This window comes from Buteo buteo, chromosome 2 (genome assembly GCF_964188355.1).
Source record: "Buteo buteo chromosome 2, bButBut1.hap1.1, whole genome shotgun sequence".
NCBI classification, from domain to species: domain Eukaryota; kingdom Metazoa; phylum Chordata; class Aves; order Accipitriformes; family Accipitridae; genus Buteo; species Buteo buteo.
In genome coordinates, this window is record NC_134172.1 from 65,373,898 (window position 1) to 65,499,519 (window position 125,622).

General features: G+C 47.6%; 3 protein-coding genes across 8 annotated transcripts; 2 read left to right on the top strand and 1 right to left on the bottom strand.

The window, feature by feature from the left end:
* Positions 1 to 37,213: 37,213 nt before the first annotated feature.
* Positions 37,214 to 49,039, top strand: EDEM2 (ER degradation enhancing alpha-mannosidase like protein 2). The gene is made up of 11 exons (XM_075058982.1): positions 37,214 to 37,340; positions 37,413 to 37,523; positions 37,655 to 37,694; positions 38,130 to 38,235; positions 39,283 to 39,408; positions 40,134 to 40,345; positions 41,383 to 41,524; positions 41,819 to 41,943; positions 42,667 to 42,811; positions 44,041 to 44,162; positions 45,008 to 49,039. The coding sequence occupies exons 1-11, from the start codon at positions 37,243 to 37,245 to the stop codon at positions 45,497 to 45,499; spliced, it is 1,719 nt and encodes a 572-aa protein (XP_074915083.1). The 5' UTR covers positions 37,214 to 37,242; the 3' UTR covers positions 45,500 to 49,039.
* A 1,028-nt stretch (positions 49,040 to 50,067) lies between these two features.
* Positions 50,068 to 89,184, top strand: TRPC4AP (transient receptor potential cation channel subfamily C member 4 associated protein). Of its 6 annotated transcripts, none has more exons than XM_075059018.1 (19): positions 50,068 to 50,213; positions 60,078 to 60,206; positions 60,459 to 60,575; positions 63,544 to 63,601; positions 64,723 to 64,778; positions 66,383 to 66,511; positions 68,268 to 68,469; positions 70,478 to 70,666; positions 72,374 to 72,516; positions 76,761 to 76,892; positions 77,580 to 77,638; positions 80,068 to 80,169; positions 82,009 to 82,092; positions 82,431 to 82,521; positions 82,869 to 83,009; positions 84,614 to 84,722; positions 84,928 to 85,040; positions 85,304 to 85,510; positions 86,300 to 89,184. In XM_075059018.1, the coding sequence occupies exons 1-19, from the start codon at positions 50,076 to 50,078 to the stop codon at positions 86,435 to 86,437; spliced, it is 2,337 nt and encodes a 778-aa protein (XP_074915119.1). In that variant the 5' UTR covers positions 50,068 to 50,075; the 3' UTR covers positions 86,438 to 89,184. The 6 variants fall into 6 exon arrangements, with proteins under 6 accessions (XP_074915119.1, XP_074915111.1, XP_074915142.1 ...); XM_075059010.1 differs by lacking the exon at positions 50,068 to 50,213 and adding an exon at positions 52,463 to 52,656; XM_075059041.1 differs by lacking the exons at positions 50,068 to 50,213; positions 60,078 to 60,206 and adding an exon at positions 61,917 to 62,291 and having other exon boundaries at positions 60,457 to 60,575.
* A 374-nt stretch (positions 89,185 to 89,558) lies between these two features.
* Positions 89,559 to 118,400, bottom strand: MYH7B (myosin heavy chain 7B). Its single transcript, XM_075058996.1, has 42 exons — positions 118,245 to 118,400; positions 117,272 to 117,375; positions 115,345 to 115,488; positions 115,081 to 115,237; positions 114,959 to 114,986; positions 113,701 to 113,797; positions 112,818 to 112,841; positions 110,780 to 110,872; positions 109,926 to 109,989; positions 109,706 to 109,804; positions 108,561 to 108,664; positions 107,882 to 108,020; positions 106,469 to 106,587; positions 105,496 to 105,645; positions 104,985 to 105,155; positions 104,109 to 104,288; positions 103,890 to 104,022; positions 103,318 to 103,394; positions 101,759 to 101,846; positions 101,180 to 101,297; positions 100,426 to 100,549; positions 99,777 to 99,913; positions 99,078 to 99,333; positions 98,259 to 98,501; positions 97,683 to 97,859; positions 97,213 to 97,358; positions 96,528 to 96,618; positions 95,528 to 95,917; positions 94,966 to 95,092; positions 94,372 to 94,490; positions 93,931 to 94,127; positions 93,380 to 93,729; positions 92,717 to 92,841; positions 92,290 to 92,405; positions 91,970 to 92,162; positions 91,674 to 91,877; positions 91,426 to 91,551; positions 91,086 to 91,256; positions 90,667 to 90,771; positions 90,180 to 90,275; positions 89,871 to 90,008; positions 89,559 to 89,661 (listed from the first exon to the last, which is right to left on the bottom strand). The coding sequence occupies exons 1-42, from the start codon at positions 118,339 to 118,341 to the stop codon at positions 89,653 to 89,655; spliced, it is 5,826 nt and encodes a 1,941-aa protein (XP_074915097.1). The 5' UTR covers positions 118,342 to 118,400; the 3' UTR covers positions 89,559 to 89,652.
* Between the last annotated feature and the right edge of the window lie 7,222 nt (positions 118,401 to 125,622).

The following is a 125,622-nucleotide window of genomic DNA, read 5'->3' on the forward strand; positions in this document are numbered from 1 at the left end:
GCAAAGGAAGAACAAGGCTGGGCAAAGTCCCCCAGACCACAAAATCAGGTTTTCCTGCAGAAAGTCAGGCTTCCAGCACAGTTTATCTTTTGCCAGGAAGAGGCAGTCATGCAGGTAAAGTAAGGATGGCTATAGACATGCAGGGAAAACAGCTGAGCTGCAGCAGCGCACCTGGTTACTGCTCGTGCATTTAGTCCATCTCAACTGCAAAGTAAAAACCTTTAGTCTAACGCACCAACATGTTTCACTTTGCAACTAAGTCAGTTCCTATGGCTCTGTCATTTCTATAGGTGCTTTGGGAGCAGTATGTAACAGGGTAGTTAAAGAAATCAGGAAGATCAGTTTGGGTTACCTCAAATACTAGAGAGTTTTTTTAATAATTTGTTTTCCTATGCTGCTTAACTTTCTGGTTTCTGGCCCTTCCATCCGTCCTAGAAAATTTTACTGAGACATGGACCTCCAAGGACATGGAGGCAAATAAGAAATGAGAGGAAAAAAATCAGGAAGGTTTTATCAAAAGTAGATCACATTAGACTAATTTAATATCATTTTAATAGGAAAACAGAGAGGAGCAGAGGAGCTAATCTATCTAGGTTTAAACAAAATATTGCATACAGAGCCTGATGGGAAATTAGTCTTTCAATAGAGATTCTGGGAAGAATCTCTATTGAAGGAGTTACAGGAGTTACAAGGTGGATGTGGATCCAGTTAAAGGGAAGGCTGTACAGAACAAAGTTATCAGCCTAGAGAGCAGCGCTGCACGGTGCTGCTCAGGGACCAGCCTTGAGGTCTTCATGCAAAAGTTAGGTGTGTCCTTATGAAATAGGGGATATTATGAAGTTAGAAGGCATTGCCAGTGCTGAGGAAGTCCAGATCTCCATACTGGAAATATTGAAATGGATACCAAAATAAAACAGGGTCTGGCCACAACAAATTCTGCCTCGCTTGTTTGTCCTGGGCTAAACCCATGACTATATTTGGGCTCAGGAATGACATTTTTCCCAGGTAGAGACAGACCAGAGGGGTTTTCTTCGTAGCACAGGAAGTGGTCTGGTCACCAGACTATGTGAATGTGATGGGAGAAGACACCAGCAATGCCAAGGGCAGTCAATGCTTTGGGCTTCTCTGTCTCTCTTGCATGGTGCTTTAGAGTGGCCAGGGGCTGCACGGACCAGGCTCGACACGCGGGTCTGGGGTTCAGCCTCGCAACAAGCTTGCATGGAGGTGGCAGATGGTTACACCACCCTCCAGTGACCTGTCAAGCAGGGATCCCAGACCCCTGGGCTCCGAGCCATAGGAGGCTGGATCCGGCCATCCCAGGGATTGTGGAGATGCAGCTGCTCTGGGGTGCTGGCTCCCTGTACCCTGGGCTGGGTGTGCTGTTTGAATGCAGCAGCAATAAACACCAGCCTGACTGCATCCCATCCTTTGGTCCACAACAATAAGGACAGACTAATATGATATGGTACTTTTTAATTATTAGATTGCCAACATCAAATAAAAGATATATTAAACCTTCCAGGAACAGATGCAGCTTTAAACTTTGGCTTTAAATTAAAAAAAAAAACAAAAAAAACAACAAAAAAAACCAATCCCAAAAGCTAGTTCGGTGCTGCTTCTCTGTGTGCTTGAAAATCAGAAATGGCTTTGCGATCTCATACTGCTTCTGTTTGTCCATTCTTCCTGTCTCTGTTTTCATGTTTTCATTTTTCTATGGCTATGTGGAACACATTTCTCAGTTAAGTACTTGCTTTTGAGAGTTGTTGCCATAACAACCGTTTCATTCCACGATATGCACACTATCTCTGAAATACAGAATTTCTCCTTAAAGGAGCATGTGCCACACACATCAAAGAGGAATATGGACTCATTATTTTTACATTATTTTGCGGGCAAATAGATGTTTTCCAATACAGTTTTTTCTAACTGGATTTTCTTGTTCAGTGGAACTATGGGGTTTTTAAGCATTCCTATCTTAGAGTATAATTTTTGCCTGAAACCCAGAACATTAGGAGACAAGAATCTTTATTGTAGTTTCTTTTCTCCAAAGGTCTGAAAGAACTATGCTGCAGTTAATGCATCTAAAACCCATCTTATTAAACAGAAAAATTATGTAAATATAATCTATTAAAAATGCATAGTTCTTGAAGTAAAACCTCTATTTTACTGTAGAAATTGGTGGTAGGTAGAAGGAGGGAGAGGGCCAAGAACAGTCAGGTTGCTTCATTTTTTAGTATCTTGCTTTTGGTGGTCTCTGCAAGGAGCATTATGTGTGCAACTGGACTGCAACTCTTTACAAAAAAACCACCTTCACGAACTTTTCCATATGTGAAACGTCAGAAAAACAGAGTTTTGCACATGGGCAGGACCTCGCTCCCAGGGCTCCCATCGGCTCCCAGTTCCCTCTTGGGCAAGGACTGCACGATCCACAAGCTGACCAGGAGCCATGGGGTGTTGAGGACAACTTTGTTTTCAGCCAGAGAACTTGGCACACCCAGGTGGTTCAGCTTTACCTTTACAGCATGTGGGGTGGTGGTAGTGGATCTTTGCTATGAACGGGGACATGGACATTTCTTCTTGAGGGAAGCCCCCTCCCAAGGAAATCAAGGTGGGCTGTGGTGCTGAGCCAAGACCAACCAAGCTTGCAGATGGAGAAAGAGACATGCTATGATGTGCTGCTCAGACACATGAGTCCTTAGTGCATGGTTTGCTCACCACAGAGACATGAAGCCATGAGCACCAAAGTGAATTTTAATGTATACATTAATTTCTAGGATCTTCAGGAGAGTCACACTTTAGAGTACAAACTCAGGTTTATCACAGCCGTTAAGAACTCTTCAGAGCATGCATCCTATACGCTGTGCTGGAGCGCTGGTGTTAGTGGCTGGCTCAAGCTGCTTCAAGCAAGCTCAGCATGGATGTGGTCCTATGGCCCCACCATTTGCTGACCACCGGAGCAACGCCCATGGTCACACAAGGAGGTCACTGGTGAAGGAGATTGGTCCTCACAACCCAATACACCTGTTACATCCATTTCTTCACCCACCACAGATGATGGACACCACTTGGCACTGCAGTGCCATCACGCTCCTCCCGCATCAGCATCATGTTGCAGAGCTCTGCAGTCACTGCTGCCAGTCCCTGTGAAGGAGCCGTCACAGCCCATCGTCGTCTTGCCACGATGACCTCGCGTCCTACGGCATCACTGTCATGATGCAGTGACACCCCTGCCACAGCACACACCCACTGCACGGTTACACCCCAGGGCCACGTCAGAGTCAGCCGGCGTCACAGCCTCTCGCCATGACAGGGCCATCAGCCTGCATTATGATCAGGAGGGGGAAACCTTCAGTGCAGCTCATGCTACATGACCTAATGGCACAGAGAAAGCAATATTTCCCGAGATCCCAAAGCCATTTACCACGTTGTTGCACTAAAACCTCTCTTGAACCACCAGCCCAGCCTGCTCCCAGCCTTGCTCCCCCTTGGAGTGGAGCATCCAGGAGATGCAGGCAGGCAGGTGCAGGAACAGGGACCTGCAGTTCACACCAGTGCATATTTTAACACACATTTACAGGCTGAAAATGCCAGCAGTGGAAGGATGCAGTAGCTAAAAATGCTGCCAGGACAGGAGCTATTCAGCAGCATAGAAAAGTGCTTAAAAAGTGCCTTGCTCTGCAAGCGGTGGGTGCTGTGGAGGGGAGGGCAGCCAGAAAACACCTTTATTTCTGACCTTGGCTGGGCCTGCTTCCAGCTCACAAAGGCAAGGATCCACAAATTGGTACCACATGCCCTGGGGAAGAAGTTGGTCCCATCACTCACTTGTGGCTTCTCCCTCCAAAACCAGCTCTAGACAGAGATGCTGGATTTTATACAAATTACTTAGTAAGAAAGTGACTGGGCGGGGAAACCAGATGACCAGGCCAGCGCTGAAGGCACGTCATTGGTCTGGGGGAGAGCAAAAGTCAAGCTCCAGGGCTATGAAGGATGCGGAACAGCTGCAGTAGGAACGCTTCCTATGCAAAAAAATTTCACATGGGGTCTGCACCAGGGCAGGGGGTCTTTACCCCACACGACTTGGGACAGACCCAGCTCGTCAGTTCTGTAGTGAAACCTCCCAAGGGTTTTGTGCAGTCTCAGCATGGCAGAGAGGAAGGGGTCCTGCCTGTCCTTCAGGACTCAGGGAGCCCACTTGGTCCCCAGGATGTACAGAAGGTCCCGTAGACAGAAACAGCCTGAGTCCATCAGGTAACCAGCAGCAGAAGTGTTGAGGGGCCAGTGGATGGAGGCACCAACGGGAGGCAGTGAAAGTTCAATCAGAAAACATACTCTTTTTAAGGGCCACATCACAGGTCGCTCTGGCAGGACAGGCATGCAAGTTCCGCATGTATCTTCTAAATTTCTGTCTCACACGACCCACAGCATCTCTCTGACTGTCTGTGAGCTGCCAGGATTGGAGACCTCTGTAAGAGGCCACTGGAGATCTCCTTTGCAGTGGATACCGGATGAGAGTGATGGATTTACTCTTTGAAATCAAGCTTCCTTTGCACTGATGGGGTGCAGGAATTTCCCATTCTAGGGTCTGACAGCACAGCAGGAACTGGCTGCTGGTCCTGAGTGAGCCTGCGCACTGCAGGGAGATCCCTCGATCTGCAATTAGTGCTCTGCAGCATCTTGTCCATGACAGATTCCAGGACCACTATCCTCTGCAACTGCTGGTCACTTGCCAGTGGAGACCTTGGTGTCCCTGCGCACCCTGGCACTCATCACCCCTTCAGAAGTACAGCTACCACCTCCAGCAGCCTGAGATACAGCCGTCTCCCCCAGCAGCTCACCAAAGGCTGTTTTGAACCCTCTGCCAACATAAACATTTCATTGATTTATTAATGAAGGGTGTTCAAAAACACATGTTCATGAGCTCTATGAAATAGCCTTTAGCTTCTGCTGATTACTCATGTTTTACATCAGACTGATGTTTTCTAGATGCATTTCAATCAATACAATAGCTTTTTTAGCACACATTACCGCTCGCCTTTGGCTAACCAACCATCACATTTCTTTTCAAGTGCCCATTTTCATCAAACTAACCCCAAAGATGCATCATATCTCCTTTGACTGTCACCTGAGCTTACACAAACATTCCCATTTAGGTTTCAAAATGCCTTGCACGCTCAAGCTTCATTTCTGAGTGCTTCAGACAAGATGTTGGATGTGTTGTGTCATTCATGTCAGAGAGTTATTCTCTGCACAACTTTTCTTGCAACCACAGCATGAATATTCAAGCTCACTCTTTTCCCCAGACTCAATGCTAGCCTACCCTACAATTTTGGGGTCAAGGCATCTCAAAGAGGTAAACGCAAGCAGTAAGCTGAAAGCAGGGGAAATATTTTGACTGAGCACGTGCAGAGTTGTGCGCTGCTGTGGTTTCACTGCTTCTGGTACCCGTGGATGTTTCCAGGTCAGCTCAAATTTGGCCCCAAGAGGTGCTTTCATCTCCTTCACTCAGCACAGGCATGATAACCTATGCTCATTTATTGCATCCAAGGTTTTCATTGCCAAGCAACTGTTATGGTATCTGAATGACCTTTAGAAAAATAGTAGCAATAGAGACATGTTTTTTTACTTTGGATCACTTCTTTGAATATCCACCAATCCTTAAGTTTTGCCATTGTAGTAATGTGCGGCAAATGGCTGTGCTCCTAAAGCAGCACAATTGTCCTTTTGATCATCATTCCGATTAGTCAAGCCAAACCCAACCATCCTTGCCACCAACTATGTTTTTAATGCTCCAGCTGCACTTTTATTGTTCAGGTCATTCTGTCCAAACCTACAATTCCACTTTTCACTGGAAGGGCACACAGCATTTTCCATGTTTTAAAGGACCATTCTTTGTTGCTAGTAAAATGCACACTGTTAAATAACACAGCTGTTGTCTTCATTTGTTCAGTAGTAAAATGAAAGCAAACGTTAATGCAATGAAGGGAGGGGGAAGGGACCTTCTTCTGCTGACGTTGCTTCCACACACACACTATGGACCAGCTTTCCAAGTCCAGTATTTCCTTATTTAGATGCTGACTTTGGTGAATTCCTCTGGGCATACCCCTGCTACAGCTTTGGAGCCTGTCAGCATATATTTAAACATATCAGCCCACTATGACAGAGTGATGACAGTCCAAGGACAGTGGCATTCCTCCTTCTCCCTCCCTAGTCCCATACATCCTTTCTGACCAGTCACCCAGGCCATCCAAACCCACACTGATTTTTCCCACCAAGCTGCTTTGCTGCAGCCCCTGGTCAGAGCCAGGTGGGACACATGGACCCTTCACACTGAAGTGCCTTTGAGCCTGGCTGAGCAGAGTGATAAAAAAGACTAGGGATGAGATGGAAGAGTGCTCTGCCAGCAGGAACTCTGGAAACTTCAGTGAGATGTGGTGCTTTCAAGCAGCAGCTGTGCCACCAGGTCTTAAGAAGAGGAGCAGGTTCAAAATGCGCAGCCTCCAAAACTAGTTAGACACAGTGCCATCTCAGGGCTCTCACACTAGTGAGTACCTGAGCACATGTGTGAGCTCACCTTCCATGGGCACCAACAGGCAAGCGCTTTCATCCCTAAGTTGTGGGAAAGCCCAGCCCATGCCTGCTGTTGGACAACTGTCACTGCAGTTGTCTCCCCTTGCACAATGTTCTCCAGAAAAGCAGGGGTTGTGTGAGATGGAGTCAGTCACGCCCTGATGCCACCCTGCTGTGGAGATGCTCGCCAAGTGCTGTGTTTGCCTCTTTTCCTGTGGATGCTTTGTTCTTCCTCATGTTCAACATTCACTGTGGACTTGAAAATATGTTTCACACTAAGCAGTCCAGAAAACTCCTACTGCCAACCATCAGTCTTTCCAGATATCAGCATTCTCATTGTTTACATTTTCCGTAAAAACTCAGAGCTGCTCTATCTTTGAGGTCTACACAAACACACAGCACTACAGCTCCTGATGAGTCCTGCGGCTCCAGAAACCTAGGGAGCGGCTGGGTGTCTAAACATGGATATATTGCATCACAGAAATGACATGGTGTAGCTGAGGCTTCCTCATGGATGCAATGGGACCTATGGGAGACCCACACCCTTCTTGAAATCCTGAGGCACATTGGATATGTGTCTTAAGGCACTTATTCGCACACCCCTGTTTTCTCTTTGGCTTCCAGTGAGAATGTTTTAATGGCTGGTAGAGGATCTGCTGCACACCTGCATCCCACATGTGGTGGATGCGCTCTAAGAGGACCATGGAATAGGAGTGTGGTCAAAAACTAACCTAAGCTATGAGTGGTTTGAAAGAGTTTCACAGAAAACTTTGGCAACAGAAATACTCCTGCAAGTAACTTGGATTGACATGATGAGGTTCTATTAGGAGACTATTAGCTGACTCATTAGGGAGTCTGCTCCTCTCCAGGAGCCCAAGGAGATCTTTATGGCATGGCTGTTCCCAAAGTCCAGTTTAACAGTGAGCTAATGAGAAACTTCATGGCCTCATATACTCTGAAAGTTAGAGAACTGTAACCAGAAAGGGAGAGGGGAAGGTGGTGGAAAAAAGACCACCATGAATGTCAGTGTGTGGGACTGCACAGGGGATTTGACTGTTACATTTACAAGAAGTTACCAGATCATCTAACATTTCCGAACCAAAAATACCTTCCTGGAGAAAGCAGCCAAAGACGGATCTAGTTCTTCACTTTGTCTCCAATCTGTTGCTCTTCCCTAGGAAGACACAGAAGGAGGAGACCTTCACTTTTGCATGGCACATGGACAATACAGAGAATATGTTAATTATACCTTTACTCCATAAAGACAGTGAAAAGAAAATCCATCTCCATTACTGCTAGCTGGGCTCTCATCTTCGGGAAAAACCCCTCACCCCACTGCCCCAGATTTGCTGACCAGTGCAGAGCTGTAGCGTGCTGGTACTTGCCTTTATCTATCACTGTGCTCTGGTGAGCTGCTTCCTCTGGTTTCTGTAGTGAAGTAGTTGGTTCCTACTGGTCTTTTCTCCTGGGTTTGCTCTGGTCTCCACACAGGCTCTGGTTTCATTTCCTCAGTCAGTGCTGTACAATGCTCTTTGCTGTGACAGAAATAGCTGTGCATTAGCAGCTCCTTCCTGCTGCCATCATCTCTGCTCACCTGGCCATGCGGCCTGGGAAAGGGCTTGGGGGGGGCTGCAAGAGGAGAGAGAGGAGGGTCAAAGATACTGTCTGTGCTGCAGAGCCCTTTATACAAGACACCTCTTCTTTCTAGAGGCAACATGTCAAGCTAAATTGAAGATACTAAATGTAATTGCAGTTTGCTTTAGCAAAACACACTCTCAGCCGCCTGCGAGAGACATTTAAGCACTGAGTGCTCCTGATCCAAAGATTAGCACAGTTGTGGGATTACAGCTTCATCCCACCCCTGATGTGAGCTTTTTCACTGACTCCAGTGGGCGCTCCAGGGCTGGGAACTGATCAGTAACCTGCAGTCCCCAGGGTGGGGTTAACCAATTTCTGGAGACACCAGGTGAACAAGACGGCAGCACAGTCCCTCCAAGGGGACAGGATGACCAAGAAGTTCTCCAAGCCAGTAGCACTTGTCATTAGCCTTTGCACCATGGAAACCATTGGCTTTGGTGGGAATGACCTGGTTGGTAAATGCCAAGACTCCTGCAAATCCAACCAGAGGCTCTGTCAGCAGGGAGGAAAGAGATGGCTACCAGCCAAGGGGTTAGAGCTGAGAATAATGAGATGAAATTAAGAAACAGAAAATGTAAGGTGAGTAGTAGGAAGCATTTCCCAGAGTGAGATCTATCAGATACTGGAATAATCCCTCCAGGGAAATAGTGGCAGGTCCAACCCTTTAGAAATTTAAACTAAATAAAGCACAAGACAATGTGGAGGAATGTATTTGCAGTGCTTTTTCCAGTGTGATGAAGAAACAGAGCCTGGAGGAGGACGTTCTTCCTCCACTGCCTTCTACAACAGTGAAGGAAACCTGTGGTTCAGATTTGTGCCAGACTGCCAGAATTCAAGAGGGAAGAGGAGCTGGATAGCTAATGGCAGTGTTGGGATGCAACTCTGTGTCCCGAGGGCAAGGGTGGCCCTGTGGGTCACAGCAGCTGGGGACACGGGGTGCCCCGTCCCTGCAGCACCCATGCACAGCACACGCTGTCAGCACGGGCTGGGCTTTGCCTCTTTCTTCACCGCAGTCCCGGAGGTGTGGGATGGTCTCTCACACCCTGTGAGGAGCCAGGGAGCAGGTACCAAACTCTGCAGGGACTCCATGCTGCAGGAGTGGGAAGGGGCCGAGCTGCTGACCTGGAGGATATGGACCCACCAGGGAGGATAACGTATGGGCACTGGGAAACTGATAAACACAGGAGAGATCCAGCCTGGCATGACGGCATGAAATGTGATGTGGAGAGAGAAAGCAGATCAGATTTTAATATAGATGAGCGAGGTGCTCAGGGAGTTGGGGAGATGATGGCATGAGCAGGACCAGGAACATGAGCATGCCCCAGCTGTGGTGATCTACAGGCTGGCAATGCAGGCACCAGGCAAGGGCCCAAGGAGTTGCAAACTGTCCCTGGACTCTGCCCAGACCTGCCATCCTGGGAAAAGAGGGGGTCCACACATGATATCCCTTATTTCACCACCCAGTAAAACCCTCTCCTTGCACTGGTCTGGGGCTCTATGCCCAGGGAGGGCAGAGCCGAGGGACCAGTCATGGCTGGCACTGCTTCTTGATGTTTTCCACGTCTCTTCCAGTTCTTCCTGTGGAGGGAGAGTGAAAAGCCATCAAGATGAGCATTGCTGAACTTTCATTCTTAGGGGCTTAACACAAGCTGTTTCACCTGCTGAACATGTAGCCTGAATCTATGTTTCCAGCTATAGTGAAGAATTTACTTTGGCATTGGTTTTTTGTTGAAAATAAAACTGAACTGAGGGCAGGATGTTGTCTTTAACTAGTCTGAGATGACTAATTATTAAACTCATTTTCTAAAGGTTACCGTATACAGAAAAGCAATTATACAGAGATTAAAACAAGTTCAGAAACCTGATTCATTCTGAAACTATGGTAAACCCAAATCTTGTACTATTTCTGATTTTTAATGACCTCAGGAACATTTTATTTAACTTAGATGTCAAATGCAATTCTGAAATGAGAGATTAAATATATTTCATGCTTTTTTTTTTTTTTTTTACACAGTACAGTGCACAAATTTCCAGTGCTAATTCTGTTAGTGGATTTCAGCAGGCTGGCAGGAGAGCTGTGCACGGAAAGAGGATCCTGGTTAACCCTTGTGTGGCTGCACTCCTTTGAGACACCCAACTGGGCCCAAGTGCTGCCTGCAGTGCTGGCACTGCCCTGGATGTGGGTAGGCAACTGGAGCAGCACTGCCCATGAAACCCAGCTGGGACACACGTGCCTCTGGGGCGCAGCCCCCAGCACCCTCCATCAGACCATTCTCAGCAACAAAGCTGTGCTTTGGTATTCGGTGGAGAAGTGAGGTGGGTCTTATAAAGTTGTTTCTTTTCAGGGCTGCTCCCTGCTGCTCCCTGACTCCTCCCTGTGAGGCTTTTGCTCATGTGGATTTTCTGTAAAAAGCAATATGGGGTTACACCTCCACTGGGCTTCTGTGCTGGCCCCAGGCTCCAGTGCTCCCAGGCTGGAGGGATCACTGGGAGCATGGTGGTCTGCAAATCCCACATGGTGCTATGGGGCATCTTTCCCTGGCAGGTCTCTGGAGGAGGAAGAAGAGGCAATTGCCATGCTGGTTCTCCAGTGATAATGCAGCTGTGTGCTCCATCCATGTCACACAGCGATGATCAGGAGCTCCTTGCTCACAGAAGCATCACCGTGGCAGGTCCTGAAAGAGTATGGAGGTTGAGTAAGGTGGGACAAGCATCCTTCACATGCTCCTTGGGCTTCCACCCTACTGCCAGATACAGACAACAGCGCTTTCTGTGCCAGAAGAGCAGGGTGGCAAGGCCAGTCCAACAGACTGTGCCAGCTGAGGCTGCCAGAGTGATGCCCTCTGATGGTGTACGCTAGAGTGGCAGATTTGCAGATCTCCCTGGGACCCAGTGGATCTCCACCAAAGCTGTGCTGGTCAGCACAAGGAGCCCTGCGTGGCGCCCAGCAAAGCTTCCTTGAGAGATGCAGCCATCCCGGCAGGGCAGCTCTGCACCCAGCTCCAGAAAGCGATGGAAGGATGCTGCACCCCGGACGTGGAGATGCCAGGATGGCCATGCCGCACACTGTGAGCTGCCCAGAGCAAAGGGCAGCAGCTTTCCTCCCTCCTCGATCCTCCTCTTGCCATGCTGGAGCGGAGCCATGGGGAGCGAAGTCCCTCAGGAAATGGCAGTTCATTCAGCCTGACATTTCCCAGCTGAAGTGTCCTGGGTTAAACAAACGGTCTGCTCCTACGAGGTCTCTGACCGGCAAAGCTGCAGGCAGCAGCGACCCTCAGCCTGGCATGAGGGTTGTCCTATTCCAACCAAAATCAGACTTCAACAGAGCTCAAATTTTCAGCCAGCTCAGAGCCTGCCACGTCTCTAGTAATGGCTGTGAGTGCTCCAGGGACACAGCAAGGGGAAGTCTCCCTTCTGGGGACTCCAAGGAGACAGCACTCCTGAGTGGGCTTTCTTCTGCTTTTCAGCAGTTTCTATGACCCCAGATCACTCGGGGCAAGCCTGACCAAGGTGGCCTGGCACTGGGCTATATCAAATCCCTGGTCTTCTCTGCCAGTAGCTGCTCTGGAGCATGAGGCAAGTGAAAATGCTAATTTTTAAGCAAGCAGGTGAATTCCCTGATCTGAAAACAGACGGAAGGTCAATATGGGATATCATGTACACTTGCCTCATTCTTGTTCTTTTGGTGTCTGCTTGTGACCACTGGGATGGACCCTCAGTCTCAACCCGAGGTATCTCTCCTGGGACCTTAACCTGTTTCAGGACATGTTGAGGTAAATCTCATCTCCTCCAGGTTGTGAACTGGAGTGCAAGTACATACCTAAGAGGCAGAAAGAAAAGGTTTTGGAAGGATTCTGGGAAAAATATCACCTTGCTTTTGTTTCTTGTCTTTATTTATGCTCCACAGAAAAAAAAAAGGGGGGGGACTTAGGACTGAGAATTTGGGTTTGGGCTTCTAACAGGACATGAAGTCATACTCCTGAACCTCACTGCTTCCCCCAGACTGGCCACAGGAGAGGAGCTGTTACACACAGGAGCAACACTCTGGTCTCATTCTCCGTCTCCCAAAGATAAAAGCAGCCAAGCAATAAACAAGGTTTTAAAAAACATCAACAGTAAAGGACGACTTCCCAAAATACAGCTGCGTTATTGAGGAGATCACACAGCAAAGCATTCCCTCCTCACTGCTCTTCCAGCCCTGCTTCCCACCTCAGTGCCCCCCTCCCTGGCTTGACCCCCATCTCTCCCCTCATCTCCCCATTGCTAAAGAGGTACCCCCGATGGATCTGGGCCTGGCAAATAATTCAAGTTAAAATGTACCCATTTCAGAACAGATTTTAAAAGACTGCATGTTTCATTTTGACATTCACTAAACAAAGGTTCTGCTGTTATCGTGTCGAAATGATCTCGTATGGAGAAAGGCGTCTCAATTTGCTGCCGTTACTGCCGACGTTGCGGTCAAAACTTCTGCAAAACAACATGAAACACTCCATCTTTAGTTAAACGAAGCGTTGCAATGGTTTTCCTTTTTTTCTCAGAAATTGATTTTACTTCTCAGGGCCATCCAAAACCCGCTGTTTGCAGCTCAGCCAGAGAAGCAGGCAGGCAGTTATTTGGCCATCTGCAACCTGGAGCTCTGCTGCTGCACCAGCCTGGCGTCCGGGCAGCAGTGGCCTGGGGAGGGGAAGCTGTGGGACCTGCTCTGCCACCACCGTGTCCGAGCGGTCCCCCAGAAGCGGCGAGGACATGGCTGGCTCCCGGTGGATGTGACTACCCCTCTGCACAGGGCTGGAGAAGAGGACGCTACAGCTGCATTACACCCTGGACACGCAGCAGGTCCCAGACAGGACCATGCTCAAGCCATCACAGTGCAGCAGGATTTTGCAAGAAGTTGCCAGGATTACACAAGGCTCATAGCTGGAAGGGTTTACCCATCCCGTCGGTCTGCCAGCGGTGGGCAGCCACCTCCCCTGACCTGGCCAGCATCCTCTGTGCGACAAGACCTCATCCTCCAAGAAACATTGTCCTCCCAATAAGCGGTTACTAATTAGTGCATTGGCCTCTTTATTCAAGGTGCACACTGGCCTCTAGTGGTGCACAGATAAATCCTTTCTGATATTAACTCTGGAGCTGTTACAGGAATGGGTGACAGTACAAATAATATAGGTAATGTCTATGTATATAGAGAGATATATATACACACACCCCCCACACATATATGTCTGTTCATGTACTTATATATACACACACATATATATGACCTGCTATTCTATGTATGTCATACTTAACCCCAGTGCATCCTTTGCATGCTATTTCTCTCTCACCACTTGAACTCCATGAGTTTCCTAGTTGCTCCTTTCTGGTGGAAACAAAACAGCTCTCTGTGAAGTGAAGTGGAGCAGTGTAATTAAAAGCCAGCTGAGCTCTGGGGCGTGGTGATGCTCTGGGGAAGCCATGGCCCCTACATGTTGACTGATTGCTCCTACTGGGTACAAACGGGACAACTTCTGGCTGAAATCTGGGAAGAAAACTGTCAAAACCGTAAACAATTTTGGCTTGAGATTTCAAGCTGAAAAAACAGCTTTTCTCTGAAAATTCAGAGCAGAGAAAAGTTGGTTTTGGCACAGATGACAGCTGGGAACATTTGCTCCATCAGAGGTATCCGACTGTGATGGGAGCAGTACCGCAACCTGGCAGATCCCAAAAGGGAGAGCTCTGCTGGGCCTGAGGAGCAAATGAGCTAGGGCTCCAAGTGAAAATCAAAGGCTTGGGCTTATTTCTCCTGAAATAAGGAGACTTTCCAACATGAGTAGTTTTGCTTGGTTCACTGGCAGCTTCAAAGGGAAGCACAGCCAGAGCTCTGCCTGCCTGCAAAGCCTCTTGCTGTGTTCAGGCAGGAGGGTGAGTGGGCAAAGCTGCCAGCGAGGCTCCCAGGGAAGAAATTCTTGAGATACAGTCCTGGGGAGTCTGATTGCCCAATGGCTGACTGAGCCCTATCTCATAAACTGAGAGGATAATTTGGGTTGGAAGGGACTGCTGAAGCTCCTCTAGTCTAACCTCCAAAGACTTCTCTCTGCCCATGCATCCAGCACTGATGTTAGTTGTATTTGTTAATGGAGGGGATCTTTTAGGGTATTTCACCACCAGAGCCAGGACGCAGGACCTCCTGGAGAGCTAGGCCAAAGGCAGACCCCCCAGCACTGCCCTCTGCTCTGCGAGGAGGCAGAGCACAAGCCCTGCTGCGCTCCTTCATTAGTTCCTTCCCTCCCACTCAGACCCCAAAGGATCGCCCTCCCCTTCCAAGCGGATCAGATCCTTTACTCCTCTCCCTTTTCTGGTGCTAATTGCTGGTGAATAATAAATGTACCACATTTGCAAATATGCTTTTTGCCACCCCCTGCCTTCTCACTAGGCAGCTGCCAGCTTCAGCACTCATCTGACCAGACCCAGTTGACTCCGCACTGGGAAGCCTCCAGCTAGGACAGGTCTCCTAGCTGACCCCACACGGAGCTGCCAGGGCTGTAGGATGGAGGGGGCAGCTCTGCCAGCCAGCAGGGCAGAAACATCAGCCTTATCATCTCTGGAGAGAGTGGGGAAACAGCCACAGGCAGTCCCAAAAACCCTGCTGGTCCATACATCTCCCTCCTCTGCCAGGCCGCTCCAGGCACAAGTGCATTTATGACATGTGATCCATAGGCAGCTTTATGTAGGGCAGCTACCCGCAGAGAGAAAATAAGCCACTCATGAACCAGGGAATCCCTGCAGCTTTAGCAGCCTAATCAAACATGCCATCTTATCTGCTAAGCTATAGGCACAAATAGCAGTGGGATAAGGAAGCATTTACTGACTTCAGGATGACAGAGAGAAGAGAAGAGAAGAGAAGAGAAGAGAAGAGAAGAGAAGAGAAGAGAAGAGAAGAGAAGAGAAGAGAAGAGAAGAGAAGAGAAGAGAAGAGAAGAGAAGAGAAGAGAAGAGAAGAGAGAAAAGAAAGAAAAGAGAAAGGAAAAGAAAAGAAAGGAAAAGAAAAGGAAAGAAAAGGAAAGAAAAGGAAAGAAAAGAAAAGGAAAGAAAAGAAAAGAAAAAAGAAAAGAAAAGAAAAGAAAAGAAAAGAAAAGAAAAGAAAAGAAAAGAAAAGAAAAGAAAAGAAAAGAAAAGAAAAGAAAAGAAAAGAAAAGAAAAGAAAAGAAAAAAAGAAAAGAAAAGAAAAAAGCTGCACCAGAGGGCTGCAGGATGGGGGCTGCCACAGATGTGCTGTTGCTGGGAGCTGAACTCCAGGACTGCAGGGAAGCCTGTGACCATGGTGGTGTCATGCAGCAGGTGCTGCTGAATGGAGCTGTAAAAGGATGTAGAAAGATGAGCCCAAGGAAGAAGGGTCCTGATGTGACCCAAGCACCAAGCTGGGTCATATCTGGCCAACAGGAGGAAAGGTGGCAAACACTGGGGGGGAACTGCTACTCCCCATCACCCCTTGCTTTTCACAGCTGTTAAAGGAGCATATTGAGAGCCAGACATGGGGAACAGGCCACCAGGATTCCCCAGAGGAAGACCCAGGAGCTCCTGGCTTACTTTGGGGATGATGTCCTCCTACCATCAAGCAATAGATGCCCTGGCAGCAGAAGCAGCTGCCCAGCATCCTGGAGCAGAAGCTGATGCTCTCCCATCTTCCATTCCCACTCTTCTCCCTGACTTTTTCCAAAAGCAGGTCCTGCCCATGGTGGATGCCCAGCAGACCTGCTTCTCCTCAGAGAAGAAATGTCCTGTCCTGATGGGGGGAATGTTCAGAGCCTCCTCCCATCACAGGAATGTGGGGACATTCTGGTTAGATATGCCAAATTTTCCTTTCCAAACACTTGATTTTACTTCTTTCTTTTTCCCTCCTGTTAAACATCTCCAGACATTGGTATGAATCTCCTAATATTTTTTCCATGGGACTAAATTGGCAAAGACCCTTGAACTCCCATTGCTGAGCTGTATATTACTGTTCAAAACCACAGAGAGACATGGTCATGCTAAGACCTCCGAGCCCATCCTCCTTGGACTCACACTGAGTACTAAACCCAGAACTGACCCTGTATCCCAAAACCTCTTCCACACATTTTTTTCTTGTCATTAAGCTTTTTTTGCTCAATTTGTGCAGAGATGCTGAGGCCCTCTCTGTTATTTGTTAGGCTGTTCTCCCATGGGAAAACCCACCTGACCCTCAACATCAGCTTTGCATGACAGCAAAGGTGGAGGCTTTGGGCACAATGACTTATTTCCCATGACCGTGGACTTTGTGAGCTGGAACATGAATTGAAGACATCTGTGGGCCAAATTTCCTCTGTACATTTTCTCCCTTTACCTTTGGCATGAAGAAAGTAGCACTCTTCAGGCAATTTCAAAACCAAAGGAGGCTCTACTCTCATCAGTGTATCCGGTCCTCCACCCCGGTGCAAGGGCTGTGCTTGCACTTTTCTTCCTGTTATTGTGCACACACTGACAAGTGTCCTGGCCACCTCCTCCTCCTCACTGTGCTGAGATGGTGTTTTCTTAGGGCTTTGCCCTTTCATCTGTTTTAGCCCAATGCAAAAAGTGACAGAGAGTGAAAAATCCCCAAATCCCAGTGCTCTACAGGTGCAGGGTTAAGAGTGTGAAGGAGCTTCTTGGGGATGGCGAGGTTAAAGTCGGGGCTGAGCTTGAAGAGTTGGCCCAGTTCCTCTTGAGGAAAGCTCACCATGGTTGGGACCAGCCTGTGGGGAGGGTTCAAGGTGCTGGACATGACCAGCAGGAATAAATGTGGTTCATGTTGAGCAGGCAGACAAGCCCTGGCCCTGGCCCAGTGAGTCCCTCTCTTCCAGCCATATGACATCATTCCCTCACTCCAGAAGCTTCCCCTGTGACAGGGAAGATCTCGGTGTCATTCAGCTTATCCTTGGTGTCCCTCCAAACTAAGGATGAGGATACATGTCAGGCCTAAGAAATTAAAAGATTTCTTTCAAACCACAGCACCTCAGCCTGTTTGGATATCACTGTGCTAATTAATTATCCTTATTAATCAAAGATGATGGCACACTTCATATGGTCTACCTCTAATTGCTGCTTAGAGTTATATACATTAACATTTCTCACACTTATGGATCCTTTGGGTTTCCTCTGGTTGTTTTCTGGTTTCCAGAAAACTACATCCACATCACTTTGCGCTTTTCTCTGCAAACACCAGGGCACAAAGGTGATGCAGAATAAAAATTGAATCTTTGTTGTGCATGTCAGCTCTGACGCTTTAGCGAACTGTTCTCGTTCACAAAACAACTGTACTTCTGATGAACTGAAAATTTTACCACCTGAGAGTTTTGTGCAAAAATATTCACTGAGCTCTACTGGAATATTTTTTTTCCAACTGTATATGAATTTTTGGTACAAGTGCAGCTTCAGGAATAGCAGCTATAAGAGAAACACTGGATATCATGAAGACTTGCTGGACAACCCTGACAATTCAAGAATTCAAAGGACCATGTATATAGACAGATAGGAAAGATGGAGCTGTCTGCCTAGGAGTTCACACTCAGAACTACACTCATATCACTGTGGTCCAAGGGCAAGCTGTAGTACATCAGACAGTGATCTGCAAAACTGCTGCAAAACCCCTAAACACCACAAGAGACAGCAGATAAAAATCTGTGGATCTCTAAAATCTGGTGACTATTAAATGTTGATCAGAATGTTTGTAATTCTGACAGTGAAAATATGCCCTGGCAAAACTCAGACTTTACTTACCTCAACACAAATGTCTCTTTCCAACCACCTGGGAAGGGTGCTGAGCAAGGAGGGCTGCAGGTTTTGCTGGAAAGGTTGGGTTGTCACTCCAAAAGAAAGCTGAGCCACCACAGCCGTGCACCCACCCAGCCTCAGGGCTGGGGGGTTTGGCCAGGGACACCCTGCAGCTGGCAGAGCCCCATCCTTCCAGAGTGCGATGAAATAGCAAAATGTTATCATGGACAGAAACACAGCCCTGACCTTTCTGGTGTGAAAACAGCACAAACCCACCAGCCTGGCTTGCTTACCTAGGGCTCTTCTCTGCAGTTCCTTTGTACTGAACCTGGACAGTTTCTTTAACCAAAAATGTTTGTCTTTGAAGAGTTTTGTTTCATCTGTACATTTATTTCATCTGACAGCTCATGGTGAGCAGGACCAGAAGAGCTACCCAAGCCTTGGAGGTGCCACCAGGAGGCAAAACACTATGAAATCGCCCATTCCCACTTGGTGCCCCCAGCCCCACTCCTGGTTGTCACTGTGTTCATAGGAAATTCCCACTTTCAAGCCTTTGGGCAAGTTTACTTGAAACTAGTCATCGGCTCTAAAAGCTCTGTGGGGGATTGACAGACAGATAGCAGAAAGACAAACAGGCAGCTGGCATGACTGCAGCACATCGTTGCCCTAGAAAACCAGGCAAAAATTGGGATGTGTGTCCTACGAAGGCTTTTCAGATGGGGTTCAATGCAGCCAGTGCTGGGCGGGGGGAGACGGACCATGGCCCCAGGCTGCTCTGCCACTGGTGGTGTTCAAGGAGAGCCAGTAGAGATTAGAGGACAGGAGGACAAGGGCCAGCCAGCCAGATACATTAGGAAATAAGAAAGGCTCTGAAAAACACAAAGAAATTGCAGCCTACTTGAGAAAAAGCTACAGGATCTCCAGGGCAGAGCATGGGCTGGAGCAAACTTAGACACGGAGAAAAGAGATTTTCTCTTGCCCCTTTGTCCTGCGGGTGGAGAAGCCAAAGTAGAGTGGCAGAGAGAGAGAGGGTCACCATGGAAGACCTGACCCCAGCACTAATTCCCTCTCTAATGCGAGAAGTAGATTTGAGCTCCCTAGCAAGCCACATGTGTTGTCATAAATATTTCTACTTAGCAGCCAACATAAAAATGAACAGGAGTCCTTGATCTAGGCCCAGCAAGGACAGATTTTTCTTTTCCCCCAAGGGAAACAGGGCAAAAAATAAATCAGAAAATGTTTTGACTCCCTTTAAAATGTTTTGACTTCCACTGAAGAAAATTCCATGGGTGCCTGGACATTGTTTAGTGTTGAAAATGGCTTTTGTGCCTTTGTAGTTTGAATTCTCACAGGCAGGTGCCATCTCAAAACAGAAGTGGGAAGGGTTTGCTTTGGAGATTTTGAAGTGATTTTTTTCTTTTTTCTTTTTTGTCAACTACCAAGTGAAACATTTTGTTTAAAAAATGCCTAAACAAAATATTTTGACATTTTCAAAATGTTCTCCTGTTCCCTTTAGCCAAAACACGTTGCTATATTCAAAGCAAATTCACAGATCCCCTCAGCCCTTCCAAAATGCCCTGGGTTTACTGAATTTCTTGCTAACAGAGAAATGCTCATGCAGCCATGCAGGTTGAGTGAGGGGGGGGAATCGAGATGGGGTTTGAAGAGTGAGAGAGGGAGAAGTGAGGGGGCAGCAGCTTGTAGGCTGCCAGGAGGATGGTGAAGAGGAGGAGGGGAGAAGCTGGGAGAGGGCAAGGGGCTCCCAGCAGGGAGAGGAGCCGGGGACCAAAGCAGCTTCATAGGTGCAGGTGGTGGGGCTCGCGAGGTAGCACAGAGGGAACATCACGGTTGCTGATGGGCAGAGAAGCCTGCCCAAAATGGGGCCAGAGACAGCTTTTGTGCCCACCACGTGCAGGAGAGCTGCTGGGTGGAAGAGGAAGACCCATCCCTGCTGCCTACCGTGGCATGCAGACACTTGGGATGTGCACCCTGGGATGCAAGCCCCTTTCTCCTGACACATCAAAACTACTGGTGGCAAGCTCTGCTCACAGCTTTCCCCTGTGGAGAAGATGGGCGAAAAACAAAACCACATCTGAGAGGTTCTACTTACGCTGCTTACCGGCAGCCGTGCCCTGCTGCCGCACACTACGCCGGCACAGAAACTGTGACAGCAGCACCCGGCCGCTGGCACTGCGAGAAGCTGCTCCCCACCTCTCCATTCTGGACCTTGTCCAGGGTGGATGGGCCCCTGCCTACCCCACGTGGTGAGCCGGAGGGATGGGGCTCGGTGCATTTGCCAGGATGCAGAGCCCGGCCGCATGCCTCCACCTCTCTGGGCTGACTGTGACTATGGGGGGTATCACTGGGGCTGGATGGAAGTTTTCTGCAGACATCATCTCCACGACTCAGGGCTAGCAGAGGCCCAGCAGGTTGTGAGCTGTGGGGCTGCTGGTGTGGGGCTCTGGCTAACCCTGCAAGCCAGGTGAGGAGGAAAACCTGCAGCCTGAATTCAAGAGGGAGGCAGCTGCAGAGTATTTACCCTTCTGGGTCCCATCCAAACCTGTTTCCACGGCAAAAGAACAAGCATGGTACATACTATCGGCATAATCAGCGACGGGGTGACATCTCATTATGCCTATATTTCCTGTTATTTTACCGGAGTTACATGTGGATTCATAGGTGATTCACAGGGTTCATGACCTTCTCAGATACTACATTACTGGGGACACTGTGGGCGGCTGCTATAATTAGTGACTAATTTCTTGAATTTGGTGGCACAAGCATCACGTCACCCTGCCAAATCAGGTCCCAGCCGGCCATGCGCAGACCACAGTGGCAGGTTGGCCGGAGGAAAAGATACATCTTTCACATTTCCCCACAAGTGTCCCTGGTTTGCAGCATGGCTGCAAAAACACGTGATGGGAGGGTGCTGTAGGACCCCCAAAGGGCTCATGTCCAGACCCATGACAGCCCTTCCACGGTCTACTTCCTTCCACACTCTACTTCCATCACAGCTGAAGCTGTCCTGCCCCAACACACAGCATGCAATAATGATGACCTACACGTGGCCAACATCCCCCACAAAAAAAGAGCCCTTGGAGCCCTGTGATGGAGAAACCCCTGTGTCTGCAACAGGAGAAAAAAGAGGATGCTGAGAGGAAGGAGGATGCTGAGAGGAAGGCAAAAAAAGGAGTTTGGGAGATACTACTGGGGGCTGGGGTTTGTTTGATGTTTTCAGCATCACCAGTGGAAGATGGCTTGGAAGCCCAGAATTTGGGCCTCATCCCACAATGGCTAACGAAGATGACCCAGACTGACAGTAGCAAAGAAAATATTTGGAGAAATCTGGTGAAAAGTCTCAGGATGAAGACAAGTACTATGTCTGAAGTGTGGGGAAAACTCCCTGTTGGTCAAGCTAGATGAAGGCTCTGCAGGAAGCTCTTAGCCTTCGTCTGGTACTGATCATGAGCCAACACAGGACCAGGTGGGTCATCCTCAGAAGCTTAAAGGGACGCAGATTTCCAAAAAATGCAGAGCAGGCCTCTACCCCTACCCTCCACCACCTCTCTGGGGCTATCTGGCACCACAGGTGCTTTCCACATAACCTAACATGGTGTGGGGTCTTCTGGGGAGGACTCAGCAGCTCTCCATCTTGACCATGGCATTACAAGACCAGTTTACCCAGCAGAAGTTCTGGCCCAACTGTTTATCCTTACATCAACAGCACAAAGCTGCACAGATGGAGGATTTCAAGGGGAAATTATTTAGATAAGAGATTATCAGGTATACTTCGATGTCAGCTGAGCTTATGGGCTTAATGCAGAATGATGAATCATCCATCCAAATACATATTATTTTCCCTGGAGGCATTGTCCTGTGAAATTTATTTCCCTCTGAAGGGCCTTGTAAATCATTTGTAACAAATAATCCACAGTATTGCCAACCCCACATGTTCTAAAATCTGGAGTCATATGTCAGGAGATTGGCCTAAAAGTCATGAGATCTCTCCTTTCTAGCAGTTTTAGGAGGTGGACCTTTCTCTGCTTTCTGATCCTTTACTGTTCACTTGCCCATTTTTCAAGCTTTTCTCTCCACTCCCCACTCCTGGCTGTGTTATATATATCTTAAAAGGAAGCTGGTGTTCCCCCGAGATCTCTTGACTCCCATATCTAGACCTTCCAAACATGAGCAGCACACTGCTTATTCACTTCTGTTCTCATGGTGCTGGAGAACACACTTTGCCCAAAAGCATTTGCCATCCAAACACAGGCATCAAATCACCCCCACCACCAGTGCCCAGCATGGAGCTGCTTGTTGGATTTAATATTGCCCTTCCCCAATGGGGCACTGAGCACAGATGCCCATGCTCTCTAGCATCTCTCTGTCACTGGCTTTTTCCAATCAGCAGTGGATGTGTTGGGATTTATCCAGGACAGCCTGTGTTGCCTCTTTGGCTTATGTCATCTTTTGAGGCTCTGTGGGGTGTTTTGGCAATGACTCCCACTCTCCAGGGAATAGATGCAGAGCGACTCACGTCCCAAGTGTGGCTGAAGCCAGGACAGCAGACAGTTTCCTTGCCGGGGGTCTTGCATATCCCCTGCCTGGGGACAGTCCTGACTCACTGTTTCTCTCCCACCCTCTGCACTGCTCCCTCTCACCCCAGGCTTGGTGGTCCCCTCTCTTTCTCCCTCCCCCAGCTTCATTTCTCAGCAGCACTTCTTGGTGCTGTTTTCAGCCATCCTTTGCAGCAGAGGCATCTTCACTCCCACCTGGGAAACAACCATGAACAAAGCCTGATGGCCAGAAGATTAGAGATCAGACTGACAGCTGCCACAGGTGCCTTCCAGCGCAGCAGATCCTTTGGCCACCTCCATGGCCAGCCCATGCTTTTCGGGTATCAACACCCATCTCTCCTTGAAACAAGGCTGATAGAGGAGACCCTCAGCAGGAGCTCTCTCTGGAGCAAGATGAGCTGCAGCAACGGTCGGGACAGGAGGTGTCGTGGGAAGTGGCTCACAGCAGGACCAGGGCTTCTTGCGACCAATCTTGCGGCCCAAGGGCTCAGAAGCTTTCTGAAATACCGGAGAACATGGGTGCTGTGATGGCAGATTTTCACCCTTTCAGTGGACATTACCAGGGAATAATTTGTGTCGAGCAAAGACCGCAGCAGTTTGCTGCCCCTATCTGATCATCTCCTGTGATAGCTGCTCAGCCCCATCTATTCCACCAGTTATTGAAAACTCAGCTGAGTGTGACTGGGATCATTTTTCAGGGTTTTCATGTTGCTCTTTAACCACGGTGAAAATTAAAGAGCCAACTGTGGAACAGGAGAAAGCTCTGTACTTTCACTATGACACTTTCTGGTAATGAGATATTTATTAATGTTCATTTCTTCTTGAAGGAAACAAACCAAACCCCATCCCTTATCTCTCTCTCAGTGTTTAAGTTATGAGTAACACAGGAAGCTATTAGGCCATGAGACAGCAAATACACCCTGCTCGGGAGCCTGTGGGTGTAGGAGATACAGAGATAAAACCAAGATAGATCAAATCACTCCCATTTACCTAGAGCTTTCTGCAACTCTTGAAATGATGTAGGGATCTAAAGATGCTTTGTCTTTTTTATAAGAAAAGCAGCCGTGATTTAACAGTTTAATCACTTTTGTCACAAAGAAATGCAAAACAAAGCCCATCACCAGGATACATTTTTTTCAAAGCTGTGTTTTTTTCCCCATCAGTAAGGAAAGATTTTAACTTCTAATGGTGGGCTGAGATAGACACATACTTAATAAACCCATTGCTTATACAGTGGCCGGGCTTAGATCAGATCTCTGAAATTGCTGTCCCACTAAGGACGTAGTAATGGTGTTCATGGCCAAAACCTGCTGACTTTGGGTGCTCAGCAGGTCTTCACAGGCAGCTGGCTGACTTGAGAGTGATCTGGGATCAGGCACATAACAAAGAGCTGCCTTAGCACCAGGCAGGATTTGGCTCAGAGTTTTTTGCCCTATGGTGACTTCTGAATGGCCTTGTTCAGCCTGCAGGACTCGAGCCCTGGCTGCTGTAGCTCTCTTGCACTCACAACTGGCGCAGACGACCTGTGCTCTGCCAGTTTGAATTCACTCCCATGCTCTGGACATGCGAACTCCTTACTACTCTGCTCGCAGCCACTGGGGTGCGATGAGATGAGTTTCTTAAGAAGAAAATGTGATGAAGTAATTATTTCCTTTGTCATTATAATCACACCCATGTGATTTATTAGCAGGGCTGGAAACTTCACAGACCTCTGCCAAGAAAGGTATAGGTCTCACCAAACCACACCAGCACTGCTCCCACCCCAACCACAGCTCCTCACAAGCTTTGGGATCTTTGTCTTAGACCCCTTCCCGTGCCCTCTTCCTTGCTGCAGCCCAGCTCTCCTGCTCAGTACTCGGGAAAAGGGCCATGGAGCACCCAGGGGAACCCACCTTCCAGCCTTGGCCAGTGTAGATGGGAGATGCAAAACTATTACTGACCCCACTACTGAGTGTATGCTAAAGGAGATTTCTCCAAAGGCTTGTGATACAGCCAAATTGGGGCACATGTGCATAGGAAAAACAAAACATCCCCACAGCAAATTGGCCATCCCTTCCCAGGCTCTGAAGCCTTGCTAAGCCTTCCCAAAGAAAGGGCCACTAGTTCATTATGATTTTGTAATTCATCTTTTTCTCCTATGCTTTAAAAATGGTGGTCAAAGGATCCAAGGCTCAGATGCTGCTGCCAGCCCAGACAAAAGGGGTTATATAAGATCTGGAAGCTTTGTTTCCTCAGCCTTTTTTAAAACCCATTTTTTATTTCTTATTTGCTGGCTCTGATGTATGACTGCATGTCCCAATGTCAGGCTGTGGCAGTGCAGTAAAAGGTCTTGCTGTGCTGGTTGCTGGAAACACGTCCGGCAAGACTCAAGACAAAGACTGGAAGGGGAAAAGTCCTCATGGGGCTTTTGAGAAAAAGTCACCCTCTGTCACTTCTCCTTAGTGAGCAATGGGGGTTTCCCACCTGGGCCCTGGCTGGGCTGGTCAGCAGTCCCCAAATCACTTAGGCAGAGGCGCTGCACGGACCTTCTTATGGAGAAAGGCCCTTTCACAGGGCCTGCACCAGCATCCCAGACAGTCTTGGCCAGGGGACATGCAAGTTCAGTGTCCCCACGTCCTACACTGGCTGCACATCTCTCCCTGCCCCTGAGGTGGGGAAGGGGAGGCTGCTGAAAAATGCAGGTGGGAGACAAGGAGCTCTCCCCAGCATTGCAAGGCTGAGGAATGTGCTCCAAAACCTTTCTTCTACATATCCAACACCTCTCCCAATGACAGCAGAGTAATGTGGTTGTGGTTACTAGTGGAAACCCGTGGAAACCCACTGGAAATCCTACCTGTTGGTACCAACGCGGCAGAATGAACATCTCGGCCCTTTGGCAGCCATTCTGTCACACCCCGTGTCTACCGAGGGGCACAGTACAGGCACAAGGCTTGTTCATGGGCTGGCAGTGTCTGCGGCCAAGGGGACCCTTGCCCTCCCCTCTGCCTACCATGGGCCACAGAGCCTCCTGCCCCAGCCCCTGTGTCCGCATGGGTGGCAAAGCAGAGCAGATGCTTGGGCATGCTCAACCAACCCAACTCACCTTCTGCTCATGAAAGCAGTGAGGGGTTCCTGCCGGCCCTTCCAGGTGTCCCTCCAGGTGCTAATAGGTCAATGGTCCCAAAACACCCCTGTCCTCACAGAGGCAGAGCTCTCCCAGGCCATAGAAAAGCTTGGAAATGAGCCCCAAGGGCAGGTTTCTGCAGCCATGAAGAGTTTATGGACACATTTCAGTTCAAGTCCATGTGAATGAAGAGGTCCTCACTGCAAAGAAACCATCCCTTTCTTCTTCCCTAACTCCTCCTCTCCTCTTTTGATGGTAATGTTTTCCACAGCTCCACTGATTTTATGTACCTCACTAGCTAATTCCACCTGTTCATATGTCCCATTCAGGCAGGAAAACAAGTGTGGTTGATTGTACAGTTAAAAACAAAGCTCAGCTCTGCAGTGGGTCATGGCATCAGCTCCTGCAATGCCATCATCCAGGGACGGTCGGTGGCACAGCTGGCCACAGCAGCAAACTGAGGTTGGAGGAGCCTGACAACAGCCATGGTCTTAATGGGCAAAACATGCAAAATCAGGGCTTTCCATTTTAGTAAGAGCAGGCCAGGTGGAGCCAAATAAAAATTTCCTAATAATTACTCTATTTTGGAGTATTTGGCAACATTACTTTGGAAAGTGCAGATTGTCAAAGCTGGAATTTTTCCCTGCAATGTGCTAGGTTTTGTGAAATTTGGGTTGAGAAAGGTTTCTCTGGTCTGGAAAGAACAGTTGGTTAAAATCAGGGATGAAACAAAATCACCATTGCTTAGGGGTTCTCTAGTAAGGAGACTGATGACCAAGTTTGAGCTGGCTGCTCCTGTAAGTGACCATTTACTCTCTCTAGTTATTCAAATGGAGAGCAATGAGTGGAGAGACTGGGAGACCCTCAATGTAGTGTGGGCTGGACGACAGCAAGTCTCCCAGGCAACGTGGGGAAGGACCATACAAGGAGTATCTGCTCCCAGGTGGGTCTGGAAGGAGGCAGGAGACAGCACGGGTGCGAAGACAAGAGCCAGCCTGGCTATTGGCCATGCTGAGGGCTGGAAGGGGCAAGTCTCACTTCTCATGAGAAATGTCAGAAAGCCACGTTTCCACCGCAGCCCATAGTGGGAACGTGTTTGTAATCACAACTGGTGCTGCAGAGCAGAGTAACCGCTCCTCACCCACCTCTCACGGCACGCAGCACGGGGCACAAGCACCTCTGATCTCTATCGCTGCGACGCTTCATTTCCCAATGCCGCACTGCAATGACAGCAGTTATGAGATGAGCTGGCTGGTTCACCTCCACGGCACCTGCAGTGGTTCTGTCGGCAGCACGGCTAGAGAGCCACAGGGCGCTCCTGGGGCAAGCAGGGTGGTTCAGGTGACACCAGCAGCCTCCCAAAAAGTCATAGCTCTAGCCCCCATTGGGTGGCCAGGCCCACGGGACATAGCAAGACCCCAGGCCAGGCTGCTGCACCGCTCAACTGGTGCTCCCTGCCTGCAATGCTGCTCCACATCCGCCCCGGCAAGTCCCGACTGGCATGCGGGCAGCACAGGCAGCACAAGCAGCACAAGCGCTCATGTCAACAATGGTCAGGTGTCAGCCCGATCTCAACCAAACTTGTCCAAAATCTTGAGAAGAGCCAGGTGCCGCACATGGCAATGCCTGGAGTAAGATGTGATGTACCCTGAATTTCCACTGCTTTGACCAAGAACCAGCAGGTCCCAGGAGATTTGCCTCATTTCCTAAAATCTCAGCCTGAAGCCATGGAGTTCCGTTAAAAATCTCAGCTGTCAGTAAGAAAAAAATGCTTTTCTAACACAGAGGGTAGCAAGAGGAAGTTTGAAAAGTTCTTTGACCCTTTAAGTCTCTGAAACAAAGAGGCAAACAGGCAGAGCTCACAAGTTTTAAAACCTCATGGTTTTGCAGCCCATATCCTAATTGCAGAGTCCTGCTGAGTCCTCAAACTTAATACAGGGATCATTTATCATCTGCTGTAGGGACTAGTGAGAATTCTTGCAGAAGACAGTTTGAGCTTCCCTTGACTGTATGTTAAAAGACCCCTCCCTAATCTGCAAAAGAAATCTCTCAGAGTGTTTTTCATTGGATTTTTTTCTATTTTCAGAGTGCAGAGGGAAGTTTCAGAATTTCAGAAAGGTCATATTTTCCTCTTCCAGCTATGAAAACAGCTCTTTCACCTGTATACATGTATACAAATTCAGAAAGTATGTGTTGGTATAAGGTATTACCCACAAAGACTTGTTAGATTAAAACGTAGATAAGCTTAGTCATCTGAATTTTAACTACGTTTTATTTGGTTCACTACATTTTTTGAGTGAATGATACAAGAAGATGTTCTCCAAAATGCCCTCAAAACATCCAAGCATGGTTCAGTAAAGTCCTAACCCATTTCTAATGTTAAGCTTCACAGAGTTTTGTTACACCACAAAAAAACAAGAAAGGGGAAAAGACAGGAAATGAGCCCCAACAACTAGGTCTCACAATGAGCAAAATTCAGCTCAGATCCGTTGGCAGAATCCTATCAAACCTAGTCCCAAAATTGCAGTGTGTTTTTGTGGTAGGGTGGTACCTTGTTGTCGTTATTTGCTTGTTGGTACTCGTCCAATTTTTGAGAAATCACAACTGAAAACTTGAGATGCACAAGCCATAGCACTAATATGTTTGACACTGAAGAGCAGATGTGACACAGGCTGAAATGGGGACTCATGAAGGCAACAACCAATCAGTTATAAATGCATTGCACCCTCAAAACACTTTGGGAAGGGTCCAAGGGGAGGTCTTGTGCACCCACCAGCTGTGGCATCCTTTACCCACTCTCAGCTACAGATAACCATGCCACGATGGATGAGTGGCTGGGGTGTCCCTTTGTATCACTGATAGTTTCTTCTTTGTAAGCCAGTAAACATAATGGTTGGGTTCACCAAGGACAAGAAGCTCAGGGGCAGGTGGTGGTTTTGTCCTCTGCTCAATCACTCCCAGAGTGGGCATCCACCCCTGGAGCTCAGGAGATCTCCTGCCGTCCTGGCATCAACGGGAACCTGATTCTGTTTTGCTGGAGCTGGAAGGTCATTGCAAGGAGTTTTGCACTGCCAGCCTGTCATCTTCCCATCTGGAAGCCTGTTCTTTCAGAGTCCATTGCCACTGTGTCACCTCACTGTCTCAAAGGAACTTCACAGCTTGAGCAGTGAAGAATGCCTCCATACATGCATTTTGTCTGACATGAAAGCAGAGCCAGCACTTGTCTTCAAGGCTCTAAAAAACATTAACAGAGGAGAAATAAATATCATCTTCAAATAAGAGAGGAAGGAGCCCTCCAGCCCACTGACATTTGAGGATTCAGATGGCAGCAGAACTGCCATGAAAACAGCTCTCTCGTGACAGAGACGCTATTTGACCACTCAATAATTAGCAAAAAAGGCACACAGCTTACTTTAAAAATAATTTCCATGTTGGTAGCTTTGTCAGCTGCCTGACTTTTCTGCAGCGCTGTGGTCATTCGTCAGGCCAGAGCCAGCAGCAGAACAGGCTTTTCCTGGAGAGAAAAGGAGACCAGAGCATCACAAGGGCCCAGCAAAAGCACTAGCCCTCCCAGCAGCTCCCATGGTCCCAGGACCCCAGAAGCTATCTTGTAGGACTGACCTCAGAGTGACACAGGGAACAACGGGGCAGCTGTCTAAGCCCAGTTTGGACAGCAGAGTGTTTTCCTGAGTGCTGCTATAGGGACTGCAGTGAGAAGCTCCATGCCCTTTCTTGACGGAAAGGACCAGCAGAACAGATGAGAAGCTGAGGACGGAAAGAAGACATGAAGCTTTGGGAACCCGGAGGGGTGGGTTACTGAGGACCTGGCTGGACAGCCCCATCACTGAAGAGGTCCAGAGCAGCAGCAGACAAAAGGGCATAGCATCCCTTCCTGTGCCAGACAGAGATGAGTGCCTGTGATGCTGTCATGGTGGCAGGGCTGTGTCTCACAGCACTGTCCAGAGGGGCAGGAGCTCTCTGGGGACACAGACCAGGGACTCAGGGGTGCAAAACTGCCTTCAAAACAGTTCTGGTTGACCGCGGAGGGAGCAGGTGGTTAGCCACCAAACCCTACTCTGAAAAGTCACTGCCAGTGAAAACATGCTTGATTTTTATCAATAATCCCAAACTAACAACTGAAAACTGAAAGTTTTGTTTTAAAAGCAAAGTTTTCATTCTTTCAGTTCTCTACAAACCACCAAATGTTTGCCAGAGAGGTTTCAACACAAATATCTTCGCCAGCACCTTGCTTTCTCGCTGGTACCTCTGTCCAGGCTGCCACAGAAGTGTGCAGTTCTGGGCTTGTTCTCCCCGTCAAAAGCTGTCCTTGTCCATGGCTTTGCCAGGTAGCAAAGGGGACGTCAAAATGTCCCTGTGGTCCTGTGGGAGCTGCATAAGCTGAGGCCTCAGGGGAGTCCTTCAGGTGATAGCCCGTGGATGTGGAAGCTGCGCCCAGATGCCACAGGATGCTGGGATGGGGGATGTTACCCCCTGCCAGCTCGCTCCCACCCACAGTTCACCACCACCCCCCTGGGGCTCTCCTGTAGTCACTGGGCAGGTATGGGAGCACCCTCCAGCTGACACAGCACAGTGCTGCCCCACACCAAGCCTGGGAGAGCAAGTAGCCACAGCCCTCTCTCACTGGAGACCTTTGAGCAAGTTTTGGACACTGGATTTCTTTCCTCCTTAAAGACCCATTCCTTGAATCTGTGGGTCTCATAGAATCTTAGCTTGCTTATAAACACATTGCAATTCCTGAGACTTTGGGGTTGCATAGAAAAGCCAAGAGATGCAATGTGGGCAGGGCCAGAAGCTCTAAGGAAACCCACCCTGTATGTGTCCCTCTCCCTTTCCTGTCCAGGGCAGGAGCAATGGAGCGGGCATGGCTTGATGGGTGCATCCTTGGATGGAGGGTGGTGGCTGAAGCTTGGCAGGAAGCTGATCTGCTACCACAACATTGTGCTGCAGCCAAGAGTGCACCAAGGGAGATCCCAATCTGCTGCATACAGCCACTGGGAGTCAAGGTGGGTGTCCTGCTGCAAGACCCATAACCATTTGGCCATCACTGTCACAGTGGGAGCCTGGTGAGTGGGATGTGGAAAGGAGAGGAAGGAGGTCCCTTCCATCTCCTTCCACAATGCAGAAGGGGAAAATGGCGCTGTGGGAACGAGCATCAGGAAGGATGGGGTCAGGAGCCCACATCTCCTCACCTGCAGAGTGGGGCTGCAGCATGGTGACAAGGCCACCAGCTCAGCCTACAAAAGATCAGGCCAAACCCCCCCATGAATGACAGCTAAATGCACACAGATGCAGACATCTATGCACACAGATGACAGCCCCCATCAAGAACAGTATTCTATATCATGGCCATCAAACCCTCCACATCTCCTACAGACTCCCACTGGAATAATGAAGCTGAGACTAATTTGGGGACCTTTGTGTTTTGTTTTCACATCCTCTGTGTTCGGCTTCCAAGGCATGGGCCAGCCCTGCAAAAGGGCCAACGTGTTGATGGGTACGGTCCTCACGCCTCACTGCTTTGCAGGCTCTGCTCTCGTGCTAGAGGGGATTTCTGCAATGCACATCTCACTCGCTCTCCAGGAGGGTCTAGTCCAGCTTGTCGGCATGCAAAGATTTCCTTCCAGCTTTGCTAATGAACTCACTTCTTCTTCAGAGGCCTCTACCTAGCAGGGAGGAGAGAGCTTTTAATGAAATCAGCTTGCTGCTTGAATCCTCATCAAACCTCGATAAGACACTGCAAATACCATTAAGTAGATCCCCAGGAAAGGAGGCCAGGACCTCACAAGGAGGAGGTTACTCTATTCACTGTGTGAGTGCAGAAAGGGGGACATCAGTTTTGAAGGCACGGAGTGCCACCAGCATAGACAAAAATAAGCAGGTATTTATTCCAGAAAACCCAGCTGGGATTTCTCTCCCAGTCAATTGATGGGATCCCTGAAAGATGGAAGAGGTAACAGAGCCTGAGCTGCATTTGGGCTATATTTAGGTGCCCAGATCAACACCCCTCTTGCAGGGAGGAGCAACGTGTGGCCAGCACATGGGTCTCACACAAATCCTGCCAGGACAGGGCACCGGTGCTCTTTGGGTGGCTCTGGCTCCTGTGTAGAGCTTCTGTGAGCCAGCCCTGCTGAGAAGGCATCCCCATGGGAGATGTCACTGAAACCAGTGACCAAACCCTACAGGTCCCAGCAGGGACGGGGCTTCCCTCTGCTCTGGCTTCCCACTGCAAAACATTCCCTTCCCAAGCACCGCAGGGTGGTCTCTTCTGTTGATGACCATTTATGGAGATCGATTGTGCTGTTTTCATGGTAATTTCTATGTCACAACACTGGGAATTATCAAATATCAAAGTCATTTTCACAAACAACAATGTCTTTCAGGGTTTGCCAGATTATTAGTCCAAGCAGATTGAAACAACGCTACCAGGGAGGAGCTTACTATTTGCCCCTGTCAAAAATTAAGTCTAGGGACAGAAGGCAGCCATCAGGATTGTCACCTGACCGCCTTAATATATGTCAAATACATGATGTACTTTGTGTAGTGGCAATAAAGTAGTTTTAGGTTGAAAGCAAAAATAAAAAGGCAAAAAGATGGATGCTGGAGAGAAGTGACTGCTCCAGAACTGTTCTGGTGCATCTCTGGGCCATTCCTGCTGCACTGCAGAAAGGCGTCAGCCAGAAGCAGGCTGCATTCTCTGCCACTCAGGCTCCTGGGCAAGCCCCAGCCTGAGCCCGGACTGTACCAGCATGGCTGTTGGCAGTGTCCACCTTCCTCCCCTGTCCCCCCTCAAAACCTTTGGACAAAATTCCCTTTTCCCAAATACAAGGGAAATCCCCACAATAGCTCCAAACCCACCTCCCTCTGGTCCCACACCCCCTTTGGCAGCAGACACCAGGGCAGAGTTACACGCCTCTGCACACAGTCCTTGTCTCCTGCTTTGAGAAACAAACTCACCTCTGTTCTGACCTTTACCTAACAGCAGGAGATCCTTGTTCAGTGACAAGTTTCAGTGAATTTGTTTTATGTGGTCATAAACTAGGGAATAAAATGTCTCTGCCATCTCTCTCTTTTTCCAGAGAGCCACAGGAGGGTTTTCTCTTTACTTCTCTCCCGCTGTAAACTCAGCCCTTCTTACCACGTTTGCCGTGCAAACATGAAAGGTGGGGGATTCTCCCAGATGTACAAGTTTTTTGAAATTTGAAGTCAAAATCCTGGCTGCACTGGAGCTGATAAGCAAACTTCCCACCCCTTTCCCACCACGTGTAAGGCTGAATAACACTTCTTGTCCCATTTCTTTTCCTATCTTTGCAAGCCCACCAAGAAAAGTAAAAGATGCAGAAGGCAGTCCCTCTGCAGACATCCCTGACTCTCATGGTGTAAGGGGCTGACAGCAGACAGACCCACACCTCTCCTCTCTGCCTGCAGCAAAAGGCTGTGTACCTGCTCCTTGGCTGTTGGTGACACGATGAATTCATGTAGAAGGGAAATGCTGCCTGTCCCCCATTTGCCTATCTATATTCTACAGACACCAATCATCTGAACACCTCTAAATCTCCCTGATAAAAAAATATCAAAGCCACAATCTGTATGGGAAAATCCTAGCTCAGATAAAGAAAACAAAACCTCATTCACACAAGTGTGGCAGCTTTGGACTTTATCGATGTCATGTAACATGGGTGCCATAAATCCCCATACTAAAAACCAACACATATTGATGCTAACTCAGTTTTATTTTTGCTTTCTTACTTGTCAAAATCCCAACAGCAAGCCAGACTTGCATAAAATATTCAAACTCTATATAGAGCCACAATTCTTTGTGAACACAGTGCAAACAGCTTCTGCATGACCCTGTTTGGAAAAGACCTGTTTGGAATGGGAGCCCTCACTGCATTCATTCTCTGGTTGCTGCCTAGGTACAGTTTCTGCAACCACGTTAGTTAGTTAAGTTAGTTAGTGAAAGAAAAATCAAGAAGAGGTTTAAAGAGAACCAGTTGAAGCCGGGGAAGCTGCACAGTAGAGTGATGCAGCATCAGCTCTCCCTTTCTCATCTTCTGCTGTTGTTTCTGCTTGCTGAGTGCCACCACAGTGGGACCTACTCTGTTCATACTCCCTGCCTGGGGGAGCAGGGCTGTGCAGCACTGGGACACCTCACCAGTCACAGCCAGGCAGCCGCGAGTCCAGCTCTTTCTTTTTTAAATTGCAGCGTGGCTTAAAATCACGGCACCAAAAGGAAGGCCAGAAACCAGGTAGCCCATCTGCTTTCTGTGTCTTATATTTGGCTGTATTTCTTCTCTCTTTTGTTATGTTAGTCAGGTGCTAAACAAATAAAATCAATTCTGAACTTATAAAAAGCAATTGGAAATGCCTAGTCTTTTATAGTGAAATCTTGACTGAAGCAGCCCACAGCACTTGGAGAAAAATCAATCATCGTTTCCATCCTGCTATGTGTGCTACTAAAATTAAGAATTGATGTTCGGCTGCAAAGGAAAATTATTTCGAGAGAACCACCTTAGCAACAGTTTTCAGTGCTCATAAAACTCCTGTATACAGTTCTTCTCATAACAGACAAACTCCTACATTCCACCATAAATTATAAATATTAATGGGTGATCCTGATTTACATAGAGTTTCCATCTTAATGGGCATCCAAATTGCCAGCAGGGCAACAGCACCACTTATGGTAATAGCAAGTAGTAAACAAGTCCTCAGCCTAAAGATGTCATAAACCAAAGTGTTAAACGGCCCTATAATTACAGCCTCTCCCACATCCAAATGAAACTTCATATTATTTTGCCAGTGGCCTTTTCATAAAGACAGAAAGCCTGACAAGCTGGAGTGAGGCATCTGAAGAAGCACTTAACTCTGATGCAGCCTAAATATTTTAGTAACGTGCTCTGTCCATTTGGAAGCACCACTCCCCGCATCTTCTTTGATTTATTGCATCAAAGCCTATGTAACTTGTATGATATTATGTGCACACTACATTAATATTCCTCTAGTATATGCCACAGCCACACTGAAAACCACCCTTTCCCCCAAATAATTTCTGCCCCACCAGCTGTATTTGTGTTTATTAATAAACACGCAGGCGATTGCCACACCACCACCTGGAAGCCACTGTTTAACCTATGCACAGGGGCTGGCTGGCTGACACCCTGAGCCGTGGCATAACACTCTTCCCTCTGGCAACGGAAGCTGCTCCCACTCGGCTCTCGACAGCCAGTTTTCTCAGCCCCTCTGTGGTGGGGCGTGCGGTGGCAACAACGTCACCTAGCTTCAGTGGGTCTTGCAATAAACCTACGGCTATGACAGGAGACAGAGCAGCAAATGCTTGGGAGGAGACAGCCCCATCTGCCTCCCAAATCCACGCCGGGGTGCTCAGCTGCCTAAAATGCTCTCAGAAACAATAAAGAGGGTGATGGGCGCTGCACCAAAAGCGGCTTTTTCACAACCAGCTCAGTTTTCATCCAGCTGGCTCTCCCAGCCACTGCTTTCTTGCCCATCAGTCCCTGGAGCAGTGATTCAGTCCCATTTACACCATCCTCTGCTCGCCCCTTGTTTTGGTCTTTGCTAGTCACAGCCGTTGCAGGTCGAGAGACAGAAAGCTCTTTTGCAATGGACAGCTCAACTCTGTTATAGGTAGCTACATTTTTTTCCATTAAAATATTGTACAAATGCTTAGTGGGGTGCAGGGAGTGGTTACCACACTTCAATTAGTGCAATTAGTGCCCATAACGTTGCCTTCATGGAGTCTGCCTCCTCCATGGCCATGGTGGCAATGCGCTCCCACCTTCCCAGCTCCCCTTCTGATGCCAGTGGAGAGACACCATATGGCTCTGCCTCTGTCTTGTCCCATTTTTCTTTCAACTCACAATACTGTATCTGTTTCGAAAACACTTCAGTCAACTTTTAGAACTCAATAACTGACTTTGATAGCGAAATTACTGTATATGGTAAATGACAGTGGTCTAGAACACTGTTAAATTTAAGTCTGGAAAATGAACTTTAATAAAATGTGCTCCAGTAATGTACTGTGACAGCTTTTAGTGAAATCAGCTCCAATAGTTTGATTCTCCCAGGAACACAGCGAGACATACTCCAGCAGCCTTGAGCCATGGAATAAGAAAGCAGACGGCTTTATGATAAATGGCCCCAGAAACCTAAATTACAGCTACAGCAAATGAACAGTATGTTGAAATTACTCAGTGGCTTTTTGTTGCCTCCAAGGAGCAGAGCTGTGGGCAGCTGCGCTGGTACACGAGTGTGCACTGACACCTAGTGGGACAGCCCCGGGTGAGGAGCCTTGGGGTAAAGTGGGTTTATTTTATTAAAGAACATCAACAACAGCCAGCCCTCCCTGATGCTAAACACCAGCATGAGATGACACAGCATTGGGTCATTTGTGCCCCTTCCTCTCCTGCGAGCAAGCTTGTTTAGTTTTGTTTTCTACACGCTGCACCTTTGCCAGGCAAAGGACTGGCTTATCACTTCTCTTCTTACTTCTGCTCTCCCAGTAGAAGTCCCACCTCACCACTCCTCACCCATGGGCACGCATGGGGGAGAAAGAGAAGGATTTACCACGGACCAACCAAAGTCTAAGGATGAAGGTGTAGAGAGAGCTCTGCCAATTGCTCTGATGTTAACATGCTGGTTAAACAGCAGAGTACTAAAATCAGTGTAATAATCACACTGGCAGTATGGACTTGGAAATCTTCCCTGATGTGAGCCACAGCACTGATACTGCTAGAGGACTCATTCCTCTTGCAGGAAACCAGGCTGCTGCAACCCTGGCTGCCTTGGAGCCAGTCGTGCTCTGACACGGGGGAATACGCCAGGATTCAAAGCCCAATTCCAGAGCGGGAGGGTGACACCATGATATGGCTCCACGCACAGGCTTGGATGCTGGCTTCTCTGAAGCAGGTGCTGATGCGTCACACAAAACTCACCGAAAGCTGGATTTGAATTAGAGGGAGAAAGAGGATGAGGATGGTTTGTCAGGAGGAAGGCTTACAGGCCAGGAATCTCCCAACTGCTTCACAAATACTCTGGGCCATTTTGAGCCTCACTTCTTGACAGGAATTGCACAGAGGCGGTGCCAGGAGCCACCTCCTCTTCCCACACCGGACAAGCACCTTCCTGGGCAGCTGGCACCATCGCTGGTAACGCGTCACTACTACAAAAGCGTCACAGTATTTGTTATATTTATTGTCAGGTCTGAGAGTTACACCTCCAGTGCTGCCAGCTCCCCCAGTGCCTCCCGACCCGCCCAGGAGGCTCATATCTGCCCCTAGGCGTGTCCCCCGCCGTCCCTGCGACGGGGATTCACAGCCTCCGGTGAATTAAGGCAGGAACCTCCCCCTTCTGCAGGAGGCAGCCGCCGTTACTCCCAGCCCTGGCGGCAGTTACCGCAGTAAGAGCCCCCCGGCCTCGCCGCCATCCCCGCTGTCACCCCGCAGGCCGCCGGAAGCAGACGCGCAGGGCGCTTCCGTCGGCGTGCGCATGCGCCGCCCGCTCCTGCCGCTCCCATTGGCTGGCGGCCGGGGGCGGGGCGGGGCGGCCGCCGGCGAGGCGGCGGCGGCGGCGGGCGCGGCCATGCTGCGCTCGCTCGGCCCCTTGCTGTGCCTGTGGGCGCTGCGGCTGCCGGCAGGCACCGGGGCGGCCGCCCGGGGACTGGACGTCGCTTCCTACCGGTGAGTGCGAGGCCGGGAAGCGGGGCCGGGCGGGAGCGAGCGAGCCTGAGCGGGGCTGTGCTTGTGCCTCAGGGAGCGGGTGCGCGCCATGTTCTACCACGCCTACGAGCACTACCTGGAGAGCGCCTTCCCCTACGACGAGCTGCGGCCGCTGACGTGCGACGGGCAGGACACCTGGGGCAGGTAGGGACCGTCCCCGAGACGGAGCATCGTCCCCGAGTGCCGCGGGGCCGGGCCCGGGGCGCCCCGCTGCTGGGTGCCCTCGTCCGCCCCCCGCCTCCGCCAGGCCTCACCTCGCTTCTCTCCTCGCACAGCTTCTCCCTCACGCTGATCGACGCCCTGGACACCCTGCTAGTGAGTACGAGCTGCCGCTCCCCGCCCCACCCGGGGCTCGGCCGTGTGCCTGCCCGCCGCTGCAGCCCGGCCTTCAGCCCGCTCAAGGCCGCCTCAGCCTCCTTCTCCACAGCTGCTTTTTACGCGGTGGTGATGGAAAGTCAGTTTATTGATTGACCAAGGAGCTTTTGCATATCACTTTGCTCCGGCCCTGGGGGGCAGGTGGCCACAGCTCCCCGGCCCTGATGCCTTCTAACTCTGACATGAAGACCTCGAGTGTGTGAAGAAAACATTTTGAAATTAGATGAAACTGTCAGTCGCCTCGTTAGTACTATTTGTAATTCTGATTTCACAAAATAGTAAGACAGAACTAGGATTATCCCCTAACATTGAATTGTGCTTTTGTTTCCCTGTGAACTCTAGCCCTTATTCTCTGTTGTCCTGCTCCCCCTGCAGATCTTGGGAAATGTTTCCGAGTTTCAGCGAGTTGTCAACGTGCTGCAGGAGGGGGTGGATTTTGATATTGATGTCAATGCATCTGTCTTCGAAACTAACATTCGAGGTGAGGTGGGTTTTTCCGTGGCGTTCATGCTGGATTTCCTTCCTGTACGAGTCTCTGAACTGTACACAGAGGTAATGCAAGGGAGTGGTCAGAGTGAAGTTGTAATGCAGTGTAACAGGACACATAAACAAACAGAAGAATCCCAAACAAATGTCACTTCCTTTTTGTCTTTGCACATCACCTTTTTGCTTCCTGCCTCAACACAAACAGAAGTCGACGTGGCAGTTTCAATACTCTAGTGCCAGGTTTTGAGCTTTGGAATAAACATCTCTTCCACTGAAACAGTACTAATAACATACAGTCTTTTTTTACATACTGTTTTGGAATAGAGATTATTAATTTCTTGCTTAAGCATCGTGATATGAAACTTGTCTTTTTTTTTGTTGAAAATTGCAAAGGCCTTTGGAGTCTTGTAACCGGTTGAACGTCTAACTGCTTCAGTGCCATCCAACTAAGAGACACTGTCAGGGAACAAAACTGTTACTTATGCTTTTTTTGTTTCTCCTGTCAAATATTGCTGAGCCAGTTTTTTGCAGTGGTGTAATTTCTCTGTGTTTGTGCTTGTTATGTGACAGTAGACAAGCCTGTGAAAAGGGCTAATAACTCCCTGCCTCTGTCCATCATGCTGAAATTTTTTACTCTGGCCTAGACATTTTTCTCCAAGGTATTTAAGAAGGTACACTGTCTTACTTTACACAAACATAGTATTAAGCTGTCTGGAAGAAATGAAACAGAATTCCTCCACAGAGGTTTGTGTTCATTATACTGTTAGCTCCCTGACTGTCTGCAGGGCAGTGCAGGTATAGTAGGGCAAGTAGGATGCAATGCTTCTGAAATAATGGAAGAAATATATCTGCTACCCATTGCAAACAGGCAGGAAGAAACAAACCACTTTTCCTTTGTGGCATATTGAATCAGGCTGTTAAGGATGAGCCACCTGACTTTTCTTCCCTATAAACACTGCCTCTGCATCATGATAAGTACCACTGGTATCTGATTTCATTCCTCCCCACATTCTTTAATGGAATTCTTATGTGCACCTTCTAGTGGTGGGTGGTCTCCTCTCCGCTCACTTGCTATCAAAGAAGGCTGGCGTTGAAGTAGAAGTGGGCTGGCCATGCTCTGGACCTCTCCTGAGGATGGCGGAGGAAGCAGCTCGCAAACTCCTGCCGGGTGAGAACTTGTCTGATTTCTGTCGCTGTGCCGTGGTTCGTGACTGGTGTGTTTGATGACAATGGCACTGCTTGATGTGTAAACTCATAAAACGGTCCTGTGTTCCCTGAGCTGAAAGCATGCTTAGCTAGTGGCGAAAACATTGTGAAGTGCATGATACCAGTTGTATGTATGCGTGCCAAGTGTTGTATGTGCTTAACACATCAGTTTGTTTGTTGCTTGTTGAGGGGAAATATATTTAATACAAATAAAGGCTGTGAAAGAGCAGCTTGTAAAGACAAGAAGATGCACCCTTATCTACCCCTTTGTGGGCTGCTGCTGGGATGTGTGCCCTGATAGCGTGGCACTGTTCCCTTGTGTGGTGTGCACCCTGGGCTGCCACTGAGTAGTCACAAGCTGAGGGTGTTTGCGCTTTGCTGACCAGTGCGTGTAGTTCCATTTTGACCACCCTGCTTGTTCTGTAAAAAAAGTAGGGATGCAGTCTGCTGCTTGGGGCAAGGTGGAAGAGATCTGCAGTACCTTCCTAGGACTGTGTGTAGCTTGGGGTACACTCTCTGCCCCTCACAGAGTCACACTCTGCTTCTCATTTCATTCTTTGCAGTTACTGCAATTGCTCCAGTCCCGCTTCTTGCCTGTGTGCAGTGGAATGTGAAGCACATGTTTGCTTGACAGTCTGTCAAACGTAACAGTGAACACTCATGTGAACCAAAAATACTACGTTTCAGCTTTTCAGACCCCAACTGGGATGCCATACGGAACAGTGAACTTGCTGCACGGAGTAAACCCTGGGGAGACCCCAGTTACCTGTACTGCTGGAATTGGTACATTTATAGTGGAATTTGCCACTTTAAGCCACCTTACTGGTGATCCAGTGTTTGAGGATGTTGCCAGGAAGGCTTTGAAGGCACTGTGGAAAAATCGCTCAGATATTGGGCTGGTGAGTGAGGAATGGACTTTGAATTTGCTGCTTTTTGTGTAGTTTTGTGGATGCAATTCTAAGCATAAAAAAGCATAAACAAGAGAGGAGATAGAACTAGATAAATAACCACAGTGCTAATAACTGGGCTGAAATCGTGCGTTTGACATTGTTCCTGAACACCTGCAGCATGCACATCTCTGCTTTAGTGGTGCAACCCAACATTATGCCATTGTTCTGTTCCATAACAGATGTGGTTGGGAGACAAATGCCTTCCTCTGGGTATTGCAGTTTTTCTAACAGCAGCTGTAACAGATTAAATAAAAGGTCTGTCTGATGCCTGGTGTGGCAACAGCCTACGGAAGAGAATAAGAGCACAGCAAGTGCAACAAGATACTCCCAGCCCTCTACAGCTTTGGTGTTTTGGGAGTGTCCAGAGCTAGAAGCATTATCTCTGCATTCATTATCTTCTGGTCAGTCTTGCTTCAGTTAGTTTCTATTTAGTTAGTTGCTTTTTGAACCTATGTGAGCTCCTAGTGTTGTGTATGTGAAGTGGAACAGATTTATTCATATGCTGTATAAAGAAGTGTTTCCTTTTGTTTGCTTTGGCATCTTGTTTATTTTTTTTGTTTATGCCCCTGGTCCTTGTTCAAGAAAGAAACTGAATAGCTGTTTTTTTTCATCTTTGTTAAGCAGGTCACACTTGTGTATTATATTCTCCATCATCTGGATCTCTTTCTAGGCTAAAGAGTCCCAGGTTTGAAGGATCTATTTAAATATTAGCATGGCAGCTCTCATGCCTTTGACATCCTTGGCCTCCATCTCTGTATCTGTGCCTCTTCATCCTCCTCTGCTCTTTTGCAGGATGTGAATTAGGACCAGACACATCATGTTGAAATTGTGCATTTTTACAGTAGCATAATGGTGTTTTGTTTTGGCCACCGCAGCATTTATATTGGAAGCATAAAATTCCTAACTTATATTTTCTACAGTTTGTACTTCGATTAGCTTTATTTCCACTTAAACTTCCTCTTTCCTCCTCTCCTTGCTTCTTCCAGGTTGGTAACCACATTGATGTGATAACTGCTAAGTGGGTGGCCCAAGATGCTGGCATTGGGGCAGGAGTGGACTCCTACTTTGAATACCTTGTTAAAGGAGCCATTCTCCTGCAGGACAAAGAGCTGATGTCCATGTTTCTAGGTGAGTAGTTTGTTTTCTGTGTGAAGGGTCCCAGGAATGCCTCCTTGACTGCCCCATAAAAATTCTGCATGTGGGACTGTGGAAGAAGTTGAAGAATCTAACAGGGTACATTCAAGACTGTTCCTGAAGCATTTGTTGTAATGCTTTTGAACAATCTGTGATAACAAAGAGTTACCAAAGTGAGCATCCTGAGAAGTCATTCATTTGACGTGGCTCAAGTGAAAAAGGGGCTTTTCTCATTCTTAAAAAAAAGATCTTTTGTTGGATAACCTACCCATCTATGTTTCCTTATAGAATATAACAAAGCTATCAAAAATTACACAAAGTTCGATGACTGGTACCTCTGGGTTCAGATGTACAAAGGAACAGTGTCCATGCCTGTTTTTCAGTCCCTGGAGGCCTACTGGCCAGGCCTACAGGTAAGAGCTGTCATACCTGTAGCATGTGGTGATTTTGTTCATCTGTCTTGTGTCGGTCTTTAATATTAAAGTTACAGCTACAACCCTCATCTGTGCTGGTTTAAAAGTTTGTTTTGATCTCTGGTGAAATCTACAGTAGTCTGACCCTGCAGAAGAGCAGATGTTGACTTTATCTATGGCGTATAAAAAAAAGTCTCCCATTAAGCATGATGGGAGGGCAGTTTTGTTGTAGCAAACTCTTCTGACAATGGTCTCGTAATCCAGATGGGGAACATAAGGCAAAAGAGAATCACACCTCTTTTTCCACCACCTCATAGATGCTTTATTTGTGTGAATACTTTCCCATTGAGAGGTTTGCTTTCTCATCAGTACTTACATTTGGTCTGGGACTTTGTTAGCCCTGCTGAAATAGGCTGGATGCTCTGATGGACTAGAAGAAATGTTGACTGAAGAAACCCAGCCTTCCATTAACTAAAGATGAAAGGGACTTCATATTATTTAGGTGTGTGGAATGTGAGCCAACAGAAAGGTAGCACCTATCTCTTTAGTCCTACCTATTCTTAAGGCATCATTCCTAAATATTAGTTACACCATTCAGACCTGCTGAAGAACTTGTTTCTGTCACTATCTCTTGCTTTGACTATAGCAGTATTATTGCATCAGTTCCTGTGCTGTTTCTTCTTCACCCAGATGTTGCTTTGCTAATTGTTTCCTCTTTCTCAGAGCCTAATTGGGGATGTACAGAATGCCATGCGAACCTTCCTCAACTATTACACTGTCTGGAAGCAGTTTGGTGGGCTGCCTGAGTTCTACAACATTCCCCAGGGCTATACGGTGGACAAGAGAGAAGGATATCCACTCAGACCTGGTAAGCAGAAATAAAATAAAAAGGAGCATGGAGTCCTGCTTTTGCTCTGGTGTTAAGAATAGCAAGATCAAATGTAAGCAACACCTGCCCTCCAAAAGTTCCTCCCCAGTTTTGCTTTGAGTTAGTTTCTGCATGCATTTTACCCGTGATTTCCATAGTTAAAGCTACACATCTTGCTTTCTGCCATTCACAAAGGCAGGGCTACCTTGTAAAGGAAGCAAACCATAGTGTTACTACATAAAGGGGGCCTGTTAATGAATTGGGGTCACGATGTAGGATTTGACATGCTTAAGTGTTAGACTGTCTGACATGAGATGTTTTGAAGTCATGTGAAATGTTAATGGGGACTGCCTGTGTCCTTTAAATTTAGGAAGTGAAAGAGAGTGTGAATAGACCACTAGTTCTGTTGAGTTCCTGAAATAAACTAATTCTAGTTGCCTTGGTAAAGCTCAACATCTAAGAGGGATTATATGTTGTCTGTGATACTGCAATGAAATGATCTCTCTTTTTTTCTTTTGTGTTTTGTTTTTCTGTTTTGTTTTTTTTTGTTTTTTTTTTTTTTTTACAACTCTGACCAAAAAAAAAAAATATTGCACCCAATTATTAGGTCAGTAAAACTTTGTAAATGAGAATAATCAATTTCCTTTTGGTCTGAGTGTTCAGCTGACATCCACATTGGACACCTCTACCAAAAATACTCATCAGCATTAACTTTCAAATGTATTAGAGCATCCAAAAAGACCTGTTTCTTTAGTAAGTAAACACAGCACAGTGCATATGTTGCCTATACAGAGTATTTCCATAGTGCCTGTTTTCATGGTGTTTTAGATACCTGTTTCAGAGGCTTACGGTGTTGTTTAAAAACTGTATTTTGGGGGTTGAATTTCTTGTTTGTAATCCTTTCTAGAAGCATCTTTTTTTTCTTCCTTCGACCACTGAGTTTAAATCCTTTTCTCTCTTGCTCCCCTCCCACTCCCTGAATGTGGGAGGGGAGCATTATTCACTCTTACCTGAGCTGATGCAATCTGGTTAGAGTGAATTTCTTTGTAGCACATCCTTAGTAAAAGCAAGTATCCGTGCTTTGAGCCAGAGGAAATACAAGGCAAGCTAGGCTGATCACCTGATCATCTTAAAGTAGCATTGTTAAATTAGTTCAAGGAATATCTCATCTTCCCTGTGTATGTGGTTTGGTAATCTTTATGCTTGCAAATGCTTGGGTTTTTTTGCAGAGCTGATTGAGAGTGCAATGTATCTGTACCGCGCTACAAGAGATCCCACGCTCTTAGAACTGGGAAGGGACGCAGTGGAGTCAATAGAGAAAATCAGCAAGGTGGACTGTGGATTTGCAACTGTAAGTGCTAAATCAACTACTAGGTTGGCTATATGGCTGCTAAAATATCAGTTTTTAGAAAGTGTTCTCATGAATGATGTTTTGCCATTGAGTCAAGGGATCACTTTGGTTGAAACATGACTTCTTTCTTCAAACAAACCCCTTGTATTTCTCTGTGAAGCTGATCTGGTAACTGCTGGTCATGTTTCTGGTAGTAACTTCCCTCACAGCCTGAGCAGTGGGACAAATTCTGTCATTGCCTGTTGCACCAGAGCCCAAAACATGGGAGAGTGAGCATCGGAAGCTTCTCCTGTCTCCTGTGTCTTGATAGGTACTAGGTGCTCCAGCTCAGCAGGAAGGCTCCTATGCAGGCTCTCTGCCTGCCAGTTTTGTGATGCTGCTTTTCCTCTATGCCTTGAAAATCTGTTCAAACACAAGAGAACTACAGTGAGTGATTTCTCTAAAATCATTTAATAGAAGATTTCAAACGTACTATTAAGGTCTGTTTTACAAAAACCTCCTTATAAATATTGGGAATTAGGCCTTGTGATTTGGGAAGTAGGTAAAAGCCTTATAATTTTTTAGTGGGGGAAATGATGAGATGCTTAGTCACTCTTCTCCTTACCTAGATAGGAAGTGTATTTCTCCTGATTGTTAGTTTCCTGTTCCTTATCACTAGACTATACTAATTCATAACAGCTGAAACCTTGTTGACATATTTGCATATAACTGTTTAAAATACAGAGGGAATTGGTGCCATACTGTGCTGTTTAACTGAAATGAATTGCAAGCCGGTTTTACTTTGCCCCCTAAGTTCATAACTGAATTTGATACAACTGTAACCCACTGTATTTCTTATTTTGTAGATCAAAGACTTGAGAGATCACAGACTGGATAATCGCATGGAATCCTTCTTTTTGGCTGAAACAGTAAAATATTTGTACTTGCTGTTTGACCCAGACAACTTCATTCACAATGATGGATCAGTCTTTGACGTAGTGATTACACCATACGGGGAATGCATCTTGAATGCTGGAGGATACGTCTTCAACACTGAAGCTCATCCTATAGACCCTGCTGCGCTGCACTGCTGTAGGAAGCAAAAGGAAGAGCAGTGGGAGGTGGAAGACTTGATGCGGGAATTTTACTCGCTGAAGAAAAACAAGAAATTCACTTTAAAAAGAGCTTCTGACCATGGTGAAGGGGAAGGTGCAAAAGACCCTGAAGATGCCTCCTTAGAGAAAGGTGGAGAGAAGAGAAGCTATAAGAAGAATTCACACTCCCTCCTGAGTTGCCCCAGTCAATCCTTTAACTCTAAACTTGCAGTACTGGGACAGGTCTTCCTAGATAACACCTGATTCTATTTTCATTATCAGTTTAAATTATTGATTTAGACTCTGGAAATATATTTTTATAGTTTCATAATGGAAAGTGTTGTACCTCACAATGTGAATTGTATTATGAAGTGAAACAGCTTCCCATTAAATTCTGCTGCTGCTGGTTCATACAATGTGATATAGAAATCAGCTGTTAATGCTGTAAAGTTGCTAATCTCAAATGGATTGGTTGCCTGAATAGCAAACAGGTGTTCAGAAAGATAAGGAAAAGTCTACAGGTTAGAGGTGCCTTGTTTATTTCATTGTGAGTTTGTTTTGAAGTTTTACAGGCTGGTGCAGAGTCCAGAGCTTGCTTTGTTCTATAAAAATGAGCCTGAGCAGTCCCCTGTCATAAGGGGAAAAGCAGGGACTGCTAGCTGCAGCTTCACTTCTGAGACTACAAGTCTCCTCTGCAATGTGCCCCACCTTTTATCTTTGGCCTCTTTATGAATATGTGGTTAGCCTGAGAGGTTGATGGCCAGTCAAGAAAACCTTTTGATTTTGAGGTGGAGGCTCAGATTTGTAGATCTAGCATGTCTGTTAAGCATGAAGGGATAGCATGGAGGGAGGAGAGCAGTTGTGACATAGAAAATTGCTCAGTTCCTCTGTATGTAGAATCAGTGTGGGTCAGTACCACCTGCCTGAAACTGGTTTAGTAAGTGTCCAGGTGATGTCATCTGCAAAGTGAGGTGGAGTGTGGACTAGCAAAGGTTTGATTTACCCTGCAGTGGAGCTTGCTTGCTTCTTACTGAATCTAACATGCTTTTCCTATGAAATTTCCCCATTTCCTTCCTCTTTTAAACTTCTCCTTGGGGCCTCACTTGCCTAACTCCACATTAGCCACCTCAGTCAGTGAAGCTGGCCTCAGGGTGGACCAGCAGAGCTGTATGTGTAGTATTCATAAGGGTAGGGTGGAAGGGTACTTGGTTCAGACCAAAATGCAACTATCCCTTGGTGCAGGAGACAGCTGAACAGATGTTCATAAGCTGCTCCCTGAAGCAGGGACTGAGAGCGCTCCTTGTGCCCCTTCCTCTAATGGAAACCAGGCTGCATTTCTGTCTTTTTTTCTGAACAGGTGGAGGGCGTGAAACCTTTTGGTGTTCAGCTGACTTGACAAATCCAAACCCTTAAATGTGTTATTAGTGTCTTTTTGACAGGTATATGCAATGATCAGAAAGAGAGAAATCAGCAGTGTTACAAAGAGCTTTTTAAAGAAAAAGGGGGTGGGGTGCAGAAAAATTATGGGCTTTCTTCAAGCCTGCTGGAAGTTGAGGAGTCTGGAGCAAGCACAAACAAGCTATAGTCACGTGAGTGGATTAGAGAGACAGGATAAATAAATCCATGTGGCTAGTGAAATACTTAAATACAACTGGGTCAATGCCCAGTCTTTGGTGATGTGGGATTGCTTTGAGGAACTATTGTTTTTGTCTCGATCTGTACTAGTGCTATGAAGTTACATAAAATCTGCACTCCTACCCTTCAGGATGGAAATCCTGTTGCAGTTGTGCATGAACTAGAGGAAGAGACACTTGCAAATTTGGACAGACACACACATTGGAAGGGTTGGTAACCTCTACAGGCCCTTCTAGTTCTGTATCTCTCCTTTCCTTTTAGCAGGTGGGACAGCTGCTGTTCTAGAAATACTGCATTGATGCAGCTGTTGCAAGGGAGGCACTGAGAGTGGAGCACCCTAAAACTGAGGCATTGTTAGACAGAGATGGAGTTCTTAGTGGCTCCTTGTTGTAACCATAAGGTTATCTTTTTCTTTTCCAGCTGTTCATATCTCACATGCTATTCATTGTCTAAACCGTAGAACAACAAAATGCAGGCCTCTGATGGCTTCACTCAGTGCTTGGTCCTGATTGTCTCTCAGCACTGCCCCACCCATGAAGCAGAGGAAAACGAAGGACTTATGGGATAGGCTGCACGTTAACAACACAGTAGATTGCTGCTAACCACAGCATTTTGGTACCCTCACCTAAGAGGCTCCAGTAGCAGAAACAAGGGGTAGTAGCCTTAGGAGGGAAAATCTTTCCTCAGCACAGAGCTGAAAGAACTCATCTATCTGTCCACAGCTACTGTTCTACTGTGAGTAATTAGATGGATCTTGATTAGTGCTGTGGGATGGATGAGTCAGAATAACACAAGACAGCCTTAATTTTGGTTTGTTCCAGTATTTGAGAGCGACTACCATCTTACTAAGACTTTCTTTTAACAAAAAGAACTGTGATATGATTTCTTAGGATCATTAGTGAGCCTTTTCTTTAAATGGAAAACTGTGTGACTTGCCCTAGCTGCTGGAAGGCAGAGAGCACACTTGATTGACACATGTACAAGTTTTGCTATTTCATAGGCAATGTGATGAAGGATAGATGTTTGGGAATCTCTAAGGGATGGTGGGATAAAACCATCGGTGGCTGGCTGTCCTGCTAGAGATCAGATTCCATTCCCTGTATGTACAATGTAAGAGGTTCTGCTGTTAGTGAGAACTTGATGGATTCAAAATTACTATCACAAGTCAGCTGGGAAAAAAAAAAAAACCACGAGAGCTAAAACTTGTGGTCTCCTCGCTGCCTCTCCTCCCAGGAGGATTACCTCCTCCTGCCTCATAATGAAGAGCATCTGTGGGAAGAGATAGCAGGTCTATTTTGGCATATTCCAGCTGGAGGGAGAGCTCCAATCAAGCAATATGGTGAGCGCTTGGTCATGTTAACAGAATGTAGAGTTTTGTCAGGAACCCAAAATGAGATGTGTGTGAAACACAGATGGTAGTGGCAATTTTGAATGGCTTCCAAATGAGGCAGGTCAGCACTGAAAAGGTCCCACCTACAGTGCATGCTTGTGGCATCTGCCAAAGGCTGGAAGGAAACTGGATTTTGGTTGAGTGGTGAAAGATAGCACAGAAACCAAATTTAGCATTTGCTGTTGATGCCATACTTGTAATTGTGTGAGTTTTTTTTCTCCACTCTAAGCAGCCTGCAAAGCCCAAAACTTCAGGCCAGATTTTCTGAGGTATTTCAAAAGTGATCGTTTGGATTTGGAGAGGCTGTAGATTGATGAAAGGTCAGACAAACACCTTGTGAAAGACTATTTTAATGGAGCTAACAAAGGAGGAGATAGAGGAAAAAGTGCCAGACCTTTGCATGAATTGCTGGCAAATGGCAAAAAAACATACCAAAAAGCAAGGGGGGGTATGCAGAGGAAGCACTAGGAAGGGGGACTGAGAGCAGCCTTTTGTATATGAGGCAGCATGAGTGAAAAGATTGTCATGTTTGCATTTCTTCAAATGCAGTGCTTGGTGGCTTTCTGTGAACAGCTATTTATCTAAACAGCAAGTCTTCCATTAGCAGATCTTGCTTTTTACAAATAAAACTGTGATCATCATCAGGCCCACGCGTTATTCATGGTGGTGAGAGGTGTTGTAAGATGTGATGCTGGAAAACTTCCAAATATATCACCCAGATGCCATCACAGCACTGGTTGTGCAGTGTTGCTAAGCATCATGCTAATACCTAGTGTCTTCATTGCTTTCTATTGTTCCTTGTACAACAAAGGGAAGTTAAAATGGAATATAAACTAAGGTCCGTGTTTAAAGCGGTCAGGATTTTGGGCACCCATGTTGTATGCTGCGTTCCTTGCCTTCTCGCCTAGGAGTGGAGCTGGGCTGCTCTGCCGGGCAGGCGACAGAATCTCTAAGCCTCTAGAGAGGCGTGAGCCAGCAAGCGAGGGAGTAGGGCGGCCACTGGTGATCGCTGTGCCTTTGGGACCATCGTCGCCTCTACGGTCCCTTGGAGCTGCTGGCTGTACCTTGGTCAAGAGCTCACCTCTGCCTTCCCAAGGTGCTCTGTCTCCTTTGACTTTCAGGGTGGGGTTTTTTTTGTAACCCTTGGGGGCATTACAGTTTTGCTTTGCTCAGCAGTTTGCGTGCGTGCAGGTTTCTCCCTGTCTCCCAGGGCAGAGCAGCTTTGTTGTGAAGGTCTGTCTGGTGGTCTGGGCTCTTCAGGCGGTCACCGGTCTCTATTTTGTGGTTTCTTTCATTTGATTCAAACAGCTCCTTGGGTGCCGCGCTATGGATTGGGGTTCTGCCTGTGTGCCTCAGCTGGTAATGGTAAAAATAAAACAGTAGCAGTAAAGCACACGGGGGCCTTGTAGCGGAAATAAACTCGGGCGCCCTCCTGTCAGGGCCCTGCCGCCTCAGCAGCCCGCAGGAGCGATCGACGGAGGCGGCCCGGGGCAGGGGAAGGGCGGGCAAGGACGTGGCCGTGGCGTTCAGCCCCCCCACCCCCGTCCCGCAGCAGCTCCCCCACGCAGCGTGGGGGGCGACCCAGGCGGCCGCCGGGGGATGGCGGGGCCTCCCCCGCCCCCCTCCCTGCCGGGATGCTCCGCGCATGCGCGACACCCCCAGCCGGACTACATTTCCCAGCGGCCCTCCGGCGGCGGCGCAGTGCGCGCGGGGCCCGGGCGGGGGCGCTGCGGAGCGCCCCTCGCGCCGCTCCGTACAAAGCGGCGGGGGGAGGGGGCGCTTCCTGTTTGTCTCCGTCCGAGCGGAGGAGCGGCCATGGCGGCGGCGGCGGCGGCGGGGGGACCCGGGCCCGGCGGGGGAGGCCGGCGCGGAGCCCGCGCGGCGGCCACCAACATCCTGGCGCAGCTCCGGCACGGGCAGCTCAGCGGCCGCGGCCTGACGCGGGGGGCGCAGGTACGGGATGGGGGCGGGTGGGCCGGTGGCGCGGGCCCGGGGGTCGGCGCGGCTGGGGGCTCCCGCGGGGACGGGCGGGGCTCTGGCCTGGGGCTCCGGCGGTGGGCCGGGGCGGGACGGCGGAGGCCTGCCGCACCTCCTGACCCGACACCCCCCGCCCGCCCGCGGCCGGCCTCGAGCAGGGCCTGCAAATCCGCCTCGGAGCCCGGCCCGCAAGGCCTCGCTCCGTCGAGGGTTGGGAGCGGGTGTTTGGCGGCCCCTCGGCGGGGCTGAGCACCAGCGCGGGGCTGTCGGGCCTCTCCTGGAGCCCCGAGGCCGGGAAGAGCCCGGCTGGCCTGGCGGGGCCTGCCGCCAAGTCTGCTCGGAGGCAGCATCTGGCAAAGCGGCCTCTCTCCGCCCGGACCGGAGCGCTCGCTGGGGCTCCCCGTCCTCCTCTGCCAGCCCGGGTTTGGTCCTGGTGCTGGAGGGGTGGCCCTGCAGCCTCACGCGGTGGGGAAGAAGGCTGCCTCTGTGCCTTCGAGCTGCTTTTCCCTCCTTCCCACCCTCGGTCTCCCTGTAGAAAGAGTGTGGAGCAGGAGGAGCGTTTGCCCCGCTGCAAAAGAGCCGTCCTCCTCCGTTGCTTTGGTTGGTGATAAGAGGTTGTGGCTTTCTCCTGCAAAGAAAGGAAGCTCTGCTTGGAACTATAACAATGCAGCGTCAAAATTTAAGCGTATTCGGTGGACAAAGGCAACCTCGTGATACTAGGGCTCAGGAGACCTTTTAGCTTTGAAACGGGGTAGGCTTTATGCAGGTGGTTTTCCATGAAACTGTTCCAGGTCTGTTTCAAATTTGTCATCTTGCCCAGTTGATGATGCTGGGAAATACCAAGAAATGAAATCAACTTGTTAACCTAGGCTTGTGCCTATCGTGTGCTTATGCTGGCTTTTTTTAAGAAGCTCCTCACGCATAATGGGCTATTCATTTCTTTTCATGAAGAATAATTGGCATTTATTTTACAGATTAAATGCAAAATGGTGCAAAGACTTGGAAACTGGAGTGTGGGATAAAGTGTTGCATTCAGGTTGTGATTTATTGAGCTAAAGTATCTTAAAAGAGTTACAATGGAATAAAAAGTGGGATTTCTCTAAGTGGTTTTCACTAGTGGAGACAACAGTATTTTCCTTGATTAACAAGGATTCTGAGCAATTACTAGGAGAAGACTTGTTCATCATAAATGTCCATGCCTCGTTCTGTAGCTGAGAAGTAAAAGAGCTGGAGATAATTTTTAACAGCTCTTTTGTCCTTATCGTACTGCTTGCTTAGATACTAGTTTAGTTAATACATAAGAAAAAGCAAATAATTGGCATGAATTTAAACCTGATATTGTCTCTTTTGAAGGAAGTTATTTCTGTGGGATTGTTTTAGGAGTGTATTTCATACGTCATGTAGACAAAGCGGCATGTTGTCTCACTAACTTGCCTGTCCACCTCTATGCTCTTGCTTGCTCACTCTCCCACAACCATAGCGATTTAAGTCAGATAAACCCGTAACAACGTTCTGCACCAATGTAATCTGTTAGGATGGTACTTCCCTCCACTCTGGGCTTTGGTTTGCTTGAGAAATGCAGTGGTGCTGTGTTTTAATTTGGGGCTTTTATGAATTGTTGGAAATAACTGCTGAAGCAAATGACCAGGCTTTTACAGTAATCGAGGAAATTCCACTAGTTATATCCCCTTTCTCACAAAGCCCAAGTTTGAGGTGTTTTTTGCTGTTGTTGCTGGGGGTTTGTTTGGTTTATTTTACTTTATAAATTTCAGTGTCACTGTGCTGCTCTGAAAGACTTAAAGCTTGGACCCCTAGGGCTCCCAGTGCTTCATAAATGCTGTAGGAATACATTTTTAAATCACTTAGACTAAGGGGGTGGGAGAACAACTCCCTGAATGATTTTGAACTTTGTAAATTATGTGTCTCTCTACTTTTACCTTGAAGCAGTTTTTTGTTTGCAGACAATCTAAATAATAAAACACTTCGATGTGTTAAAGAAGTACGAGGCAGTTTTGGGTGGTTTTCTTTTTTGAGTTCTACTTTTTGTCAAAATGTTTGTAGTTTTCCTGCAGTTGGCTTCTCAGTGGCAGTGTGGTAGCCCTTGCTTAAGTTTCTCAACTCATAAGCTCCTGAAAAGCCTAAGTGCAGATCCAGTTTCCAAGCTGCTGTGTGTTGGGGTCTAGAAGAACAAGTCTGGAGAGTGTCCTTCGAGCTCTTTCTTCCCTTTCTTTGCAAGGACGTTTTGGGTCATATGCTGCATGGACTGCATCGCTGGTATCCTGTGAGGAAGAGAAACCCTTTTCAAGATCTTAATTCGGAGAGATTGGGAAACACCATTCCTTGCTGTGGTGCCTGCCATCTGAGTAGTGTTCTCCTGCAGTGTTTTCACTGTATTTCAGCATCTGATCTCCAGGTTACAGTTAGTATCCTTCTGTGGGCAGCAGTAGCATTTATTCTTAAACAAAGGTTTGCATACTATTTTTAGGTGATCTCAAGATCCATTTTTGTATGAGGAAGGCAGGGGCTTATCTTTGGTAAGATATCCTTTGGTAAGGATAATTGTTGACAGGCCTACATCTGAAAGATCATCAGACTGATCTTACGGGGACATAAAAATATTTTTTATGGCAACGGGCGCCTGAATATCCGGTAGTTTCAAGGCCTGCTAAGGCTCTGAAATCTGGATCCTTGTGTGTTCTTGCTGTACTCGCCTACCAGGAGCCATAGCTTTCTTGCCAGTTGGTCTTTTTGCTTCATGATTAATAAAAAGAAAGTTGATAGATAAAGCAGATTTCAGTAGATATTGTCATTATTTCTTCACATATCTATTTTGGCCATATTGCTAGCATCAGCTGCTGCCTGGATGCAAGCCTCAATCATTGGTATCAGATTGCATAACCTTGTATCAAGGTTTGCCCGAGCACTGAGTATAGTGCAAGTGAAAGGGGCTTTTCAGATGTTGGTAAACTAGAATCAGACCAACTTTCCAGAAGTGACACACATTTTCTAATAAAGAAAAATATTGCTTATGAACTGACTGGTCTGTAGTCCCTCTCCTGGCACATCTGTGCTGTGTGCACACAGGCACTGTAAATAAGACCTGACGGGGTTTATGCTGTGGTTCCTTGAAGGCAGAAGAACATTTTGGCTGAGCTGATCAAGCTCAAATCCCCTTAGCAAGAGGGCACACACTTCATCTGCTGCAAGCCAACTGTGAAAAGCATGTATATAATGTGAAACCAGAAGAAGTTTAGGTGCAGCTAAGTGAATCCCTGTAGACAGAGCGGTATAATAATGGACTAACCAGTGATTCGCTGGCAAACCAGCGTGCTTCTGGTGCAGTCCCAAGAGCAGATCGTCAGCACTGGTCTCACTCTCACAGGATTGCCAAGGTTTGGCTGAAACAATCAGAATGGAAAAAAGGAGTCCATTTTTCCAGCTGTATTTCATGATCTGCTATCCCTAGGAAGAGATGCTTCCCTTTGCAGGATAGTCCCTATCCACTTTGAAAAAAAATATCTCTGTGGAAGGAAAGCATTTTCTGCCTTGGACATCCAGATTTCCAGGTCCTACCATTACAAGTTATCAGTAGCCTGTAGTAGTTTCCTAACTCTGAGAAAATACTTTCTTTTCTAATCAGTTTTATTTCCTCCTTACAACACCACCAACAACAAAACATTCACGTGAATGTAATCCACTTTAGTAGCTCTAATTGTATGGGTCTTAACAGGCTTATACCTCTTCAGCAGAGGACAGCTAGCGAGTATTGGAAAGCCTGGACATGGTTTTTTATGTAATGGGGACCAGAGCTCTGTCATACACTAGAATGCTCAAAAGTGGTAGTGTTGGACTTCAGCAGTCTTATTTTGTGTGACTGAAGATATGTGGGAAGAAAACAGTTGTAGATGTGATATTCCTTGCCCCTCTGCTTTTTCCTAGATATCCCTACAGATTTTGCTTTCTTTCAAAATGAATTAAAGAAGAAACTTAGGCAGTTCCAAGGAAAAAGTAATCACTGAGAAGTTAATATAATTTTACATATTAGTTGGTTTATTTTTCTCCGAGAGTAAGATCATCAAAACAAACATTAGTAGCTGTTATTACTATCTGGTAGATTCTGTAGTGGTTTTGAAGAGCTGCTGGTGTTAAAGATCTGTGTTGGAGTTGTTCTGCTCTTGGAAACGCTGTGGAGTTTTGAGATTGGCAAGACCTGTTCTTTGTCTTGGTAGACTAGCTCTCCTTCCAGTGACGGTGAGTAGAGCAGTAGTTTGGGAGTCATGGGGATGGTTAGACCTGGCTAGAAGCTACGACAGGTTTTATCCTAGGACACCATGTCCCTGGGTTCATGCCTGGCTTTTGGGTTGGCAGAAGAAAGGATGGCGAGCTCCATCCATGGTTGTGGAGGATGGAGAAACAGTAGTTATGGGAAACTTGATACACACTTCGAAGAATCTAGGAGGTGGAGAGAGGCTGGAAAGAAGTGCTGTTACGTGGATTTCTCCCAGCTTAATATCACCAATGGAGTTTCTTTTTATGAATAAAATTTTGGGGGTTCTGACATGTTCTTGGTCAGAGCTATGTGCAAAAGACCAGCGGGTGACTGGCTGCATTGTTTACTGCCCCGCAGCTGCAGGGTAGCAGTTCACAGCTTCACCCTTGGAACACTTTCAGAATCACTGTATAGGCCAGAAGTTGTGTTTCTGTAGTATGCTGTTGTGTTAAAATGAACACTTGTGGGGGGCTGTCATTTACCTTGGTTGTAGGCGCTTTTTTGTGAAAAGGTGTGTGAGGAAAGAGAGAGCTTAGCCGGACTGATGCATGTTTGTTAGCGACTGAAAAGGAAAATAAAGAGCTGGGATGACGGGGCGCTCCCCAAAATACTGAATAATCCTTCTCCTGGCAGTCTGTCAGAGGTGACTTCCTAAGTTATTACTGTTCAGAGGAAAATTAAATATTTAATTGCACAAATATTAGGTTTGTGTTTTTTAAAGGTACTGCCTAAAATGTTTGAAGGAAAGGATATGGAAAGGCTTCCATTTTATTAAAAATACGTAGAGACCATGTGCTTGCATCTGTTTCTTGAGATCCATAATCTTGTGCCTCTTTTCCCTTTTAAAATTCCAGAACATTTGAATATATACTTCAGAAATGGTCATGGAAAATACTGAGAATGGAAATTCTGGCGTTTTTTTTAAGCATTGCCAATCTTACTTTAATGCATGATTACAACAAAAAATTGAATTAAGAAAACTCACAACTGATGTGTCATAGCTGTAAAGTTCTATCACAGCATGAATCCTTTAGTGCTGTAAAGGATGCTTGGACACGTGGGTCATTATTTTTCACTTTTTGAAAGGTCACAGAAAACACCCTCCTGTAGTGAGTGTTCAGCAAGACAGTGAAATGTTTGGAGGGTAAAATGTGAAATAGAGACACAGTTTTCTTAGAAAACTGCTACCCCTACTCTGGAGAGCAAAGGGGAGGATTAGCTCATGGTATTTCTGCTACTGTCATGTGCTCATGGGCCTTTAGTTCGTCAGCAACTATGGGAAGACATGGAGTTGTGTCACTGCCCACAGCTTAGAAAAGTGGTGGAGATCAGGTTAGGAAAATAAGAGGTTTACTTTGCAGGGCAATGAAAATTGTCACAAAGCAGGAACACAAATGGAAATGAAAATCCTCACTGGAAGGGGTAAGGATTTTGAAGCAGTCATGACTACAAGAGATCTCAGGCCAGTAACAAAGGTTTCGGCAATGCTTGTAACGCAGTTCTGACCACGTGCAGGGGCACAGGCACAAAGCAGCCAGGGAGGATAAGCTGCTTCTGTTGGAGAGGCTGTGCCTGGAGGATAGCAGTCATGGGTAGGAACATCGATAGCAAATACTATAGCAAAGTGGAGGGGGAGAAAGGAAAGGGAAACTCAAATGATCAAGGGATGGATTTAGGTAATTATTGACATATAACTCAATATAACTTGATGAAGATTTAGGTATTATTCGTAATTATTTATTGACCATTATGCTAAGGGATGGTGGGGCATTTTAAAAGGATTTATAACACAGGAGGATTAGAAAGAAATTTAAAAGAAAGATTTAGATTTGTGTGTAGTGTCTTTGTTCAGCCCTTCATATACTTTCAAGAAAAAATATGCACAAAAATTACTTAAACTCTGGAGTAGGGAAGTATTCCTACGGTAGTTATCAGTCTTTGGAGTAATCTCCTGGGAAATCCTGGACTCCAGTCTTTTGGGAGACTTTAAAGAGAAAACCACTCAGTGTACTCTACCTTACAGTCATGGTTGTGCTTGATGACACATTTTTAACTGTACTTAAATCTTCTCCAAAGTCTTTGATTGCCCTTCCAGCAAAACCACTGCCATGGCTTCAACGACACAGCTGCAGCAGGGAGACATGGCTGGTACTGGTTAGGTATCTGATCACCTGGCTGGTGAACTGCATTCAGTAAACTGCCAGTGTAAAACTGGCATCGTACAGACTGCTTTGGACTGTGACAGAGTTTGGGAGCTCTGTGCTTGGGCTTGAGCTAGCGCATGCCGCCTTGTTTCAGAGGCCTGCCTGGAATATAACTGCTTCTGGAGAGCCATAGTGTTTCTGGAGAGCCCCAGGTTTCTCAGTTTGCGATACAAAACTTGGATGTGTTACAGCAGACTTCTGAGAAGTGAGTGTGTGGAGTCCTGGTGTTTGTACCTGTTTGGTTTGCTGTACCTGGGTGGTAGGGAAGTTTTGACGCTGTTCTTTTGTTTCCCCAGTGATTTGTACTTACTCTGTCATCTTCTAATGCCAGTAAGGCATGATGCTTCATAACCCCAGCAGCCGTCAGTTAGGTAGGCCCTTTCTTTTAACTGATGCCATTTCCAGCTGGGCTTCTGCAACCTCCCCTTCTTGCTAGATAGTATCTAACTTCTAAAGCTTTGTATGCAAGATTTTAGATATTTTATCCAGAGCTATTCAGTGAATGAAGAAAATTTCTGAGAAATAGTGTTGGATTGCACTTATCCTGCTTGGATGAGACCAAAAAATTCTAGAGAGGGAGAGGGGCCCCAAAAGAACCAGTGCTAATTTTGATGACTATTCAATAATGTTTGCCCAAAAAGAGCAAGAAGGAAACCAACTTCACTTATAAATGAAAACTGTTGACTAGCTGCTATTACAGAAGTCACGAGATGCAGTTTTTAACCAAAATGGTTGTAAAGAAAGACAGCTCCATACAATCTAATTGAATTTTAATCCCTCCACAGAATCCAAAATCTTTGCGTTGGCAAATACCGCCCCACCACAATGGAAATATTCAGAGCCAGGGTAGCCTCATAAATACAGAATAGGGACCACAAGCTAGAGCTTGCAATGAAACCAGAGACGTATTAAATCAAGAGAAAGAAAAACTTTACTACTTTTTTTTTTTTTTTTTGAAAGCAGTTAAAAGAAGATGAGAGCAAGGAAACATTTGCTTCATTCTTTCAGAGTTTCACTTCTGAAAGTTTTCTGCAGATCAGTACAAGTGACTGCCCCTCAGAGTCTGGGACAGGGAGAGGAAGACCTACTAGTATAGAAATGAGAACGGAGATGGATCCTGCCCCAAACCAGAAGCGTATGTGTGATTAACAAATGTGGTATTAAGCCCAGGACAAGTTTTTAACATCAGTTAAGGGCTTTGGCCTTTTCTTAGAGCACTTGGATGCTGAAATACGCACGTCATCTTTGCCTGTGGTATCTTCCACATCAGCTGGAGCCGGAGAGTTGGATTCTTTCCCTGGCATTTTGCTGCACGTTCTTTGCACTTTACCCAGCAATTAATCCGGTTCCTCCTGCCACTTGTGGGGTTGTATACTCCTCCCACACCTGAGAGGGGGTAGTGGTAGAATCCTTGCTGTCTGGTGTGGTATTACAAGGTGCTGGTATTACAAGGAGAAATGGAAATTTGTGACTTCAAAGGAACTGACCCATTACTCACAGTGCAAATGATGAGAAGCCATTTTGACTTTCTAGTTTTGTCCTGCCATTTCTCATGCGAATGGCCTCCTCAGAAGGAACTCTGTGACACTCTGCAGCAGTGCTGGTTGATTAGTCTTACTCAGAAGTCAGAAAGCAGGGAAAAGTTAAAAACTGGAGGGATTTTTATGTCCCAGGTTTGCTCATGCTGCTTCAATCACCCCTTGTAGCAAGAAAACCTGGTACTTCAAGAGCCTTGAAGTTCTTAGCCATGTACAAATTTGGGTATTTCATCAGGAAAAGAACGCTAAGTATCTGGGAAGCTTAGAAGAAGGGTGAGGACCCGTAGCAGCTAGCACTGCCAGTCTGAGTTTTCATGTGCTTGCATGAGTTCTCTGGTATTCCTGTATGCTGCCTAACAAGCAGAGAGGAGTTAAATTCTCAATCAGAAATTGGAGTATATTTGCATGTAATTGTCTAATCAGGAATTGAATGGCCCGTTGGAATTGTACACTGAGGTATATCTGAGAAGGATGTCTTGGCTGAAACAATAAGAAGCAAGATTTTCTGGCTGTTAACTATTAACTGAACATTTAAGCAGGCTGGAGGGAAACAATGCAAGTTAACCACAGAAAGGTTTGGGGAGTGACTTATGCAGAATGAGAGCAGCTTAGAGGTTTAGGCCTAGGAATAAGAGAAAATCCACACATGTTGCATTGAGATGCAGTCCTGTTGACCTGGGGATTGGGGTTTTCTTTTTTTTTTTTTTTTTTTTTTTATTTGGAGGGCATATAAAAATTTTGTAAAACCAGCCAGAAATCTTGCTGGCTGTAATTGTCATTGCTAGCCTTACCTTTCTGTACAAGGATAATTCCCTATTTTGGGGTTGATCTAGCTACCTCTGAAGTATTGTTAAGGAAGGGAGTTAAATTTTGGTCAGCATTGACCGGATGGTGAACTTTAATGAAGAGCTCCTCCTTTACAGCATCTGCTGGCAGTAACCTGGAAGTGTTCAGGCTCCAAAACCTCTTTTGTCGATTCTAAGGAGAATATTTATTAGTCTTGTGCTGCTACTTCAGGTTTTTTCAGGTGTAAAATATAGTGGTGAATATTGAGAATTTTTTATTTATTTATTTTGGGGAGAAGGAGGAAAATTGGAGAAGGTTTGCACAAATGTAGTAGCAAATGCTAAGGTGTTCTTTTTTGTGGTTGCAGCCTGCTTCCCAGAGGATAATGACAGTGGTATTGTTCTACTGATTTAGTTGTTGGTCTCCATTTATAATCAGCCCAAGACTACAGAGGAAATTTTCACTGTATCTTTGATACATTCTTCTGGAGCCTGCTTGTAAGTCTTAGTGGTTTGGGTCATTGCTATGACCAAAAGTGGCTTCAGGGACTTGGCTGGGGAAATACTCATTACTAGCTGAATGTAACAAGTAATGAAGCCTTTCCATCTTCAGGGTTCCATCTGCCTTAGACTAGTGTAATTTTTGATAGTGTCAAGGGCACCCATTTCCTCATTCAGTGACCTGTCAGTTGGAGTTCTACTAATGGAATTATTTAGAGTGTAATGTGTTCCTATTTTAAAATATATGATCAATATAAAAATATGGAATGAGATTAAGTACTCTAAATTATAACATCTGCTTTAAGGCCTGTCCTGCTTAAGATACTTTGACCAGCTGTAAAATTCTGCAGCTACCAGTCCTGGATAAATTGCTGCATAGAAAGAGGTACTGGATTTCATAATGGTATTTTTTGTATTGGTACTCTCTACAATAAACTGTTTTTCTGTAATACTTGGATATTGATATTTTGGGGAGGTGATAAGGTTGTTTTCTGGTTATGAAGCATTGGACACATGGGAATTAAATTCTTTCTTTGTTGCAGATCACAGAGGCCTTGTTAAAGGAAAGAGATAAACAAGCAAAATGGAATGGGATTCCCTTACTGTTGCAAAAGCTGTATGAACATAGCCATCCAAACAGCGATTTCTCCCAGTGCCAAAGCATCTTAAAGGTACTGTCTGCACTGTTCTTCCTGAAAGCTAGGGGTTATTTTGTTGTTGCTTTCTTTAAAGTCTACTGTGATCATATTCTAACTAATTTTTGAAACTGTTTGCATGATAGTATCTGTGAATTGGCTGGTAGATAAGAGCTGGCAATGCGTGTAATTGATTAGTCAGTAGATCACACAGATAGTTGGAGACAATTGTGTTTATACTGATAAACAGTTTTCATTTTTAACTTTTTTTTTTTTAACTGCACACAGGAAATTTCTCCACTTCTTTCAATGGAAGCCATGGCATTTGTTACAGAAGATAGAAAAGCTGCTCAAGAGTCCACTTTCCCAAATACATACACATTTGACTTATTTGGAGGAGTTGATGTAAGTGTGTTTTTTCAACAATATCAAAAGATTTCTTCATGATAGTCATACCACTGAGAAGTCTGTAAGTGAGGTCCTTGAGACCTTTGAAGCATCTAAATGCAAGTTACAGAATGACTTTGCCAATTTGATGTTAAGTATTAGAATTATGCCTGTTTCTGTTAATCAAAATGTGAAAAAGGTGTATTTTCCGAGGCATTATATCATCAAAAGTGAGGTGCTTTTTCTTGTATGATATAGAAGATCTGACTGTTTGTTTGGGCAGTCAGTTTTTAACTGGTGAGACCTCTAGGTTCTCAATGAAAACAGTTTCAAATGATTTCTAGTTGTGAGATACAGTTGGTACTAGAGCACTGAGAACTTCACTTGCCACTGAAGGGTATGTGGCGGGTTTTTAAGCACACTAGGGCGCTCTCTTAGCCAGGTTGTCTATGTTTATTGCTGGCATGCAATGCAGACTACTTCATCTGTGAAAACATTTTTAAACAGAACTGCAAGGTTTCTGTAGACATTCTGGCAATTTATCTTTTTGGGTTTTTTTTGTTTTTTTTTTTTTATTCTACATTACACAAATACCTATGTTTGCTCGATTTTATGGTGACAGACTCTGGAATCTTAGCTTTCATTAGTAATGTATGATTTGTATTTTCCAGTGAACTAATTGACACTTTCTTCCCTTTTTTTTTTTTTTTTTTTTTGTGGTCTAACTAAACAGTGTCTTTGCTACTTCTCTCTTGTTACACTTTGCATGCCTTTACTTAAGTAAAATTTGTATTTAGATTATGTTGTTTTGAAATTAACACTGGTTCAGTTGCTGGTATCCTGTCAGCTGAGGACAAAAGTCTTCAGCTACCCAAACAATGTAGAAAGTTGTATGAAAATGTTCTAAATTTCCCTTGTTTTTGAAGGGAAATAGTGATACTTCCCATAGAAGTGCTTTTAACATAAGAATGCACAGATTAAGTGGGGGGAGGAGGGAATATTTGGTTGGGTTTTGTTGGTTGGGGTTGTTTGTTTATTGTTTTTTTTTCTTGGCTGGAGATGGTAAATATCAAATACACTGTAATTATCTGGTACTATGGCCAGAGATTTGGCTGATACAAGTGAGTTTAATGCAGTGGTAGAAGCCAGTGCTATGTGTTTTTGAAAATCCTACTCCAGGACTTGAAAGGGAAGTAGTCTAATCTGCTGGTTCTGTGTATGCCATGTGATGATTCTGTGTTGCAGTATTTTGAACTGTGAAGCATGAGTAGCTTTGAAGGACACTAAATTTGCAGTATACTCTGTATATGCTATAATGTGTGATAGTATATTCCTTAAAATATTTTTGGATTCTGACAGCCTTTACATCAAGGAAGAACAAATGCACATTTGTGTCTCCTCCCTTTATATGAATACATGTAAAATATTACCCGAGAGTACAAACACATGAACTGATACACAAGCCTCGTGGACTTTGGATCTGAATGCAACCCCAGTCCAAGAAATAAGATCTCATAACTCCCTTTCTGCTCCTTCTGCCTCTGGTGAGGCACCCTGTTACCTATTCTCTTTCTGCCATTGGACTCTTGCGCTTCTTGCTGCATACTGTTGCAGTTTCAGTAGGATGGCTGAAGAAAGCCCTCTCCAAGGAGTGTCTCACACCACTGCAGTCCAGTCCCTGGAGTGTATGTGAGGAGCATACCAGTTCTGCAAGAATAAGGTGATAAATACATGGTGGGTTATAGTATTGACCAGGAAAAATAAATACTAGCTGAAAAGATCCACTCTGTGGCAAGGCAGGAGTGATCATGACTGTGGCCACCCCTAAAAGATAGACTTGTTTCAGTAGGTGTTCTTTCCCAGGAGAAGAGCAGGTGGCCTGCATCCCAAGTGCATAGGGATATCTTTGGATGCTTATCTCGGGTACCAAGCCTTGAGTTGTGCATTCTCCTCCTAAAACATAAGCCATTAATATGAGCACTACATTACTGCTGCAGTCATTTTTCTCTACCCTATTGATGCTACAGCTACTATTACATATATTGCTGGAAAATGTATATTCCTCTTTAAAGTTGCCTATTTATTTGTCAGTGCTTAAAATGTGGGCAGTGCCTCCAGTGCTGTCAGATGTTTTCCTCTGTGTCTGGGTAAAGTTAAGCTGGAACAAATAGGGCGAGTATATTATTGGTCGGAATGACTTCATTGGGTGATGCCTACATTGCTCTTAACAATTTTAAACTGAATTTTAAAAGTAGGGGCTTTTTGCAATGCTTCTTGCAGAATTCATCAATTCCTTCTAGTGGCTAACTCTCATTTTTAAATAAACTGCTATTTTTTAAAATGTTTTAAAGTAAACCAGTGGTATAGGCTAGAACTACTAAACATCAGTTCTACATCTATCAGAACCATAGTCCTAGTCTTGGAAAGCTGACTGTTACATTCCTTAAATAGAAATGAGACAACACTTCACATATCTGAATCTATATGTAAGTATATATACAAGGTGCATGTACGCAAGCAGTGGCTTGCTCTTTGTTGTTGAGATTAAAATCTGGAGCAACTAAGTTCTGTTACGGCGGGACCCAAAATGTATTTTGAAGCCCAGCAAGATTTAGTGAGAGCCTTTGCAAAATTTGCATCTCTTTGCAGATTATCGCTAAAGATACATTATTTTGAGAGTTGTGTGATAGCCATCCTTGATGTTAGCTGGATGCATGTGAAATTAACATTCTTTGCAGACTTAAATTCTTTAAAACTTGCCAGTGGGAGATTGTTTTATGTAACTGTTATTATTTCTTCAGGGTAAATACAACTAATTTTTGTCAATGTAATTTTGACACCAGTGGGGTTTTGATTGTAGAGCTTCCATTTTTCACCTCTGTGACTTCAGCAGAGACAGGACTAAGTTTGGATTTGTCACTGACAAATTAATTGTCTATTTGTATCTCAATGACTATTCCCTTAATTCTTTATCTTGTTATTACAGCTTTTAGTAGAAATTCTTATGAGACCTACTCTTATTACACAGAAAAAGAAACAGAAAAGTAAGTAAATAGGTATTTTATCTTGTTTTCCATTTTTGCCTTGTGTCCTTACTCAGACATAAATTATTCTATTTTTCTGTTATTCTCTTTCCCTACCAGCAATTTCCTGTTCCTAAATGAATCATTGGTTTCTTTGTTCTCTGTAGTACTTATTCGTGATGGGGTTTAGGATAGTCACCTGCTGAAAAGCACAGCTTGGGAGTATTCATGCACTCAGCAGCACATACTTCTCTCCATGCAGTAAATCTGCAATCACTGGAAACTTTTATTGTTACTGTGGCTATAGCTACATTAACAGTTATTAATAATAAGTCACAAAACATTGTTTATGTAATAGGAGTTACAGAGATTGTGAGATAATGAAAAGTATGCTGTTTTCCTGACCTAGTCATAGTGACTACTAATTTCCAAATTGGTATAAGGTGAACTTGTCAGTGGGGTGCAGTAGCTTAGCACAACTTTCCTGCTGGAGCAGCTTTGGTTTAGTGTTTTCATTTCTCCTGTCTGTGATTCTGCTGGCTCCCTGAACCAGCAGAAGGAAATGTCACAGTACACTCCATGCCAGTCAGCCAGGGAACTTCAAAGGTGAAGTAACTTGAACTTGAGCTAGAGGCAGCTGTTGTATGTCTATACAGAAAACATACTTTAAATATTAAAATGCTGGAGTAAATCAGATTGAAAGCTTTTCTATGAATTCCTGATGCTGCGTGGAGAAAACTGCATGAACTGTCCTTTTTTTTTTTCCTGTGGAACTAATAACATGTCTCAGCAGTTTCTCATATTGACAAATTTTGAGTTGATCTGTGATATTTTTCCTAAAATACTGTTTACAACTCTATAGTTTTCTTTTGTGTGTGACTAAGAAGTGCACTAGACCACAAATATATCTCTGTCTGTGGTCCTAGGCAGTGCTGATAGTAGTTTTGGAAGAAAGCATGTGAGCAGGTCAGGTATAGAGTGTTTCTTTGTCTGGTTTCTATCCTCCAAGGCATTTGCACATATGATCTGAGCTAGGTAGCCTGAAATTCTCACCTGCTTTATAGCTATTCACGTCACTACTGTTGGACATTAGTGTTCCTTGGCCATGTATAGCTAGTGAATGTCTGTTTTCTCCTTTGCAGTAAGCGATGACCTCATCAAGGACTGTTTAAGCATACTGTATAACACGTGTATATGTGTAAGTACAGTTGCTGCGGGAAGTGTTCTTCTGGTCATGTTTTACATGTGCCACTTGATAATACAACATACAGACTCTTTTAAGCATAATTTAAACTTACTTTTCAAACTTACTTTTCATTAAAATTCCTTCAGTTAAATATAGGACCGCCCTATATTTTGATGTGTTACTCAAATAATTTCTGTTTTCTTAGCCACACTGTCAAGTTTAAGTCCTCCTGTTTGGATCTGTCTGTATCTGTGTTTCCATAGGAAGGCTGTGGCAGCCTTTGTTGTATTCAAACTTAAAATTTGCAACTGGAAGTGAATGCCTGCTAAGCCAAGCTACAGCTAGTCTTGTTCAGTAATGGTGCTGGCAAAGTGTTTTAAGTTTAATCCTGTAACTCCTTCATGTGCTGAATATTGGTTCAGTTCAGTTGATGGCAGATCAGTGCCAAGGAAGATGCTGGGTTAAAGGCCTATTGAAACACCTTGCCATTAAAATTCTGAAGCTAAAAGCGCATGCCTCAGATTATGCATGCAGCGAACATCCTCAGGATTGCTTACTTAATCACACATTGTATTATGTAATAACCTAGGAAACATTGTTTAACAAAAATTTAGAAAAAGGCAGTTACTGTCTAAAGATATCAACCTAATCTCCAGACTTTGAGTCTTAACAGATGATGTTCTCACTAGTAAGTATCTGTGTACATATCGGAGGGGGAAGAGAGGGAACACTTTTTTCCTTGACTTACATGATTATTATTTTTTTTTTAAATACAGGTAATGCAACTTTTGCAAACTGTGAATAGCTTCATGTGCTAAGAAACCACTTTGCAATTTATAGACTAGCTGCTGTTTTAATTCACTTCAGTATTACTGCTCTCTCTTGAATGAGAAGTGTTTAGAATCACAGAAATGTGTGCAATATTAACTGTTCTTAGGCTTATGTTTAAATATCCAGGAGTGTCTAAGCTAGTCTAGTTCTGCAAGCGCTAGTAATATGTCAGTCATATATAATACACAGCTTTGCAAGCAGTAAGGATGTAGTTTTAAGTTTCGTTTAATTCCAGAAAAGACTGGCCGTGCTCTCAGCAGAGATCAGAGCATGAAAGCTGGCCTTAATGAACTTGGTGATGAACTTGAGTTCATGCTTTAGCATGACTTTTGGGTTCATCACCAAGTTCATTAAAGGCCAGTACTTGATTCTCATTGCTCAGACTCTGCCTAGCTGAGCAGCAATGCTGACTGTTTAGGAGGAATCTGGGGACTGCATTTACATACCATAAAATGGAGCTGGTTACAACTTGTATGGGAAACCAGAAACAAGCCTCTCTGACGTATTTCCAGGCATGCAGTGTTTACTTTTGATTCAGGCAAGTAAACAACTGCCCTGAGATGAAACCTCTCATCCTGGAGCCTGTAGTTTTTGCAAGCATCACGTTAACTTCAGACAAGGACTGGAGTTAGTTTTGGTCACCATAAACACAATGTTTCCTGGTTTCAGGAATAGCTGATTTGATAACACATCATCTGTAAAACTGTCCTGCATGTGCCTGTAACGTGCGACTTCTCGAGGTGGACTCTGACTTTGGGTCTGCGTGTACATTTGCTGCTTTCTAGACGGAAGGAGTCACAAGGCGACTGGCAGAAAGAAATGACTTTGTGTTGTTCCTGTTTACACTGATGACAAACAAAAAGACATTCCTACAAACTGCAACACTCATTGAAGATATCTTGGGAGTTAAAAAGGTTAGTTACTGGTTTCTTAAATTGTATTTGTATGGCTTTTCAGGCCAGTAGAGGAAAGAACTCTATTTGGAGAGTTGCTGAAGGTAATTGTCTAAGCTAGCATTCTTGCTTCTTGTAGCTTATTTGAAACATGACTGTTTACAGTGATCATTAACTTCAGCCATGTTTCATATAGAAGCCAAATTATGCATGTGGTCTCATACTTGTAATGCTTTTGTATAGCTTGCAGAGGACGATGGAGGGCGAGTACCAAGCTGTCATTAAAGTACAACCAGTATTTCAAATAAACAAAATGAACCTCATAAATTCACTTCTCATCCTTGCCTTCTGATTATACTTCAAATATTTTAGTAGTCTTTCTGACATCAGGAAGGCTTCCCGTGCTTCTCTCTTACCTTGAGGTTCATCACCTCTCTGAGAAGTTGTAGGCTGGGGGAACAGGGCACTTAGGTCTTCTGCACAAACTAGGTTTTTGAACTTGCTTGCCAGCATCATAACAGCTTAGTGCCCTGATGTGATGCAAATAAAATATTAGAGGTGTAAACCTGGGAAAATGCTGAATAAAATGTGTCTCTGTACATTTTGTGGAGAGGGTCAGGATTCTGTAACTTGTCACTGTTTTTTTAGAGTAAAGTCAAGGATGATGTACTTCCTGAGATACGAAACAAGCTTAGTTTATCTGAACATAAATGCTTTTTGCTGAGAACTGTTTTCAACATCTTTTTATTAAAAAGATCTTTTGATGAAAAAGACTGAGAAAAATAATCTAGAAGTCACCTGTCCTGTTTTCAGCTGGGATAGAGTTCATTTTCTTCCTAGTAGCTGGTATAGTGTTATGTCTTGGATTCAGTATGAGAACACCACCGATAACACACTAATGTTTTCAGTTGTTGATCAGTAGTGTTTAGACTAAGTCAAGGATTTTTCAGCTTCTCACACCCAGCCAGCAAGAAGGCTGGAGAGGGGACACAGCCAGGGCAGTGGACCCAAACCAGTCAGAGGGGTATTCCACACTGTGTAACATCACGTCCAGTATCTAAACTGGGGGGAGCTGGCCTGGGGCGGGGATCACTGCTCGGGGACTAACTGGGCATCGGTCTGCAAGTGGTGAGCAATTGCATTGTGCATCACTTGTATATTCCAATCCTTTAATTATTGTTCTTGTTTTATTGTTATTATTATCATTATTATTTTCTTCCTTTTCTGTTCTATTAAACTGTTTTTATCTCAGCCCACAAGTTTGGGGTTGGTTTTTTTTTTCCCCCGATTCTCTCCCACATCCCACTGGGTGGGGGGGAGGTGAGTGAGCGGCTGCATGCTGCTTAGTTGCTGGCTGGGGTTAAACCACGACATGCTTCTCATCTGTGAGTTTCAAAGGAAATATAGAAGTGGAAAACAATATTGAAACTTTCTAATATCTAAATGTAATTTGTGTGTTAAATTTGGTTCTGGGTTTGGGTTTGTTCGGGTTTTTTTTAATAAAAAAAAAAAAAGGCCCCCAAATTTTATGTGAATACTTAGTCTTTAAAATGTGGGTATCTATACTTTTGGAATGGATAAACCTAAGTGACACCAGTTGTAAATCACAGCTGTTCTCAGACTCTTCACTTGTCACTGCCTGCTTGCTTCTCTTTACTAACATTGAAAAAACACAGATCTTACCAGGGAAGAGCTGTAGCTGAATCCGCCTGGCTGTGTCTGTGTTCACTTATTGAACATCACGTGCGACTTACTCAGTTGATGTTGCCTCCTCCAGGAAATGATACAACTGGATGATATTCCCAATCTTGCGAGCCTTGTGTCCAGTTTTGATCAGCAGCAGCTTGCAAACTTCTGCAGGATCCTTGCTGTCACAATTTCTGAACTTGACACAGGAAGTGATGACAAGCACACGCTTCTTGCCAAAAATGCCCAGCAGAAAAAAAACTTGGGTCCTTCTCGAGCTGAAATTAATCAAGGTAACTGTTACATTGTGAGCAAATGCAGAAGAATCTCAACAGTGTGTGAGGTTTCCCTCCTCTGGATGTCACATCTGTAGCCTGTGTTTCTAGAGGATACTGTAAGCATTCTGTCTTACAAAGCATTTTTCTTTATTCACTTTCCTCAGGCAGTTTACTGGAAACAATCTTTTCTGTTAATAAAACTTACTTTGTAGCTTTCAGTTTCATATGGTGTTGGTAATTAGGTGAGTTAATTTCTGTCATTTCAGCCCTCTTTGATGAACTGAGTAGCTTAAAATAATTGGGTTTTTTTCCTATCCCTCAGTCATTTGCACAGCTTTCCTTTTAGTAACTCTCAGTAATTCTATGTCTTCCTTAAAAAACACGAATTCCTCAACTAAAACGGCATGCAGTGTGGTTGCTGGCGGAGCAGATCCATCTCTGATTTTATCTGACATTGTCCTGAGCAGGATGTCTTTCTTTGATGATAAAGTGTGTTTAATATTAATCATGTTGCCCACTGTTACCACACCAGCCTTGGAAATCTGTGGGTCTAATCTCAACTTAAACTTTGGGCACAGTGCAGATTTCCTTATTTTGCTGAGTACTTCTTAGATGCAGAAGTCTTGCCGAGAAGGACGAGTATGAATTTAAGAGATTTTAATTAAAGTACCCTCAAGTGTAGAATCTGCTTTTACTATGCTGAAAAGCTTTTGGGCCTCTGAAGCAGGTGTTTGCATAGGCCCATGCCAAACAATTTTGGGAAGTGCAGAAAGGGATTTTGGAGCTGGTTCTCTCATCTTCTACCATTTTGTGTTAGCCATGAACAGCAAAGCTCCATTTGTAACTGCTACCACCTCTACAGCATCCAGTGAGAGATAAATAGCATAATACAGCAGGCAGAAGCTGAGAAACTTTGAAGGGGGATGTATTGTCTTCTGCCCTGTGATTGCCAGAGCTTACTTGTAAAGAGCAGTGCACAAGTATGTGTAGGTGTGGGTACAAAGTTTAATTCAGTTGAACTGAATAAGCTTGGATCCTACAGAGCTGAACTTAGCCAAGCAAATGTTTAACTAATCATTTTTTGTTTGTACAATTAGAGCATGTGTCTAGGGCTGTAAAGCATATTCCATTTTAAAGATTTTATCAGGGAGCTTGTTCTTTCAGAGATGGTACTTGTGGGCAGAATCTTGCAACTCTTTCACATAGTGTTCATGGCCAAATTCTTTGTCCTTTTCTACTTGCACCTGCAAGTGTGAAGATTTAGCCATGTATCTATAATAAACAGGTCTTGTAATTAAGTTATTCTGTGAAAACTTTAGGACAAAATGCAGCTCCTAGCACCTACCCAAGTATTTCGCAGACTAGTGACTTCTGTCCTTGAACTGCTGTTTCTAAGGGTACAGTTCCACAACAATTAAAACCCTCTGAGTTGGGGCTGCTGTCGTGTGTTCCCCATCTGTTTTTCTCCATGATGAACTAATTCGGGAAACTAGTACTTAAAAAGCTGAGCTTTCTGCCCAGCTACTGAAGTGAGCTAGTTCAGTTTGCTATGACACACCACAGGAGGTAAACTGAAGGAGGTAGCATTGCACAGAGGAAAGGGGGGGTGGAGCTGCCCCTTCTAAGGACTGCTGCTTTATTTCTGCCAGCTTAATTTTCAGCCAAATCAGTTCCTTGATGTTGACTCACTGTGGACTGGAAAACAGCAGTGCCAGCAAAAGGGAATTGGCCAGAAACAAGCAGTTAGAGCAGGGTAGAACTAATTTTTTTCCAGTGTAAGTCCAACACAAACCAGTTTAACACTGATTGAATTATGCCTAGGATATGTACACTCTCTTCCAGTCCTTAATAGGAGAGTGCACCGACTTCTTCCATCTTTGGATGTTTTTAACCAGATGGAATTTATTTCTATGTAGTCTTCTATATTACTAATGTAGATGTCTTGGTACCTTGTGGTATAGAGGATTTGATGATTGTTGTGTTGGTGATCTTAAATCGTAATAAAATTATTTTTCTTTTTCAGCTACACTTTTGAATATTCCAGGCTTCATTGAGCGATTGTGCAAACTGGCAACAAGGAAGGTGTCTGAAACAACAGGTACTTCCAGCTTCCTCCAGGAGTTAGAAGAATGGTACACCTGGCTGGACAATGCACTAGTACTTGATGCACTGATGAGAGTAGCAAATGAAGAGGCAGAGCAGAGCAGTACAGGTATCTGGCTTGCATTCCTCTAGTCATTATTGGTTGATGTATATCTTAACCTTTGTCAGTGTTTGCCATGTATTGCTTTTCATTTCAACTGGTATTGATTCCCTTTTTCTTACATGAAAAACTGACGTATCAGGATTTAGGTCTGACTCCTGTTTTGTTCTCATGTAGCACTGATTATTTTTTTTCATGAACTAAAGTTAGCAAAAGGAAATGTCCTATGGCAAACTGTGCCCTTTGCACACCTAGATAGCACTGTAATACTGTACATCCACAACACTAATCTCCCCTGGAGTGACAAAAATAACGCACATCTGACGTAAGTGACTTTACCAGCATTTTGCTCTAAAACTCAGGCTGATGGCTTTAGGTCCAAATACTTCATACCAAACAAGTGGTCACTTCTTTAAAAAGGAAAGGTAGTTCCAGAAAAATTAAATAAGTTAATTGGAGGAAAAAAAAAATAAATTGTTCCAGGAGAGTATATGGAAGTGTTAATACAACCTTAGGAAAATGCTTTGAAGCAAGCATGTGGTTTGTTTCTTTCCCCTTCAATATTACAAAAATGTAGTGTATGTCTTGTAGAACTCAAAGTACTTGGTAACGTAATGAGAATTTTTCCAAAATTTTGATATCTAAATCTTTGCTTCTGTGCTTCTTTGGAAAACTTTCTTCCTTCTCCAGCTTCATTAGTTTTGTAGCAATGAATTATTAAAAATCCTGAAATTACACAAAAAAATGAAATAGGTGAATGCTCCAACAGCATCTCAGGCATACCTTTATACACACCAACTTAGTGGAAACTGGAGAACGCTTGGTATTTTGGAACGGAATTCACAAGGCAATTTTGCTGAGGTGAAACATGCCCAGTCAGAGCTCTTGACCCACAATGTCAGTTAGCAAGCAAACCTAGGTGTACTTTCCCAGAATACTGCCTCAGTCTCCAGTGCCTTGTGGCTTAGGGACTTCTGAGTCAGAGGTGTTGTCTATGCTTTTGAGCCTTTGATGGTTTCCTTCCTTTGTGTGTTTGCCTAGTTACTGTTTCTTCACATGGGTTCAAAAAGCATTCACACTATCCTGTGGCAGGGTGGTTCATCGCTTAGTTATGTATTGTGTAAAGAGCTAACTCCTTTCTGAACTGCAGCCTACAAGTTTCACTGTGTCCTTACTTTCTGTGTTTCACTCATGATTTCTGCCATGTTTTCCACTTGCAATCATGGTGTGTTATATCCTGTTTCTGCCCTTAGCAGTATAATTCTAGATAGGGCTGTGAAAATTATTTAACTGTGGCCTAAGTATACTGGTACTGAGGTATGAAATGAAAGTAGACTAATAATAAATGCTTCTGATAATCTCACCCCTGCTTTTATTACCTTTTCTGCTATGTCCTTTCTGGTGCAGTAATCTATTAATTCATGTAGGTGATCCTACTTATTTTAGGTAGATGATGCCATTTAGCTTATTATGGAAAATTTAAATCATTTTTAAAAATCTAATTTTATCTCCTCTAAAGTTCCAGCTGTATTTTTTCTCTTCTGTAGCATTTATTTTAAAATGGTTATTTGTCGTATGCCACTACTTCTAGTTGAGAGTAAGATTCAAGCAGGCATGCTGGTCTTATCTTCAGTGTTTCAGTGTAAAAGTAATAACTGTAACAAATCCTTTCCTGTTGAAGCTGCCTCAGGCTCACATCTTTGCCATCTTGTTCAGAGTCTTCAGATGAAAGTGGATTGGCCAACACCTCAACAAGAACACAGCTTCCACAGTCCATGAAGATCATGCACGAGATTATGTATAAGCTGGAGGTGTTGTATGTTCTCTGTGTGCTGCTCATGGGGAGACAAAGGAATCAGGTGAGTACTTGTAAACAGTCACACATGTGGAAGTTGATGTCTCTTTAAACCTAAGTGCTCATTAATTAGGTCACGGACACAGAAACATGAAGGGCAAAGCTCAAGGCATAAAGCTGGGCAAATCCCATCATTGCAGCGATCCACAAACAAACAGGCAGTGTTTCATTGCTGAGAACCAGAATGAGCCATTGGGCAGGGCTTGTCACAAGTTGTGCTGACCAGTGGGGTGGAGGGGTGGTCAGTCTCTGCAGAGCTGCTGCGCTGGTGGAAGATGGATGCAGGAGGATGCCTCCTGGATGAAGCATCCTGCCTCTGTGTAGGGAAGTGTGTGGGGTACCTGGATGCTGTGGGAGCTGCAGCCAGGCATTCTTCCCCTTCCTGGTGCGCTGGTGACCTGCTTGGACAGAGCCCTTTCAGGTCTTCCCCTTCTTTGACTGCTTTCACTTTTGGAAATCATCTGGGGTGATTTGTGAATGGGTGATTTTTGCAGTAGGTTCCCATGCATCGGCTTGAGTGTGAGCGTGTTGTTAAACTTTCAGCTGGGAGGATACACTTCAGTGCTGTCTGCACTGGGTGCTGCCTAGAAATCCCACTTATCTATTCCTTTGGTATTTCTTGCTTTCAAAATGAAAAATTTGTTCCCTGCCTCACATAGGCTTACGGAGAACCAGTCACTGCAGCTTGGCTGTAGTTTGATTTAAATGGGTCAAAAGCATATTGTGAAGGGAAAAGAAAAGCAATCCATTGGTGCAGTTTTGACAGGTTTCCAACATTAGCAGTCTGCTCAGCTCAGCAGAGCAGCTTGGAATAGCAGGGGCATTTGGATGCCCTAGAGACTGGGAGGATCAAATTGTTTTTGAGTTGTTGAAGGGCTGTTGTATTAGGCGAGAGTAGATGTGTTGGGGGGCTGTTGCTTGAGCACATTTATCTTGAGTATTTTGTTCTTTGCTAGTAACCTCCCACTGTACAGGAGTCACAAACACTCACCACAGGCAGTGTCTTAAATCTCTTAATCTGAATTTAAAATAGAAATGTGTTTGTAGTACAGTCTTGAACATAACTAACCTGCTCACTCTGAACCTACAAATGGACACTCAGCATTAAAAAGTAATAGATTCTGTATAATAGTAACCAGAGGAAACTAGCAATTCTTGCAGAAACCACAATCGCTACCATAAGAAACTCCTAATCCTGTTGTCATTCCTTTTAGAAGTACTGTTTATATTGGGCATAAAACAAAATTTAAAAAAAGTCCAAGACATAACTGGAACTACCAGAACATGGATCTGTTAGGAGGACTTTTTTTTTCCGTTGTATCAAGCCAGATAATTCATCCCTGCCTGATTTCACCACAAGAATGCAGTTTTATAGATACTGCAGAAACTTACTTGCAGCTTGCCCTCATCCTGCTGCCGCCTATTCAGGGAGCTGGAGATGCTGGCTTCCTTAACTCCCTGGGTCAGTTCTTGTGTTTTACTGTCAAATGTGACAAGGTAGAAAGTATGCTGCTGAAATAGCTAGCTTTCAAGCTGACTTTTTTTTTTTTTTTTTTTTTTTTTTAAATTTCCTGGGAAAACAACTTTGTTCTTCCTCTGCTACTTCTGCCCCCATGCAAACAGGGAAACTGTGTAAGGATACAGCTGGCATGCAGTTCACTTCTCCAGGGCTGATTCAGGACTGGAATTGAATTCTTGAAAGATTTGAGTTACTTCATTCCCAAACACTTCTTGTCCAGAGCCAGGTCTTTTTGTAAAGTCCTCTGCCTTTGAAACACATGATATATCCTTCATTCCTTAATCTATGTGAAGTTTTCAAAGACTTGTGTGGCCAGTGCAAATCCATTCTCCTTTCTGAAAGACAGTCAGACTAAGAACTAGAGCTGAATTGTTCTGTGTGGAAAGCTCCAATAAGCAGGGAACGGCAGTGTCTGCCATAGCACTCTCATTGATAAGCATTTCAGCTGCTTGATGGTATCTCTTTTTCTATGAGGGAATAAAAGCACAGGATCTGTGATACCAGTCTTCCAGTCTGAGCAGCCAAAGGTCTTACTGGTTTTATATTGGAATAATTTTGCATAGAATTTCTAAAAGGCATTACAAACCTGCTTCAGTCCACTGTGATAATCAACATAATGGTCTGCATTTGCTTGAAGGATGATGCAGCTTCCCAACAAACTCAACCCATTGCTGAATGTTTACTCTCAGTTCTTGGTTTAAACTTGACTGCTGGCTAACCTGCATAAATTGACAACTGTGCTAGCAGCAACTTGGCTCCTACCTGCTGCCACGTTGTGGATGATCACACCCTTGGGGATAAGTGGTGTTTCATTGCAGATCTGTCCTTTGCTTCCTTCTCATTATGGTCACACCCTAAATTACTCTCCTTATATATTTTTCTAGGCTGTCTTGCATGTCTGTATTGTGGTAAAAGGCAATCAACGGATTTACTTGCTCCTGCTTTAGGGAGCCAAACTGCACACAGCAGAAGCTCATAATAGTTTTAGTAGTAAGAAAGCAATGGAGCAATTCATGAGCAGCAACAGGAAAAAATCAGAGGAGTTTGAAGGATGAATATAGAGCAGGGGTTGTCTTGGCATCCCCAGGCTGAGTAGTTGTAATGAGTTTGGGGTCTGGGAGACTGTGATCCAAAGGCAATGACTGTGACTGAGGAGCTTTGTCATGCAGCTGTCTGTCAGGTGAGAACTTAGAGTTATGCAAACAAAAAGTAAACTGAACACATTTTAAATTAGGGATGAGTCATCTGGAATAAGCAGTTTATGCTCTTTATGGAAAGGAGCAGATTCGTGAGTTAAAATGATGAGTATAGAGAGCTCCTCCTTTAGTGAGGGGCCAAGGCTCTTGCAGGCAGCTCACACGCTTGGTTTCATCCTGTTGTGCTTGTGCCATGCTGGCCACTGAGGGATGGGGGGACTACAGGGAGTGCTTTGTTCAGAGAGATTCCTCAGAGCTGTTTTTGTTGGAGGCTTGTGACTAGATCAAAGTGTCTGAGAGTGTTTTAAAGTAAGGGAGCACCGAAAGACTCCAAGCTTTGCAATCTGTTAGGGTAGTATGCGTGAAGTGGGAAGAAGCTGCATGCTTCCTCAGGTGTGATATTTGGAGATGCCCAGCAGCGGGAATGTTGGTGGCTACAGCCAAGAAGAATGCAAAAAGCCATGAGCTATGCTGCAAACAAGAATAAGAACGAAAACCTGTAAAATAGCATCAGCTTCAAATATTTTTGATTCATTCAGGTATTTGAGGAAACAGAACAAAGTGGAGTGATCTGCTTGAAATACTGCTAGTTATAATTCTGCATCTTGGGGATGACCTCGGTTATTGTTTAGGTGACTTGATTTTAAAGAACATGTCCATTACTGCTTTGGGAACTTAATTTTTACAGCATGTTGGCCTTCCCAATTGTGTGTGGTTTTCATTTGCACCACATCTCAAGGGATACTGCTTGTCATAGGCCTACAGCTGATGAGAGTCGCACTTTGTATTTCTCCTCTTTCTCATCTTCCAAATTGCTTACATCAAAAGTATCAAAGCTTGTACTGAAGGTGTTTAACAGCTGTTCACACCAAAATTATTAGCTGTTTTACATGAGTAACTATAGTCTGTTTCAAACATGTCATGAAGTACCGCATCTTAGCTTGACAGGCAGACTGATAAATAAACCTGAGTAATTTGGCATTTTCTTCCCTTCTGAGCATTCTCTAAAGACGTTCAACTTCCCCTTAACCTGAAGGAGCAGTGCTTGAACTGTGGTGTGGTTGTGGTACTGCTGGACTCTGCTTTGCTCAGAACTCCTGCCACTTGAACAAAAACAAGAGAGTTTGTGCAGTCTTGAGAGGACTACCTTAGCTTCAGCTGTGTGAACTAGAAGAGCAAAGGATGCTCAATAGATGACTGGCAGCAGAATATTCACAGCTTAGTTTTGTGATACGTAGAAGTTGGGTATAGGTGTATTTTTGATGTGCTGGAAGTGATCTCCTGATTTCCAAAGCTGTTTCCAGAGGCACATGGTTAACTGATGTACTGGCTAACAGCTTTCTCCCAAAATGTCTGTTTTCTATCCATGTCCACCAAATGGAAACTACTGTAATGATACACTGTGGTTAGTGTGCATGTTAGCACAAACACGTGCTGTTTGATAAAAGAATTCACTCTTTCTGTTGTCAGAAGATGATGTAATTGTGCCCATCTGTTTACCAGACTATGGTATGTACTTCTCTTGTTTTCCAGGTTCATAAAATGATAGCAGAGTTCAAACTGATTCCTGGCCTCAATAACTTGTTTGACAAACTGATCTGGAGAAAGCATTCGGCATCAGCCCTTGTTCTGCACGGACACAACCAAAATTGTGATTGTAGCCCAGTGAGTAACTTTTTAAATTCTGTATTGGATTTTTATCCTATCATATAGTTCTGAGGAGTTGTATTGAGTAACTAGGTGCTTCTGTAATAAATTAATTGAGACGTGGTAACATTCAGTTTTTTGTGAATTATTGTTTTCACTTAAAGATTTATCTTTGGCTCATGCTAGCAATTTAGCAGAGGGCAATTTAGCCTCTTTCCCTCTCTTCCAGTTTGGGAACTGGGAAAGGGGTAAATTCTGTGGTCCCTGGAGGTCAAAGGTAGAAGATGACCAAAGCTTAAGGAAATGATAGCTAGTAGGTCTAGCAAGGAGTCACAGAACATAAAATGGATCACAGACAGATTTCTTGGGGGGCTGGGGAGGGGTGGTTTCTTTTTTTTTTTTTTTTTCCCCTCCAAACCTAGATATTCTAAATCGATCAGTAGAGTGATGAACTTTTTTGCCTTTGCAGTGAGAAGAAATTGTTCACTGTTACGCGCATAGGGTTGGAGGCAGTCTTCACTTCTGTTCTATTTTGGGAAGCCTGCAAAGTGCAGCCTTCTCCATTTATGCAAGTCACTTGCTCTGGTGTCCAAATGGGTTTGATTTGGATAGGTTTTCAATTCAGCTGTTTCATGTCAGCTTGGTACTTAATGATATCCAAAAATACTAAAGCAAAATTTTTTGACCTTTCTTGTCTCTTTTTAGGACATTACTTTAAAGATACAGTTCTTGAGGCTTCTTCAGAGCTTTAGTGATCACCATGAGTGAGTATGAAAAGCTGTGGTAGGTTGTGGCTCGGTGGTATTGTTTGCTGGGTTGCTGTTACAGCGGGTGTCCTAGGCATGGTGCAGGCTCCCTGTGAATGGAACATTGTACTGTCCTTAAACTCGACTCAGATGTTCACGTGCCTTTCAGCTCCTGCTATGAAAAGGCTAAGGATGTGCTCTCCAATGGGCATGTCTTAGTATGTCTGTTGATGATTAAAAATAGGCCATTTTGCTTCCTGTTGAAACAAACTGAAACATTTATATGATGAGTTAACACTTTCTGGCTGAAGAAATAAGGAGGCAGCTTTCATGATGCTGTTTATCTGTCTTCTCCCTGAGAGTTGGTAGTGAGCCAGTGTGCTTACAAGAGCACATGTGCCCTGTGGAGACATGTTCAGATTTAATTCAGAGTGGAACAAACACGAAACAAAGGCTGTTGGAAGATCAGGGTGAAAGACAGTGTAACTCTGAAGAGGTTAATCAATAGTCTTTTGCCGTTGTAAAAAGGCTGGGAAGACATGATTGCTGTCTAAATGCCAGCAATGGAGAAGACCTGATTAAACTGGATGGGAAAATGTTAGGGGAACAATTATCTGTCAGCTAGCCATTGGGAAGCTATGTTGGAGTTAGGAAGAAAGCTTCTGTTTGCCTTCAAAAGGCATACTTACAAAGCTTGAGTCTGCTGGAGTAGTTGAGGGGTGATGGGGTTTGCTTGGGTTTTGTTTTTTGGTTTTTTTTATTCTCTGCTGATGATACAGAGGTACTTGTTCATCTCTTCTGACTTGTAGAATAGTATCTTGCATTCTGTCAGTCTCCTGTTGCTCTAATTCAGTCCTGCAAGATGGTGTCTTATTCCTTACAAACATCTGCATTTGAGGCATATTGCACTTCTTGCCTACCTGGTCATATCTACAGCCAGGGTGATGTTTTTGTGTAGGTTTTATCTAGTACTGTTAGATACGCATATTGGAAGTATCAGCCTTTTTGATTGCAGAGTATTAGCTTTGAGAATGGGGAGCTGCTGGATGTACTGTAAACATAAGGGGAAGACTGACCTATTGTAAATCCTTCATGCAAGACATTGTTTGCGCAGGAATCACTCCAGGTTTTCCAATAAAATCTCTTTAGATGGTGTTCCTACTTAAGTGGCTACTACAAAGATCTCAGGCTTGTTTAAACACAAAACAGCTTTCAGCTGTAACGTTTGATCAAGTGGAACATGTGGAATCTGGTTAGGGTTTTTAAACAAATAGCTACATGAACTTTCTGTGAAATCACAGATAAGCTGAGCTAGCTGAGGACAAGATGAGAGCAAGTACTTGTATACTAACTTCAGTAAAATTGCGTACAAACCAAAATTGCCTAACTGTTTATTGCATGGAGAGAGAGGCTCTATTTTCATTACAGCAATGTGTTGATCCAGATCAAAAGAAGCTTCAAGTGACAGCCTCAGTGGGCACTAATCTGGAAGATAGTGTTTGAAGCAAGAAGGCATCCACGTCACCTTTCTGGTCTAATAATTTATCTTCTGTGTAGTTGCTATGTTTTGATGAATAGGTTCTCTTTGCACACACTCACACTCAACACTGCATCCTATGCATCCTTAGGTTTCCTGAAAATAAATCTTTGCTGTCTGATTCTGAGCACTTTGAAGTAGGAGGGCTCTAAGGGAGCACGCTGACATTGGACAGGGACTCTGTCAAAGGGAGCCTCTGGACTACATTTCTACTTTGTCAGACTTTTTCTGCATTTAATTTACTTTACAGATAAATTAATTTTTCATTATGAAAAGATCAGTATTTGATAAAGAATTTCATGCAAATTCCTTGGATTTATATCCATTCCTGTTCTGTTTTCTACATTTCATGAACTTTTTAAATATTTCCAGAGTAAACAGTTTGCTCAGAGTAATAAAATGCCAGGATGTTTGAGTACTTTTTTTTGCAGTTTCTGTTTTCTAACTGAGATTTATTACTGGTAAGGAGCGTGGTCACTATAAGGCAGGGAAAAACTGTAGGAAGCTGTGAAAAAGTTTGCTATTTAAGTCTTCTGAAATTCAGCAAAATGTTGCTGAGATTGTAAAAACCCAAGTGTTTCTGGAAACAGATATTTGCAAAACAAGCAATAAGATCTTGAACAGGTCAGCAAAGAGCCACCATCTCAAAGCTGGTCAGTGTTGAAACTTGTGTTTGGTAAATTTTGGAGGAGGCTTGCAAAACAGCAGCTAGCTGGCCTACCTTGGGAGTGTGCTGTGGTGGAGAGCAGTAGAGTGTGAATGGCTGTGAAGAGCTGGCGAGGTGAAAGCTGATTGCCTAGTCCTGCAGCCCTCATAGGCGTGTGGCTTTACTGTTCATGGAGTTGCATGTTTGTCTGCCTCTTGAATTCATCATATGTTTTTCCCCTACTTCCCAACTGTCTTGCTTTAGGAACAAGTATCTCCTTTTAAACAGCCAAGAACTTAATGAGCTGAGTGCAATCTCCCATAAAGCCAACATCCCTGAAGTTGATGCAGTTGTCAACACAGACAGGTGAGTAGGGATACAGGGTTTAGGTCAGCAGCTCCTAGCGTTTTACAAGCACTTATATTGGAGGTTTGATGGTCACCCGTTTTGTTTGAAGTCCTTCTGTCCACCACACTTGCTTCGGTTTCAGTGACATGTTTAAGTGGGAAGTGTCTAGGTTTGTATGATACTTATGGTCATTAGCAAATCCAGAGTGTCCTTGTGCTCAGAGTAAGGCGCTGTAAAAATAAAAGCAACCTAAAATGTGGGGTTTGGGTTCATGGCCCAGACTTCATTGTGATGTGCGAGGTCTGCCTGTTTGTCTGGCTTTTCTCACTGCAGGCATTGTAGACGGACCTGGAAAGTAAACTGGGATGCCTCTAATCCATGAATTGCTGGTAATAATAAATCCTAGTTTTGAGATTCAGGAGCAATCTGTGCACGCATAATGTCCATTTCCAATCTGCGTAAACAGATCTAAGTGTGTCTGCTCAGAGTCTTTATTTGAAGAGCAGCTAATAACTAGAATAAGCTAAATTAGATTAACATGTTAAACCACTTAGAGAATCTCTAGTGTTATATTTGAGTATCTGTTAGATTGACTATTTTGATTTAATAAGCTCTTTAATACATGATTCTGATGTACAAACCTCACAAGATGAAACACTGTTTGCAGAATTTAGTTGTCGGAATGCTCCCACAGTATCAGCAGGGACTTGGTCTACACAGAGCAGATTTGTCTTGCTTCAAAATGGAATTCTCTAAGAGGATTTCTAGATTATAATTATTATCATAATACTGTGCCTAATTGGGAAGAAATGGTGTCTGTATTACTCAGATCCTTTCCTTCTAAGCACAGGTACCTTTCTGGCTTTGTTCAAAAAGGAGTAAGTATTTAGGGGGAAAAATTCACCCTGTTATGAGCGCAGTGAAAGGAAGCAGTGATCAGGGGTGTAAACAGCTTTTTCTGACCTGCAAAGTTTCTCATCTCTCTTGAGTGTTAGTAAGCACAGGCTGTCATGCTGCAAGAAATCCACTTCCCACAAGGGCTTTCTCAGCTGGCTATTGACTGCCCCGCAAAGGTGCTGATACATTAGCTGTTAACCTGGGTGCATCTGCTGAGTATGCATGCTGGGGTGTTTTCTGAGTAGAAGAGTGCCACTTGAAGCATCTTATTCTACCTCTGCAGGATGGTTTGTATAGCCAGACAGGCAGTATTGCTCAGTTTCTAAACTTGGTTTCATTTTCTCCCTTAGCATTTTGTTTCCATGTTGCTTTTCTTGATACATCAGATCAAGGCATTGCTTCTGCAGGAGCTGAGCTTACTGTAGGTAGATATTGCACTGAAGATGCTATTTAATACAAATAGTATTGCAGTTCTACAGCCTCTACTTTCACTAGTACATACAGAAGAAGGCTACCTCATGTAGCAACTAGATTTCTGAACTGTGCTCTGCCTCCTAACCAGAACTTAGAGCTTCCTTTACATTTGTTGAGGGGAAAAAAAGGCATGTGTTTCATTCCTAAGCTCAAATGTGGTATATGTTTTTTTCCTAATCTATTAATTCCTACAAGCTGTGAATCGGTATTTCTGAAATCATTAACATTTTGAGAGAAAATGAATAATTTTTCCGTAGGATTTATTTGGAAGTCACGTTGAAGGTATTGCAGATGTTTACCAAAGGCAAGTGAGAACTCTTCCACTGGTAGAACTAGTAACGAAAGTTAATGAGTATTTGTACTGTACATTTAATACTGGGATTTTGATCATTAAAAGCTCTGGAGAAGAGACAGGATTCAGTGTTCTGCAAGGTACAGTGTTTGCCAGCCTTTCCACTCATGCTGTAATTTCTTCACATGCTCTAGGAGTCTCGTTTGTGATGGGAAAAGAGGTTTGTTGACCAGACTGCTTCAGGTCATGAAGAAGGAACCAGCTGAATCCTCCTTCAGGTGGGTTCACTTTGCACTGTAACATGTTGTTTTGAGTTGACTGGGAAATTGATTTGTTTTCATACAGCTTATAGCAGTTGAAAATGCTGGAAAATCATAAGCTGTGAAAAGTTCTGGCTTTGTTGCACTTGGCTACAGTGGCAGCACAGGTGAGGGAGAATGCCAAAGCTTGCATTGGACCTCGTACCCAGTACAGTCAGTGATTTTCTGTACAATCGGGAGGTCTGACTCCAGCTTCAGATTGGAGTGAAACAGATTAGGAAACTTGATTTAAATTATAGTAAATAAAATACTCCCCTTGCTCCAAAATTTAAAAACTCATTTCTTCTATTTCTCAGGTTTTGGCAAGCAAGGGCAGTTGAAAGTTTTCTGCGAGGCACCACCTCCTATGCAGACCAGATGTTCCTGCTAAAAAGAGGACTCCTGGAGGTAACAAAGTATATGTCAAGCTTCCTCTGTAATGTAACTCCATAGCAAGCAAGAAGGATTCATCTGTAATGAATTCAAAAGAGGGTTAAAATGTAGTGTTAAATATTCACTGGGAATAGGGCAATTCTTGAAAAGTATTCGTGAATTCTGCTTGTGGCAACCAGGTGTGGGGTGGCCAGTTGTGTAACCTGCATCACTGGGAAGTTAATTTAACAGAAGACTCGTGAATTGTCATCTAAGAACTAAACCTGCAGATAAATGTTTTAAATAGTGATGAAATCAGAGTCTATGCTGTACTGCTGGCTTGGGCTAAACTGTGGCAATAACATGTTTTCCTCCCATGCCAGCATATTCTCTACTGCATTGTTGATAGTGAGTGCAAATCACGAGATGTGCTTCAGAGTTACTTTGACCTTCTGGGAGAACTGATGAAATTCAATATTGATGCATTCAAGAGGTTCAACAAGTACATCAACACAGATGAGAAGGTAAATATTTGTAAAAGCTGTCCCCAGTGGGTCAAATTACATGCTCTTATAACCAAACATAGCACTGAGAAACTCAGATTCATTTGCTGATTTTGGTGTGATTGTTGAGCTTGGTGCACAATAAACCCTAAGGAGTGAGCTGCCAAAGTCTCTTCGCAAGCACATATGCTGCTGCATACACTCATGTTTTCAGAAGTGCGCCCAGCTGTTCTGAGTCAGCAAACGCTGAGCTGTTCAGAAAACGTTGCCCTGTTACATGATCAGGCAGGTCTAAGGTCAGGGCTCAAAGATGGTAGATCATTTCCTGTGAAGTCAGTGGGGTTTGGGTTAAGCTGATAGTTGAGGACATTAAGACAGGCTCCAAAAAATCTTTGATTGGAGCTTGGGGGTGGGGATCTTCATGGAGATGACTTAAAGTATTCATTAAAATTTGATACTACAAAAAGACGTATCTTTGATGTTACTTGAACTTGCAGTCACTTTAAGAAGTCATGGCTGATGTAATTACCTATAAAACTTAGTTGCATATGTAGATCAAGAATGGGCAGCTCTCTATGCAAAGTGGTTTCATGCTCTTGTGCACTTCATGCATGTAACATCAGCTGTTTTGTAGGTTTTGAATGACCTCATACTCTTGCTTATGTTATGGTAATTTTTCTGTGGTTGCTGTTAGGTCTGGCAGACCTTGGAGAATAGAAGCAGAGATGTATTTAAAAGAAAGATATATTGAATTTCAGGTTGTTTTCTGGTAAATGAACTCACACATTCTAGAGAATCTCTCTTTATACTTTGTGTGTGCTTCCTATTTATTGATGTATAATTTTTTTTAATTCTCATGCTGTATGAAAACCCTTACTGTATTCCTCCCCAGCACTGTCCAGCACTGTCTGCTTGTACAAAATAAGCGTAGGAAAACATGGAGCTGGAGGAACTACAGAGGCCAGCAGCCATGCTGTCTCGTCTCCCTCTTTCAAAACAAGTAACATATGAAATCTTGGTCTCATTGAACTGACACAGCTTCAAAAGAGTTTTTAGTGGTGCCAGGACTTCGGTATTTTTCTGTTCTCTAGTGTTTTTAAGGTACTTGCTATAGGGATCCTTTGGTCGGCCCTTGGTGCCAGTATTGGCTTGGGCTGGATGAGGCAGGCTCGGGAGTGTGTATCTCCTCTTATTTTTGTTAGAGATAACAAAAAGGTAATGACCCTGAGTATTTTGGCATTCTGAACCTAACTTTAGTTTCTGAAGGAAAGGGAAAATTGTCCACATCTGTGTAGCCTTATTTTGGTGAAGTGCATGTTTGTGCTCAGAAGTCAAGGCGATTTCTCCAGTAACCTTCAAGAACTGCACTCCTTCAGTGTCAAAAATCTGGAGAACACTTACTGTTGCTCTAGTCACCAAACCCTGTTCATAACTCTTCCTACTTGGGTTTGCTGACCTGTTCCCCTTGTGCCAACAGAGTAATTGGTTTAGTACATCTCTTGGCCATATGCATTCTGAAAAGGGTATGAAATGCTGTTCAGTCAGACCTCATCTATGAGTGTGCGTGTAAGATGAATTTTTTTGTTTGTTTTTTTAATGCAACATTTAAAAGTATTTCTCTTTAGTTCCAGGTATTTTTAAATCAGATCAACAGTTCATTGGTTGACTCCAACATGCTTGTTCGCTGCATTACACTGTCCCTGGACCGATTTGAGAATCAGTCTGATGCTAAAGGTAAAGAATAAGAAATGGGGGGTGAGGGGGTGTTTGGTAGTGATAATAGTTATGTTAAGTCTGGGCTTTGAAAATTTTGGGTTTAGACAGAAAAATTGCCACCTTGCAGGTTTGCCGTTATAGTCTGAGCAACAGTTCTTACTGCCATATTGCAATATGTCTGAGCTTTAAGCACCCAGTGATCGTCTCTTTCCTCTTGCCGCAGTTGCAGAAGTCCTGTCAGAGTGCCGCCTGTTATCATATATGTCCCAGATGTCCATGAGAATGTCCTTTCTTTTCCGTCTCATTAATATTATTCATGTACAGACACTTACACAGGTAAAGAGCTGACAGTAACTTTGCAGTTATCTTGCTGATACTGTATGGTGTTGAACTGGGCTGGGAGCAGGGAGGAATCTGGCTTCTCTTGGGGAGACCCATGTCCCTTCTTTCGTGATACATGTAGGAGCACCTCCTCTGCATGCTTACCACGAGCATGTTTTTTAAGGATATGTGTACAACCAATATCTTGATTTGGGGGGAGTGTTGGGGTTTTTTTGTTGTTGTTGTTGTTTGACCTACTGTGTCATTTTTACTTTTAGGAAAATGTCAGTTGTTTGAACACAAGTTTAGTTATCCTAATGCTGGCCCGAAGGAAAGAAAAGCTACCTTTTTATCTGCGCACTTTGCAACAGATGGAATATACAGAAAAATACCCAGGCTTTATCCTGAACAACTTCCACAGTCTCCTGCGATTCTGGCAACAGCATTACCTCAATAAGGATAAAGACAGCACATGCTTAGAAAATGTATGTGTACCTCTTACCATAGCAAGAATCAATCATAGCACTATTTGTCTACTAGTCACCTAGCAAAAATCAGAAGTGAGAGGTTGTGAAGGGAAAGAAGGGAGCAAGTTCTGCCCCACAGTGTAACTTTCTGTAGTGTTTGTCACATCATCTTAGCCAGTCAGGTCCCTTCTGCAAGCAGTCAGACTGCCACAGGGTCGGTGCTGGGTTTCTGTGTAAACAAGACCTTAGGTCTTGGCTCTGGCACACAGAAGTGGGACTTGCCAATGCTGAGCAGGTTTGAGAGGCAGGGCTGGCGAGATGGCCAGCGCTGCACAAGGATGTGGAGGCAGGGCAGAATGCAGCTCCCAGACTAGTTAACACCTTAACCAGACTGTCCCCTCTTCCTGGTGTGGCAAACAGTGCAGGAAAAGTATCTGATGTAGCTGCCAGAAGACAAGGCAGCTGTCCTGTGGAAAGCAGCCCAGACTTGCTGGTGTGGTGGTCACCCTGTGCTGCTCTTAGCAGGGCTATAGTTGCCACAGGTGCAGGGAGTCCCTGCCTGTAGCTGGATAGTGGGAGGCTGGTTGTAGAAGGTGTAGTTGGTTCAGCATCCACCCCTTCTGCTCTACACCCCAGGAAGGATGGGCTGAATGGTGAATCAGAGGTGTTAATCTGTGTGGCTGGGGAAGTCAGGCTGAATAGGAAGTGATTTTCAGTTCTTTCTGCTTAATGCCTTTGGGATGTGTCTTCTGCTGCATGTTGGTGCCTGTGGACCATGCTAACCAGCCTCTTCATCTCTTTCCACAGAGCTCATGTATTAGTTTTACCTACTGGAAAGAGACTGTATCTATACTGCTCAGTCCAGACCGGACATCCCCCTGTGCCATAGTTAGCTACATCGACGAGGCATATATGGACATTGACAGAGACTTTTCTGAGGAGTAGTTCTTCGCTCTGGCTTCTGATGGACAGCGCTTGGAGGGTACCTCGCAGCCCATGGATTTTCAGGGATACGCTGTGTAGTGTGTGTGTGTGTGTGCGGCTTGGAACTGTGGAGCGTTACTGCATTGTTAAAACCCCAGTCCCCTCCTGGTCCCCATCTCTGATCTCTAACGGATGAGACTTTGAAAGCTCTCTGGGCAACACATTCAGGGATGTATCTTCCAGTTGTTCTGGGATAAAAAGTAAATCACCTGCAAAAACCAGCCTCTTTATTTTTTTTTTCTCTCTCTCCCAGTCCAGTGTTGCTGGTCAGAGATTATTTTTTTTTTTTGCTGACAGATGAGGATACTCTGTCTGTGCCAATTTAGTTGTGGCTCTCTTTCATGGCTACCAGAATTAGCAAGTCAAAAAGCACAGAAATTGCCCTCCAAATGTGAGGTCCAAGGAGCCTGTCTGACTGGGACCCCGACACACCAGCCACGTGCAGAGCCACCACATGGACTCCCTTCATGTGTAACTCTTCTGTTGGGGTTTGGAATCAGGGGTTTAGGGTTGGTTAGAGTGTGAGTGTGTGTGCGTGTGTGTGTGCTTTTAATTCCTGAGAGCCCTAGCTCCAGTCACCTCTTTACCATCTACTTTTGGATCATTTGGTACTAAACCTGTCTGTCTGTGCGTTAGGAGAGAACCTCTGTTCCTGCTGTCTTTCCTGCAGATCCTTCCCATCTGAAGGCATTTTACAATGCTGCGGAGAACAGAGACATTTCAGCAGTGGTGGAATTGCAACAGGGGTTGGCTTTTTCACGGAGCACTAGCATTAAAATGTACTAATTTTTTAAACTTGCGGCTTGTCCCTTCTTGGGTAACTAATCTGGTTTTAAAATCCTTTTCAGGACCATTGCTCTTGATGCTAACCTGCTATACCTGGAAGTCTTACGTCAGTTTCTGCTTTCAGTCCTTAATATCAACACACACATTAATCTTGAAGTGCAATATTGACTGGAGGTGTCAGTTTTTTCCTGGATCTATTTTAATCAGAATGTGTTAAATGCTGGGAACAAACACTCCTGGTTGAAAGTAACTTTGTAGGATATGTTGGGGAAGGGGGAATCGGGTTTTGGCAGTCCTGATTGCCAAACCTGCATATGCCTCACCTGCTCACCAGTGTTAACTGTGTTGCTCCAAGACAGTCAGATTCCCAGGAACAAAATACAGTCTGAAGTCCTGAGCTACTGCATTTAAGTCACAAAAAAAACCCACAAAAAACAAAAAAACTGTGTCTTGCAGCTCCAGCTAAAAGAAACCAGTTTTCTTTGAAACATGCATCTGAATTTTTTAAAATTTTCTTAACTTATTTGATGAGATGACTTCAGCTCTCTCCAGGCTCTGGTGAGGGACTGGTGGCGAGGATGTCCCAGAGCTGTAGCATTTTGTCTTTAACTGTTGCCAGCAGAATGAAACCCACTCTGAGGCTCCCTGTGCTGGGGCCTGGATGAGTGAATGAGGCTTCCAGCCCCAGGTGCAGGACTTGCTCTCTAAAAGTCACCCTTCTCCTCTCACTCATCTCGCACTTCCGTGTCCTGCTGTGGACTTGCAGTCAGTACTTTGCTTGCAGGGTGGTCAGAGCTGCTGAGCTTGTGCATAAATCTGGAGCCTTGCAGGAGCTCCTGGGGATCCTTGTGTCCCTTCCTGGGGGGCTGAATCCCCTGGGCAGACTCTGCCCGGCTCCAGTGAGGTTACCCTGGTGGCACCCTTTCTGTGCGGGAGCTCTTTGCTCTGGTAGCTGCAACTCTCTGTTCTTCATCAGGTCACCCCCACCTGGCCCCCTCCCTCCCCTGAGCTGATTTCTTTCTCATCTGTACTTTTTTTGTTCTTGGGTATTTGTGTTTTTGGTGTATCTTTGCTTCTTCTTAACTGTAATAGATGTACACTTCAAATAAATGCTTCAAATTAAAAGGCTTTTAAGTTAAGGGATGCCTTTTCCATAGTCTAGTTAATTGGTGCATCCAATGATTGCTGCTATAAACCTGCAGAGTCTCATTTAAATCTCTGTATTTATGTAACGTACAGTTAGGGGCCAAGCCGTGTCTGTCCTTGGCTATTGACCTGCGTGAGGCTGAGCTGAAATCACGCCAGCCTGCCTTCTGGCTCGTGGGTTGCTCCTCCCCCAGCATTGGGAGCACAGTAACTTTTGGGTGCTCGCCTGCTAGAGGCAGCTTGGCTTTGCTTTCGCCTTCAGGCTGACGCAGGAGGCCAAGTTGGCTGGCTGCAGAGAAGGGCACAGGAAAAAAACCCACAGCAGCCCCTCCAAGGAGGGAGCGCACTGGTCTCCAGAGGAAAGGCTCTGCCTGTGGTGGGCAGGGGCTTGAGCATGCAGAGAGGGTCACAGGCAAATTTTAACTGGGGGCCACATTCCTGTGGGCTCATCTGTCCATGCCAGAGGCCTCAAGAATCTTATTTTGAGAGGGACCAGACAGCTCTCTCCTTCATCCTTGTTTTGTCTTATTTATGGAGAGCACAGGGAGGAAGTGTCCTGCATGGTGCTGGGGAGAGCTCACTGGCTTCAGTGGAGGTTGGAGCAGGCTGTGTGCTGCGACAGGGGTGGAGAGGGGACCCCTGTCACTAACAAATAGTGGAAGTCTGCACTAGCCCCATGGATTGCTGAGGTTCATGCTGCCCAGATTAATGCCAATTTACTAACCGCAAATGAACGTATTAAATGGAAACTATTAAAGAAATCTATTTTAAAGAAATGAGTGGAGATGTCTTTCTTTACAGTCCCTTTGCCAAAGCTGTTAACAACTCTCCCTCAGCCCTGCAGGACTGTAGTGAGGGGTTTTTTTATGTTCTCCCCCAGGGTCTGTGTTTTTTACATTCTGCCCTCCACCCTCACCCCTCAGGTCTGGTCCCCTACAGGGGAGAGAGAGCTGAAGGGGGGGCAGTGGGGAGGGAAGAGGAAAGGGCTCTTACCAAAACCCACCAAAAGCCTGGAGCAAGCCAGGGCAATAGAGCAGGGAGAGGGGAGGCCTGTGCCTGTCTCCTGCCCCTACCTGGCTGTGAAAAATGGCCCCAGCTTGCCCCCCACCTCTCCGGTAGCAGACCCCTGTGACGGAGACAACGGAGCAAGTCCTGGCAGATCTACGTTTATTCATGCGGTGCAAAGCTGGCAGTGACTGTTGCAGCCATTTGCCTCCAACATACAGCAGGCAGCTGAGCTTCTGCTACTCGTGCTGGCAAAAAAAACAAAAAGGGCTTTGATGAGAGCCTGGGCTTGGTGGCAGGGAGCACTCTGCCACCCTTCAGGTCTTGGCAACAGTGGCAGGTGAGGACAGCAGCGCCAGGCACGATGAGGCCGTGGGCTGTACAGCGGCTCCTCTGGCTCCAGGGATGGCAGAAGCCCCTGCCCTGCTTTTCCCTCCCCACGGCTGGCTGGGCTTACCTTGGAGGTGATGACCTCCCTGGTGCGGGCGCGCAGCTTGTTGACCTGCGTCTCGGCGATGTCGGCACGCTCCTCGGCATCATCCAGCTCGTGCTGCACCTTGCGGTACTTGACCAGGTTGGAGTTGGCCTGCTGCTCCTAGATGGGCCGAGGGGAGGTGGATGTTTAGGGCACAGCCAGGACACCAGGCTGCGAGCTCCCCATGCCAATCTCATGGCCCCTTTCCCTTGCAGCCATCCCAGGCAGCCCTGTGGAAGGCCAGCACTTGTCCTCAGCCCCAGGAGAGCAGTGGTGGGGAGAGGCACTTACCGCCTCCTCAAACTGGCGTTTGTAGCTCTTGACCTTGCTTTGCAGCTTGTCGATCAGGTCCTGCATCCGTGTCAGGTTCTTCCGGTCTTCCTCAGCCTACAAGTGCCCTGGCCCCATTAGCAGTGCTCCAGCAGACCCCCCCAACCTTTATCCAGGGGTCCCAGTGGTGCCGGGGCCCTTCACAAATAGAGAGCACCAATCTGCCCCACGGAGCCAGGCACCAGCCCCATATCCCCCCCGGTCTCCCCTCGTCCCCCACTACCTAGCTTAGGAGGTGCCAGCAAAGGGGCAAGACAGAAAGCAGGTGGTGGATGTTGGGACAGGGAGAAGCTTGTCCTGCCCTTGTCGGTCCCAGCACAGCACCCAGAAGGCAGCAGGGCTGGGCTGGGCTGGGCTGGAGTGGGATGTTGGATAACACAAGGATCTGAGCACAGGGAGAGTTGGGCCAAGTCCTGCTGGGCTGGAGCTGCGCCTGGTGCTGCCATACCTGGTAGCTCAGCTCCTTGATCCTCCGCTCATACTTGCGAATGCCTTTCTGGGCTTCAGCCATCTTCTTCTGCTCCATATCCAACTCTCCCTCCAGCTCCCGCACCTGTGGGTGGATAGAGGCCAGCTCAGCACTCTGCTCCCTAGTGCCAGCACCAGCTGAGGTCAAATCACTTTCCCCAGATCACAGTAGCCACAGCCAAGGCTAAGCCACCCCAAGCAAAGGCATGGAGCCAGCCCCAGGCTTGCAAGTCCTCAGGGACTGCCCCTCACTGCCCACAGTCCCCCTGTGGTACAGTCTGGCCCCAGAGGGATGGGACAGCGCCGGTGCCCTGCAAAGCCTGGTGCTACAGGGCCTGGGGCAGTGCCAGGAGCCTGCTCCTAGGTGGCACAGCCAGGGATCTGCCCCTCCCATCTCACCCTGGCCTCCAGCTTCTGGATCTGCTTCTTGCCCCCCTTGAGAGCAATCTGCTCTGCTTCGTCCAGGCGCATCTGCAAGTCCTTGATGGTCTGCTCCATGTTCTTCTTCATCCGCTCCAGGTGTGCACTCGTGTCCTGCTCCTTCTTCAGCTCTTCTGCCATCATGGCAGCCTGCAAGGCCAAGAGCACAGAGGCATCACCACAAGGCCAGGCAGCCCTGCCAGACACAGGGGTCAATGGAGAAGCTCTGAGACCTTCCCTTCTCCTCCCACCCACCAGCCCCACAGCGTGCTGGGCACCCTTGCCAAACCATACAGCACCATCCCCACTGCACTCTTACATCTGTGATAGCCTTCTTCGCCTTCTCCTCAGCGTTGCGGCACTCCTGAACCGCGTCCTCCACCTCGCTGCTCAGCTGTGAGATGTCAGTCTCCAGCTTCTTCTTTTGGTTGATTAAGCCCGTGTTCTGCGGACAGAGCAGGGCAGTGCCACAGGGACCGGCCATTCACCGTGGCTGACGGCCCCACTGCCAGACAGACTCCTGCTGCTTCAGTGACAGCAGAGACCCGGGATCCAGTGGTCCCTCACCTGGGAGTGGAGCAGGTTGACCCTCTCAGTGGCCTCCAGCAGCTCCTGCTCTGCCAGCTTCCTGCTCCTCTCTGCTTGCTCCAGTGCTGCCCGCAGCTCCTCCACCTCCGCCAGCAGCAGGTTGTTGCGGCGCTCCAGGGCAGCTGCCTGCTCCTTCAGGTCGTCGTTGTGGCGTTGAGTGTCATCCAACTCGATTTGCAGGTCCTGCCGGGCAACACGGGGTCAGTGGGGACAGGAGGGAGGCAGGGCTGACAGCAGGGACAGCACTGAATCTGTCCCACCCACAGCCGTCCAACCTTGATCTGGGCCTGGAGCTGGCGGCCCAGTTTCTGGAACTCGGCAGCCTGGCGGTTGGCGTGGCTCAGCTGGATCTCCATCTCGTTCAGGTCTCCCTCCATCTTCTTCCTCAGGCGAACGGCCTCGTTCTTGGCCCGGGCCTCTGCATCCAGCGTGGCCTGCATGGAGTCCATGGCACGCTGGTGGTTGCGCCTGTGGGAGGGATGATGCATCAGCCCCATCCACCCAGGGACACCCAGTCTGTGGCAGCCCTGTCAGGTCCATAGTACCAGCTCTGCCCCTGCCATAAGGGTCCAGCCTGTCCCCTCTCCACACACACCTCAGGTTCTCAAACTCCTCGTCCTTCTCTGCCAGCTTCCTGTCCACATCAGCCTTTATCTGGTTCAGCTCCAGCTGGATGCGCAGTGTCTTGCTCTCCTCATGCTCCAGGGCTCCCTAGAGACAGCAGCAGCCATGAGAAGGTGGTGCCGGGGGGGAATCTCCCCAGCCACCCACCCCAGCTTGGCCTTGCCCCCCAGCCCAGAGCTATGGGGAGCAGGGCAGGTGGAGCCACCCCAATGCCTTGCTGCGGTTGCACAACCCGCATGAGCGGGGTGCCCAGGGGTTGCAGCCTGGTTCAGGACTGTCACCCTGCTAGTGCAGTGTGGGTTGCCGCTCCAGCAGCATCCAACCAGAGCTGCAGGGTGGGCCAGTGGCTCTCGAGGGCAGCGGGCACATGCAAGCTTCAGTGGGAAACAAGGACCCACCTCAGCCTCCTCCAGAGCTGCCTGGATATCGCTCTTCTCACTCTCCAGGGATTTCTTCAGCTTCTCCAGCTCATGGATGGTTTTGCCACTCAGACTGATCTGGTCAGTCAGATCAGCAATTTCCTCTGGCAGGGACAGAAGGGCGTTTGGTCAGGAACGAGTTTGGGGGGCCAGCCCTGTGCAGGTGACTTCCCCATCCCCCTGCCCAGGCTCAACTGATGTCCCCCCAGCCCCGTGGAGAGAGCTGAGGTTGTGCTTGGGGCCATTTCTGCAGTCTGGGTGAAGGAGAGGACAGGGAGAGGCATTAAGGACCCATGGAGACCTGCTTGTCCAAGAGCAACACCTCCAAGCCAGCGTCATGCCACAGCCATGGCACTCTTGGCAGCAAAACACACACCACTTGCAAACAAGTACCAAGTGACACTGCCTGTCTGCCCAGAGTGCCCCCAGCAAGACGGCAGGACACATGCTGGCTTCCTGGCTGGGCTGCTGCATCCCTCCAAGGAGGAAATGGGCCAGGCTTGGCTGAGGAGCAAGGTCTGCTCCCTGCCTACAAGGGACCCCCATCCCACCACATGGATGAGGACAGGGGACCCACAGGCTGCCCGGGAGAGCAGGACACTGGGCAGAGAGTCCAAGGGGAAAGCTTGAGCCCAGTCCTACCCTGCAGGTTCTTGTTCTCCCTCTTGAGGGTCTCCAGGTTGTCCAGGGACTCCTCATAGGCATTCTTGAGCTTGAAGAGCTCTGTGCTCAAGCTGCGTGACTCCTTCTGCGAAGCCTCCAGCTCTGCCTGGGTCTCCTCATACTTCTGCTTCCACTCAGCCAGGATCCTGTCAAAGTTGCGCTGCTTCTTGTCCAGGGCAGCACAGGCCGAGTTGGCGCGCTCCAGGTCCACCGAGAGGTCCTCAATCTCTGTCTGCAGCCGGTGCTTGGTCTTTTCCAGTGAGGAGCACTTGGCATGGGCAGCCTCCACTGCCTCCTCTGCCTCCTGCAGTCGGATGGCCAGCTTCTTCCTGTCAATGGCAGCAAGGGATGAGTGCTCCCAGCCCAAGTGTCATCCCACCCCCTGCTCTAAAGGAGGGGAGGCCACAGCCTGCCCAAACAGCCTCAAGTCCGTGCAGGAGGATGCAGCCTCACTGTGGGGTCTGGGAAAGCTGCATCTTTGAATGAAAGCATGCCACCTGCAAGGAACAGACTCCTGCCATGAGACTCACTTGGCTTCCTCCAGCTCCTCTGTCCTCTGGATGGCATCCGTCTCATACTTGGTTCTCCACTGGGCCACTTCTGCGTTGGCCTTGGACAAGTTCCTCTGGAGCTCACTCTTAGCCTCCACTTCCTCCTCATACTGCTCCCGCAGCAGGTCACAGTCGTGCCGGGAGGCTTGCAGGGCATGGGCCAGCGCGTTCTTGCTCTGAGGAAGGGAGAGCTCATGAGAGGAGCAGCTGGCTCCAGGACATCGGCCATGGCGTGGGATTGGGGGCAGCGGGAGGGAACTTCTATTTTTCCCAGGCTAAGAGCTGCCCTTAGGGCTCCTGTGTGCAGGGTATGTCCCACCTCCCCAGTCCAAGAATCTGGGCCACTGCCACAGTGGGACACACGTCCCATTCCCCGAGATCTGTGTCATTCAGAGATCAGCCATGCCCTAGAAGCCTCACCTTGGTCTCTTCCTCCAGCTGCCTCTTGAGTTCCTCAATGTTCTGTGTGAATGAGGCCTTGCCACGGCTCAGCTGGTTGATGAAGGACTCCTTCTCCTCCAGCAGCCGACTAAGCTCCCCTGGGTTCAAATAGAGCCAAAACAGCTACTTTGGGGCCTAAGGGCTGCAACCTGCATTAGCCCACACCTCCCACAGCCTGTGGCCTTCAGCTGCATGGAGACCTCCAGCAGTCCCAGCTGTATCCCCACCCAGGCAAGCTGGGGCCCATGGGCAGAGTTGCACACCAGCAGCCAAAGGCAAAGTAAGCCAGCTAGGAAACCCCTCCTGGGCACATCCCCCAGCACAACTAGCATCGCCAGAGAGGTCCTCTTCCCTGCCAAGCCATAGGGCACCTCTGCAAGGCCTTAGTGGAGGCACAACACAGACATCCCACAGCCCTCCACTCCAGATGGAGCTCCTGCTATTTTTTTCTTTGTCCATGGGAGAAGCAGGACAGTCTGGCCCGCTGAACCACAGCTCCACCACTCAGATGCCCCAGTGCAAGACCAGCCCCAGAGCAGCCACGTGTCTGTCCCGTCTGCCACCCCCACCTACCATTCTCAGTCTGCAGCCTGCCCCTCTGCGTGCTCACGTCGGTCAGCTGTCGCTGCAGCTCATCCACTTTGGACTTGGCCTCGCTCAGCTGGTCCTCATAGGTGCGGCACAGCTTCTCGGCATTGGCCTGCACGCACCAAGCAAAGCCTGTGTGAGACCCAGCTCTGCCCGGAGAGCACCATTATCCCAGGAGGGGCTCAGCGACTGCATCACCCTGGGACCTCACTGCCCTGCTCAGCTGATCCCACGTGCACACAAGGCAGAGAGCGGGAGCCTGCCAGAGCTCTTGTGTCTCTGCTAAGCTAACAGTGGCTCCCTGCAGTCAGTCTCCCAGGAAATGTCTTCCCAGATCCTCCAGACTTGACTAGGGCAAGCAAAGCATCCTGCAAGCACTGCCACAGTGACATAGGGACAAGCTATACCTAGTGAAAAAGAGGGACTTGGCCATGGCAAATTGCTCCCGACAACATCCCATGGACATGGCTGTGCTGAACACACTGCAACCAGTTGCACTGATGTTCACAGAAGAGATGAATCTGCCCCATACAGAACCAGTGCCCACCTTGTTCTTGGTGAGGTATTCAATGTTGGATGACAGGTCATCCACCTCCATCTTCATCTCACTCTTCTCTTTCTCCAGCTTCTGCTTGACGCGCTGCAGGTTGTCGATCTGCTCGCTCAGCTCCGCCACACTGTCTGCATGCTTTTTCCGCAGGGCAGCCGCTGTGGACTCATGCTGCAGGGTTGCCTCCTCCAGGTCCCGCCGCAGCTTCAGGAATTCTGCTTCCCGCTTCTTGTTCATCTCCAGCTGCGTGGCCGTTGCCCCACCAGCCTCCTCCAGCCGCTCACTCAGCTCCTCCAGCTCCCGTGACACTTCTGCCCGCTGCTTCTCCACCTTGGCTCTGGCAGCACGCTCAGCCTCCAGTTCCTCCTCCAGCTCCTCAATGCGGGCCTGGCAGAGACAGAAAAAGGCAGATGCTTCAAGCACCAGGTGAAGCTCCAGCATCCTTGCTCTCCACAATGGAGCAAGGTGTCTCCTCTGATACTGGGGAGCAACAAGCCACCAGTCTGGAGCAAATGCTTGGGTTGTGTTGGGATTCTTGGAGGCAGGCATGCCTGGTGCTTCTTGGTAGCGTGTTTTGCAGAGCTCCTGCTCTCCTCTGTACCCTGCCATCAGGATCCAGGCTGATACTAGCTTCTTTTCAGTGGGAACCTTCATGTAAACAGCCTGAATCTGGGGGCCTGTCTCTGATGGGAAGAAGCCCAACATAGTAGATTTGGATCTTCAGAGTTTGGGCACTGGACAGAGAACTACATCCTAGAAGCTCTTCCTCATGCTAGTACTAGTATTCACCTCAATAGACCATTCTTTAATTTTTAGTCCACCACATTTTGGCAGAGGGCTTTGCTTCTGCTAACAATACCAGCTTTTTTCATCACTCTTCTGCCAAGGAGATTCCCCCGTGCTCAGAGAGGGACTGGCCCATGCAGATTCCCCAGCACATTACATCTGATGGAAATTTAGGATTCCTAGGTTGTGAGAGCAGTTCTTCCTACCATACCTGGAGCTCCTTGATCTTCTTCTGCAGCTGAGCCTCAGTCACTTGCCCATCTTCAATCCTTGAATTCAGTTGACTGATTTCAAAGTCTTTCCTGTACAGAAGGCAGGCAGAGCCTCTGGTCAGACAAACACTGTCCTGCCAAGTCCCTCTGGCTCCTGAAGCCAGAGGAAGATTGTTCCCTGCACCATAACACCCAGGTCCAGAGGACAAACAAACGCACACAGGAGAGGGACTGCAGGGATAAGAAGCAATGCATGGACTGCTCTGAGGGAGGGTTGGAGTGGCCAAACTAGCAGACAACCTGGCTCTGAAGTTTTCCCTATGAGATCCCTAGGTGTTGTTCCCCAGTTCCCCAACGAGAATAGGACATGGGTGACGAAGTCTGTACTTGTAGCTGAGGTCCCAGCTCTGCGTTAGGATACTGCCAGGCAAGTCTTTCCTCTCCAACTCCATGCACGGAGGAAGGTCTATAGCACCTTGATCTATTAGTCTGTGCAGCTGACAAGCTCCTCAGCATCTCTGCATAGTGCCCAGCAAAACTAAGCCCTCATTTTGCCTGGATTGATCACACCAGCAGTGCTCACATCCCAGCAGCCCCTGCAGAGGCCACATGTCCACTTGATTTAGAGGTGGGCATTGGCCTGGCAGAGTAAGCACACAGCCCAGGCACATATCACACACTTACTTTTTGAGTTTCTCCTCCAGCTGCTGTTTGTCATTCTCCAAATCCATTACAGACTCTTGTGTCAACTTCAGGTCTCCTTCAAGCTTCCTCTTTGCTCTTTCCAGGTCCATGCGGACTTTCTTTTCTTGTTCAAGAGAGCTTTCCAGCTGGAGAATGAAGAAAGACAGGATAGGGAGGGAAAGGAGTTTCTGTAACCCCAACTTTCTCCATGTCCATTGCTGTGGGAACTTCGCCCAGCCCTGAGAGCCAGAGCTATTTCCTACCTGGTCTCCAGTCCCATTCCCTCAGCCCAGGTACTCTAGACCACCCCTTGGTTCAGGGGCAGTTTGTCAATGGGGTTATTCATCAACTGGCCATATTAAATGTGGATCTGATAACAATCCCACCCTCCAGATCCCACTCAGGCACAGCCTTTGGGCTTTCCTGGAGGTGTGACTCTCTCACTTTACTGTCACTGGCCTATGACTCACATCATCCACTTGCTGCTCCAGTTTGACCTTGGCTTTGGTCAGTGTGTTGACCTTGTCTTCCTCAGCCTGCAGGTCATCCAGGGCCTGCTGATGTGCCTCTTGCAGTGCTTTCTTCTCTTTCGTCAGCTTGGCAATGATCTCATCCAGAGCAGCCATCTCTTCAATCAGGTTTTTAACCTAGATCAGTGAGGTCAAAAATTGAACACGTCTTCTCAGAGAGAGAGGATGCAAAGCTACTACAGCAGCCCGACCCACGAAAGGCAGGAGTCCATGATCAACAGCAGTTTAGCACCACAGCAGCAGCCAGCCCCTCTCTCCTTGGCCAGGCTGGTTCCACCAGGTGGTTTGTCAATGCCCCAAATAATTTGCCATTGCACAGAACCATTTGCTCATACCACTCCCGTGCAATGAGGCAGGACACCAGAGGGTTTTGCCCTCTCCCACACCTCTTTGCACTCTGCCCTGCCCCAGCTCCCACACACAAGCAGCCTCATCCCTGACGTTTCTCTTCGGTGCCCCCACATGCACTGAGGCCCCAGAGCAATGAGGCTGTACTCTGCAGGGAGGGTCAGTTACCTTATTCTCTGTGGCATGCTTCTCCTTCTCCACCTTGGCCAGCGTGATCTCTAGGTCATCGATGTCCTTCTTCAGCTCTGCACACTCATCCTCGAGCTTGCGTTTCTTGGCGGTGAGGTCTGAGTTCATCTCCTCCTCATCCTCCAGACGCTCTGTCAGCTCCTTCACCTTGGCTTCCAGCTGGATCTTGGACTTGATCAGCAGGTCACAGCGTTCCTCTGCATCTGCCAGGTTGTCTTGCTCCTGGGATGGGCACAGGAGAGCCTGTGGTCATCCACTGCCCCAAGAACATACCAGCAGGCTCTCAGCCATGCTATACTGGCCTAGAGCTGAAGCTCTCCTTGTGGAAGGGGTAGAGCAATCCTGAGGTGCTCAGGTGCACAAAAACAAGACAGCTCCAGTCACTGCCCATTTTCAAAGTCCATGGGGCAACCACTAACACTAACCCAGGCCAAAGAGCTAACGGCAACTAAATCTTTCCAGAGGAAAGAAACACTGGAATGACACTTCCTGGCATAGAAATGGCACAGATTAGCCAGTTTGGTGAGCGAATGTCGCCATCCCTCCCACCCCCTTGTGAGGAGATCACCCTTTCCAGAGCCAGGGGAGCATGAATCGCCACAGCAGGTCTGAGATGGCAAGTCTATGATGTTGCTTCATGTTTGCACCTGAGTTTAACATTGCATTTCAAACAGATTGCAGCAATGAGGGGGTCTCAGAACTGTAAGAGGCTGAAGGAGGGATCTAGCATGCTCTGCTCCTTCTGTCCAAGGACCCTGCACTATCTTTACACTTCCAGAGAGAGGGTGAGGCACTCACTGCCTGCAGCTGGAGAGCCAGGTCGTTCTTCTCCTGGATCATGGAGACCTGCTTCTCTTCCAGTTCCTTCCTCTTAGCCTCTGACTTCTCCAGAGCCTCCTTCAGCTTCTGGAACTCCTCCTTCAGGTTGGCCATTTCCTTCTCAGTCTGAGCAGACTTGAGTAAAGGCTTAATCTTGAAGAACAGCTTCATCCAGGACCAATTCTTGACAGCATTGAAGGCCCGGATGTTCCACTGGATGGTATAGAGGGCTTCCCTGGAGGGAATGGGTCACAGCATTATCATGGGTGTAGATTCCCTATGTCCCATCCTCACTGCAGCAGAGACCTGGCTTTTGCAGGCCTGGACATGGCTCTATTCTCCACCAGCTGGACAAATGGCAGTATGTTGAATGAATGGCACATTGTCTGCACAGTGTAATGGCCCTAGTGGGATGGGTGGTGTGTCCTGGCTTTCAGGTCTCTTCGCTCCGCATCCCTCCGAATCTTTCAGTGGAAACCAAAGGCTCCCCCCACATAGATACACTGACCCTACCAGGCCCATGTCAGACCTCTTACTGGTCTGCCTCCTTCCCTTCAGGACAGGGCTGTACTCAACCACCACCAGCCATAGTCAAGCCCCACAGGTCAAGCACACTGAAATGTGCAGAAGGAACAAGGAGACACACAAAGTTCTGCCTCTTCCCCCCCCCAACTCTACCTCCTGCTGATGATCTTCTGATACTCAATGCGCATGAGGTGCCCACGGAGTCTGGCCTGCAGCATGGTCAGGATCTTGGCCAGACGCTCATCTCGCATCTCTTCCAGCATGCCCAGCAAACCAGCCTTGAAAAACACCTGCAGGCAAGAGAGGGAGAACAGAGTCAACAGCAGAGAGGACAGAGGGCCCAGGGGTAACATAACCTGTCAGGCAGACCTGGGCTACATGAGGCCCAAAGCAGGGATACACAGAACAGCAAGGGCTACACACTGCAGGTTTAGGTGCCCTCCCTGCACGGACGAACACCCACACTCTGCACTGGCTGGAGGTGCACCCACACAAGGCACAGGCACAGCTGGGCACCAGATCTCCCTGCCCTGAGCAGACTGCATTCCCCAGTGGGGACTAGCTGCTGTGCTGGGTGGTATGAGGTCAGGCAGCCGTGACCTTCTGCTCAGACCTGTTTCTTCCCAGCCTGCATCTTCCTATGCCCTCCTCAATCCCTTCAAGGGCCACATGCAACCGGCAGAGTGCAGGGCTTCAGCAGGGCTGTGGCCAGGCAGAGAGCAAGCTGGGCACAGAGAGCAAACTCGGATTGCAGAGAGACAGGAGGGGCATTGTCTCCCAAGGACCAGCTGCCTGGTCTCACCTTGGTATGACCAAACTTGTACTGCGAGTGGTCCAGTTCAAGGGAGCTCAGCAGCTTCTCTGTGGCCTTCCTGCTGTCCACAAACTTGTCATCTGGAATGGCTGCTGGATTCAGGATACGGTAGCTGCATGGACAAAGTAGAGGGAGGACATGCAAGAGAACCCCAGGTGCACAGAGTTGATGGCTCTATCATCATCCCTGTACCCCAATCATGCCAGTTCCCCAATGGAAGCATGTCACTGCAGCACAAGCTGGAGCCATGTATGAACCAGGAGCTCCAGGCCACAGTGTGGGCTCTTCTGCAGGGCAGACACCAGGGAACCCTACCAGATCTTAGTCCCTGAACACAAGGAAGACTGTGCAGGAGGACACCACTGGCCTTACCATGCCTGGTCAGGCCCAGGCCAAGCAGTGTGGATGGGGCCAGCTGGAGAATGGCAAGGATCCCAAGGGCAGAAAGAAATCTGAGCCAGGATCGGAGGACCTGAGCCTTGTCACCATCCACCTGCACCAGCCCTGCATTCAGCATCTCAAACATCACCAGGCCTGCTGTCTCATCACGTGTGGCACCAAACTATCCATGTTTGGCAACACAGAGCCAGCAGCAGGGCTATCCCAAACTGTACATGCAACTGGGCGTATTGTGGTGGTTCAGATCAGCCCTGCACAAGCTGGGGAGCAGGTCAGAGCCAGGGCAGTCTGTCTCCCCTCGGAACATGTGTGGTTTGCTGGGCAAGGAAGAAGAGGGAGTTACCGTTGCTTGAAGTCTGCATAGAGGATCCTGTTGGGGAATCCCTTACGGCAGATGCGGATACCTTCAAGGACACCGTTACACCGTAGCTGGTGCAGCACCAGGAAGGAATCCATGGCTCCTATGGGTGAGAACAAAGATGGAGCAGACACGCAGCCCAAGAGGACAGGAGAAATGAAGCTGCAGCATGAGCCTGAACTCTGGAAACAGCCCGTGGTTTTGAACATGGGTGTTAACCTGTCCTGTAGGCCTATACTGAGCATCAGTGCTGCAGCCTGGGCCTCGGATGGTGGAAGTCAGCCTGAAAGACTCATCCGTCCCTGCTGCTATACACAAGTGCCAGGCAGTCCAACCATCAATCCACAGCCAAAATGGAAGCCTGGCAAAACTCATTCTCCCCAGCAGAGGAGACTGGCATGGGTGACAGGGGTTTCCACACTGAGATGGGGCCAGGTCTCAGTGGCAGCAGAACTGCTGCAAGAAAAGGGTTGGGGAGAAGATGGGTGCAAGAGTCCCTGCCAGCTCCCACATGTGGATGTCACCCAAGAGAAATACCAGGGTGGTGTCTCAGTCTATGCATACCTGGGGTCTTTGTCTCATTGGGGATGATGCAGCGGACAAAGTGGGGCTGAGTGGAGCGCAGGTTGGTCATCAGCTTGTTGAGATTCTCCTGTAGGGCAGACACGGGATGAGGCATGAGGTGACAGCTCTGCTCCCCTACAACACTTCTCTCCAGCCCCTTCCCCCCACAGGCAGGGAGAGAGCAGACACTGAGAGCCCCTTACCACTCTTCATGAGAAAGAGGGAATTTCCTCCTGCTTGGCTGCTCTCTGTGCTATCCTGCCAACAGGACATCCCCAGCCCTGTAGCAGGACCACTACCTTCTGCCAGGGTGGGAGCAATAGCTGAAGGGACTGGGCTGGCAGACATGCCAAATGGCACCTGCAGGTTTTGCTATGCCAGAGAGGATCCAGATGCTTCCCAAGTATTTGTAGATAAAGTTTTGCTGCAGGGGAGAGCCAGGAACACAGGACTGAGCATATTCCTGGTATACAGCTCCGCTGGTGCCCGTCAGCCCTGTGCTCAGCACCCTGCAAATCTAGTGCTGGCATCCACACTGGCTGCAGTCCTCATCTCATCAGGTTTTCCCTGCACCTCCACAGTGCTGCCCATGCCCTTCGGCCATGACAGAAGGCCCTGCTGATCCAGCCTGGGCCTCCTTTTCTCTCCAAGGCAGGACTCATGCCAAGACATGGCCCTGCCTTTTCTTGTGGGAAAGGCATCTGCACCCTTGATCTTTCCAGGCTGCCTTCCCCTGCTCGTACAGGCTCAGCCTGTCCAGGACCAGCTCAGAGAAGGGAACACCTTCCCACAGCTCCATGTCATCATGGGCAACTTCTTGCCGCAGACACCTTTCCCCAAGGCCTGTGACTTGTCCAGTAGGAAAAAAGTCACATGTCTCCCTTAACGGAGGCTCTGACACAAGTGCTGCCCTCTTTGAGCACCCTGTCACCACAAGGCAGGACACAGCTTTGGGTTCACACACCCTTCTGTGCTGTTTTCCAGTTGCTTAAACTCTGGGGTGGACAAATAACTCCTGTGGTGACCATGGGAACGGGGCAGGAGGGTGTTATCCTGAGCTGTAAAATAGCTCAGGTCACCTCCCTGGACAGGACAGCAGAGAGCTGCCTGCTCAGAGACCTGTAAGATCCTCCTCCATTTTCTTCTGCCCAAAGGCTGTCCTTCCCGCCGACAAGAATGAGGAGAGAAGTAGCACAGACTTAAAGTGATGTTCATGTAATACATTATCTAAACATCACTACAAGTCTTAACTGCCGCTCTCTCAAAGGTGAAGGAGCTGACGGGCAGTGCAAGCATCACGCAGGCAGAAGCAGCACAAATTGCTCCAGCCTGCAGCCTTGTGTCCTTCCCTAGCAGCACGGGGACAGGGCTGGGACTCTGCCAGGTACAGACCCCTTGCCCAGGGACGAGAGGGTGTTAGCTTTTGCTTCATGGTGGTCCTTCAGGCCCCAGAAGCTCATGTGCAAGATACCCCCGAGTCTTGGTAGGGAAGTGGGACTGATACTGGGACCCTCTGAGCATGTTTCCCTTATGGCCTTGGATGAGGGGCTGGCTCTTACCTTGTGCAGCTGTGACACTGTTTGGAAAGAAGCTGCCTTTTTACGTTTCTCCTTGGTCCCTGGCTTGTGAGGTTCCTCTGTTGGGTTGAAATATTGATTAATTACATCAGCAAAGCATCTGCTCGGCTTGGAGGACTCAGGAGCACCCCCAAACACCTCTGAAATGCCCACAGCCCCTGCTCTTTGTAAAGCAGAGATAGTAGTGCCCTGCTGCAGAGCAAAGCTGCAGACCATCAAAAACATCTCCCACAGCACCCAACTCTGGGTGTTGCTCCTCAGCTCTTGGTAATAAGAGACCCCTTCACACATCCCATGTTATGGGGCCACCAGGACAGCTCTACAGCACCACACAAGTTCAGCCTGGTCCTAACCACCCACCTAAAGCCCCTAGGCCAGCACTGCGTGTCCAGAGCACCTAGCTACCCAGGTCAGAGAGGTTTTTAGGGGTCAACGTGGGTCTTGCCTTTGCGCAGGCTACTAGGTGCACCAACAACTGGGCGTGGGGGTGAGGAGGCTTTGCCGCAAAGGGAGGGAGAGATGAAGGTCAAAAAAGGGATGAGGTTGTTCCTCACCTGAAGTAGAGCTCACGTAGTTTTCATAGAGAGAGGCCAGGAGCTTGTTTTGGGATTTTTGGAAGACAGCCACCACTGTCTCATTCAGGGGGTCCTTGTTCTTGTCCAGCCACCCAATGATGTTGTACGGCACCTGTCATCAGGGGAAAGAGGCAAAGGTAAGACAGCCCTGCAAGGGGGAAGGTGCGAATGCTGTGGAAGAGCTGACAAGGGACGTACCACACCAGCATAGTGCACTAGCTCGAAGTGGGCCTCATATTTCCGCTTTTTATCCGGCCGGGGCTTCTGGAAGTTGGGTGACTTCCCAATGTGGTTGTCATAGAGCTTAGCTTTGAATGACATGTCAGAGGCTTTTGGGAACATGCACTCCTCTTCAAGGATGGACAGGATTCCCAGTGGCTGCAGGGAGAAGGTGGTATAAAGAGGTCTGAGCTCAGTGTTGCCATGTCCCATCCCAGAATGGGAGCTTCTCTGTGCCACTGGGCAAGGTGAGGCAAGGCTTGACTCATTCAGGCAAATGGTGCAAGACATTGACCATGGAGCAATCTATCACTGGTGTATTCGAGGCTGCATCTGACCTCCAGCCAGTCAGAGTGGGACTGGCCAGGCCTGCAAGACATGGGGGCTTTGCCCAGGTCCATCAGATTGTTGGGAAGGGGAGATCCTCTCCAGTATCCTGACAGGTTTGCTCCTTTCCAAAAAAAAGGTGAGTTTCCTCCACGCAATGGTGGAAAACTTTTATACAAGCTGCTCTGAATCAGCAAGTACTCAAGTAAGAGGCACAGAGGGGGCAGCAAGTGGGTAGGAAAAAAGGGGCAGAGATCACTGTTCTCTGGAGAAAAAGGCTGCACCAGGTTTTGTGGCTCACTGGTGTGTAGGAACAGAATTTCTGTGGTTTCATAATGTCAAAATTTGTGTCAAAAAGGACTCAGTGGACTGGAGGCTCTGAGCTGTAAGTGCAGGGAAAGCAAAGTTGGTCACTTGCCACTGACTGGGGAGGGAATAATTTAATTTCTGGTAGCAGAGCACTCCTCACTGTTCCAGTCTCGCAAACAAGCTGCCTACCAGAAGTATCATGCCCGACTCATGCTTTACCTTCTCAATCAGGTCGATGCAAGCTTGCAGGTCCAGGCCAAAGTCAATGAAGACCCATTCGATGCCTTCCTTCTTGTACTCTTCTTGCTCGAGGACAAACATGTGGTGGTTGAAGAACTGTTGCAGCTTCTCGTTGGTGAAGTTGATGCACAGCTGCTCAAAGCTGTTGAACTGCAAGAACAAAACAAACCTGTGTCAGAAGGAGGAGCTCCAGATGTGAAGGGATTCACTCTTCTGCTTTGTCTGGGTGTGAAGAATGATCTCTGCTAGGCTCAGCTGGATTGCTATCAGAGCAGGTAGCTAGGAATCATTGGAGATGTTCCCACAGCAGTGTTAGAACAGTCCTTATGAGCAACCTTTTTGCTCCAGATAAATTAATTCAGACAAGAGCTCTTTTTCTTATCAAGGCCAGCAGTTTCTTGGAGGAGATAGACCTGTCAGACACTCGGGGACTGAGCTGTCTAGCTACAACATTCCACCGAAACCATTGCAGAGGGCCTGTAGAACTCACGTCAAAGATCTCGAAGCCTGCAATGTCCAGTACTCCGATGAAGAACTGTCTGGCCAGCTTGGTATCTAGGGTCTTGTTGATCCGAGTCACCAGCCACTTGAACATGCGATCATAGGTGGCTTTAGCCAGAGCTCCCACAGCATAGACAACCTGCCAAAGCAAATCATAGAGCAAATCAGGTCATGAGCACTTATGCTTCTCTCTGCTTTTGTAGGAGCTAGAGGCTGAAGAATAGAGCTCCCCTTAGCACACAAAGGACAGACAGACAGACCCAGGGAATTCATAGCTACCGTGTATGCTCCATGATTAGTTTTCACACGCTCACAAGTGTGTTCTTGTGTCCCTGGCCTGGTCTTACCCTCAAAGGTTTTAGGATACAGATTCAGTCTAAAGTGATCTTTTCAGAAGCCTTGTGCATGGCAGGAGCCTACAGTTCACTTTGGAAAAAACACCAGCTCCTAAGGTTCTCTTGAATTTTATTCGAGGACTGGCTTGCACTATTCAGGCCAGGTTTGGGTTCCTGTGATGTGGCTGGAATCTGACAAGATACATTTTCTGTGCATTTGAGTCCCCCACAAGATCAGTTTAGATGAGTTTTAGATGAGTATTTAGATAAGTTTTCTACTTTCCAGAGCTGAACTCTTCACAGGAGTGTGACTGTGTCTGAAGCAGATCCATAGAAACTGGACCTCTTCTGGCTGTGATCCAACCCACATTTCAAAGATACTGCATTGAACCTCCAGCCTTGGTTAATATCCAAATTTATCTGCCAGCTCTGCCATCAAATTTCCCCGCTGCTAAAAGCCAGTAACTGTGGATACATCTCCTCGTGCTGCTCTGGAGTCTCCTCCTAAACCCAAGAGAGTCAACTGAAGCACCAGTCACCCTGTGCAGAGAATATTTTGCAATGGGCCTCTGTGTAGATGAGTCACATACCAGTATGAGCAGGGAGCCTGTGTCCCAGCACACTCACCTGTTCCACATTCTGACCTTTGGTCACGTATTCATTGCCCACTTTCACACGAGGATGGAGCAACCCCTTGATGAGGTCAGCTGAGCTGATTCCCATGAGGTAGGCAGCTTTGTCAGCACCTGTAAAACAGTACAAAGGCATGAGGAGCCAGCAAGAAAGTCCCAGGATGAAAAAAAAAAAACCAAAAAAACATCACCAGCTCTTCTGCTGATCAGTGCTAACTATACTAGTTTTTCCACCTGCTCCAGAGTATCCTCCAGTGTCTAGTGTGATTTCCCATCTTGGATATTGTATGATGCTTTTAAAGTCTGGACCTCCTGCCTGAGAAGTTACTGTTTGGAGGAGATGGCCATAGCAGACCTGCTGCACCTTATCAGGTGCCCATCAGGTTTTTGAGTCTTCTTGATTTGGGGATCTCTTCGCATTTTCCAGTGGAATCTTGGATTCCCATGCAGTGAATTTGAACTGACCAGAAGAGAGGTGATCTTCTTGCTTATCTTTCATAGACTCCTAATAGCAGATTGTAGCTAGAAAATCACCTTTGTAGGGAAATCACTGCTAGATCAAAATCTTCATTAATTACCAGGTAGCAGCTGAATCCTATGTTGACGTTCCTGAGGCAAGGGGAACTCTTCCTACATGAATGTTAGCATGTCGAGGTCCGATCCAGGTAGTCATTTCTGCTGGATCCCTGCCTAAGCTGATGTATAGTTACTGTTTAAGCCTTCCAATTAAGTGATAGGGCTCCCTCTTCTCATCATTCCACATGCTGGAAAATCACCCTCTCCTTGAAGCTCACTCCATTATGCCTGGGAGCCAGGCATAATGCAGCGGTGCAAAAGTAGTAGAAAATATTTGAGCTCTGACTTTTCTGAATTTTCAGATTTGCTCTGCAGTTTGACTCTTCTCTTAGACCTATGATTTGCACTGGATTTTCCTAAGCAACAAACAAGGAGAAGTATTAGACAGTGACTGTATCCTACTCTAAATGCTCTTCAGGAGGCTGTGACTTGAGCAGGTCCTTGCAATCCTGATCGTGGTCTGGCTCATATTCTGTGGACAATCTGCTCTGGAAGGCTGCCTAATGAAGTGCAAAAGAAGAGGTGATGAAGGGCAGGAGAAGACTGAACTAGGTGAAGCACAGCTAGGGTGTGACAGCCTGTGATGTTGCTGAGGCAAGTCTGATGCAGATGAGACCAGCTAGTGCTTGCAGAAAAGGCTGTCCTAAATACGCCTGCTCAAGGACAAGCCCCTTTGTGCACCTACAGCAGGTCCTAAGACAGTGTGGTTGCTTGGGATCATGGTCACTGACCTTCACAGACCAGGCCAGGGAAGTTATCACAGTCTGCCCTTGGAGGAATTTGCATGCCCAGCCTAGGCTGGGCAGCTCTGGCAGCGTGGAGCCAAACTCACTTTCAGTGCCATCAGCCTCTGCCTGCTCTTCTCGCTGCTTTTGCTTGAACTTCATGTTGCCGAAGTGCATAATAGCGCCCACTATTTTATAGGAGCCGTATTTCTCATCATTGCTGAAGCCCAAGATGTCCATGGCGTGCTGAGGAGAGACAAAGCAGTATAGATAGAACAAAATGACCACTCTGAGGTGAGTCCTCCCACCATCTCCTAAGGCGTTTTCTCTATCCTGGGGCTCTGGACAGAGTGCTCTATCCAGTGGGCACCTAGCCAAGGAATCCTGTCCATGGGATTTTGAATGTGAGTCCAGCTCCCACACAATCTATTTGAAAGCAAAAGGATATCCTAGCATCCACAAGCAGGAGGTTTTCCAAGCTGACGTCTCATCTTCTCATGGGAGCCATGGGAAGTGCTCATGTGCTACAGGCCCTTCCTAATGCAGGGAATTACTCTCCCTTCTGTGCCTGGAGGAGGCTGTTGATGGAGATCAGAGTCACTCTGCTCTTTCTTGTAGGCTCACAGCATGTGTAGAACAACAGCCAATAAACCAGAGGGAACTCACAGCTAATTTAGAGAGGGACACAGAAAAGCCAGGACACATCCCCATATCTGCCCAGAAGGAGGTGGTGCCCTCCCCCAGGCCCCTGCCTCGGGCTGTGGCGTGTGAAGGAAGTACACATACATCTGTCGCCATGAGTTCCTCGCCGTCATCCAGGTTGTCCACAGTTGTTACACCCTGAGAGCAGAAGTGGTAGTCATAGGGGTTGAGGGAGAGCAGCAGCATATCTGTTGGGGGAAAACATGCAGAGGTTGAGCCCAGTCTGACAGAGACAAAGCTGGGGCAGAGGGGCAACCCTGAACACAGATGAAGAGGTAAGGCTTCACCAGCCTCAACTAGAGTGCATCTGCCAGTGGGAGGAACAGCCTCTTCAAGCCCAGGCAGGTCCACACATGGGTCCATCTCTTCTGTGATGTGCCTCCTGCTTGCTATCTTGGGATATGGCTTGGCTGCAGACTGATTTAGAAGTGGCCATCCATGTCCTTGTGACCACCAGATAAGATTACTGCTCTGCACAGCTCTCCAGACCTGCCTAATAAGGTATTGTTCTCGAGCAAGCAACAAGCTCAAGAGCCTGCAGCCAAGAGGTTGACCGCCCCAGGGGCCTGTGCCAGCCATCTTTCTGCAGTGTGGAAAGGTTTCCTGTGCACTCTGTGTGACCTGGCACCTGGAGAGCAGGGCTGCCCAATGCAAATTTGGGTCAGCTGGGACTGTCCTGGGGAACACATCTAGGATATGTCTACACTAGGGCTGCTGCTGCAAGTGAGCTCTGCAGCTGTTTTCAAGCTCACCTGAAACAGGTCATCTCACTAGGGTGGCTGAAGGAGCTCAGAGTAGGCTGCAAAACACTTCTCCCCTACCCCAAAATGAGTAAATATCCAGCCTGCACGTGCTGAGGTCAGTGCTGTATCCGCCACACAACGAGGACTCTATGCAAGGCAGCTTTGCAAAGCATGCTCCCACCCTGCAGATAGACCCTGAATGACCACTTCTCTGCTCCTAGGCAGTTGCAGAAAGGGCTTTACTCTGGTTTCTCAGCCTGTGAGGATAAAGGAAGCTGGATTAGATGGCCTCTTGAAATCCCTTCCACTGGATTATCCACCAATCCTATGATCCTGTGCAGCTAGAAAAGCATTTGAGGGGCAGTACCTGCATGGTGAGCTGGGTTTGCTCAGTCCCTGTGGACCCAAAGCTGACAACAGAGCTCTTTGTGGCTATTTTCAGGCCATCATGCTATAAAGGCTATGCTGCAGCTTCAGCTGCCTTACCTTGCAACTCTGGTTTCTTCCCAGAGAGGATCTGGTAGTAGATGTGGTAGCTTCGCTCTTTGGGTTGCTGGAAAATCACTCTTGATTTTTCCAGAAGATCTAGAATCAAATAGGGTAGAGGGGTTAGAGGAGGGCTTGTTCTTTCCTGGAACTGACCCAGCATTGGCACAAATAGCCAGATGAAATCCCTCCCCACTGCAGCTGGCACATGTTTACTCACAGATATCAATGTCTGCAGAGGCCAGCTTCCCTGAGGGGCCAAAATGGATCCGGATGAACTTGCCCTGAAAACATGTGCAGGAGGTAAGTGCTGGGCTTGGCTACACAGGTACAATTCTAAGCAGCTCCGAGACATCTCAGACAGCTACAAGACACTGGCAATTTCCCACTTCTTAGGCTTCTGCTGATGCCAGGCAAGTTACTGGGCTCTGTGAGGGGTGGGTGGGTGAAGTTCTCTAGTTTGTAATGTGCAGTGGGTCAGACAGCATTGCCTAAGGCTTTAAACTCTAGGCAGGCAGAAATCTCACTCACAGCAGATAAATCCCTGTCCTCAGGCCTGTTCTTAAAGCTAAGCACTTCTGCTGGGGAGTGTGATACTGAGTCTGTCCGCAGCCTCCTGCTTTGTGATGTGCTGAGGAATATCACCCAAGAGTGTCTCCTTTCCCTCAAGGCACAAGAACAGACATCAACACCACCTGTGGCTGATGAGCTCTGCATCCCACAGCAGACCCAGGCTGGGCCTAGCAAAAAAGATGCTGCTCCCTGAAAGGGGCATGCTTGTCTGTCCCAGCTCCAGTGCTCCAGGCTGTGCTTACTGGCCCTCTCAACTCTTGTCCTGCAAGGGACTGCTCTCCAGCCACAGGCTGTGACACCAGGGTGATTCATTCTGACCGGCACACATTTACTGCACCGATGTAACCAGAAGAAGCTTGGCCTCAGCAGTCCAATCCCACTAGGAAGCAAATCTTGCTACATGCCTTTGGCTCACACCGTTCAAAAACACAATACCACAAGCAACGTATTCGGCTTACATAAACACAGGACATTAGCTTTCTGTCTTGCTAAGACACTTACAAAACGCGAGGAGTTGTCATTTCTTATGGTTTTGGCATTGCCAAAAGCTTCCATAGCTGGGTTAGCCTCAATGATTTGATCTTCGAGGGTGCCCTGGAAAACAAAACCAAAGGATGTATCAGCTCCCACCCAGCTGGAGGGGATCTGTTACCAACAACACAGGGAAACAGAGAGTGAGGCTCCTTGCACCATCTGCCTGCTATGCTCGTTAGCTGTCTTTAAGAGCCTGCTGCTCCTGAGGCATCTCCTTGTCTCATGAGGCTATGCAGCCCAGTTTAGGGGTCAGCAGAGCTAGGTTTTGCAGCAGTGCTCTCTGTGGGCTTCTCCTTGCCTAAACTGGTCCCTCTGAAGATCCAGGCTACTGTCCCCTCTGCACACAGGACTCCTTAGCCCCTTTCTTAGGCTGCTACAATATGCAAACCAAGAGCAAGCACGCACTGTCACCACAACAGTCTGAAACATTCCAGGCTCTTTGACTCTGCCAGGCATTTCCTCTTCCACCAAACCAAAGCCTTGGACAGTTGAAGTCACGGCACATTGCAAAAGAAGACATCCAGAAAACAGGCTTGATCTACAACTCCCTACACCAAAAACATGCACAGCAGGGTCATAGTGTGATGGGAACACATCACAGGTCCTAGCTGGCATGATCTGCTGAACTTACTGGAGCTCTCCTGAGCAAGCCCCAAGATTAATCTTCCCCTAACCTTGTTTTTCCATTCGTGTTTCACATGTACAGTTCAAAGATAAAGAGACAGCCCCCACCTAATGCAGGCAAAGCAGGACAAGAATTCAAGGAGAGAAGCAAGAGGCTTGTGCCAAGCCACACAAAGGACAGTGGGGTTTGACAACAGTAGTAGAGTTTGGCGGCACAGGCACGTGCAGAATTTTTCATGAGAGCTTTTGCCCGTGCTCTGACACATTACAGTCCATAGGGCTTTCCTTAGGTGGGAAGCACCAGCTCTGGGTTCTGCCCACCAAGAGCCATGCTGTCTTTTCAGTGTTGGGCCCATGACTGCTCCCCACCTCTACAGCTCCAGGCGCGTGAAGGGCAAAAGAGACAGGGAGCAGCTCTGAATCACAGCTTTACTAACAAACTGTATCTTGTCACTTGGATAGCTTTTGCTCTGTTATCTTTAAATTCAGCCTGATCTAAAATTGCCTGGCCTGTGGGATTCAATGGGGGCTGCCCCATGGGCTGCTCCAGGACCCACAGATTCAGCCCCCCAGCTATCTCACTCTTAGTAAGTTTGCCCAAGTGGTCTGAGACTTGTGTTAATGAGCATCCCCCAACAAAGACTGTGCTTCAGCTAAAGGCTGTCCCTCAGTGCTCAGACAGAGAAACTGAGGTCCAAGGACATACAACTGAGCTGCTGAAATGGCTGAGCCCTTGGGGTGCTGGGAGCACCAGGGAGTGAGCCTTTGCTGGATTTCTGAAGGCACCCAGTTGTTTCCTTGGAGCTAAACAAGCACCTCAGATATGCACCCCAGAGAAGGACATCAGCTGACTGCAATGTGGTGGGCTGAGCCAGATAAGGTCTTTGCAAAGGGTGGCATGTCCAGGCATCGTCAGGGCCCCGGTCTGCAGCCAGAGCACAGTACTGCCCGTGGCAAAGAGGCTCTTCCCCTGCCCCTCAGCACCACTGCCTTCAGCATGGCTTCGAGGCTGGGGGGGACACCAATGTCTCAGAGAGTGGAGGCTTCACCTTATCTTTGGAGGAGCCCATGCCCCCCCCAGGCAAACACTGTACTGGTTAGAAATGAGTGTTTGAAGAGTAATGATCCCTTGAAGGAGAGGTTGGAGTCAGAAAGGTAGAAAGTCACTAAGAGATGAAACACCAAAGCTTCAAACTATGGGAAGGTGGGAGGTGACACAAAGCCAAGCAGAGAACTAACGCTGCCCAGGTGCTGGGGCAGCCCTTGCTCCCAGACCCAAGGCAGAGGCCCCACACAGGCATTCCTCATCATCCCACCATAGCTTTGTAGTGCAGCAGAACTCTGTCCTCAGCATTAAAGATTAGGAGTCTCCAACACTTACCCCAGTTTTAGTGGCAAGAGCTGCCTAGAGAAAGGAAAGAAAATTGTCTTTAGAAATCCAGAAAAGCCAGGCAAGAACCACAAGAAGCATGGTCAGAAAAGCAGGGCATGACCATTTAGTGCCAAAAAACGTCCAAGAAAAAAATGGGAGGATTAAACTTTATAAGAGATGCCAAAAAGTTGTTAAATAGATTAGGTCAAGAAAATAAAGAAATGCATCAAAAAGCAAGAACAGTTAAATCCAAACCCAAAGAAGAGTAAAGAAAATAATGCTGAAGTATTGCTTGTCTGATACCTAAAGCAGCCAGTTTGCTTCTACAGGGAAAAAGCAGGCTGGAGCCTCAACGTATCAAGAAGAAATAAGCAATTGCAAGGGCAGCTCAAAAATAACCAGCACCAAAGAAATGCAAGAATCAAAACAAGAGCAAGAAAAGCACAAGGTAGAAAAGGGTCAAAATGAACAAGAGGAGAAAAAAAGGAGAAAAGGATGAAAAGCAAGGCTTAAAAGAGGCAAGGTGGGAAATGGCAGGTTTACTCCATTGTTTTAATGCTCCTTAGGAAGAAGATCTGTGGGGTGTTGAAGGAGGAAGAGAAAATAAAGACGGTATCTAAAGCACCTCCTCCAAGCTGCACAGATTGAGCAGCCACATAAAAAAAATCCATTTCCCCTTGAGCAGAATAATTTCAAGCCTTGCTTGTTCAAAAGTCAGGGAAAAGCCAAGCCCTGGGTGGGTCAGACCAAAACACGCTTCCAAATGCAAAAAGTTGGGGGAAGAAAAAAAAAAAAGTAAAAAGAAGAAGAAAGGGGAAGGGGGGGGGGAGAAAAAAATAATAAAGAAAGGAGGAAGAAAACAGCAAGAACTTGTTTCAAAAGAGGGTCTTACTAATTTCTTGCCCGGTGTGTCGCCCAAGGCTGCGACAATGGCAAAGTACTGAATGACCCGCTTGGTGTTTACAGTCTTACCAGCACCAGATTCTCCGCTTAGAGTAACAGAAATACACAGATCAAGGACATGAGGCAAAGAACAGGCAAAACTTCAAACAGAGAGACCCTGCTGATCTGCTGCCCCGCTCATCATGCCAGGAGGGAGAAGCAAAGTATTGGAGGGACGGGGAGGCTGGCACTATCAAGCCCCTCCAGTCGGGGGGTGCACATGCTTGACTTTGGAGCGAAACCCAGCTCCATCCTCGCAGTGTCCTCCGGCTGCAAGCCCGGGCTCCACCTGCCTCCTCGAAGGTGCCGTGGGGAGTCAGCTGCCCGCCGCAGATATGGCAGGAGGTGCCAGCACCCACCCAGGCTGTACGGCCCTGGCCTCGGGGCTTCAGCTGTCCGGGATCAGCCAGGAACCGGCCTCCCCTGCTCCCACTCGGGTAGTTTCAGCACGCCCCGCTTTGTTGGGGGTTCTTGGAGATGGCGGGAGCACCGTGCCGGGGTGCATCCTGCCCAGGCGAGCGTGGGGGCCGGCGTGCCCGGCGTGGGGGGCGGGTGGCCAGCGGGCCCCGCTGAGCTCATCCCTATAGTTAGCTGCTCTCCCATTGTAATCCCAGGCCACAAAGAGCCGGGGGGGAGCCGGGGAGCAAAGCCGCCACCGGACACGCGCCAAGCATCTCTCCGCAGCCCCTGCCTTTCCTAATTAGGCTATGGCCGAGGCTAAAAATGTCCGTGGCTCCTGGCAGCGGCATAGGGTCCTTTAGTGTCCTTTATATAGCCCTTATCTATATGTCACTTGAAATCAACCTGGCCTACACCCTCCCACGTCACCCTCCTCCCCCGCCGCCGCCCCTCCGGCCGCCGCCATCTCCCTCTGGCCTTGGCCTCCATCTCTCCTTCCCCCGTCGCTCCTCGGAGGACGCCGGTGGTCGGGGCACCCCACGGCAGCTCCCGCAGCTGTCGGGGTGCGGGGGAGCCTGCCCGCCAGGCCCGCGCGGGGCTTTGTCACCTGGCGCGGCGGCGGCGGCAGGCTGGGCGGGAAGGGACGGGGGGGGCCGACAGCTGCCGGGGCGGGGAGGGGGGGGACACGGCCGGGGGGGCCCTCCTGGGGCACGGGGTGCCTGCCCGCGGCTCCCCCGGGAGCGCAGCGCGGGGGGCCTTGACCGCTCACGCCGGGGCCGGGCAGGGCAAGGGCACGGAGGGGCACTTACGTGATGAGCATGGACTGGTTTTCGCGGTCTGGAAGAGAAGGACGGGCATTAGGCCGGTGCGTCACCCCCTGCCCCGGGATCCCAGACCCCCCAAGATGGGGGACCCCAAGGCGAGGGCTTACTGCGCAGCATGTCATTGTAGGCGTTGTCGGCGATGGCGTAGATGTGCGGGGGTGCCTCGGAGCGCCGCTTGCCCTTGTAGGCTGCCACCACCGGCGCGGTGTAGACGGGCAGCCACTTGTAGGGGTTGATGGTGACACAGAAGAGCCCCGAGTAGGTCTGCAGGGAGAAGGGGGGCGGAGGAGTGCCCCGTCGGGTGCCCCGACGCCCCTTCACCTCCCCACCCCACAGGGTGAAGCCCCGTCGCCCGGGGGCTGTCGGCTTACGTAGATCATCCAGTGGGAGTAGCGGCGCTTCAGGTTGTAGAGCACAGAGGCCTCGTTGAGGTGCGTCAGCATCGCCATGTCCTCAATCATGTCGAACTTGGGGGGGTTCATGAGCTGCAGCTCATCCTCCTTCACCACCCGTGTCTGCCGGAGGAGGGGGACACGTCAGATGGACCCCGGCCCCCACCAAACACCCTCTCCCCCAAAACCCGCCAGGTGGACAGGCATACCGGCAGTCCCATGCTGGGGACGACCCTGGCCCCTTGCCTGCTGTCCTCCCGACAGGGTTGCCCTCATTTTGGGGTAACGGGGCTAGGGCAGCCCCACCAGCACCCTGGCCACAAAGCCCAGCTGGGACAAGCGAGCCCCAGACCCGCTCCCTCCCCAGGGCGACGGGCTGTGGCCGAGCCAGACAGAGGGGGTCCAAGTTGGGGGGCACCAAGATGTCACCCCACAACGTGGTCAACACCCCTGTCCTGCGCTCTTCTTTGCAGCCTAAAACCCTGTGGCGGCATGGTCTTTTGCTCAGAGAGATCTCTGGTTATTTGGGCAAACAGCTGAAGCCTGTACCCCATCACTTATAACTGGATTCACTTAATCCTGAGAAGCCAAGCGCTGGGAAACTATCACATTACGCATCTGGCCTGAATGGAAGAAGCTGGATTTAGCAAATGGTCTCTTTGATAAAGATTAAATGAAACTTTTCAAAGAGGTTTGTCTGGGGTATTTTTACAGGTGAATATCAAGTGCATGGTGTTAAAAGGTGATAAGTATTAAAAGCGGGAGGGTAGGTAGAAGGATAAGGGTGGGGTTACGTCTCTTGAAACTGTTTCTGCCGGAAATGCTGATCCAGTGAAAGCAGATATAGTTTCAGATTTTGTAAATCCATGACAAATTGATAAAAAAGACAGTTTCAAGAGGGATCAGCAAAAAAGGTTTGGAAACTGCTTTGTTCGCAGAAGCTGAAGGTCTTTTAAACATAAGAATAAACTTTAAATTTATACCCCCTGCCCAATAAATTTTATTTTGGAGAGGGCAAATTTCTTTACTTTTTTTCCCAGTTTCAGACAAAAATATTTGCAAAGCCTTGACACTTTTCAAAGACGATTACATATGTTTCTTTTAAATTCGGCAGACATGAACACTTCTCAGTGCCATGCTGGCTAGCCAAGAAATAGAAATAATAAAGTCTACCATTTACTGCCTGGTCAGGTCCTTTTTCTTTCTCCCAGTTTCGCACCAGCGTGACTCTCTGCACTGCAATGAAGTTGCGGGGCTGTACGACTCCCATAGCCAAGAAAGGAATATTAATTAAGCTCATTTGCAGCTATTTGTACTGGATGTTATCTTGACAAGTAGCAGCTCATCCCTGCTTGGTTTTCCTCCCTCCCACTGCTGGAAAGCTGGAGCCTCACCACTAGACAATAGCTGGTCCTACCCCTTTGCCCAGTGCCTGTTCTCCCAACAGCACCGCTCACTCCACTGCAAATCCCAGCTAAAACGAGCAGGAATTGGCCAATTGGCCCCTTACCTCTTGTGTCAACCTTCGAGGTGAACCGGGCAGCGGTTCAGCATTGCAAAGGGCTGCGCTGGGGCAGGCGCTGCCTTCAGGCAGTCCTTCCTCCCATGGCTGGGAGCTGTGCTGGGCCAGCCCGACTGTCCCCCTTCGGTCTGCCTCGCACGGTAAACCGTGTTTGAAAGCAAACACTCAATGGGAGATGCTGAACTGTTGCCACTCTTGGCAAGTAATTGGCCTACGTGTCCTGACACACTGCGGTGTGTCCCTCCTCGGGGCATGACTAATCACCGAATGTGGAAGCGTTATCAGCAAGAGCTCGGCTAGTTTCAGACATGATCTTGTCACACATATCCCCCCCTGTCTGCACACACTTGCTCTCCCTTGGAAAATGAAAGGTATTTTGCTTACTTCCTTATTTTTGGTTTCCACAGTGACTTTGCCACCAGTGCTTTCTTTGATTTCCACTTCAATATAAGCTTCTTTCTCATCCGGGATCCAAACTCGCTTCTTTCCTGGAGAAGGGAAGGGAAGGGAAGGGAAGGGAAGGGAAGGGAAGGGAAGGGAAGAAAAGGAAAGGAAAGGAAAGGAAAGGAAAGGAAAGGAAAGGAAAGGAAAGGAAAGGAAAGGAAAGGAAAGGAAAGGAAAGGAAAGGAAAGGAAAGGAAAGGAAAGGAAAGGAAAGGAAAGGAAAGGAGAAAAGACACAAACCATGTTGAAATGTAGGAAACCATTTGAAATTGTCAACTGAAAGCCACATGAATGCAGTCAGATAACATGGAAGGACAGTGATTATTCCTTCCTACGTTCTTCGTCATAGGAGATTGGATTTCTTTGCCTTCTTCATGTTTGGCACCTGTTTAACTTTGCCGGGGTCAACTTTTAGCCTGACAGAAGTCTGCTGCTTCACGTGTGCTTGCACTCAGACTGTCATGAACAAAGACGGTGAGAGGAAGCAAAACTCTCCTCATTTGCTGAACCAAGAGGAGCAAGTTGGGCCCTGGAGCCTGAGCATGGGGAGCTGCAGTACAGCGCAGTGGCTGGGATGGAGCAGACACCTCCAATATGAAGTGGAGCTGGAGAAGACTTTCACACCAGTCCCTCAGCCCATCTCCCTCAGCCCTCCTTCCCCTCAGGGTTGGAGGAGATGAAAGGCCACCTCCGCCCACACCTCAGCAAACAAGGGGAAAGTAAAAAAACTGCTTTTCCTACTTCTGAGATCATCCTGTCCTCTGGGGTGGTGGGGGCAAGTCTGCAGTGCCTGCAATACCATGAGGAGCAGCACTGGGAAAGGGATGGGGATGGTCTCCAAAGAGAGCCATGGCGAAGGGGCTGGCTTGGGGCACACACACAGGGTTGTGCCGAGAGCTGCCTCGGGGTCTTACCATCGAACGGGATTGTCTGAAGCTTCAGCTGCTCTGTGTAGCTTTTCCGGAGGTATTCAGCAGCCTCCCCAAACACACTCATGTCCAGCATAGACATCTTGCCCGGCTGGAGGAAGACTTGGCAGCAGTGAAGGAAGAGTGAAAGACACCTGAATGCTGAAAGGAGGGAAGGGACAAGGAGTCAGTGCATGGGGAAAGCACTCGCCGCTGGGCTGTGAGAGCAACACGGTCACCAAACGCACTTTTAAATTTAGAGAGTGAGAGAAGATAGTGACAACAATACTAGCTAATAATAACTAACTATAATAACAAGACAATTACTGAACACTTTCCCTTCTGCTGCTATCAGCCCCACACTGCAAGTTCCAGCTGGGAAAGCTGGCATTGCTTTGGTGTCAAAATCCACAGTCACATTTTAGGTGTCACCAGAGATTGTCAACGACACCCCTTTTCTTGATAAACTCAGCTAAAACCTATTCCAGCTCTACAGACCTGTTGGAGCCCTGGTACCCTGCACAAAACCTCTGCAAAGACCCAGGTCTGTTTTGCAGAGCAATATTGCAGGAAGATAAAAGCAAGACTGGAGGTATTATCTCTGGGAAGATCCCTTCTAGAAGACCGCCGTGACAGCTGCTTGGAAAAGCGTTTTTATGATAGTGCTTTCTAAAATCCATCTAATGTGGTATCACACAGCAGAGCTCTGAAACGCCGCAGCAATCACAAACGTAGCCACTGCTGGTAGCCAGCAACTTGGCAAAGCGCGTAGACCTGAGCAAAAATGCTCTCGATCCAGGTCTGTCCCACCCTCCCCTGTACCGCCGGAGTCAGTCCCTGTCCTCCAGGAACATCCACCCTGCAGAGGTGAAGCGGGTTAGTAGCAGAGGACAAGCGTGCACACAGACATGCTCTTTATTACTAACCTTGGTGATAGGACTGAGTGGCTGTGTGCGTGCAGCAAAGCCCCTTTTTATTGTGTCTGTCAAGGTCAGAGTGGGAAAAGATATGTCAGAAATTCCCATGTGTCATGTCCACACAGCTCCATTGGTGCTGCTGTCCCACTGCCCGGAGAGACACAAAAGGCAAACTTCGCTTTTATCTCTCTGCAAATGCAGCCTGGTTATTTTTATTCCTGTATTGTCAGGCGACTACAAAGGCAGAGTGAGAGACTCCAGCTCGGGGAGGCAGCGCAGCTCTCCAAGCCTGCCCGCGCTGCCTGCACTGGCGGGGAGCGGAGGAATGAGAGCTTCACTGTTTCCTCCTGCACCTGAGCAATCCGTCCTCCTGCTTCTTCCCCGCACCCCGCCAGGAGAACTGCTGCCTGGCAGGATGTGTGCGGCCGATGGCTTTCCGAGCTGGAGCATCCCAACCTCTCACTCGGCTCTGGTTCTGCCTCTCCCTGGGCAGACTGCCTGCGAGCTGGGGACCAGGGAAGGACCTCAGGGCTTGGTCTCTACTACCCCATTGTCTTCTTCTCAAAGGGCTTTGCTTGTTTCCCAAGGCACACCAGCCGCTACCCATTTAACACCAACCACCACAAACACCAGAATTTACTTTTCTGGTTATATGCATGAAACTCAACAGTTTTGTCAGAGGGACCTGATGCCCCCCTGAGCTGTAGTGGCCTGTGGGCAGACTCCCAGGGCAGGCACGCTGCTGGGCTGGGTGCCTCAAGCCCCCTGCTCTGCCTCACTGCCATGGATGGGCTCTGCCTTTGGCAAGCTCTGCCCAGCAGTAACCCCCAAGGTCCTGCTCCCAGAGCTCACTCACTTGGTGTGGGAGCTTGGTTCATGGCTAGGCCAGATTCAAAATCTCTCAACAGAGAGGTTGCTGGGTTTCCTCCACACCATTTTACCCCAGCAGCACCCAAAGACACTGTGTACAATGCGGTGATCGCAGCCCGGAGCACACCTCCATCCTGGCAGCACCATCATGGGCTGCCCGACATGGGAACGGGATCCGGCAGGGGCCAGCTGGACCCATGGCCATACCATGGGCATTTTTGTTCCAGGCTCAAGGAAAAGCCATTTTAGTTGCTGGCATCCAAAGTGTAGTGAGGTTTCTACCCTCTGGGCTGGCCATGTTGCTGCCTCCCCGAAGGACCCTCATGCCTGCCATCCAAGCACTCTGCTCCTCTCTTTGCCTTTGCTTTGGTGCATTTAAAAAGCAAAGCAAGGCTGGATGCTTTATGCACCCCATCTCCCTCCTGCCCACACCAGACCAGGAGATGCCGCTGTCAAGGGCAGGGCGAGCATACACCTTCCCCAGGGCAAAGGGCCCCAGGGAACAGCTGGACGATTGCAGCCGGGATGTTCACACTGTGCCAGGGTGGGCTACTGCTGCTCGGCCCCCCAGGGGACATGGCTGGTCCTCTGCAGCACTGCTCTGCTCCTTCCTGGACGCAAAGTCACTCCATGCTCCCTGTGGGAGCAGGGCCACTCGTGCGCTGTTTGGGTTCAACACAGACTTGCGTGAAATGAGCTGCAGCCATCTTGGGAGCTGGAAATCAGCCTAACTAGACCTGGGTGACTTGGGACCCCCAAATGCACGTGCGGGGGGGGGCAGCATCTGGCCCCTGTAGACGGTCTGGATGGCTGCATCCCCCATCCTCAGCTGGGGGGTGCCTTCGTGCCAAATGACCTCTTGCCTCCCCAGTCATGTGGTCACGTCCTGGGGACATAGAAATTAGAAATAACCCCACTGAGGTGATACTGGAGAACCATGGCTGCAGGGTTTTGCTATTCCCCATGCAGCACCCCTCACACCCCAAAGTAACTTGGGGCTGTTGTATCCTCCTGAGAGTAGGGGATACTGCGACACGGGGTGATTAAGGATTAGCTGCCCAGTGCTGTGCCCAGGCTGGATGTGGCGTGGCTTCTGCCATGGCCAGAATAAGCAGCACCAGGAGATGCTTAGGGCATGTGGCTTCAGCCTGGGCACACAGTCCAGGTTGCAGAGAGATTTTTGCAGCCCCAGGACCTGCCCTGAACCTAAGCCAGGCAGTAGAAGGGGTTTCTGCTGAAGCCCCAGCAGTGGTCAGTCCTTCCATCCAGGACACAGACATGGTTTGCTGCTACACCCTGCAAGTCTGGGTTCCAAGTGCTGCCTCCCCCACACACCCCTGACAGGCAGGTCCTCTGCCCTCCCACCCTGCTTTGGAGTGAAGTCTAGGAGATTCATGGGATGGAGGAGGACTCCAGACCTGTCCCCTGTGGCTTGAGCCCCTGCAGAGAAGATGGCTGGGCTCAGTGATGGGTTGATGTTGCCTTCATTGGCTGCGCAGTGTAATGTAAGGGCTTTGCATGGTGCCAGTCTTCCCCATGAATTAAAAATGCTCCCATGGAGGGGAGCCTGTAGCATGAACAAGATGACTTTGAGCACATCAGGATAAAACAAGGTGCAAGCCCCCATCTCTATGTCCCATGTGGGCACTCTCTCACCAGGCTGGTGTTCAGAAGTTCAGGTCCTCACTGGGATTTGGCAGCAGCTGGTGCAAAGTTGGACTCTGCAGATGCATCTACTGCAGCTCCCCTGGGGAGATCATCAGGGGGACACCAGTCCTGAGATCCCTCTTGACCATGGCGTGACAGAGGTGCTCAACCTTGCCGAGGTGGCAAAATGGCAGAGTTTCAGTGTCCTGAAAAGCCACAAGTGCTGGTGGGCCACAGGTCGCTCTGAGGTTACACTGGTGGTCTCCTGCCTCTCTGTCCTGGGCTCGGAGTCAGGTTTCCACCCACACCCTGGAGGGACCCGAGGCCTTTGGCAGGTCCGGTGCCAAGTACCTTTGCCATGAGTGCCCCGGCAGTGGGACGAGCTCTCGGCCCAGACCTACCAGCTGGCCCAGCCTCACACATTCTTCTCAGGGCATGTACTCGCCCCGTGCTCTGCTCACCCCCTCCCCTGCCTTATCTTTAAAGCGATTTTATTTTCGGAGATTCCTTCTGCAGTTCCTTCTGTTCGCCCTAGTTTCTCTCCCTCTTTGAAGAGGTTCCAGCAGGGTCCATCAAAGGCCAAGCAGATCTGTAGAAGGGGAAATGTGGAATGGTTGCTCCAGCAGCTGCTGAAGTGCACTTCCGCTGGGTTCGGGTGTTTTTGGCGCTGGTGTTTGTGATGTGGTTTTCAGGGTGGTAGGAAGCTCATCCTCATATTGCTGGCAAGGCCTGAGCTGTGCCTCGCTCAGACGTGTGTGACGGGGTATCCTCAGTGGGGCAGTGGCCGCAGAGGGCTCCTATGGACCTCCCACAAAACCCCACAGGCACAACGAGGAGCCCATGGCTTTAGCCTGAGCAGAGGGGAGTTTGCTTTAGGTGGCTATTGCCCAAAGCAAACAGTCTGCCCGAATGTCCCACCAGCCCTGCATGACCATCCTCAGCAGTGGGAGCATCTCCCCTAACCATTGACGCATGCCCATTCTTCCTCCCATAGCTCTGTGCTTGATGTTGGTGTCCCCTGATATGATGGGAGAGGATGGGGCTCCTCAGATGTGCCCCCAAGGGCTGGACAAGCCTCTCCCCATGGGACAGGACACCACCAGCACCAGACTTCAGAGTTGCCCCTTCAATGAGCATTTTGTGGTCAGATCAGCTCCTACACAGCCCTGGAAAGCCAGAAGGGTGCCAGGGGCTCAGCCAACCTCTCCGGAGAAATCCCCCGGCTGGTCCCCAGTCCCTGGGAGGAATGTTTCCCATTAGCAGGCTCTGATAAGTTGCAGGAAGGAGAATTACTCTACCGTGTCGGGCAGTTCACTAGAGGTTTCCACACTTAACATATCACCACTATCAGCTCCCTGAAATGCACTGGAGGGGAGTGCGAAGGTGGCTGATTAGATAAAGACAATCTGCGGAGGGGCTATTTCAGGCATATTTCCATCGAGTGAGAATGTCTGCTTACAGCGAGACAGGCGGAGGTGACAGGCCAGTGCTGCCAGTCCGACAGCGTCCCTCTGGCTCAGCCTGGCCATGCAAGGCTCCCTCCAAAGCAAACCCCCTAAACCTCTACAGCCCTGTCCCACCAGGGCAAGAGAGACAGCAGCCACCACCACAGCACAGCTTTCCATGCACCCCTCGACATCAGCAGGAGATGGGTGCAGCAGCGATGCCGCTGCAGGGACCCCAAAGAGCAGATGCTCCTATGGGGCTTGGGATGGAGTTAGCACTGGATCCCCTCATCTCACAGCTCCCTGGACACTTCCCAGCATGAGCGCCCTGCTGCCTGGACTTCCCACCCTGGGGACAGTGCTTGTCCCCCTGTCCTAAGCTGGCTGTCCTTTGGCCAGAGATGAAGTGCTGCCTCATTAACTCTTTGCGAACGTGCATGAAGCTGCTGCTGCCGTGAGCGCCTCGGTGCAGTGGTACACACCTTGCCATGGCATGAGGCTTGGGCAGCATGGGCACACTGGTGGCTGACCCTCCGGGCACTGTGCTTATGCTGCATGCAGGAAGTCTCCAAAATGAGTATCAGGATTGAGAAAATACCTGGAAGAGACATGATGTGAGAAATTTGTATCCAGAGTTAGCAAGCAAGGTCACATGCGGGCATAGAGACAGTGAGATCACCTGGAGACTGGGAAAATTGGAGAGGCTTTGTTTGTTCCCTTTGAATTTACCAGCTTTGAGGTTCGAGGGGTTTTCTTCTGGGAATTGCCACCATAAAGCATCTGTTTAGGAATGAAGGTTGTACTGAACACTGCAAAAATTACAGGAACGTGTGAGTCTTCAGTGAAGATGCTTGAGATTTTGGCAATGCACTTCAAAGCAGTGAGAGAAAAGAGAATCTTGCCCTGTTCATTTGAATACTTAATAGCACCTTAATTGCAGCTGGCCTGCCAGGACAGACCCTGGCATAGATCAGCTGTTGAAAATCATGACCAAGAGCTGCCTTGGAGGCTGCAAGGGAGGTGCAGAGCCTGATTAGAACCAGAGCTGGGATGTGGTTCTGCCAGTCCGTGTGCAGGATCTGCCCCTGCAGTGCCCTAGCTGTTCTGGTTTTGCATCAGTTTTCATCTGCTTTGAGATCTGGGAGCACGGGGTTAGGTGGTGTCCTGCACACACACCAATCCCACAAAACCAGCTGCTCACAGAGCATTGGTCCCTGGGATGATCCCATCACAGTCCCCTGCTCTCTCCATTCCTCATGCACATTTTCCTTCATTCCATGGGAAACTAGACTAGGGTGGTGTTGAGGACATAAGCTGATAGAGGTGGCCGTGCTGGGCTGGGACCTGCTTGGCTTCAGCAGTTTTTTCCTTGGCCAGATGAAGGCCATGGCTCTGCTCTCCTGGCCCATTGACCCAGCATTCTGCTCACTGCGGGCTCAGACACTGCTCAGCTTGTCCTCCCCACTGTGCTTGGTTATCAAGCCTCACACTAGATCGAGCTCAGTCTATCTCATTGCAAGGGACAATTGTTCAAGATGGAGTGGCAACAGACATGGGAGTTCTTCATGAGGTCTGGTAGTCTTGGACCTTTCTCAAGACTGGCTGTCACCTACGAGGGAGCAATATTCCTGCATGTCCTTATATCACAACAGGAGACCTTCTCACCTCACTACGGGCCACCAGACAAGATGGGCTTTTCTTTCTCCAGACTGCAGCGAACGTCTGATTCCAGGTTTCCAGTCTCTAGTCTGAATACGGCCTGGTGCGATGCTGTCTTGCAAACAGCAGCTTTCCCCTACAAGATGTCCCCTGTCCCTAAGCAAGCCTCTGTCCCATGGCATTTGGGCTCAAGGGTTACCTTGAGCACCCCAGCACAGCAGCTGAGCTGGACACACACACGCAGCCCATGCTACCACCTGTTTGTTGGCCGGTGGGTGAAATAAACCTCCCTAAAAGCTCCCCTAGGAAGCAAGTCCTGGTGGGACTCTGGCCCTGGGGACCAGCTGTTGGGTCTATGCATGGCCAGCGAGGTGGCTGCTGGGGCTGTGCCTGTAGGGACCTGCTCCCTGCTGGCAGAAGGGAATCAGCATCCACGGCTGGTCCCCACCTCGGTGCTGCAGAAGCTTGGGCACAGCTCGGGGAAGCGAAGGTAGAGCCAAACGCAGGTTCAGCACGGCAGCTTCGTTTTCCACCAGCCGGTCCTGCTGCTTCTCTCACAGCCTGGCTCGGTGCTATTTATACCTCGCTCCACGGCCACTTCACGGCACAGAAAGGCCTGGTCGAAAAGCTAAGGAAGTGAAATTACTTTGGGGAAGAAATGACACTACCCGTTTATAAATAACCCGGGTTTCATTGATCTTTTAGATGCTCTCTTGGCAGAGAGTCCAATGTCATCGCTCCAGCAATGCACACAATACTTGGGCATTGTTTTATTCTCAGTTACAGGGAAAAGGACAGCACCAGCTGCCTTTCTATCTTTAGCCCATGAGAGCACCCTTCAATTGT

Excerpts from the sequence above, each read along its gene's own strand:
- MYH7B (XM_075058996.1), bottom strand. The coding sequence starts at position 118,341 with ATGTCTATGCTGGACATGAGTGTGTTTGGGGAGGCTGCTGAATACCTC. Across the intron at positions 114,987-115,080 it reads CTACAATGACATGCTGCGCA|ACCGCGAAAACCAGTCCATG; the intron begins GTAAGCCCTCGC and ends CTTCTCTTCCAG. Across the intron at positions 100,550-101,179 it reads TATGCAGACTTCAAGCAACG|CTACCGTATCCTGAATCCAG; the intron begins GTAACTCCCTCT and ends TTGTCCATGCAG.
- EDEM2 (XM_075058982.1), top strand. The coding sequence starts at position 37,243 with ATGCTGCGCTCGCTCGGCCCCTTGCTGTGCCTGTGGGCGCTGCGGCTG. Across the intron at positions 37,341-37,412 it reads CTGGACGTCGCTTCCTACCG|GGAGCGGGTGCGCGCCATGT; the intron begins GTGAGTGCGAGG and ends CTTGTGCCTCAG. Across the intron at positions 44,163-45,007 it reads TGGACTGTGGATTTGCAACT|ATCAAAGACTTGAGAGATCA; the intron begins GTAAGTGCTAAA and ends CTTATTTTGTAG.
- TRPC4AP (XM_075059010.1), top strand. The coding sequence starts at position 52,489 with ATGCTGCATGGACTGCATCGCTGGTATCCTGTGAGGAAGAGAAACCCT. Across the intron at positions 60,576-63,543 it reads ACTTATTTGGAGGAGTTGAT|CTTTTAGTAGAAATTCTTAT; the intron begins GTAAGTGTGTTT and ends TTGTTATTACAG. Across the intron at positions 68,470-70,477 it reads TCGAGCTGAAATTAATCAAG|CTACACTTTTGAATATTCCA; the intron begins GTAACTGTTACA and ends TTTCTTTTTCAG.